Genomic DNA, 144,179 nt, shown 5'->3' on the forward strand with positions numbered 1-144,179 from the left:
AGTCAATTTTTCTAATAGGTTTATGGTATATAGGTTGGCACAGATTTGTGTTAAAACAATACATGAAAAATCAATCAATTAAGAAGAATAACACAAAAACCTCTAGATCAAACCACATAGTATTAGCAGCTAGAGCCAAATAGTAGTACTGGATGGTAAAGTAAATTTTCATAGATACAGTTTTAAAGGGAACGCATCAAGAAGTTTTTACTGAGTAATATTTCAGTGAATCCATCATTCTTTCATAACTGGGACATCTGGCATGCACATACACTGCTGTTCACTTTGGTACTTCCTGCAAATCTTTCAGACGAGATTTCACCAGTGGCAGAGATTACAAGAGCTGGACATATTTACGAAGTGAGGACAAGGCTGGAGAAGACGTTTTTATGGTTTGCTCTGAAAAAAATGAAGACTAATGATCATACTGATGTCTTTCAGGAGAGAATTCACACGGGAACAGCCTGGCTGCCAAGAATACTTTGTTCCTTGTGCTCCAAAATCAGAAACATAGGAAAAATTTGTTCCATTGGTCAAGAGGAACATAGCTTATGTAGCAAGTCGTGATAATAACGAGTAAGATATTTCTTCAGGGTAACTTGGACCAGTCCCATGAACGATGTTGAAAAAGAGAGGCAAATTTTATTCATCATTATGTGGAATTATGCAACTGAAATTAAGAGCGGTATAATGTTTTCTTGCAGTAAATTACTTCCTGGGGTTTTTTTTTACAAGTTACCCTATTTTACGGGTAATCTGTTTTCCAAGTAAAGAACACTACAAATGCAGCCTGGCAGCTACCTCACATCAGCTGAGCCCTTTCTATACATTTTTACATATCAAGATGCATTATACGATGCTGATAACTGTGTCTATAGTCTGTGCAGTTTTATCTTGTACACATGAAAACATTTAAGTCTGTCAATCTTCCCTGATGCAGTTCATGAAATGTGTACAACACCTCAGGAAAGAGATGTTATGCAGCTTGTTCCTGCCCCTTACGTGTAACCAGAACAAGACAACCAAAACAGTCTCACCCCCTGCACTGCCCTATCAGGATCTCCTCGCTGTCACATTCAGACACTTTCATCTACCTCCTTGATCATTTGTCTCCTTTTCTTCTGGTGCCAAGCAGTATCACAATGCTTCCTTAACCCCCTCCGTAATACTCTCCCTTTTTTCCAACGTTAACCTGGGCTTGCTCTTGCGTCTGCTCACCCTTCAGCTGATACATCACAACATTAAGAAGTGCAGGAAAACACAAATGTTAACATGACAAGCCGTATTTAGAGCACTGATCTTTCAAGCAGTGAAGCAAAATGTTATCTTTCATTTCAACACTGTAATCAGAATGTAAGGCTTCACACATTCTCTTGATTCTCGGGCATCACACTAGTTTGCTAAGTTTCAGTGTCCATGTACATGCTGTGGAGTAACAGATGGACATTTGTCAGAACATTTTAAATGAAATTCCATCAAATTAGGAAGCATACCACAAAGTTTTTTTTTAAAATAATGGACTGTAATTTAAAGAAATTAATAAACACATAGAAAATATTCTATTAAAGGAAGTTTGGAAAATGCGTTTGTTATCTTTCTGAAAAAACTGAAAAGAAAAATAAAATGTATTATGTTACTTGGGTATGCAACTAAATAGAAGGTTACCTACAAGCAGATGCCAGGAAAGCTCCTGAAAGAGATTGCAGTCTGAATGTAATACAGTTATATAGGAGGAACTTTTCTATTTTATTAATCAAAGCAGCATTCTACAGCCTGGCGTACACTGCACTTCTCAGCTTCGTATTTTGCTCTTTCTGCATCATTTTTAGGACAGCAATTCATAACAATTTTGGAAAGTAAAAAGAAACAGAAAATCACAGGGAATCGATCAGAGACCTGACACTGGTTAGCAAAGGAAGTGTGTTTCGTAATTTATCCACGACAAGGAGTATTTGAGAGTGACTTCCACCCTGCTCTAAATCATAAGCACAGTACATGTTAAAAATATTAATGTATCACATGAGACATTTACTAAGAAATGTACAAAAAGCACCATAAAATGAAAATGCTATTTTGAAACACAATAATTAAGAAAAAGAATGAAATGTATGTCAAAAAGAAAACTCAAAACCAAACAATATAAAAGAATATTAACTGCACTATAAATGACCTCAAGAATGAACACAAATTACTATAGGAGATCTTTTATTGGTGGACGTAAGAATATTACCACTGATTTATGTAAACTTTAAGAATTTATTTTAGCTGTAGAGAAACATTTTTAGGGAGGAAAAAGAGAAAAAGTTTGGAAAGTATCCAAAATTAATCTATCACTTCTTAATTTGAAAAGAAAGATAACAGACCTCCAAACTATCGAATTTAACTATTTAGATCTACTACAATGCTTCGGTCATCTGTTTCATTATTTTCAAAGGTCAGTGTGTGTGCCTTTGAATTCATAAAGTAATATATAACTTTCTAAACCTCATTGCAGCTGAAATCCCGAAGTGCAGATAGTTCACGTTTTTCTAAGAAAGGTCAGTGCAATATAAGAATGCATCACTTCTTTACAAAAGGAGGAATGAGGCTGAAAAATAACATAGAGGCAAGCTTTCTGTTTTAGAAGTGTCATACACGTTAAGATTTTGGAGTAGTAAATTCTAAATTATCATTTAAGAAAACTGTTATCAAATTACTTACCATCCATATTATTATAAAAGTACAGGATATCATAACTAATCGCATCCCTCTTCAACTGCATCAAAATAATTTCTTTTGAAACACCTCACTTACTACACTCACCTCTTGCATAATGAATAAAAGCTGACGTGCATGGAGATGGGAGACACTACAGAATCCAACGCATTTCAGGACTGGCAGCAAAAGTAATGCTGCATTTTCAGATGTACTGCTGCCTTTTCTGCATATAATGCTATAAACTGCAGATACTTGTGACAAAAACACTCTGATCTACAAATCGTAGTATATTGCAGTTTAAATAAACTGTGTGTTGTGAAGGAGGCATGTCTAGTCTATATGTAACATTTTGATTTCTCAGCCTACTAAAACTTATGGGAAAAAGGCAGCAGTCCTGTTTATCCATTTGAATTCCAGAAAGGAAAAGAGTAAATTTAAATTTCTGTTAAGCTACTATGAAAACATCACTTACATTAGTTATTTTAAAATTAATCTCTTAAATATCGGAGTTATTCTCTTAAATCCAATAATTTACCTAGCTCTGAAAACTAGTTTTGGACATTTGTGGTATGAATACAAACTATAGTAGCTATTCCTAAATAACACCATTTGTAAACAGACCCTCAAATGAGTGAGATCAAAATCTCAGACTGAAATAAAAATCAAATTACAGTGTATACAACACATAACAGGAACACTTAAGAATCACATTTTTAAAATGTCTTACCTTTAAGTAAAACATTATGGCAAAGATAACCCCAAAATAGCCAAAAAACAGGCCAGATGCTAGATAACAAAGCCACGAGTCGCCATCAAAGAAAAGATCAGTTTCACGTCCTGCAGCCAGAAAGGGCTGGAAACATCAGAGGGGCTTGAATTCTCCTTCAGAGGGAAGGTGAACCTTGTGTCACTCTTACCAATGGGAGCCCAAAGTCTTCCCAGCCAGAGGATATTAATACTTCTTACTTGTACGCAACATCTTCTTGCTATGTGATGTCTTCATGCCCCAATTTTAAAAAAACAAATAAGCATTATTAAGTCTATATATTATATCCTCTACATCGTGTTATCATGAGGAAGCCTGGTTAAGGGTATGATAAAGAATTCAGACAGATACATAGTCTTTTCAAGAAACTTGATTGTGCTTTTTCATTTCCTTTTCTAGCATAAAAAAAGGCCCAGATTCTTCCTGTAGCTTCAACTACCCAGGATTTGAAAGGCTGCAAGATCAAGGGAAGTAAATCAAAGGAAGGAAAGCAAGCTTTGTCCTCCTTTCTGCTCATCAGGGAAGATAATTGTTATCAATCTCTAAAACTAAAGAATACATTTGTTCATTTAAGTGAAATCTGCTGTCGTGCAGAGGATAAAGGTGGCCTTATACTGATGCTCTTTGGAAAGAATTTCACTCTGCATGAATGAAGTAAAGTGTTGTCTTTTATCTTACTTGGACTCTGTTTAGACAAATTTGATAGAGTAAGAATGTTTATGCTCTGTAGCTTTATATCCCAATGACTTATTAAGCCATAAATCAATAAGAATGTGAAAGTAGATGATCCTCTGGGTTTTTTTCTTTCCCTCCTATTTTTAGATTACTCTATAAGAAATAAAAGGAGTAGTAACTACTTGAGATTCTCTCTCTACTGTCTGCCATTCAGGGGAAAAAATGAGGGTCAAAAATAACCTCCCACTTGTGGCAATTGAAGCCAGTTGTTCAGTGTTATTTTTATAGGCTACTTGTGAAACTAGAAGGCAGGCGAGAAAGCTAAGAAGTTCTTTCAACTCCTCACTGCCAGTAACACACACAAAAAACCCAACGATGCCAGAGTGAAATGGTTTGGACAAAGTTTCCTTAAAGGCTAAGTTGATCATCTGCATCTTTAATAATACCGTATATGGTTTCTATGAAAAGTCACCACCCTATCCAGCTGCAAAACTAGGAAAACTGCTGGAGACTTTGCTGATACTTTATGGTATGTAATTTGCATAACATTATTAAGGCATTAAAAAGTTTTACAATGCAAGTCATACTGTCAAGAAGTAAAGAATCACAGGAAACTAATTCAGTTGACCTCCAATGCACAAAAATAAATCTCGTGTAGGAAATGAACATATCAAAAAACCCTGGCATACTAAGGGCAATTAGATTCCAGACAAGCTTAAACAATTAATTTGCATTCTCCCCCACACCTTAGAGATTATTGAAAATACAGTATCACCTAAATTAAAGAAGAAAGATAATAAGGACGCGGCACAAAAAAATGTTTTGAATTGTTATTCTCAGTACTGGCCTGCAACCTCTCCAGGGCAATGCAGGAGAGTTGTTCCCTCTGAAAGGCAGCACTCCAGAGGCTGAACACCACTCGAGCAGCCTCTCAGCTTCCAAGATGAAATACGTATCAGAGACACCTTAAATGACCACTACACAAGAGACTGGTGTCCAATTTCTCCCTTAATTTGTGTTTCTTAGTTTTATGCTTTCCTAACTGTTTTCAACTTCATTATCAAGACTTAACCTTTACGTGTGCTAGAATAAACTTTGGCTTGCAACAACTTTTTGTGTTCAAACTGAGCTCAGGTCAATGTGACAACTCTAAGATGCTCTTCCTTCCTTTGACATAACAAATTTACTTTTTAAAGAGAGTACTTAAGATGGAAGATACAAAATTGAGTGTGGTGGAAGGATTTTGGGTAGAGAAGGAGCCGCTATGAAGGACCCAAGATGGGGAGCTATAGATAGCTAGAAAGCTCTGGTGTATACTACTCTTTCTGTTATTTGTGCATACGTGCAGTCTGAATCTCTAAATTACTGATTTTTGGCTTGTTAGATTTACGTATTCGACTATATTTTTGACATGTTTCATTACTGTCAAATTATCTACTTTACCTACACACAGTGGTAGCAGCATCTACTGAAGATAATAGACACTGATTCCCCTTGTGAGATAAAAGCCTTCATCTATGGTGTACCTCATGCATCTCTGCTAACTGCAGGTGTATACTACACTTACTACCAAAAGTGGAAAGAAAGTCTTTTTAGATCTTAAGAATATATGGTTATAAAACTAAAAAAACATTTAGAGGGCTAAAGGCCAATGCCATATTGGAAGCTATTTGTTGTTCGTTTTCACAACTGGCGAGGACAGAGAAATGTGACAAATGTGGAATGAAAATGCATGGAAGATAAGTAAATTTTATGCAAAAAGAAGTATTTAAGAAAGTACAGTGAGAAACAGATAAAAGCAAAGTGAGACCAAATATATATGCATGCGTAGAAACACTGATTGAGAAATCCAACTGCAGTGATTTCCATCCTCTCATCACAACTGAGCGTGTACTAAATGAATAAACTGCTACTTGACATTTCCTAAATAAATATCATGGGAAGAGTACTTACTTTACTTTAATGAATCATTTTGGCCCCTACAACAGAAAGTAGCTGTGATGAACTATAATCTGTTTCAGGAAATATAATTCTATAATGGAGATATATATGGACTGAAATATAAGAAGTTGTGGTCTCCAACAGGTCTGCTTTAAAAGAGATTCTGATTCATCCATGCCCACTTCTACTTATATTTGATCATAGCTGTTGACATACTGTATCTGCCATGCAGAGAGATATTTCTCTACTAGAGGTAAGAAAGCCATATGGTTCGTGGATGACTATGAATTCTCACAAGGCAAACTGAACTACATATATTTTTTTTTTCTGTAGTTATTCAAACAAAACTACCCATTTAGCAAACAGAATATTTTCGATTCAGGTGGGATATTTTGGCCCATATAATACATTCCTAAGAACTGAAAGTCTCTCTTAAATACAATCATAACTGATGAGCTAACGCTAACTTTCTGCATTAGTGGTCCTCTCGTTCACCATGCATGGTTAGATAAACAAATTCACTGTAGTGATGAACTGAAGCAGCAAATAAGACTTGTCTTGTTCGTGGAGTAGAACTGAAGCAGCTGTTTTTGTTTGACTGATGCAGTTTGAAAGGGCCCCCAATGGTATACCTCAGAAAAAAGAGGGGTCTATTTCAACGTTCTTTTTATTACCAAAACTACTCATAGGATTATCATAGCTACACAAGGAAATTGCTTTGACTACACGTAATGGCAAACAGGGAAAAAGTTCCTGCCAAAGGCAGGTGTAAAATAACATTTTACTACCTTTGTTAAGGCACACAAAAACTATCCCAATAATTACTCCAATGTCCATAATTTAGCCAGACAAAGCCCTCAATCAAGCTGAAATTTAGTCATCCAGACTATTTCATATTAGAACATCCGCTGTTAGAAAAAAACTGTTGTAACTGTGAAGTGGTAACTTGACCAGGATGGGCAATGTTCAGGAGAGCCTGCAGAGGGTACCCTCTGGGCAGGATGCTACCTGGTCTTCAGACACAGTGGAAACTGAATATCCAAGCTTTCCTCAGGATCAGGTATGAATGTCCTATTCAGGGATACATTTCTCCTATCACATCTACCAACTAATACTAAAGTAACTCGCTTCATATATTGGAATTTATCAGAATATAATTTTTAGTTAGCCATAATGGACCTTGACTTTTTTGTCTTGATTTAGTAACTTTTTCTTTTAACAGCTTGGCATAGCCAACAATATCACCATTAGTACTGGTGTGACTTTGCCGTACACAAATGTGAAATCCCCATCCCATTAAGTCATTAGGAATATTACCACCGATTCAGCAAATCTTGGATTCGACTGTGCGGTTTTACGTGTTACATAGACAAAACACATTCTCCTCAACACCTCTGTGAAAAGCAGTCTATGTTTGCTGGTTGTTAAATGCTTGTTTAAAGCATTTATGACTTCACTCTAAGTGTAGCTTCAACCTGTACCAGAAATTTAAACTCATTTCAGAGGGACTAGAAATTCTAAAAAGTTAACAAAGGGGTATGCCCTATACTGCTCTAGTGCAAACTAAATATATGTGTAACTAAATGCAAATGGCACTCTATAGTACTAAAATGAAAAGCTAAAATTAATCTAAAATAGAACCAACGAATTTATTTGACAGTCCTAGATTTTACTTTGTGTGTGACTGAACAATGGCATAATAAATGCATTCTTTAACTTAGGAATATTATGTCAGATCACACAGGATCTGACTACAGCACTCAGAATTAAATCTCCAATGCATAACATTGTAATTCATAAAACTATTAAACATCATCTGAGTCCATTTTAACCACATACCAGACATCTTGAAAAGCATGCAAAATGGTGGGGGGGGAACAACCTTTCAAATATAAATGATAAAATCTGGTTAGCACTGTAAAAATAGCTACACACAGTAAAACTAAAACTTGCAATTCTGAAAGAAAGTGCTTTGTGCAAACCATCTGGAAATGACTTGAAAGTATAATTGCTATGTTGCTGAAAGCACAGAAATATAAAACTTCTACTCTTCCCATTCTACCTGTTTTCCAGATAAAACACAAAGACAGAAATGAAACTAATCACAGGTGTGAAAGGCTGATACCTCAAATACATTTGCATTATAAGATAGTGTTATCCCCTGCTCGAGACCAGAGTCGCTTTTTAAAGAAGTCCGGTACAACTAATAGGCTCCCCCGACATATCCCAAGCTGCAGTGCACAGCATTCAGCTACTAAGACCCCACACGAGATTTCTCAGGTATCTGCACTTGGATCCGCACCCGGTCACGTTGAGGTGCCCCCTCCTCCTAGCCGGATGCCCGCTTGCAGCCATCTACCACCTAAATGACTTGAGGTATTCAGGACTTCAAATTCTGCTAGTGCTCCGCTCGTGATGCTACTCCGAAGCACGCAGAAATATACACAAAACACTCCAGCACTGAAAAGGGCACTTGAGCTTCACAGCCTTGTTCTTGGGCTCACATCACCTAGAATGATTGGAGCACTTGATCTCGTCCTAAGTGCTTTAATTTGGAAGAGATTCAAATATCACCTGCTCCCAAGGCATATTAAGCCGGTGTAAGCCTGTGCCGTAACAAAGCACAAACGGAAACAAACAACAAAAGGTTCGTCGCTGAAGATTAGAAACCCTTGGAAGTTTCGGGGAAGTTGAGGCCGAAGCACTTACACGCGCATTTACCGCTACACGCCAAGCCGTACGGCACCGGCATCGCTATTAGAACGCGGGCACCGGCAGTGTAAGAATTAGGTTACGAAGGCGACAGAAAGCGGGGCCGTAGGAGAAAGCCTCTTCGACACTTTCTGCCGGCTGGAGGGCTCCCCCCGCTCCCCTCCCCCGGACCGACCCGCACCGGCCCCGCCGCACCGCACCGGGCCGGCGGGGGCCGCCGGCCTCGCACCCGCCCCGAGGTGGCGGCCGCCGGGCGGTTTGCCGGCTCCGCTCCGGGAGGCGAGGCGGGCCGGAGCGCGCTGCGTTTCAAGCATGATGCTCGTTAATTATTTTATTTCTCCGGCAGACGGTGCTTCAAAGGACGGCGGAGGCGCTCGGCCAAGCCGGCCGCAAACACCACCCTGCCCGCGGGGAGAGCCGCCCCTGATCGCCCCGGCGACAGCGCGGCAGATGCGTCCGGCGCCCGCCTCCGCGCTCCGGCTGCTCGCCCGCGGACTTTTCCAACTGCGCCGAGCCCTGCGCGCCCGCGGCGGGGCAGATGCGCGAAGCCGGCGCGGGTAACGCGCGGGACGCACCCGCCGCCCGCCCCTCCTCGGATACCGGGCTGCGGCCCCGCCGCCCCTCGGGGCCGGGCCGCCCCTCCGGGAGGCTGTGAGGGGCCCGGGGGAGCAGCGCGGCCCCTCCGACGTACCCGCGCCCACCGCGGCACGGCACGGCACGGCAGCCGGGAAGGGAAAGGGGGGAAGCGGTGCAGGCGGCAGCACGGCTGCAGCCCCGGCTCCCCCGGCCCCTCCTCGCGGGGCAGCCCCGAGAATCACGCGCTCCCAAAATTTAAATCGCCGCCGGTACTGCGGCTCCGCGCCCAGCATCCCCCGCCCCGCCGCTCCCTCCGGCCAAACCGGCTGCACGGAGGGTCCGTCCGTCGTCCCCCCCCTCCCCGCCGCCTCTCCCCGCGCTCCGCGGCCGGTGCCAGCCCGTAGGCGCCCCGCGCCGGCACAGGGCATCCCGCCGCGCCACCGTCCTGCCCGGGCTGTGCCGAGGCGAGACCCCGCCACGACCAGCGCGGCGCCGAGACGCGCCGACGACGGGGGAGGACACCATAACCGACGGCGCGGCTGGCGCGCCCTCGACCCGCTGCCCGGGCACCCGTCCCCGACGGCAGCGGTCCCCGCACGCAGCGGCCGGACCCGCGGCACCGGCACCCCCGTTCCCTCCGCTGCCTGGGCGGGGGCATCCCGCGAGCAGCGCGGCGCGCCCGCCGCCCCGACGGCGGCCCCTTCCCTCCCTCCCTCGCTGCCTCCCTCCCTACCTTTTTCAGCGCTGACATTCTAGTGCATTATCAACGCGGCGGGTGCGGGCTGCGCGCGGGGCCGCCGGGTCAGGTGAAGGAGACGCCCGGCCGGGAGCGGGAGCAGCGGCGTGCGCCCAGCATCACCCCGGCGCCACTCACCCCGCCGGGGCGCCGCCGCCGCGCGCCGCCCCCCCCTCCCTCCCCGCGCGCACCCCCGCCCTCGCTCCCGCGCGCGGCGGCAGCGGCGCCCGCCGGCTCTGCGCAGCCGCGCTCCCCCTGCCGGAGCCCGCGGGCACCGCGCCGGTCACGGCGGGCGGGAGGGGCGGGGCCGCGCGGTCCCCAGCCGGCGGCGCCGGCACGCCCCTGCCACCGCCTCCGCCAATGGCGCGCCTCCAGTCCCGTGACGGACAGGCGCGGCGGCGAGCCGGAAGGACGGCGAGCGCGGGGCTGTCGGCTGTGAGGGGCAGGTGGGGCTCTTCGGAGGGGGCCGCCCGGGGCCATGGCCCTGAGCAGGAGGGAAGGTAAGGCAAGGCGAGGCCGTGCTGGGCGAGGGGGCATCGAGCGGGGGCGTCTCTGCTGCCGCGCCAGCTCCTTGGAGCTGGAGACAGAGGGAGCCGGGTGGGGCGGCGGTTAGCGGCTCCAGGCGCGGCCGCCCTCAGCTGAGGCGCGTTTCCGTCCAGGCGTACCGTGCTGCCGTGGTTCTTCACGGCCGCGCCGCGGGACTCGCGTGTCCCTCTCTTCAGCCCCCTTCCCCGTGGGTGGGGATGGTGGGAGGCCGGGGGTGGGCGAGGAGGGGAGCTCCGGCAACAGGGGAGGCGGGCGGCCTGGGGTCGCCTTGGGGGATGCCTCCCCGCGGGAGGGAGCCTGAGGTGAAGCTGGGGAAGGGCCGGTCGGGGAAGGGCGGGGGTGGTGGGTGTGCAGGGTGAGCAGAGGCACGGCTGTCCGGGCGGCAGCAGCGCGCCCTCACGGTCTGAGCCCTCCTTGGAGCTCCTGTCCTGCACCCCTTTGGCTCGGAGGCGCCAGGGAGAGTTCCTGCTGCTGCTGCGTATTCCTGCCTGGGGGTGGGGAGGAAGAGTAAATAAAATTACTTCTCTAATGACCAAGTATTTTAAGATGAACACCTTTTTTCTCAGTGTGCACGTGCATGTGTACTCGTTGTTAGTGACCACGTAGCTTGGCTTATTTAAAGCGAGTTAGCACAGTTCTGAAATAATTATGGTACTGTGCTTGCAAAGAAAAAAAACCAAAAGCCTTCCCTTATCCAAGCATAACTTCAGTCCATTTGGTTTGCCTTTATGTTTTATAGGACGTGGCTTTGTGCAGGAAGAATACAATAAGAAGAATACAGGTGTTCTTTAAGTGATATCTTGTTCTTAAGCGGGGTTGAGTAGGGCTGAGCTATAAGAGAGCTGAATGCTTGCCTACTGTAGTGACTTTGTGGCTGGCTCTTGAGTTTTCAAACAGTTCCAGCATCCTGAAACTCAACTCCTTCCTGTGAGGATAACAACGTGAGACTGAACAGCAAGGGTTAGTGTTTAAGCTATTTGCTGGCTGACTGCAACTAGCGATAGTTTTGAAGGAAGTATAAAAACGGAGTAGTATTCCCTGTGTTTTAGATGCAGCTTCATTGTAAGAAATGGAAAAGGCAGATTGAGTAACTGTTTTGCTTCTGGTTTGACTTCCTTTGAGGAAAACCAGAGAATTACAAATCGATGTCTTCTGGGAGAAAGTTAGAAAGTTGGGAAGAGTGAGTTCATTCACTTGTAAATAAATGTGTGACTCTAGAGCTGAGAATGGGGGAAACAAATTCCAAAGCACTCAAATTGTTTAAAACCAAAGGTCAAATAAAGAACTCCTTGTTTCAGTAGGGTGGAAGAGAAAGCTAAAATGATCATGCTGAGTGACTGTCTTTACTGTGTAAAGTTAGAAATCACTCATGTTTTCTTCAGCCGCTCTAAGGAGTGATGACTAAAGATTGGGAAGAAAATACAGCAAGGAATACGAGGATGACAGGATGCCACGTGGTCACCTGGGATGAAATAACAAAATTGGAAGCGTTTACAATCTCATCTGATCAGCCTCTGCAACTGATAGTATATATGGAAACCGGTGACTTTCTATTGTGTAAAACTATATACATTTTTAAAAAGACATAAGTCTTGGAAAAGAGTTGAAAAAGAAGGTTTAGATGCTTTTCTTTAAGGTTGTTTTTGCTCCTGTCTATAGGAGTAGGTTGAAGATGCTGAAGATAGACTTTTGTCTGCTTTACAAGTGAATGCTGAAGCTTTTTATTTTGTACTGAACTGGGCCATAATACAGAATAAATGGGATGGTCAACAGCTTGTAGGTCAAGGGTCTGACTGTCAATGAAGGGAATCTAAATAGCAGAAAGACAGTAAGCCAGCAGTGCAGGTAAGTGAAATGCACTTCACTTTGCCAGGAAAGGGTTGGGCAGGTATAACTGAGAAAATGCAAAGGTTTTTGAGTTTTGTGGGGCTTTTTGTTTTCCAGTTGCTCATGTACCAATGATTCGTAACAGGGCTAGAGTTACTAGCAGTTGTCATTATATGTATTACTGACAGGATGATTGTCCTCTCTGGGACAGCTGGATTCATAATTCATAGCTGTTAGACATCATCAACTGCATCTTTAAAGCTGTAGTCATCATTCTTGAAAATTTGTGCACCCCAAGGTAACACCATCGTAAAGGGTTATAGAGTGTAGTTCCAGCTGCTGAAGGGTAGAGTTAAGATATTGGTGTAGGTGTAGTATACATTATCGACCTTAACTGCTAATAAGAAGTGATACAAAAGGTAGTGTGCCGTATAAAGGATGATCTAGTGGTACTACAGGAGTCTTCCTATTTGAGAGATTAAACTGGAATTCAAATGTGGCCAATTGATAGTCATTGGTAGGAACAGTAACAAAAGGTTTTAAACAGTGAGAGTATTGCATTGAGGAGTGCTATTTTCATCTCTTTGTGATGAGTCAAATGACTTGGGCTTGGGGCAGGAAGCTCATACTTGTAATAGGGATTGAAACGAGGTTGCAGTTCCTTAGTTGTAGGGTTTTGTTGGTTTGTTGGTTCTTCTTTTTTTTTTTTTTTAAATGGCCGTATCAGATATTAAACAGCTTAATTCTTGCAGGAAAATACACCAGGTTTTTTTCCTTTTTCTAATTGTTTAAGAACAACCTTGCTTCTTACATGTCTTGATTTTTTTTGTTTGTTTGTTTTTTAAACTCAATTTTTGGAAAACACTTTGAGGCATTTTCTGAAAAAAAAAAAGGATAAAACCCTTTTTTTTAGGGTGGATGTCTTTTCTTTCATCCATATATGTTTATCAGTAAGGGAAATGTTAATTAGAAATGGAGTTTGATGCCTGACACTATTTCCTTTTGCTCTGTGAGAGGTATCTTGCTTCCCCCCGCACCCCTAAGCAATTGACAATGCATGTTGCTTTCAGTGACCAAAGATTTATTACAGTTTACCCAGATCTAAATTTTATTTGGATTGCAGTTGAATAAATCACAAACTTTTTTTTTTTTGTGATTAAATGTGGAAGTTGCACTAGAGCAAGTGTAATTGACTCTGCCATTAAAACCTGTTGGGGGGGGGAATCTTAGGCCTTTTTTTGTTGCTGACTTCAACGTTGTGCCTGGATGAGAAATCTAGCCAAGGAGAAAGGCCAACATGGTAATGAGAGAAGAGGCAGAAATTAGATCCAATGGCTTTGTATTTAGAAAGTCTCTGAGGGTAACTCATGCTCACAGATAGCTGAATATGTAGAGCCTGACATAACGTGGTTGTTGGGGTTTTTTTTGGGGGGGGGTGTCTTTTTAGAAATTATACTTTGGAGCAATTCTTGTCTACTTTGCAGTGAGATCGGATGGTCCACAAGAGATAGAGGACTCTGTTTAACCATACTAGGATATTTTTAGGAACAGGTGTATGTACTTGTGTTTTTTAGTAAAAGTGGTAGGTGAGAGAGGAGGTGATGTGTGCCATTTTGGTGTGTTGGTTTGGGGTTATTTTACCTTTTTAAACAATCAGTGTGTGATGCCTTTCACTCAGCACTAATTTTGAGCTTGTTATCAGTAGACTTCCGGAATCTATGGGCTATCTCAGAGCAATCCATAAGAAGTTAAGATTGTGCTGTGGTTTAACCCCAGCCAGCAACTAAGCACCACACAGCTGCTCACTCACTCCCCCTATGGCGGGATAGAGGAGAGAATTGGAAGAGTAAAAGTGAGAAAACTCGTGGGCTGAGATAAAGATTGTTTAATAGGTAAAGCAAAAGCAACACACGCAAGCAAAGCAAAATAAGGAATTCATTCACTGCTTCCCATTGGCAGGCAGGTGTTCAGCCATCTCCAGGAAACCAGGGCTCCATCACGCATAATGGTTGCTTGGGAAGACAAATGCCATCACTCTGAACATCCCCCTCCTTCCTTCCTTCTTCCCCCACTTTATACGCTGAGCATGACATCATATGGTATGGGATATCCCTTTGGTCAGTTGGGGTCAGCTGTCCCAGCTGTGTCCCCTCCCAGCTCCCTGTGCACCCCCAGCCTACTCGCTGGTGGGGTGGTGTGAGAAGCAGAAACGCCTTGACTCTGTGTAAGCACTGCTCAGCAGTAACTAAAACATCCCTGTGTTATCAACACTCTTTTCAGCACAAACCCAAAACACAGCCCCATACTAGTTACTATGAAGAAAATTAACTCTATCCCAACCAAAACCAGCACAGATTGTTATTTCCAGTAGGCAATATGTAGTTTCTTATGTTTTCAGTTGTCTTGAATTCAAAAGGTTGAAAACTGTTCTCTATAAGTTTGCATTTCTATTAAGGGTTGCCTAATGGCTTAAATTAAAACTCCCTTTATGACTAGAAAGAAAAGAAAAATTCTGTGTCATTGAAACTTCCAGTACTTTGTAATAATGGGATATTTGGTATAATATTGATTACTGTTATATGTATATGTGGGGACGCTTGCAGAAATTGCTGGATGTTATGTTACAATCAAATATTGAAGTCACAGCAAAAGGTGATACATTTACTCCCTGAAGAAGGCTATGTAGACGTTCAATTGTATTTATATTTTATGTCATATGAACTTATGAAGATTCCTTTTAAATAAATCTTAAATGATGCACAGTCTTGTTGAACTTCTGCCTGTGCTCAGTGATATTACCCCTGCCAGTTTCATGGTTTGTTTTGTAAATACTAGTATATTGAGCTTCATTTTAGTTTCATATGAGTGGAGGGAGCAAGCTGTCTCTTAAAAATTTCCAGATTTTTTTTCTCTCCAGTACTCTGAACTCTGACTTTTTTTTACTGTTTTTTTTACTACTCTTGTGGCAGTGCTTTAGCCCATTATAGTACTATTTGTCTGTTTTCCATGTTACCCCCAGCATCCACCATAACATTTAACTTTAGCCCACATGTGTGATATAGTTTGATGTTTACTTCAAGCCATATGCTGTTTGCATCTGGATAACAGTTCTTTAGGTTGAAGTAAGGTTTAAATTTTCTGAAATTTAGAAAGTTTACGCCTGTGCTGGCAGGGGACTGGTCTTGGTGACCAGTGATGTTGTAAGCACACAGCCCCCCCCCCCTTTTTTTTTTCTTCTTTCCTTCCTTCCCCCAAAATCTGTCTCAGAAGAGAGAGAAAAAAAGTCTTACAGCTATGGTTTACAGTTGGCCCAACTTTGAGTAGCCAGAATTATTATTATTATTAATAATAATATTCAGCAAAGTTGAGCTTCTTTAGTAAGGGTGGGTGAGATATCTTTAGATGTTTTGCGTAAGGTCTGTTTGATTGTGCCAAGTAGGATCAAGATAATGGCGCAGTATGAGAAATGTATTGTTAAGTATTGTGAAAGATGCTTAGAAAAATGGATAGCAAGCGCAAATTGAGATAATGATGAAGATGCTCTGTTTTCCCAGGACTGTAGTAGGAGTATGCATCTTACAAGGTTTCACTACAAGGCAGATGGGGATCTTATGAACAGCTGGAACAAAATCCTGATGTTCTCATTGTGGTGGTTATGTAGCTTCTTATCATCTGTGTCATGTCAAGTCAGGTTTATTAGATGTCTAGGAGCTTGTGGCTGCAATTAAGGTGGCCTACTGAGAGATCTCTAAAGCCTTTGTTGAGACAGGATGGCATGATCTATTAGTCAGATTCTTATTGAGCTACACAGTCATGCAGAATTTGCTGACAGATGTAATACCAGTCTTACTGATTTGAAACAGCAGTGTGACACAGAAATCATGCTTGGTGAAGCTGAATCAGTTTTGTGTAAGCTAAGAAGAGAAAACAAATGTCCACTTTTTGTAGTGAATAACTTACTGTTTTGTATCTCCATTTGCTATGAACTGTGTTGGCCTGGATGCATGTGGGTCAATCTTTGAGTGGTAAATCACTCTCCCATTGCGACTCTCTCACTCCTTAATTTAGGTGAATATGTAAATGTGGGTTATGTAATCACTATATTCTTTTTCTTTCCTTCCTTTCTACCCTGCTGACATGTGCTATATACTTAAATAAGTTGCTCTTGTTCAAAAGTTGCCTCAAAGATAGGAGAATGGTATATTACTGAGTTTTGGATAACGAAGTGGTTTGCCATATATTATAACAATTAGCGCTAGGTGAAAGGATAAACGGAGCCACATTTTAAGGGCTACTACGTTAGAGCACAAAACTGGAGGTTTTTTACACTATGCAGTTCTTGAAGTGTAATAAAGAATAAGACAGGAGTGAAATCTAGGCAATTAGCATCTGATTTTAATGTCTAATAGGACGTAGAACACTAATAGATGCTGTTTCAGTGAGAATAATGTTGGAGATCTTGAGACGAACCTTGATATCATGAAGTTAGTATTACACACTAGATTTAAAATGGCAGCATCTGAGCTTCTGGTGCCGCTCCCTGTGACGTTTTGGTTAACAGCTGTACTGAGATGCAGACAGCTGATACCTAGTAGCACAGAATTCACGTGACCTTGAATACAAGTAAATCCTTCTGTTATTTGATTCCCAAACAGTACATGTGGATTCTCCTTTTTCCCACTAAATATGTAATAATAGCTTTAGCAGTTAAGAGTAAAACAATTTATGTTATATGGAATGTCAATGAGATCGATTGTAAATCTGGGAAAGAGGACCGTTCCCACCTCACATGTAGACATTCTGTCAAAAACTGTACAAATTTTTCCCTTTAATCTGTCATTCAAGTTTTATGAGGCTAGTAGAAGTAAAAGATTGTGTAAGGAGCTAGTCAAGTTAAAAATAATCAGTTTGTGATATCAGCATTTCACCATGGTGTTCCTACTCAGTCTTAATTCCAGAGTTTTGTAGTTCCCAAGCAACCCACCCTCCTTGACATCTGCTGACCCAGATGATAATAGCTTGGGGGGGAAATGGGGTGAACAGCCTTTGTTCAAAAAAGTGCTTTCTTTGCAAAGGCAGACAGTTAAAAGTAAGGTATATGAGGCTGAGAGACTGTGCCTTCCAGACCAAAAGACTCTTCTTCAGAATCAAGGTTTCTAACCTGTAGGGAGATCTTCACAGGAAACAAATTAATGTGTAATATAGGATTCCTTAACATAGTAAGGAGAGGCAGAAAAAGGACCAAGGCCAAAAAACCTCGAGCTTTTCAAATGTAAGTAACAAACATGGTGTGTGTGTGTGTTTTACGCCAAAGGTGATTAAGCACTGGAAAAAAAACTAATGTGATTTAGTTCCTCCCCTTCTTGAAGGGCCTCCAGAGTCTTCTGAAATATATTAAAAGCATTCAGACACAAGTTGTTAGATCTCAGTGTGGGTAGGGCTGTAAAATTACTTCTTGCAGTCATTCAGACAAGATAGCCTAGTGCTTTTTCTGGCCTTAGGGCACAAGTAAATTCCAGCCTGAAATTTGAAGCTGAAAAATTACTTGGTATCTTCCTCAAGAAAGAAATTCAGAGAATAACAGTGCTGTTCAGAAACATGGACTATAAATTTATAGACAGATGTAGTTAAGTCTGAAGGATGAAAACTGAAGATGTTGTAGATGATCTGCAGAATGGCATCCTCTTTGACCAAACATAAGATCTTGTAAGATGTTAGCTTCTGTGTTTGTCTTCAAGTGCCTCTTTCAAGAGATAGTCAGCTTCAGCCTGGATTTTCTGCAGCGGATCTTTCAGTCCTTACTTCTATCCTGTTTTGTCCTTTAGCTGCTCTTGTAAGAGCCTGTTACCATAGCTTCACCTGCAAGATGAGGACTGCTTGCAGACTGTGAACATAAAGCAAAATACTGTAAAACTGGAGGCTTCCCATTCCTATATACATAAAACTCTACTTCGACCACAGCTAGAATTCTGCATATTTCACACTTTTTTTTCCCCTTTGGAAAGATCAATTTTGTTATTCTCATGGCAGAGCTTTGCTTTGGTTTGCACACACTCTATCTATGGTGAAATGGAAGTATGTCACTCTTGGCAAAGCTGACCTCGCTGGTAGCAGGAAAATTACATTTTCCTTTTCTTCCTCAACTTGAACAAGAGCATCCCTTCTTAAATACAAGATGCACCCTTATGATGATCTGAACTGTCAGGCTATACAGGATGTAATTGCATGTCACTGCATTCTTCTTCTTTTCCTCATATCTCTGTGCAGCTTGAACATTTTTGGAAATGGGAAAGTCATATAAAAATGAGGGGAAGTGGGAAAAGGATACCCTGTTCAGCTGCCATGGAACGTTTTTTCTAGTTAATTCCTCTCTTTCCTCTTTCTTTGATTTTAATCTGTTGGTAGTTGCTGAACTGGTATCCCAAGTCTGGGAATCCTCTCTGCAGCTAAGTGATCTCTATTGAAAGATTTTTAAAGTTAATGTTTAAATAGCTAGTCATTACCCTCAGGGCTAGAACGTGTGTGTGCATGTGCACACACACTCTTGACTTAATCCAAGCCTCTGGTCTGTGCCATTTCTAGCAATGGTTCTGGGGTCTTTGAGCCTTCAGCTGTGTCCTTTTTGTCTTGCTTGTGGGGTTTTGGCTGCAGGGGTTGATGATTGGAGGTTTTGTTTTTGTCTGGGAGCAATGCATGTGTGGCTTTTCTTGTATTGTGAAATTCAGGTCAAGATGAATAAGTTTAATTATCCTCAGAGGTCCTGTGTATTGATTTCCATTGACTATAACGGGGGCTTGTACTCAGTGCAGTGTCATCTGTACTGAGTACATCTTGGACACGCAGTGGCTGCTTGGCAGAATTGGTGTCTTGTATGCACTAGGTCTCTAGAGGGGTGTCTAATGTGTAAACAGAGTATGATGCCTTGCATGTGTCTACCATTAGGCATCATAACTGCAAACTGAATTTTGCCCCTAGTGTCTGAAATATAAACTAGGTGCCTTTGTCTTTTTGAGACTTACAGAGCCATGACCCAAGAATCACTGTGTGTTAGGCCAAACAAATACAGAGTGAAGACCTTTGTTCATCAGTTTGGCCAGTTGAGCAGCTCCTTCAGAAAGAATCCAGAAGACCTAAAACATGAAACTCCATCCTGTATGGTTAAAGGGCAAGTAAACTTTGTGGGGAATGGATAGTAGCTTCTAGCCAGAAGTTATCATCAGTCTTCCACCTGCTAACTGGTAAGAATGGCAGTCTGGCTAACATTTTCTGTATGTAGCAGTCTCTTAAAATTAAAATGCTTTTACACCCTGTTGCTTTGGGTCCTAATGAAATCCAGGTATCTCTTTTTCAAGAGCCACTCTTTTTCAGGTGGTCCCCTTGAGCATCTCTGGTCAAGAGTTGACTGTCCAGCCATGATTAGGGAAGAGGAGATTATCCAGGCAACGGGGTTGTTATACCCAGCTAGGCAAGGCCCTAAGCAATCTGCTCTAGTTGATCCTACTCTGAGCATTAGGATTAGACTAAATGGTGTCCGGAGGTCCCTTCAACCTTAACAGTTCTGTGATTTTTATGACCACGCTGTAAAGTAACTGTCCTGTCATGGCCTTCGTAGGAGATGTGATACTTACATAATACAAGAGACCTCAAGGATTTAAAACCTTTTGAATATCAGAGAGTAATTCTGCACTAACAGAGATACTGAAAATTTTAATGAAGCCTTGTCCATATGTTCTGCATGTGGATTATCATTCTGTCTGCTCTTTCCATCCTCTTCTGTTCTGCTGTATTATCTTTTCTTCTGCTTTAGCAGAAACAGCGTGTTAAAACATCTTACACATGGGATGGTTTCAGAAGAAATTCCTGACTCTTCCCTTTTTGGAAAACTTCTGTTTCTAGGAGAGAGAGACCAAGTAGGGCAACTTGCAAGCTTCACAGAGTTCTAATGTGTTCAGCGCTCTTGATGCCACTTATTTTATTCTTGCTGCCCAAGTTCCATTTGAGTAGGCAGAAGGCAACCAATTGAGAAACGTCGTGGGGGTGCTTACAGTATGTATGGCAAGTAGCCAAAAGTACATGGCAAGCATTCTCCAACAGAAATGTTTTTGAAGAAACTATTGCCTCCTACACTCAGCTGGACAGGAACACTTCTGATGTTGTTCAGAACTTTATTTGTTTAGTTATTCAGCTTGCTTTTGTTTACAGTCCGTAGTCTTAACTGAGTTTTAAGTCATGCTGTCAACCCCAGGAGAACCTTTGTAAATCTGCAGTGCTATTCCAGTGTCGGCACATGTGTGTTTGTGGGTAGTCTGCTTATGGACATAAGAAACTTGGGGTGGTATCGATTTAATACATAGATGCCAAACACTGCATTTATTTGAAGGAGGCTTTTTACTCTTCTCACAAAATTGTAGTTGAAAGATCCTGGATGTTCACAATTTGTATCACTAGCCAGTATGTGTTCTGCACTCTATTTCTTGGAGTTATACTTTGCTTTGTTTATGTTATGTCAAACTGTAGAGACTTGGTGCTTTTTCAGTTTTCTTATGTATTTGTACTTGACTATTTCCACACATGAGTTGTCAAGAATTAGCCATGGAACTAGTTTGGTACCTATTGCAACTTGTTCTCATTTCTGAAAATACTGGCTCCTTTTTGTCACTGAGGAATCCTGGAAAGATACGTCTTCTGGTGTTGCCTCAGCTCATTGCACAGTAGGAACATTCAGTGCTTTCAGTTACAAGCTGGGTATTTTGATAGTTTTGCATGTTTTCAGCTGGAAAGTTAATTTGTTTCACTTTTGAAATTAAATAGAAAACTTACTTAGAAGACAAGACTAGAATATGTAAGCTTTTCACATTTGTAGGTCTATGAGAATTGAAGTTTTCTGCTGAAAACTTCCAGGCAGTTGGACTAGATGATAGTTGTAGGTCCCTTCCAACTGAAAGATTCTATTTTAACTGCAGAAATACACCAACTGCTCTCTTCTTGCTGTGTTTACAGCTCTCTACATCTCAGACACAAGACCACAGTGGTTTTTTTGAAGCTAGAGAAGTACACAGAAGCCACATACTTCACTGTAAAATGGCATAGGCTCTTAATAATGCTGTGAGGAAAGTTCATGTGTTTAAATATAATTATATTTTGAATGAAAGTACAGTGGCTTTACAGATTAAAATCTTCCACTGTTGGCTTTTTAAACTATGTTATTTGCCACTACTATAAGCCAAATTACACTGCCTTTTCTTTAAGTGGAAAACTTGATGTCAGTGGGATTTCTGTGAGGAAGCTGAGCAAAATCTCATCCTAACGCTCCAAATGAGTTGCGTATATGCATTTTTATGTACTGCCCTTAAATGTGACTGTGCCTTAGGTACTGATGAAGTAGTAAGCAAAGTTCGGGATCTTGGTTACTGCACTAAGATGTTATGTGGTTTTTACCCCTTTAAAAAAGCAACAGCCATGCAGTGGGTATAACTAGTAACGTATTCTTTATGAATGTCTGTCTTGTACACCATTAGTGTACCTAATGAAAGTCAACTTATCTGGTGTTTGATATGTGATGACTCCTTTTTGCTAGCTTTAACTTCAGAGACCTGTTTTAGACCTCTTGTTGGTCTAAATTTATCATACAGTGGTCTAAATCTATCATACATATAATGAATCCAAAATATGTTTTGTGTAATAGATCCACCGTTATGTTAGGAAAACTTGTCCACCGTTATGTTAGGAAAACTTGTCCACCGTTATGTTAGGAAAACTTGTCCACCGTTATGTTAGGAAAACTTTTTTTTTCCGTGGTGACCTTGTAATAACGAAGATAATTTTGTCTACTTCCTTTTAACAAATAAAAGGACCAATGTGATCACATACATCTGATCTCTGGCTTAGTTTGAGTACATGTCAGTAACCAAATGAGAGGAGCCCTGGAGTGGTCTATGAAGAATATAGTATTAAAAGCAGTCTTCAGTGCAATTGGTTGTAGTACTTTCTGTTTGCAGTCAGCCCTGTAGTGTTTATAGGAGTTAGAGTTCAATGTAAGAGACTTCTCTAACTACATTGTTTTATTTTCTCCTGTTAGTTTATTAGAAGAATGTTGCAATACTTCTAGATGCTCATCAGTGCATTGAGATTGGCAATTCTTATTCACCATTAGCTTCTAGTATTTTTGTGGCATGGTCTAATGTAATCTTATCCTTGAGCTACATAACACTTCTCACTACTTGCTTAAAATTCTTTTGGCATTTGTTTGCTTAGTCTAAACAGCCCAAGGTCTCCTTGTTCTTCTATGTCTTGTTGGTTATTGTAAAAACCCTTCTCTGTGTCTGCTCAGGTTTGAGTTCAGCTGGTTTGTACACAGCAGACTTAAGGCTGTACAAGATTTTTGGTGAGATCTCTCTAGATTCATATACTAATGTAGTTCATTCCCCTGTCTCAGATTAAAAAATACTTGGCCCAATAGGGTCTTGGATCACATCGTCATTGTACATGACCTCCATCACAATAGTGGCTCAGTCTCTCTCATGATGGATTAAACACACAGGTTTTCATCTGCAGTCACCTCCAGCTTAGTAATCTCCATTTAGGAATGTTTGCTTGTCCCCCTAAGTGGAGCCCCCCACCCCCCAGGGGAAAAAAGTCCGTAAGGTTTAATTTCTCTCTTTAATCTTTCTAACCTTGTTAATGGAGGCAGTGACAATGTAGCCTGGTCTTCCCCTACAGCAAAAGAGCAAAGACTCTGTCTAAACCTTTAGGATTTGGGCCAGGTATTTCTGTTAATGTTATTACTGTGCAGTACCTCCTTTTGGCCATATGCCTAGCTCTAACATTGTGAAGTTTCCTTTGTATAATCTTGAACTGTGTTCAGTCTGTTCCACAAAACTGGTGTGGCATGCGCAACGCTTGCCCCCACCACCGCATGTGTGCGCACACAGTCTGATGTCTGGCAAATCCAGGTAGATTCAGAACACAAAGTCATCTTTAGTTGATGATTATAAAAAGTCTAATGCTTCTCTCACCTTCACTCACTTTCAGTGTCTTAACACTATACATCTCGCAGCATAAAGAATCTATCCATTGTAGTATTAAAGTCCTGTCAGATTCCTGGAGGTGAAAGAGCACACAAAATGTGGCAAGCACTTCTTCACAGTTTTATTTGCGCTTCTGTTTGGACTCTGGAGACATCAGCAATGGAAAAAATCTTTCCACGCAGTACTTGGAACTAAAATGATAACTAAGTCTGCTATCATAACAGACTCCAAAATATGGTGGTTCCTGGGCCATGCTCATCTAACTTAGAGGCTTAGAGCTTCCTCCAGTTGTCACTGTGTGACCAGGTGTTCAGAGCCATGTCTTCCTTCAGTAACGTATAGCTATGGGGAAATTTTTCTTCACATTGCAGAATACATTCCCTATAGAACTGAGAAAGCATCTTTAGTCTTCAGTAGGTTGGGAGTAATAAGCTATCAATTATACCTCAGAGAATAGAGCCACGATAAGCTACTGTGGTAGTTTTTTAAAGACTGGGTGGATTGGGTGAAGTCTTCCTTTCATTAATTCTTGCCTGGTCTGTGCACTATAAAACTTCTTGGATTACTATCTGCTGTCCCAGATTTTGTAGGGAAGTAAGGACAGTTGAAAGTTATGCAGGGCTAATGCTAACAAACGTTCTATGTTGCTTTCAGCTGCCTCCACATCACTGCCATTCCTGGCCCCTAAACCGCTTAGCTTATCTGCTTTCTTCTCTCACTTCCAGTTTCTCATCTGTTAGTTCCAGAGACTGCTTTGTTCTAAGAGGAGAGATATATTTGCAGTAGTCTGTGCAACAAGGCTTCCCTTTTTTTCCTTTTAATTGGTTTCTTACTGCTGTTCGCGTTTCTTTCCTATTCGATTACAGGCTCAGTTCCAGAGATAATTCCCCTCAAACTATTCTTTCTCTTCCAGACTGGAACACCAGGTTTTGTAATATGTGAACACAATTTTCAAGAATGTCCTCAAAAACATACCCGGTAGAACATATTTAATCCATTCCCTTGTACCTTCTGCATTAATGCTGTATGTAAATGTGGCAATTTTCATTGGTTCTGACTCCAAATGGTGTATCCCTCATCTTTTCTTAAGGTCTTTTTAAAAACACGTCTCAAAATTGTATATGCTTGTTTAGAAACATCAGTCTGCTATGAAAAGTGAAAAAGTGTTCCGAGATTGGTCTCTTGAAAGACCACATGAATCTGCACAGATCCTCCATCAGTTAATGTTGACTGGAAAACAACAGCAACAAATAACCGTATGTACTTGCCTATGCTGTGAGTATGGTGAGAGCAAGTCTTATTCTATTTTGGAACTCTGATAGGTTAGATATGTCTCTGGTAGTAGATATTTTTCCTTGAATTTTCTTTATTGCTAATCTACTGTTAAGAGGTAGTTATTTTTAAGAGTTTGAGCAGTTCTTACCAGATGGACTGATCTCTGATGCTGCATAGTGTCAAAGACATCACGTTAAAGAGAGTTTTGAATAGGGGAGAAAAACTGCTCTGTAGCATCAGGCAAGACCAGCCTCCTGTAGTTAAGCCAATGCTCATGGATATCACAGGGTATCTTTCTTTAAGTAATTGCAGCAATAAAACCGTGAGGAAAGAGCATCCTCTGTCATCTGAAAAATCTTTTGGTAGTTCAGCTCTGAGACTCTTAACTGCAAAGCGGAGTGCTTCTTTGGAGCATGTAAAGCTGCTGAGTATGGCAGGATAGATATTCCTCAGAGCCTAATTTCCTTCTTCATTGATACGCAGGACAAACTTGTTCAAACAGTTTTGGGCCACAGGCAGATTTTTTTTTCTTCAGGCTAGAATATACTTAGGATTCCAAATAGTTCAGACTAAATCAGTCACTTTTTTCAGCTGCTCTCTAGTGATACACGTTCTTCATTCTCCTGAGGAAGGGGTACTGCTGGGATACATTGCTTCCTGCTGTCTTCAGAAGGCTTGAAATCCATCAGGTTCCAAACAGGGACCTTGTCATGCCTAGGTGTCACCACTGCTCGTTTCCATTCTGTTGTGGTTATTGGGAATTACTAGTCGTCTTAAGAGATGACTTTGCAGTGCTGAGATGCACTGACACAGGTGTGAAAGCTTTGTAGGCAATAAAGAACTCTGCCCCCCCCCCCCCCCCCGCACCCAGCTGCTTCTCCCTATGTCTGCTGAAAACTCCAGCCTGTAAGAGTGGATGCTGCTTTGGTGTTGGCAGCTAAACCACATCTTTGCTGAAGTAAATCTATTACTGCTACTGACGTAGATATTTCTTTCTAAGCAAGAGAGATTTTTGTGAAAGAATGCTTCCCTCAGTATTCACACCCTCCAAAGGCAGGCATTGTTTCAGCTTCCTTTCTCAAGCGTAGGTATTAGACATAAGGGGAGCCTCATGTGAATGAGAAGGAATGAACATACCAAAACTGGTCTCGTATTGCTTTCTGAAGCAATGCTAATGTGCATATGAGTATGGTCCCTATTTTTTAAAAAGGAAAGAAAAAGAGTGAAGTCATTTTTTTGTGGGGGTAACTGAACAGATGACTACAGAAATCAGATTTCAAGGTGGGGAGCATAAAATGCACTGTAGCTATGAGGATGCTGGCTTTCCTCAGCAGATTTGGAGAAAATGTATTTCCATATAGAGATTCGTCAGTATCTCAGTATCTCAATGATCATTTGCTTTGGAAGAATAGCTTCCTCAATACAAGTGCTTGAATGTTAATTTGTGTACTGGTTTTGGCTGTGCTGGAGTTAATTTTCTTCATAACAGCTCCTGCGGTGCTATGTTTTTTGGATTTGTGGTGAAAGCAGTGTTGATAACACACCAATGTCTTGGTTATTACTGAGCAGTGCTTGCACAGTGTCAAGGCCTTCTCTGTTTTTCAGGCTGCCCCGCCAGCGATTAGGCTGGGGGTAGGCAAGAGGCTGGGAGGGGACACAGCCGGGACAGCTGACCCCAGCTGACCAAAGGGATATCCCATACCATATGACGTCATGCCCAGCAATAAAAGCTGGGGGAAGAAGAAGGAAGGGGGGGACGTTCAGAGTGATGGCATTTGTCTTCCCAAGTAACTGTTACACGTGATGGAGCCCTGGCTTCCTGGAGATGGCTGAGCACCTGCCTGCCAATGGGAAGCAGTAAATGAATCCTTATGTTGCTTTGCATGTGTGCGCGGCTTTTGCTTTACCTATTAAACTGTCTTCATCTCAACCCACAAGTTGTCTCAATTCTACCTTTCCAATTCTCTTTCCCATCCAACGCGGGGGGGGAGTGAGCAAGCAGCTGTGTGGGACTTAGCTGCCTACCAGGGTTAAACCATGACATTTAGTAACGGCTCTACGGGAGTTCATTAAAATGCTGCAGTGTTAGTAGCAGTACTCAGGGAAAGGATCCAGGATAAACTTCTTAGATAACTTGCTTTAGAGTCAGAGATCTGCAAAGGGCAGTTAACTTTGTCTTATTACACTGCTTATTTCTGTCTACTTTCTCTATTTGTCCTGTGAGGAGAGTAATTGTGGATTTTGTCTTTCTAGCTGTACAATATCCTGGCAAGGGAACCTTACGGAAAGAAAATACACAGTCACTTGTTGATGTCTGTTTTTCTGGGAACGGTAGTCTTAACCCACAACTTGCAAAATGCATTGTGCTTACTTGATGGGGGCATCGCTGGCAGCTTGTCACAGGTTTTTTCATGTCACTGAATGATGCATAGAAAAACTACAATTTGGGCTTCATAAGCAAAGCTTTCTGCACAAGTATCTCTTCAGGCTTACATCTTGTCATAGGCCTTTCATAAGGTCACCAGTTATTCAAGAGATTGGGCACAAGCAAAGAGTAAGTGATCATGTATAAACTAGTAAGCTCAAAAAAACTCTTAACAAGACATTCTCCCCCATAGTTAGTCATTTACATGACAATAGAAGCATATAGCCAAGGTACACGTGGAGATAAAGTTTGTCTATCAAGGATTGGTGGTACAAGGATTTCCCAGCTCGATGAAGGTGATTTTTTGAGTTGTGAAGGAAAGTAATTTATTGAAGAGAGTTATGTGACGATAGTATGTTCTTCTGTTAAGCTGCAGTAGGAGCCATTCTTCTTATAACAACATCTCTTTCTCTTGGCAGAATTATTTTGTTAAGAATCTGCACCAGGTTGCTTGTATAGTGTCCATACACTGTATATTAAATTTAAAATTGGAGTCTAGATAACATGTTCTTTTCCAAATCTCTCTCTTCCCTCCTCCCCCCATCCCGCAATATCTGCTTGACCATGTAGAATTCATTAAACTGGGGATGTTGTTTCGCAATAGATAAGCTTTCTTAGTATTACTTTGTATTTTAATATAATATGTAATTTCAAGTGATTGAAATATGCATGCATCCATATAAAGATGATAGTTTTATTGATGAGTAGATTATTTGCATATATTTCTTTTCTTTAATCAAATCATGCTTGCATTTGAGTAACTAGTAGCAGATTGCCAGTGTCGTCAGAAAGGGGCCCATAAGAGGAAGAGGCGTATAAGAATACTGCTAATTCTGTAGAAATAATTGGGTTACCATGTGTTTCTACTGCTGTCTGCTTCTAGTTTTTCTATGTGATTAAATAGTTGTAGCTTACTGATTTTACTGAGTGATTCAATTGGAATGCCTCTGTGCCAGAAGAGGCCTGCATTTTGAGCAGCCTTATAACTCTTGTGTAGAAAGATACTTGTTTTAAAAGAAATTTTAAAAAATTAATGTGTTTAGTCTGTAAGTGTACTGTATTTATTGCCAAAATGTAGTCAAATACAAGACTTTAAATGTAACCTTGCTAGTGAACTCTGGGGTTTTAAAGCTGCTTTTCTGACTCCAGTTTAGGACTTTAATGTATTATTTTCAACTTTACCTGTGAGAGGTAGGGACTACTGAAGACAGACTTGCATGGAGTATGAGGGGAAACTATCTTGTATCAATTAGTTGGGGTTTTTTAAAGTCTTAAAATACCTTTAAAACAAAGCATTTCTTTCTGTTTAAAAAAGTTTTCTTATCCCACAGTGTTCATAGGGAAAGTACTGAAACGTCTCTATGCTGAAACTTCATCATCTTCTCCTGTGCATACTTCGAGTACAGAAGAGGAGGCAGTTCTCAGAAATCTAGGCTCAAAATCCAAAGAAAAGAATTTGGATAATGTTCAGACTTCATCAGCAGATGCTAGCACATCAACTGACAGACCCTGCGAATCATTTCAAGGTGAGACTGCATAGTCCTTTTTCTGATAATATGCTTTTAAATATAGTTACTTTACTTGAGAACAGTATAATATCTACTTTTTTCATCTATTGATACCAACAGACAAATCTGAATACAAGCGCTAGTGGTACTTAATACCTAGAACACTTGAGGCCAGTAAATAAGTCCTGTGAAAGCCAAGAAATAGTCTTGGTGTATATGCGTGAACGCAGCGTTTAGCAGTAGCTAATATGAAATTTTAGCATAACTGTCTTTGGTGTAATGTCTGTTGAACAGTGAGAAAATTACTTATACTGGTACAACTCTGCTCAGCTATTAGAGATACACCCAAAGATTGGTGGGTATACATGATCCAGCACTTCCTCCTGCCCTCATGTTGCAACAGAAACCCCATGGGGAATGTAAACCCAACAGGAGGAAAATACTAATTCAGGCACTATGTTAGTACACTGCTAAAGAGCATTATTTTGTGTGTGTTTATGCAATGAAAGTGGCACATTAATATTTTGACAGGTAAGTAAAAGTCCTTTTTCAAATGGGTTGTAAAATGCGGATGCTATGCCAAAAGCTGAAGGAGTTGCAAAATGAGGTAGCTATGGTATTACTTGTGGGTGAAAGGCTCTGTGCATAAGTACAGAAGTGTGAATTGCTTTGTGTTGTAGCTCATCTAAAACCAAATTTTGCCGTAACTGAAAGAGGTTAAACTGACTTGAAATAAAAAGGCATGTTTCCTGAGAGTATAAAAAGCTTTCTTTAGGGGAGGTGCTCAGCTAGACCTGTTACAAACAAGGAAGACTGATTATGGATGTGGTCCGGGGCAGGAGACTGAAGTCTTGAAGTGCACAAAATGAGTAGTAGGATTAGAACCCTGTACTACAGAAGAACAGATGTTTGTCTTGTTCAGGGAACTTCGTGGTAGGATCGAATGGAAGAGTGGTCTGAATTGCAAAGGAGCTCTGGAGAGCTGGTTGATCTTCAGCAATAACCTTCTCAAAGCACAAGAATGGCTCATTTTGACATACAGAAAACTAAGCAAGTGTGGCAGGATGCCTGACTGCGCTCAGATGTGTCAGGGAGCAGCAAGGGGAAGGTGAGGGATGGCTAGCTGGGACAAGGCAGGCACAGGAGCTGTCATCACTGTTGAAGCAGTCCCACAGTGCCTGAAAAAGGAGAGCAGAGCATGGGTGGTAACAGTAACCAGGTTCAGCCAACAGTCCAGTGACACCAGGCAAGTTAATAGTGACAACGCAGGTCTGAGGTCAAGCCAGAATGTAAAGTCTGTGAGTCAGGGTGTGCGTCAGTTGGGGTATGTGCCCAGGCACAGGCATGGCTGCAGTCTAGCTCAGGCTGGGAGCTGCTTAAAAGCAGCTCCTGAGTGATGTGAGGGGAGCTCCTGCTGAGGTGGCTTCTTACAGGTCTTTCATAAGCAGCTCTTTCTTCACAACAGTCTGGATCAACAGCTGTGTGATATCAGAGAGCTGCCCGGACGTGCAGGCAGCTAAGCTCCTTAGAGGGAGCTCTGGGCCCTTACGACACAAAAAGGAAATACAGAGAAGGTGAAAGCAGGTACTAGCTACCAAAGACACATACAGAGATGTTGCCTGAGTGTGCTGGGATGGAGTTAGGAAGGCCAAAGCTCAGCTGGAGTTGAAACTCATGAGGGATGTGGGAAGAAACAAGAAGGGTGGGGGCAACAACTGGAAAGCTAAAGAAAATGTGCGCCCACTGCTCAATGGGCAAGGGACTAGTGATAGAAGACAAAGAAAACGCTGAGGTACTTGGTGCCTTTTTTTGCCTGTCTTTACTGGTAAGATTTGTCCTCGGGCCTCCCAGGCCCCTGAGCCTAATGATAAAGTCGATAGGAGTGAAGCATTACCCACAGTAGATGATGATAGCTGGGGCGTAGTTAAGCCAGTTGCGCAATTGCATGTCAGTGGGACAAGGTGGTGTGCATCCAGGGGTGCTGGCTGATGTCATTGTGAGGCTGGTTTCTATCCTCTGAGAAGTCATTGCAATTGGGAGGTTCCTCAGTGACTGGAAAAGGCAAACATTGTACCCATTTTCAGGAAGGGCAAGAAGGAGGGTCTGGAAAACTGAGCATGTTACAGAGTAAATCCTTCTGGAAGCTCTTTCCAGCCATGTGAAGGACAAAAAGGGAATTGGGAACAGTAAGTCTTGATTTACCAAAGGCAGGTTGTGCAACCCAGTTGTCTTCTGTGATGACATGACTGGCTTGTAGATAGGGAGGGCACAGTGCATGTTCTTTAATTTTTTTTAGCGGGGCCTTCAGCATAGTCTCCCATAGTATTCTTACAGCCAAGAAGGTGAGAGATCAGCTAGGTAAGTGAATGGTCAGATAGATAGACTGCCAAGCTCAAAGGATGGTGATCAGCAGTAGAAAGTTCGATAGATGGCCAAAAGGATGGTGATCGGCAGTAGAAAGTTCGATAGATGGCCGTGTGCTAGCGGTGTACCTTGGGGATTAATACTGGAGTGCAGAGTCCCGTGTCTGCCATGAAATAACCAACAATACAGGCTGGGGGTAACCTGGCTGAAAGCAGCCCCACATAAAAGGACCTAAGGGTTCTGGTAGATGCCCAGCTGAACATGAGTCAGCATTGCATCCTTGCCACAAAGCCGGCTGATGACACATTGTGCTGTATTAGCAATGTAGCCAGCAGTTTGAAGGAAGCAATCGTTCCTTTTGTGAGACCACACTGGAGCAGCGTTTGTGAGTCCATACTGGAAGTACTGTGACCAGTGGGCTCCTTAGTAAAAGAAAGGTAGTGACAAAGTAGAGTGAGTCCAATGGAGGGCACTGTAATGGCCAGAGAGCCAGATGATGTTATGTAAGAGGAGAGACTGAGAATCGAGTTTGTTCAGTCATCAGAAAAGAAGGTTACGAGGAAATCTCATTACTTCAGCTACCAAATGGGAAGGAGGACTGTAGAGAAGACTGAGCCGTGCACTTTTTGGAGGCTCAGCAACAGGCTACGGGGCAACAAAGAAGTTGTGGCAAGAGTAATTCCAGCTAGATGGGGGAGGGAATTCCACCTTGGGGATGATCAAACATTGGGAATGGGCTGCCCAGAGAGAGTTTTGGTATCTCATCCTTGGAGGAGCTGAAAACTAAACAGTGTGCTAGAAAACTTGATCTAATTGGGTCAAATTTTAATGGGGTTTGGGCTAATGACCTCCAAAAGTCCTTCCAACATGGATTAGTCTAGAAATCTGTGTTACTGGGGATTTTTTTGTTTGGTTGGTTTTTTTAATTAAAAAAAAAAAAAAAGCCCCCCACCCAGTCTATAACAAGGATGGCTAGTAACAGGTTGGCTACAGGGCTTTCTTACATGTGTCTCTGGTAGAATTTGCTTTTGAAGGATTGTGTGGCTGTTGTCCTGTATTGTATCCCATTACTGTGACAGAAGATTGCCTGGAAATCTCAGCTTGTTGCAGTTCCATTTGTTTGATACCCATTTTGTTTTTCTAGATCAGTACTTCTTTTGTGTAGTCAACAATGAGAGGCACATTTTCAAAAGGCTGATAAAGCATTAAGCTTATTTTATAAAATTATATTTCATAGCATTGGGAACCAGTTGTCCTTTTGAAATAGGTAACAGGCTATTTATTGGCTCTGTGATGAAGATGTGCTAAATAAACATGACTATGGAGTAATTTCTTAAACTAAAAATGCCTTCATTTGTAGTGAATCTATACTATTCCTTACAAATTAGGGCCTGCCTAAACTCCTACTGAAGTGGGAGGTGAGGGGGAGAATTTAGTTGACCTTGCGATGTATAACTCCTTTGATTGTTTATACCTGGTTCCTAATACAGTGTTCTTCAAGTTAATGAGACAAAAGCTTTTGATCCAGAATCCTAATACAGGTAAAATATAGCTCATGGGAAAGGGAACATGGAGCAAAAAGAACAGTTCCGTATTTAGGATTTTCACAGCAAAGCAACAAGGCTGTTCTTGAAATTAACAGCAAACTGAGCTTGTTTTGTGTTGGAGGCAAGCAAATGCTATGGTAGTACAGAAAAGGTTCTGCTTTGATTGATGTTCTACAGATGTGTACTTAAAAAAAAAAATACCTTGAAGAGGGTTGCAGTGAAACTCATAGGAAAAAGAGAAATCAGTTACTCATCTGTGAAACCAACAGATAACCATTCTTCTCTGGTTGTGATTTCATTTAAATTTAAGGAGCTCTTGCATGAATAGTCATTTACATGTTGTGATTTTATGGCATTGGACGCTGAAAGTACATGTTTAGTGACAGGCTGTAAGATTTGGAGCTATAAATTGTGACCTTGGAAAAGGAAAAACATAAAGGCATTGATTGAATTTTTTGATCATACGCTATTTTAAGTAACCTCTTTCTTGTAGACCAAAGGTTATGGGCATAACTACGAAAGAGCCGATCATTTAACTAGCAGTAGTCTAAGATGGACAATGGAAAATGAGAGGGATTTTTTTTGTGTAGATACTAACTCCTTACTAGTTTGAAAGTGATTATTTCAGTCCTACAAAATCTACTGAAAAATTCAATTGTGTCAGTAAGAAATTGAGGATTTCTGTAAAAAGAAGCTGACTTAAAGTCCAAGTATTTTCTAGCATTAAATAACAACTTTTACTATAAAACTCATCACAATGTTCTACTTGCCTTTAACAGTTATTTTCAAACTGTGAAAATACCACTACCATTATGCATGAGCTAACCCCCCCCTAGATTCTTGTATTTATTGGAATGCAGTTTGCAGCATTGCCTTAAATGTCTGCATCTTGATGCATAATAGGGACTTATGCCCATAAAATTTAAAGATCATACTTTTATATCCTGTAAATATTTGCATTTATATGCCTCTTTGGAGATCAAGTTAAAGTTGAGATGCTTAAGTATATAGAAGATCAGGACCCATGTTAATGACTGGTTCTCATTTAATTTTGGAAGAGTAATAATTTAGTATCAGAAAGGGTTGTCCTATAAAGCTCCCCACATAGTTCTGGAACTAAAGCTTACAATAAGACCCAGAATAACTGGAGACTGAAGGAAAATTCTGAGGGACGGTGTGCTTTGTGACTACAGAGTGATCTTCTGAATGGTATGTGCATTTTCTTTAGGAAGATGGTAGTTCTGTTAGGGATGGAGAAAATGTGGAGGTGCCATGCTTCTTCTGAATCCCAAAGGAGGATGGTAGTTGCTTCTATGTTATCTCTTGAAAAGAAATTTTTTTTTTTTAAGTGACTTAAAAAAACCCCAACAAACCCAACCACCTGCCTGTGGCCAAAATTTCTGTTCAAGGGCATACTAAGATGTACCTTCCCTTTGGATTCTAGTTGTCCTAAATCAGATTTCCCCCCCCCCCCCCCACTATTCTACCAAAATACTCAGTGAGAAAACTAATGTAACCAAAATAGAGGTTCCCCATCCCCCAGGACAATTAGATAAGACTTTCTAAACATTCCTCCCTTTGAGGAACTTGATTGTTCCATTGCAAGAGCTATAGTTCTTAATTTCAGAAGATGTAAGAAAAGAGTTTTTTCTTGCTTCAACACAAAATTAAAGAGGGTCTAGATAACCAGCTTTATTACCTTAAACCATTTAAAAGTTACGCACACATGTAATAAACCTGAGCCTTCTTGGCAGGCAAAGTATTAAAGAGAGCAAATGGAAAACTGAAAGCTCCTACAAGTAAGAGGACTTAATTTCATTTTCCCTAAGCTTGCGAATATGCTTCCAAGTGCAGTATTATAAATGCTTAAAAACTTGCTGTACTGCAAAAAAAAAAAAGTGTCTGGCAAAAGACTGAGAAAGCATTTCTAAGTACGAATTACTTGCTTGGATATGGGCTTTGACTAAGTTTTGTTCTGAGCATTAGTTTCTGACCCTTCTTAGGGCAGGATCTACTTGCAACAAGGATTAATTTCATGGAGAATGTTTCTTTTGAGGTCTGCAGTTCTGTGACTTCTTTACTTTTTATTGCTACTTTAAAACCTCACTAATTGTTTTTAAAACCTTTATAGTGTATATTCAAAGTAGACATGCATGCTTCTGACTAGAGACTTGCTAATTGTAGAATTGGCTTTTTTAATGGCTTCCTTAGTCTCAGGCCTTTTTCTTGGTCAGAATTATAACCGCTTTTTAAAGGACTTCAGATTTACTGATTGATGTTTAGCATCTTCTTTATAAAAATTAGAATTTAAGAGTTGTTGAAGAAGGATAATTGTATACAAGTGAAATGTATAGTATTCAATTTTTCTGTATAAAGCATGCTCTTCCGCTTCTGGTTTTTGTGTTTTCCCTAATTCTGAAAAAGGAAATTGAAATGCAGAGAGCCTAGGCAGAGTCTCGGATCTTGTGGAGACAACCTATTTGGTCTTTGTCTCCTTCATTTATTTAAGTAAGAGGTAATGAAGAAAAATACTAAGCTATTATTACTCCTAGGTTTTAGGGTTTTTTAAAAAAAAGGGAATCCATACTACGCTATATAAATAGACAAAATGCAATTTCCTCCATATTCATTAAATAAAAAAGTGAATGTCTATCAACTGTGAAGTATCCCAGTGTTGTTATCCTATATAAGGAATTCCTGTCAAAATTCAGTAAAGCTGTGTGATTATTTTTTTAATTTTTTGTGTTCTCCTTCTTACTTTTTCCATTGAAGTTATTAATGCTGGCAGTATACTGCATTTAAGAAATCATCACTGGGACACCTGGCCTGTGTCCTTACTCATCCTAATCCTGTCTTCCTGCAGCCATTCTATTATAGAAAACTTAAGTTTGTGACAGAAGTGCCTAGAAGACAAAACTTGTCTAAAAAATATGCATGGACAGCCCTGGCTTTTAGTTGATCGAATTGATGAAGTGCATATGCTTGAGAAATTCTCTAGCAGTACCCAATGCAGTAAACAGCTTTAGAGACTTGTTAAACAATTCAGCTTCGTTTTAGTTAATTACTCTGAAAAGCTGTCTATTGTGAATAAGCTAAAGAGCAATGGAGATTATAATTATTATACAACAAAGTGTTGTCACACAGTCTTATGTTCTTCTCTCAAGGGTTTAAAAATTCTCTCATTACATGCTATATTACGGTAGCGTTATACTGTGAAAATGGGATAGATATATCCAGAAATGAGTAGAGTATTTGACTGAAGACACCAACCTCTGGTGGCTGTGGTAGAAATGGTGCCAAACCAGATTTACAAGCTGGTAGCTATATGCTTGGGGGGAGTGTAGAGATCTGGGATCTGGGGGAGGAGGGGGAAAAAAAAAACAAAAAACAAAACACAAGCAAAAAAAATCTGTCTCTGTTCAGTCTGAGTGGGCTGCATGTATAATATCTGTAACTTCTGTTGTGACAGAAACAGCCTTGTAGTTCAGTCTCCAGTTCCCCTAGCAATGCTTTTTTTTTTTTTATTTGCTCCTGGTTGGCAGATTCCTTCCCTTTCCAGTGTTCTTACGTATATACATGCGCTCATTCTTCTCTTCTCTTCTATGTCTTCATTTCAAACAGCTTAGCTGTCATAGGGAAATCTGCTGGCCTCTGTGACAACTGAAAGCAATTTAACAAGTAGCTCATCTAATAGTATGTAGCGGTTGCCTAATTGGAGTAGAAAATGCCAACTTTAGCTGTAAGTGTAAACAAGCTCTAAACCTAAATGTAGCCAGCTGCAGGAAAATCAATTATCTTGAGAAAGGAAACAGAAAAATGGCTTGTGTAAGAACTTGATAAAATGGACTTGTTTCAGATTCACCTCAGGACTGTCTATCAGCTCTTCTCTAGCTAACTGTAGCATAGTAATTGTGTGTGTGTTAGCATTCTCACTGTCCACCTTGTCTCCCTGTTTGAAATTATTTTTAATGTATTGATGACAAAACAGGTTGTGTGAGATGCCTCTCCTGCTCCCATTTACACTGGGGAGTTTATTGCTTAAGCTGCCATTGTCAAAATCGTAGTTATTCAGAGTCAAATTTCATGTTTTCTGCTGTTACACATGCTTACTTCCTACTTGTTTTTCCTACTAACTGTACCCTCTAACCATTATTTGAAAAGTAGAAATGCTTATAATGTGAACTTGATACTGAACTAAGTTCAGGGCAAATTATTTTCCATAATTTTTTTGTGCTTTTGTGTTTTGCATTATTTTTGTACACAAATGGGAATGGACTCTTACTGATGACTTCCAATTATGGAATAAAAAAATGTGTGTTTTGGGGGGGAAGAAGTTTAAAACCTTAAACTTTGTTTACTTTTATTCTGATGAGCACATCTGTTTATTTCCTGGTCTAGTTTCAGGTAAGTCCCAGTAATGACACAATCACTTAATCAGTGAGGGTAATTAACTAATTGCAACTTAGACATGGCCTTTTAGATTTGATGTTGTTGCATTTATTTTAAAAACCTATGTTGATTGACGGGGATGTATTTGGCTTTTAATAAGTGTATTGAACAAGTAAGATCTGCAGCACTAGAAGAAATAATTGAGCTGAGTGCTAACTTAAGATAGCTTTATCCTCCTGTTTATACAGCTAGAATTCTTAGACTTCTCATCAAAATATTGCCTATAATCATATACCAGGACATATATGAGACATTGAAGCTTTTAAGTTAAATAACTTAACACTTAGCTGTATAGTTTTTTTATCATTACCTCATATATTCAATTTTCAGAAAGCAAAAAATAGCTTTTTATTATGGTGAGTAACTCCTTCACCATTAAAACCCACTTTTTAAATTAGCTATCTTGTAATTTTAAAACTGCCGTCTGCCTGTAGTCAGATTCTGCTCTGGAAAGTGTTCTGTTTCTTGATTTCCTTGATCAAGGCTTTTTCCCTACTCCACTCTCACTTTGTATTGTGCTTTGTTTTCATTACTTTTTCCAAGGGAATTTAGATGTTTTAATGGTTCATAAGTAAAAATTCTTCCTCAGATGATGAGTGAGAACAAGACGAAGAAGGATTTCTACTTTTTTAATCTGTTTTTTCTCTGTGACAAAGAGTGTCTGCCACTTCTAGTGTAATGAAACTGAGGCTGAGTAATAATGGTAAGTCCTGTATCTAGGACCTGTATCCAGGTATCCAAGACACCTTTCTAGGTGTCTTTTAAAAAAAAAAAAAAAAAAAAAAAAAAAGAGTTAGTGTACATGTGGGAGGTGGTAAGGGAAATAATTTTGAGCTCTCTTGTTCCTTGTTTTTTATGAATTTCCCATCCTAACTTTGGGCCTTGTAAAATGGGTATATCTTTATTGACCTCCATTTCCTTCTGAAGTTTTTTGTTTCCATCAAGCTGAAGGAGAAGACAATGATGTGGAAGTACTTCTGAGGATTTTCTTAAGTTGTTTTCTTCTTTTCGTGCTCTAGTCCTCTAAGCATCAATCTCCTCTTCCCTCTCTCCTCTTCCATGAAAACTTTATTGATGTAATGAGGTCTGTAAATTCCAAGTTGGACCATGTTACTTTCATTGAAAACTTTTGCAATTATTCTACTGGAAATATTAACAGAAAGGTTTAAAAATGTGTTTTAAACCAAACTTAGGTGGTGATGTCATTTTTATTAGCCACAAGAAAATGGTTGTAAGGAATGAAAAGCAAGAGAAAACAGTGCTTTCTTTTTTTTTTTCCCTTTATGTTAGATATATAGATAATGATCTATGGCATAGTTTAAAATAGGAAAAAAACCTTTGTATTAGTTTTTCGGTCATCTTAGACCTGTTTCAGCTCTTAAGAAATTGGATTACTGCTGTTAATACAAATGAGAATATGATAAGGCCTAGTATTCAGTGGAAGAGAATGTTAATTTTATACTGAAGATGCTGCAATCTACACTGAAATAAATACGTAGCCATAAAAAGTGTAAGAAGTGCAAATGTGTTTGTGGAAATAAACTACTAGCCTTTAGAATGAGAGAACTCTTAACACAGTTTGGCAAAATGCTATTGTATGGGAAAGACTTCACTAAGCCTGCAAAGTAAGTCATGAGACAGCTTTGAGAAATAATTCTGGGCAAATAATTGCCACAAAAAAACCCCCACCCTATTCTAAAGCCCTCAAGAAGGGGGCTTTGATCGCCCTTCATTGCAAATAAACCCTAACAGCAGTTTTAGGAATTGAAGATCTCAGCACTGCTGGGTAACAACACTATAGTTACATGCTTCTCAATTGGATGATGAATCTGAATAAGGAAGTGTTACGATAACCTGTAACAGGTGTTTGAACCTTAATAAAGTAAATTTTAATAAAATTGAAAGTTAATTTACAACACAAAACAGAATTTAAAAACACAATATATAAAATCCACAGTGATGGCTTTTCCAAAGTGCAGAGGGCTTAACAAAAAGGTAACTAAGTTGGCAATATTTGTAGAAGTATTTGAGACATTTACTACAAGATGAGTGCATGGATCATCATTAATTTAGATGCTGTCATTATTCTTCTTCCCATTCTCCCTCCCTTCTAATCATACTGATGCTTGAACAGGAAGGCTGAAATGTAGCTTGTCAAATATTAAGTATACCCTTCTTTCAAGAAATACTACAAATGTGCTTAGTTGAAAAGGGTTGGGAATCTATCCCACCAAACTCATGGGTACCACTGAATGATTGTATCTGGTTTCACTGAAAATCTATTCATTATCTTAGTATGTTGGAAAGGGCAAACTGTAAGGCTGGCCATCAGTTACCCTTTTCCTTTTCCTTTCTCTTCAATTTGCATGCTCTCCACAGGGGAGACAGTTGGGAGGGGAGCTGCTGTAGGAGTTGGTTCCAGACCCTTTATCTGAGTTGGTTCCAGACCCTAAGCCATAGGCAAGTGTTAGCTCATTACAGGCCAAGGAGCCACGGGCTATGGGTAGAAAAAGGAATTTTCATTCAAAAATAAATCTTGAAGACCTAGTTTTATTTATCTAATCAAGTGTACTAAGTCACCAAGCCATAAAAAGGAATGCTTAGGAAAGACTCCCATGACTACTGACTTAATTACTTCATAGTCATTTCCATTATTTGAGAAGAGGGAGTAACCTCTGTAATTTAGACTTTCTCTTTTTAATGAAGTGAAGCACTTCTAGTGATGTCAAGTGTCAGGATGGAGGTTGGAATGAATTGGTTTGAGTGACACCATGCTACTGGGCACAAATGGTATACCCCCTAAGGTCTGGGAGCAGTCTCCTGTAATATGGCTAGGCTTCTACAAAAAAAATCTGGGAATGCAGTGAAAACATGCTATTTCTTGAACATCAAAGTATTAGTGGACTTTTTAGTCAGTTATCTTTAAACAGAAAGTAGCAGAAATTAAGGTCAACACAAAAAATTCAGTACTGCTGTCTACACTAGCATGTAGTGACCAATAGTATTGTCAAAAAGAGTAATGGAATAAAATGAGTGTATTGTACTACTTCCCCACGATGTTCTCCAGCAGTTTGCTGCTTGAGGATGTTCTGAGCCAGAGAACATCATGTATCTGTTTAATTATCTTATTTTTTTCTTTCGTTAATTTGTTGTTTGAGTCTATGTAATTGTGCAATTTGGAATAGAACTATACACTTTGAAGTTTTACCTGGCAAGCAGGGAAATTTATCATTCAAAACAGAATAGCAGACATCTTCAACATTTTAAAGCTGAAGTGAACTCTGCAGAAGAAAATACTTTTTCAGTATTCTGTTACAGGTATTGGTGCCAATAAAATGTGACAGTAGCAAATAATGTAACATGAGATAATTATATGTCCAAAAGACATTCAGTAAACTATTTAGAAAGAGATGAAGAATCTTTGGAAGGATTGTATCTTCAGCCAAAAACTGGCTTGAGTGACTCTCCTTGTTTATTCCAATAAAGTACAGATAATGAGGGGGATGGATTGGACACTAATATTTGCAGATGAGAGAAATTTTTCTATTAGTTAAATTAGTAACATTGGGCACTAGAGGTGTTAAAACAAGCTAAAGGAATTAGGCTGTAATAGTGAACTGTATTTATTAGTTCTCCATAAAGGGAGTTCCATAATTTTGTGAGAGGCAAGTTCCTACCTGCAGGGATGAATTTATAGAGAAATAATTCATCAACTAGTCCAATCACTCAGCAAAGTAGCACAACATTTCCATTATTGTGTGATGGTTATCATTTGAGTAAAACAAATGACCAGCAGTGACTGTCCATTCTTTGCTAGGTTGCTTATTATCATCATTTTTTCTCTCTGCCCAATGTGACTTACCTAGTATTGAGGGAGAGAATCCTGCTGAAGACTGAGGTCAAGCAGCAGGAACTATGTAGCACTCCAAGGAAAAGGATTGTACTTTCCAATTGCACAGAAGACTACTTGAGCTAAAAGGTTCTGCCTTTGTGGAAAGCACTCTGTAGTGTGTGTGTTGACTTGAGATTGGAAAACAATCCTGTGAAAGTCAACCTGTGAACAGAGAATGATTGTACACAATATCACACCTCATGTCCCTGAAGTTACTCTGACATACCTTACCATGACAGACTAAAGTAACTATAGCTTGATGTTCAGGAATTTGGATATCATCTGAACAAGAATGTGTATACATTGGGGGATGGGGGGCGGTATTTAGGATCACCAGACTTGTTTTATAATCTTCATGCTGATGAAGGACAACTTGATGTCTTTACATTGATCAACTGGAAAAGTACCTGTTTTTCAGTACCACAGCTCAGGAGGACCCTCTAGGTGTGTATGTTCTACAGTTAGTCACTGATACCACCTTTACAACACTTCAATTTATGAAGGTTTTTTGGAGGAGACAAAACTCTTGCCCAGGATTTGCATGTGCATTATCTTTAAAGACACTTGTTTTGCTAGTCAGTGAAGGGGAAAGTGATAGTGCATCTATGTTGTGTAGAGATAAAGAGGGTTGTATATGTGCATTGGGGATTGTCATAGTTTTCAGGTTGTAGTCTCAATCTCACTTATATGTAATAAAAATGAGGAATAGCTAGAACATGGTCATATTTTAGCTTACATAATAAGTAAAAACATACTTTAATACAAACTTTTTAAAGGAGATAACAGACCTTCTTCAAGCCTTATTTTTGTCCAGATCATATCTACTGTAACACCACGCAGTAAGTGCCTGCTAAGAATAATGACTTTTGTAGAAGGTATGACACTGAACTAATCGGACCTTGAATTTGATCCAGCATCAGCCCTCTCTTCCTGTGCTTTTCTGTAAAGACCTCTTTTTGGGGATGAACTCTTTTCTTCCATTTGGAGAACTGATAGCTGGGTGTTTCCAAGGGATAATTTTGTGGAAAAGATCACAGTCTTGGTCAGATTGGGCTAACTTGATAGTTGTTTGGGGAAGACTGCAAGATGTTCTAGCTGACCTCTGGACTTGTGTCCTCTATTTGCTCTGCGAGTCCTGCCCGATGGGAACACAGCAGTAGGTTACCAAGGCTTTCTGAGTTACAGGGAAGCACTTCATGGGAAAGACAAAATTTCTGTGTAAGATTGTGAAACTGTACCGAGTGCAGCTGCCCCCGTGCTGGCAGTGGGGGCTGCAGGGGCAGCCTCAGTGAGGAGAGGCTGGGCTGCCCCATGCCGGACACAGCCGGTTCCAGCCGGCTCCAACTGACTCACCACAGGGCACAGCTGAGCCCGCAGCCCAGACGGTGGTGCCTCAGGGAAAACGTGTAAGAAAGGAGAGAACACTCCCAAGAGAGGAGGGAACTAAAAGGAGTGACAAACAACAGTGGCAACACCAGGGTCAGAGGAGGAGGAGGAGGAGGTGCTCTGTGGTTGAGCAAATGTTCCTGAAGGACTGCAGCCCACGGAGAACCCCTGCTGGTGTAGGGGAAGAGTGAAAAGGAAGGAGCAGCAGAGAGAAACTGTTATACTGACTGTAAACAGCCACTGCCACCACCTTGCACTGCTTGTTGCCTCACTGAAGGGACTTAGAAGGAGTTAGATAGCTGGTTCCAAGTGCAGTCTGCAGTGGACCCACAGCCATGGCCAAACAGCCAAAACCCCCCTCACCAACACACATGGAAGGGAGGGGAGCCAATAATGCAGAAGAATGGAAGCTTGCAAGGGCAAGGACCTGCAGGAAGAAGAGACTTCCCCCGAAGCCTGAGGTGCCCTTGCAGAACTACTTCACCGCTCTGCAGACTGAAGAGGAAAGACCTGTCACATCAGGAGAGATGCTGGACCTGAGTAAGGCAGCCTGATCTGCTCCCTGTGTAACAACCAGCACAAATAAGAAAAGGCGATGGGTGATAATAGTAGGCAACTCTCTTCTGAGAGGTACGGAGGCACCCATCTGCTGACCTGACGTGCTCTCTAGAGAGCTGTGCTGCTTACTGGGGGCTCGTATCAGGGATGTCACCGAGAGACTACCAAGCCTCGTACAGTCCACCGACTATTATCCGCTGCTGTTGTTTCATGTGGGCACCAGTGATACAGCTGAGAGCAGTCTGAGGAGTATCAAGAAGGACTACAGAGCCCTGGGAGCGGCGGTAAGGGACTCTGGAGCGCAGGTAGTTTTTTCCTCAATCCTCCCAGTCAAAGGGAAGAGGTCTGAAAGGGCCAGTCGAATCTGGTGAATCAACAGATGGTTACAGGACTGGTGCCACAGCCAGGGGTTTGGCTGCTTAGACCATGGGACTCACTTTGAGTAACCTGGTCTGCTGGGGGCTGAAGGGGTCCATCTGTCAGAGAAGGGGATGAGCATCTTCGGTCATAGGCTTGCCAAGCTGGTGAAGAGGGCTTTAAACTAAAGTTGCTGGGGGAGGGGAACCTCAATCCATCCCACTCCTACCAGTTTGATGCCAGTGCTAGCAACAGATGCCCAGAGCCTGGAGGGGGATCACAGGTCAGCAGGAGAGCACCTGAAGAGCAGCACAAAGGAATTCCAGCCACTCCAGCCAGTAAGTCAGCTTCATCAGGGGCCCAATTTCAATGCCTCTGTGCAAATGCACATGGCATGGGGAATAAACAAGAGGAGTCAGAGACATGCACACGCTGCAGGGCTATGATCTTATTGGCATCACGGAGATGTGGTGGGATGGCCCGATGACTGGAGTGTTGGAATGGAAGGATACAGGCTCTTTAGGAAGGACAGGTAGGGGAGATGAGGAGGGGGTGTCCTCCTCTATGTCAATGACCAGCTGGAGTGCATGGAGCTCTGCCTGGGGATGGATGAAGAGCCGACCGAGAGCCTATGGGTCAGGATTAAAGGGAGGGCAGGGACAGGTGACATTATAGTGGGGGTCTGCTACAGGCCACCTGACCAGGAAGACTGAGAGGATGATGCCCTCTCTAGACAGATAGGAGCAGCCTCACATTCACAAACCCTGGTCCTCATGAGGACTTCAACCACCCCGATTATCTGTTGGAAGGACAACACAGCAGGGCATAAGCAATCCAGGAGGTTCCTGGAATGTGTTGATGACAACTTCCTCCTCCAAGTGAGAGAGGAGCCAATGAGGAGAGGTGCTATGCTGGACCTTGTTCTCACCAACAAGGAAGGGCTGGTGGGGAATGTGAAGCTCAAGGGCAGCCTTGGCTGCAGTGACCATGCAACGGTGGAGTTCAAGATCCTTAGGGCAGCGAGGAGGGGGCACAGAAAGCTTGCTACCCTTGACTTCAGGAGAGCAGATTTGGGCCTCTTCAGGGTCTGCTTAGGGGAGTACCATGGGATAAAGCCCTGGAGGGAAGAGGGGCCCAAGAAAGCTGGTTAATATTCAAGGATCACCTCCTCCAAGCTCAGGAGCAATGCATCCCAACAAAGAGGAATTCGGCAAAAACGCCAGGAGGCCTGCGTGGATGAACAAGGAGCTCCTGGACAAACTCAAACACAAAAGGAAGCCTATAGAGGGTGGAAGCAAGGACAGGTAGCCTGGGAGGAATACAGAGAAATTGTCTGAGCAGCCAGGGATCAGGTTAGGAAAGCTAAAGCCCTGATAGAATTGAATCTGGCCAGGGACATCAAGGGCAACAAGAAAAGCTTCTCTAGGCACGTCAGTGATAAAAGGAAGACTAGGGAAAATGTGGGCCCTCTCTGGAAGGAAACGGGAGACTTGGTTACCCGGGACATGGAGAAGGCTGAGGTACTCAACCACTGTTTTGCCTCAGCCTTCACCGGCAAGTGCTCCAGCCACACCACCCAAGTCGCAGAAGGCAAAGGCAGGGACTGGGAGGATGAAGAACTGCCCACGGCAGGAGAAGATCAGGTTTGAGACCATCTAAGGAACCTGAAGGTGCACGAGTCCATAGGACCTGATGAGATGCATCCGCGGGTCCTGAGGGAACTGGCGGATGAAGTGGCTAAGCCACTATCCATCCTATTTGGGAAGTCGTGGCAGTCCGGGGAAGTTCCCACTGACTGGAAAAGGGGAAACATAACCCCATTTTTAAAAAGGGAAAAAAGGAAGTCCTGGGGAACTACAGTCCAGTCAGTCTCACCTCTGTGCCCAGCAAGATCATGGAGCAGATCCTCCTGGAAACTATGCTAAGGCACATGGAAAATAAGGAGGTAATTGGTGACAGCCAACATGGCTTCACTAAGGGCAAATCATGCCTGACAAATATGGTGGCCTTCTATGACGGGGTTACAGCATTGGTGGATAAGGGAAGAGCAACGGACGTCATCTACCTGCACTTGTGCAAAGCATTGGACACTGTCCCGCATGACATCCTTGTCTCTAAATTGGAGAGACGTGGATTTGATGGATGGATCACTTGGTGGATAAGGAATTGGCTGGATTGTCATACTCAAAGAGTTGCAGTCAACGGCTCGATGTCCAAGTGGAGACCAGTGATGAGTGGCGATCCTCAGGGGTCGGTATTGGGACCAGCTCTGTTTAACTTCTTTGTTGGCGACATGGACAGTGGGATTGAGTGCACCCTCAGCAAGTTTGCCGACAACACCAGCTGTGTGGTGCAGTCAACACACTGGAGGGAAGGGATGCCATCCAGAGGGACCTTGACAGGCTTGAGAGGTGGGCCCGTGCGAACCTCATGAAGTTCCACAAGGCCAAGTGCAAGGTCCTGCACATGGTTCGGGGCAATCCCAAGCACAAATACAGGCTGGGCGATGAGTGGATTGAGAGCAGCCCTGAGGAGAAGGACTTGGAGGTATTAGTGGATGAAAAACTGAATACGAGCCAGCAATGTGTGTTTGCAGCCCAGGAAGCCAACCATATCCTGGGCTGCATCAAAAGAAGTGTGGCTAGCAGGTCAAGGAGGTGATTCTCCCCCCCTACTCCACTCTCATGAGACCCCACCTGGAGTACTGTGTTCAGCTCTGGGGCCCCCAACATAAGAAGGACATGGACCTGTTGGAGCGAGTCCAGAGGAGGGCCACGAAGGTGATCAGAGGTCTGGAACACCTCCCCTATGAGGACAGGCTGAGAGAGTTGAGGTTGTTTAGCCTGGAGAAGAGAAGGCTCCAGGGAGACCTTATAGCAGCCTTCCAGTACCTAAAGGGGGCCTACAAGAAAGCCAGAGAGGGACTTTTTGCAAGGGCATGTCGTGATAGGACAAGGAGTAATGGCTTTAAACGGAAGGAAGGTAGATTTAGTTTAGATGTAAGGAAGTTGTTCTTCATTGTGAGGGTGGTGAGACACTGGAACAGGTTGTCCAGAGAAGTTTTGGATGTCCCCTCCCTGGAAGTGTTCAAGGCCAGGTTGGATGGGGCTTTGAGCAACCTGGTCTAGTGGTAGGTGTCCCTGCCCATGGCAGGGGGGTTGGAACTAGATCATCTTTAAGGTCCCTTCCAACCCAAACCATTCTCTGACTGAGTGTAACCTGCAGCAATAGTAAGTGAGGAGGAGAGAAGTTTGGAGTGAATATGAGCCAGGGAGGAAAGGTGTTTTTCCTAAGTGTTTTAATGTTTGCTTCTTTTTGTTTCCCAATACCTGAGTCAGTAAATAAATATTTCAAGTAATTGGCAGTAAATTACATTAATTTTCCCAAATTTAGTCTGTTTTGCCCACAGCAGTAGTTGGTAAGTGATCTCCCTGTCTTTGACCCATGAGCTCTCTCATTCCTGTTTTTCCCATTTTTTCCCCCCTCCACCCTTGTCCTGCCAAGGGGGAGTGAGCAAGCATCTGGGGCGGAGTTTGGCTGCTAGCCAGGGTCAACCCACCACAGAAACTAGAAGCGATTCAGTCTCTGCCCAGGGTTTAATCAGTCTTACCAGCAAGCAAAGGACCAAGATTATATGAATATGTGTTCTGGCCATGTCTGTGTTGAAGGTGTGCCCAAGCATGCTTTGTGCTCAGGCGATCTGGAAGCCATCATAATGTTATGTACCACCATTCTGAGCTGCAGGTAGGGGAAAGTTTAAGGATACCAAAAAATAGCCTTAAAACAAAATATACTGTGTCTACCTGAGATGATGACAGACTGGGCAGTTGGCAATTTTACATGACTGGAAGCTTTACCCTCGGCTCCTTATTAAAAGGTCTGATACTTGTTTGTAGTAGGATAGCAAGAGATAACATAGTTAGGCAAGCTACTGACATACTTGCAGATGTGACCTTGGTAACAGCGTAGTTTAGATGCACTTCCCTACTCTGTGCACAAGGTTGATTTACGTGTAGAGGAGCTCTTCATGTGGGGAATGCTGTGGAGAAGAACATGAATAGGAGACAACTCGATTCAAAATATTTATCCTGTATTCTTAGTTTGCCTTTAAGAGTAATGCTTGTTCTTTTTGTGGTTTTGTAAACATCCTTTAGATGGTGGGGTTTTTTTCCATAAAACAAAACTTCAGAAATGGGATTCATGACTTTTAACTAGTAGAAAGAAGAGTATTCTTGAATATCTCTAGTATCTGATTATTTCCGTTAGTCAAAAAACCCTTTTTGTGTCACATTTTTATAAGCTTAGCCATTTGCTTTGCAGCAATGTTTATGACTTTATAACCGACCCATCTCTTAGCCCAAGGAGACTATGGCCCCAGGCTGGAAAAATCCAGACTTAATGGCTTGAGACTGGGAGATTTGTTGATACACTGAGATTATACAGTTGTGTGTATACTGTTTTTACGATATGGTCGCAGTTTGGTTTGACGTACTTGCACAGGATTAGCAAAGACTAATGCTTGATTTATGGTTTGTAAACTACTTGAAGATGCATATGGGGTGAATAAATACGTAATTTGGGGACTCCCATTTAAACAGGTTGACTTAAAAAAATTGGATTGAGTCATCACTCATTTACATAGTAAGAGTTGTTACTGTTCTTCTTTGTAATATTAGGTATTACAGATAGTCCCCCGAATTCTGTCATGTGTAACTGTTTTGTCCTGGGAAGTTAATGTCCCAATATATCTACTCCTTTTGTGATTTAAGTGTTTGAATTAGTCAGGACTGCTGCAAATTGGGTTTAGTGTTTTCATGGTCATCTTTGTTTTACAAAACCTAAATATAAAGGGAAAAACGGGGAAAGTTGAAATTGTTTAGAAGGAGTAGCTCAAGAAACATCTATACATCCTTGTAATTTAAAACTATCACCAATTAGCATTTCATCATTAATCAACCTGGGTAGGGGGAAAAAAAAAATCAATGCAAATACTGCCAGTTCAGTGATTTGGCATCATCTTCATAGAAAGGATCTGTTGAAGAATTATTCCAAATTAATTTTTAGTGGATCTTTTTCAGATCACATAATTGTTCTTCATCTTTCTGTATTATTTATATCTTTTTCTTTGTTATCCTTTAAAGTAAGCATCATCAATATCAGTTTGAAATTTTCTGGCTTGTTCAAGAAAAAACGATAACTTTCTAATATGTTCTCCAAACAAAATTATTACATCCTAATGATGAAAACAACTGTGATGTAGCTTTTCAAAAGTGCCTTGAATGTTCTGAAATGTACTTTGTCATAGATATCGAAGATGATCAGTCATGCTGAACTCTTTGAAGTGCGCTGAGAAATGTCAGTGTATAGTTAAATCACATATTTGCATACAATGTGTATAATTAAATTACATATTAGAAACATAGATCCCTAACAAGAATTATTTCTATCAGACACAACTGTATTTTAAATGTTTAGGTATTAGTCCAACCATAGCTGTAGCTTGGTAATAGAAGATCCCAGATGATCCAAGTCTAGCAAGTTTGTGTTGTAAGAAGGTTAATTGTGTCCACCTGCAAAAGATGTTTTTACTGTATATTGTTCTAACAGTTCTGTCTATGTGTTTTAAAGGGGCACATTGCCCCTAGAAAAGAAGGCTAGTGCTGTGTCTGTGCTGGCTTATGGAGCTGACTGAGTGTAAAAAAAAAAAAAAAAAAAAAAAAAACAAACCAAAAAAACCCACACTGAACCATCTAAAATTACGTTGCAGCATCTGGAGACACCCTGAACATCCTGGCCTTCTGGAAAGGCTTTTTTCTCCCTGTGGTTGATCTCTACTGTTGTCACTACTGAGGAAAAAAATACAGTCTGCTATTCGGACTGGTTTCACGTAACTGGAGCAGAGATGCATCTCTGTCATTCCTACAGAGTTACTTCTTGTCTGGTGAACAAATGAAAGTTTATATTGCCACTCTTGCATGTATTTTTAAATGCCTTTTAAAGGGGAAAGAAATCCTACAAAAACAGTTTACTGCCATCGTGACAAATAGTTTCCTATACAATGAAATAGTTGGAAAGCTGGCCCTTGGCACTTTTCCCCCCTGCTCACCCCCCACCAGTAAGAAGCAGAGAAAGGATCAGGAGATGACCCCTCTTGGGCAGGCACTGCTGAGGCTTAGTCAAGTGTGGCTTTCAAACTCCCTTTATCTTTGCGCCCTTCAGAACAGCACAGGCTATGTTTAAAAGGTCTGCAAATGGACAAACCACAGTTCTGTGAGTCTTTTTCTATTGCTTCTACCACTTTGTAATCAGCTGATATCTCTCCATCCATCCACCTTTTATGAAACAGTTCTTAAAGAAATAGTATCTGCTCATGCTGAATGGGGAAAAATGTGTAGAGTGTCTCTTAAAATATCACTATAAGTAGAAGCTTCTTCTGAAGTTACGGCAGAAGAGTTGTCTGACACAATGAAAAAAAAGTCTTTCTGGTGGAAAGAACTAACCTGTGGAGTATTGTTTATTTGTAGCTGCTATGGAATTAGGTGTGATTTTGTTGGTCATAGGAAAATTTCAGTGTTCCACACCTGACTTTGTCTCACTTCCTTTTCCTCTATAAGGATTTTTGACACTACTTATCATTGCTGTAGTTGGGAAAATGTTTGAGAAAATCTATACTGAGATCAATAGCCAGACACTTTGTTTTTTCTGTTTTGTAGGTAGTGACAATACAATTCTGTCTCCAAGGAGAATGTACACAGTGAATCTTCCTCCGAAGGGTTACGTTGCAGTTACTACGGATGCTATTAGTATTTCAGTTTCTGAAAACTCAGACAGTAGTGCTGACTCAACAGGTAAGTTTGTATGGTTGTTACTATGATGAATTTTTCTCAAGAGAAACTTCTTAGCAACTCTTATCAAGTAGATCCAAATTGCAACAATTAAGTATTTAAACTGTTGCTGCCAGTGGGTGTCACTGTTTTGCAGCATAAGCAAAATGAGGATGTACATCCCTATGGGTTCATTTCTGTTGTTAGAGTTTGAAGACCAGATTCAACATTTGGTTATAGCCATACAGTGCCACTGATCTTACTGAAGTTACATAAAGTGTAACTGAGGACAAAGTCTTCAGCTCCTCCCACTAAAGTGCCACATGTATATTCATATTATGCCTGCTTACAGTCATGTTATTTTTAAGAGTAAATGTTAGATAAAGCTGTTTTAGTAAGTCTTAGTCCTGATGTTCTGAGGAATTGGGCAAAGACTTAATGACCTCTCAAATTTACCTCTCCCAATTAGAACAGACGTTCACCTGATTGGAGTTGATGGGGGGAGATACCAATCCATTAGCGTTGAGACGCTTTCTGATGGGAAACTGTGACCAGGTAACTTCAGAACCAATATTTAGTGTTGTCAAAGTATACAAGAGAAGAATCACGTGATCTGTAAAGAAGTGGGCTCTAAGTTGACCTCAGTTAAAGACATGGTTTTCTGAATGACGTTGCCAGAATTAAAATGATTCTGTCTGTCTTAGAAAGTAGTCCTAAGCTTAGATAAGACAAATTCATTTCGTTTTTTCAATTGCTGCATTCCTGTGGATGTGTGTTTGTCCAAAATTGTGTATCACTCTCATTTGCTGCTAGGGGCAGTCTACAGCAAAGAAAATATCCAGGTGAGCCTGCTGAAGTAAAACACTTGATAAGCAGCGTTTATTAAACTACTATATCTATTTCAGCCTGGAGACCGCCTAAATGTAAGGAAAACCTGAGATACAACTTGCAGATGCAGAAAGGCAAACACTCCTTGCCTTTGAAAACAGTACCCACAGGGGTGAATTTTTGGCTTGGAAATTAGGTCTGCACTCTATTCTGAGCTCCATTCAGGATCTGAACACAAGTAAAACTATCAAAGTAGCCCAAGAGACTGAAGCAAAGTACAGCATGACTGGTGGCACATCAAGAATGTTCTTTCTTGGTGTGAAATGGTTTAAAGACGTTTTTTGGATTGGGAAGAAGTAACTTTATCAGAGTAACATAACAATAGATCTTGATACTGTTGGGATTATGGATAGGAAGGTGTTCTAATGCACAGCTTCTAGGTTGTGCTTTTCTCTTTATGTTAGATAAGATTCATGTTCAGAATCCAGAGTCTGTTTCTAGACTATCCTTAAATTTGTTTAGGTCCACAGCTCTCTTTGGACAGTTCATTTCTGTTTCCCAGTGTGTCAGATTCAAGCTGCTTATTCTGATATTGAAGCACCATTTCTCTCCCTCCGTGACATATAATCTCTGTTTATTCTTTGATGTGATCTCCTTTCAGATAATAGAGGGATGCTCCCCTTCTTCTGTATTTTGCTAATAAGACTAAATGAAGTCTCGTAATAGGTAAATAGACCTATAACATTCACTTTTATACAGGGACTTAAGTGACTTCTAAATAAAACATTAGAATGCAGGCCTCTGAACACTACTGCAACTGAGATATATCCTTATTAAGGTATCAGCCCAGAACTTTTGTGGCAAATTTACTCAGCTGCTGTTTAAAATCTATGAATAAATCAGTATGGGGTGCATATTAGATATTGAAATATTGCATAGCGGTAAAGTAGAATAGAATTTAGAATTGCATTATATTGTCCCTTTTTAGGGTCATACAAATATTTGTCTGGATTTACAATGGATAGATTAGTGAACAATGGCTTTACTTGCTCATTTTTTAGATTTAATCTTTTCCTCTAGTATTTCAAAACAAACATACTCAACCATGATAGCAATAAGTAGTGTTCTGGTGTTGCTTAGTAACAGTATTGGCTGTTGGATGGTGATCTCTCTTAGCTGATCCCAGTCTCAGTGTTCAGGAAGACTAGGTTTTGGACTTCAGCCACTTTTTTAACAGTTAACAAATGCATCTGAAATTTTGGGAGACTTATTTTTGGATTGGTTTGTTACGTGACTTTACAGTTTATCACATAATCAAGAAAAATTAATTTTGAAGTGATCTTTGGAAGTTTTTAATTGTATTTTCTCTTTGCAAGGTAGGTTTTCCTATAAATGTCATTCTTGCCAGGTATTTGCCTAATTTGTTCTTAAAAACCTCCCCATAGGGAGATTTTTCTTACATGCCCTTTTCCATTTGCTCTACCATTTCACTACCCTTTAATGCTAGATCTTTCTTGCTGCAGCTTAAGGCCCTTATTATTTGTTCTGTCTAAATATGGATTGCAGAATTAGAGATCTGTGCTAATCCTGCAAGGTTGAGGGACATTGTTAACTTTACTCATGTGTATGTCTTTTATCGTATTTAATATAAGCATATACATAAAATCTATTGCAGGATGAAGGCTGTGATTTCAGGCAGTGTTCGTAAAATACAAAAGGAACAGTTTAGACAATCACACCATGGATTACTTAGTTTGCTCACCTAGATTTAGTTGTATATCCCTTATTTAGATCTTTTTTTGAAAGGATAAAGGAAAGCTCCAATGAGAGCCTTTGGCACTGAAGAAGAAAGAGGGAGCATGCATATCTGTATGTATGAACATTCATATATATTAAATAAATCTGTTTTGTTTAGAAGTGCCTCAGGTATTCCCAAAGAACCAGCTCCATAAGGCAGAAAAGCAGATCTAGTGTTTGCATTGTTTTACTCCTAGTACTATCTATATGATATGTTTTGAAGGGCAACAAGCTATCTTCTGCTGTGTTTCCTAAAAAATGGAGCATGTTGTGTGTATGCTGGGTAGCAAAAGGCTGCCTTGCTAGCCTTTTCTAGCCTTTGGACCTAGAAGTAAGGGAAACAAATTCTATGGAAATTCAAACAAACAGAAACCTGACTCAGAAAATAATTTCGTTGTTTATCAAACCTGTCTCATGAAAATAATCTGACCATATTTTGGGATTAAAATTTTTCAGTTGTAACTTAGTTATATATCAGTGTGATTTGCTATGTCTTTTCAATAAATTAAGAAAACCAAATCTATGTCTATGTGAATTAATATAACAAGATTATCAAGAGGAATAGTTATGCCATGGCTGATACTTCATTGCATTAAATTAATCTGTGAAAGAATGAAATATTCAGTCACTAGAATATGAACTTAGACATCAGCTGTTTTTGAGGAGTTATTTAAAAGTTGACGTAATTACAATTCTAAATTAAAATAATTTCTTGTCAGCTCTAAAATATGTTTGAGTTTATCCATTATTCTTCTTTAAACTAGTAGCTACATTATGGTTGATACCGTCAGAATGAAATTAGTCTTGTCCAGACTAGCTTCTGAACAAGGAAAAAAAAAGCAAAGCAGGTCTGTGTGAATATTTCAGTATGTCTTTCTCTGTCTGTCTCTGCATGTTGTTTTTAGCACTTCAAATAACTTTTCAAATGCTTTTAAATACTTCTCTTTGTTGTGTCAAATAAATTGTGGCCATTTATGCCCTTAACATTACACAGTCACCTTGTGATGCATGCATAAATCATTAATGGCATTAGGATTTAAAGTTTTGTGAAGCATCTTGGCTTCCTTGTGTAATGCTTATATGTTTCCCAGAGGTGGGGGAAATAAAGCTGCTCTTTCAGGTTTGTTTTCTTCATGTAAGCAGGTGATTGATGAACCTGTAGTAATGAGAAGAAAAATCTAAGACTGCCTTGTCTTTCAAGAAAATAATGAAAATTAAATTTATCCAACATTTTTAGAATAATAAATTACTTAGGTGTCTAATTTTTAAGAACTCCCTTGACTGTTTTGAAGGAATTGAGTCACTATGATGGTGTGATCATGTCAGCCTTCCGTTGACTGAATTGAGTAACAGGAATTAGACAGTCAAGGGAGGACATAATGCAGAGAATTTCTTTTGTTTTTCACATGATTTTCGGATTGACTTCGGTACATGTTAATGCATTGCTAACTTTCTTTTAGCAATAGACTTTATACTTTTGACAAGGACATTAAAATGTGTAATGTTCAAGCTACAGATAAGTTATCATCCATCAAATTCTGGTTGTAAACTCAATATCCTCATAGCTTAAAGCTCTTAAATCAGAGATCAAAATTAATTATTTTTATTATCTATTTATTGAGAAATGTTTCTTCAGGAGTAGCCACTTGAGAGATACACCATCATGTTTAAAACGGTGTTCTCTATGAAAGGAGAATCCGGGAAACTTTAATTATGTGTTCCTTTACTAGGAAGCAGTAGCTTAATTTTGATTTGTTTTGGTTTTTAGTTTCATAAGATGAAGTTAAGTTGTGGAGTTCTTGCTTCTTATTTTAAGACAGGTGAAACAATAGGAAATACTGTCTCTTGCATTAAAATATGAATGCTAAAAATGTAACCTTATTCCATCTAAAAGATAAACTGTTCGATTTTATTTCTCCAGTAATGTTTCTTCTTGGATACTCTAAGCTATGATAATAGAATATAACATATAAAATTATTTTATTTGTGCACAAAACAGTGTGCTGGATTATAATTTCTCTCTGAAGTGCTTTAATATTAAATCCATATTTTTATGTAGAGTTGTAAAGTGGTGTTTGGTGTTTCTTAGACTCATGGCAGAGCAAATTCCTGACCCAGAGACTGTGGAAAATAAAAAGACTGTGCACGTAAGAGTTCAGGAATATGCAGTAGTTGAGGGCACCTGGAAAAATAGATAAAGAGAATTCGAAGAAAAGTGTTCTTAGGGTATTTTTTTTCTTTTTAATTTCATAACCCATTATTTTTGTTCTTTTCAAGTCTCACTCATTTTTCCTTCATATTTTTGAACCACAATGCAGTATTCATCTGATAATATCCTGTTGTTACTCTCTTGATAACAACCTACCCAGTTTTGGTAAAACCCTTTATATAGACAAAAGGAGCAAGACCTAACTGTGCTTTATCCTACCTCCTAATGGGTCTGTTATGAGACAGAGTTTTAGCTAGGAGGAAGAGTCCAGTCTGGATGCTCCATTCCCATGCTGAGAAGTCATCCAGTTAGAGAAACAGAAGCAAGCAACCCATTTTTTTTTTTCTACCTTTTGGCAGCTGGCAAGTCTGAAATAATGTGGAAGGTGGTACTTCTGTGGGACACTTCCTCACCTAGTTAAATTTGCTTGCTGGCATGAGGCAGTGCAGTTGTACATGATAGATGTATACAAGTTAGTTATTAATGTAGCTGGCCTTTGGACTTTTGCTTTTTTTGTTTGTTTCTGTCAGAAAGGGCAATACTGAAAAGAATCGCTACTGCTGCAGCAAGAGGTTCAAGCTGAGGGAAAGAATTTAGAGGTCATTCTCATTTACATACAAGTAAATCAAGTTATTCAAATGAGATGCATCCCAGGAAATTATTAGCTATGTCAGTGAAGGATAGTGACATTGGGGAGGGGTCCTTAGCAGACTTCCTGAAAACTACTACATTTCTTGAGTTTGGTTCTGCTGGCAAAAATGTTTGGACTTACTGATCAGCAAAAGATAAATTTGCTAAAGGCATAATCAGGTAGCCTCTTATTTGTCTGTGGTGTCTTGATTCACTTAAGGTTTAAGGCAGCCATTTTAGGAAGACTTAGTAATGCTTAAGCCTGTGTTTGTTGTTAAGGAGATGCTAGTATGAATCATGTGTTGACTACTTATGTTCTTGGCAGGTGGTTGGGAATGTGATACGTTACAGAACTGATATACTCAGCACACCAAGGGAACAATATGTTTTAAGCAGCTAAGGCCAGCAGCAAACCTTTTTCACTGGTAGGTAGCACTAGTTGTGAAACTCGAGCATTATGAATCTTTTTGTAGCCTTCAAACCAGAGGGATCATTAGACCGTGTAATTTAATCTTCTGTACCTGTGTCCTGGTTTTGGCTGGGATAGAGTTAATTTTCTTCTTAGTAGCTGGTACAGTGCTGTGTTTTGGATTTAGTGTGAGAATAATGTTGATAACACACTGATGTTTAGTTGTTGCTAAGTAGCACTTATCATGAGTTAAGGACTTTTCAGTTTCCCATGCTCTGCCAGCAAGCAGGTGTGCAAGAAGCTGGGAGGGAGCATAGCCAGGACAGCTGACCCAAACTAGCCAAAGGGATATTCCATACCATAGGATGTCATGCCCAGTATATAAACTGGGGGGTTAGCCAGGAGGGGTGGATCGCTGCTGGGGCATCGGTCAGCGGGTGGTGAGCAATTGCGTTGTGCATCACTTGTCTTTTCTTGGGTTTTATTTCTCTTTTTTTTTTTTGTTATATTCCTTTTCATTACTATGATTGTTATTATCATTATATTTCATTATTATTATTGTTAGTATTATATTTTACTTTAGTTGTTAAACCGTTCTTATCTCAACCCACGAGTTTTACCTTTTTTCCCCGATTCTCCTCCCCATCCCACTGGGAGGGGGGTGGAGTGAGGGAGCGGCTGCGTGGTGCTTAGTTGCTGGCTGGGGTTAAACCATGACAACCTGTTAGAGAGATCTTACCCCATATTGAGCTCAGCAGTTTGTGTTTGGAAAAAAAAAAAAAAAATACCATGCACATTTCAAAGATGTCACAGAGGCTCCACTACTTTCTGGTAATTTGTTCTAATAGTTAATTGGTCTCACTCTATTAAAAAAAAAAAAAAGACAATTTGAAAATTGCTTTTTTCTGCCTTCCTCCATTTGAGTAAAGAGCCTTTATTAAGCAGTATTTTCTTCCCACAAAGCAGCACAGTAATCAAGTCACCATCAATCTTTTTTGATTAGATAAACAGATTCACTTGTGTATTGCTCTAAGATATTTACTTCAATCCTCAAGTCACTTTTGTAGCCCTTTTATGTATCTTCCTTTTCACAGCATCCTTTTAAGAATATAAACTCCAGTACTGCATGTAGTATTTGTGGTTTCAACAAGGCCATGTGTTGAAATAAAATAGTCTTTGTATTTCTACCCACACTCTGTTTTTTTATATGTCAAAAAATTGCATCAATGTTTTTCCACCACAGCATTCCACCAAGAACTCTTTTTATTTGATACATTGATACCTTGGCCATTGCCAAAAGTCAGTCTCTTGGAAAATGTTTTCTGATAAACAACTGCATTTGACCATGTTTAAAATTTGTGTGGTTTAGGGTCTGGTTTTTTTGGTTGGTTGGTTGGCTTTGGTTTGGTTTGGTTTTTTTAGAACTAGGTTACCAAGTAGTGCTTATGTATAACTTCCCTGTTCTCATTGCTTTTTTTATATCAACAGTAATTTTAATGTTAATCATTGATGAAAAAGCCAAGTAGCTGCAAGCTTCCTGCCAGTCCCTGCAGAACTGGGCTTTTTTTAAATTGACAGGTTTTTTTTTTTAAAGTCATCTCAAACCATATCTCAAAATCGCAGTGCTATGAGTTCATTGGCTGTATGTGTTGCAAGAAAAGGGTAGCCAAAGCTGTAAGTATTTTTATTTTCCCTGTATATTAATAACTCATGTCTTACATTTGCCATTCTAGGAATCATACCATGTGATTTCAGCATGTCCCAGCATCCTGATTTCAACATCCCAATTACAACAGATTGCCCAGAATTCTTTGATATAGTATTAGTTTCTTCAATAGTAAAGTTTTAAATACGTTTGCAAATTAATCAGAGGGAGTGTCAGTAGAATAAAGTTAAAAGAAATATTGCATTAAAAAATTCTTATGCTTCTAACTCCACATCAGTTCATTCATGCATACAGTTATCTCAGTGATGTTACAATACATAGTCTGTGTAGTACTTCTTAACTATAAATCAAAATATTTGACAGTACTCAATGACTACTATTGTCTATTTTAAATAAAAGAGAGATTTCAGTTCAGGAAAGAACTCAGCATGAAATAAACTCAACTTATATTGAAGACTAAGGAATTTAAGCACACGGTACAATTGCTCTTCTGAATCTGGTATCTGAGAGAAAGAGCTATGGAAAAAAAAAAACCCCGTGAATCAAGTTGTCTTGTAGTATGTTCTGTCAGCCGCTTCTAGATTGACTGTCCGGTTCTTGTGGCAACTTCTTGTGTTCTGATTATTCAAAGCTTTTAACAAGACAAATTGAGGGAACTGTGGTGATCTGGGGGTAAGGATTCTGCACTTGCAAACAAAAAGTAATAAAATTCTTTCCATCCAATTTTATTCCATTAAAAAAAATATCGAACAACAAACCTATTAAAGGATGCTTACAGGTACAAATCGTGTCTAATTTAGGTCCTTATTAAGTATCCCTGAATAATGAAAGATACTGAATAATCATCTCCAAATAATGAGATGCTAAAGTATAGCTCTTAACTTAGTATAATAGTCAGTGTTTTGCAACACAAATGCACCAAATCATATTTCAAATGATAGCATTAATAAGTGAATGTGATTGATATGCAGATGCTCAGATTTTTCTTACAACTTGCTAAAAAATAGAGAGAGTTTTCCTGTCCTGCATTCAGCTACTTCTAAAGCTATTGTTGTAAGGTTTGTTTCTCTTTCCTCCTTTCCTCAGACTTGTTAGCATGGGTCTTTCCTCTTCTAGTAAGGATGGTATGGACTGGCAGATTGAAAACTTATTTGTAAAAGAGTTACTACTTTAAAAAGTGGTTTTCAATAATTTAGCAAGGAAGAAGCAGTGATTATATGGTGGTTCTGGCTCTTTTGTATTTCTAGTGGTTAGGCTAAGTCTTTTTTAATTTCTGTTAATGAATTCCGCTAGTTATTTCTAGTGGTTAGGCTAAGTCTTTTTTAATTTCTGTTAATGAATTCCCCTAGTTAATTTTGGGTGTTCTGGTTTTAATTCTCTGCCAATTTGGATGTCACTGTTTATTATTAAAACAATATCTTTGTGCATGGTAAAATTATAGGTGATAGTGTTCTGTAATTTAGCTCTGTCCTTGCAGAAATTAATGTATGACTCCCAGTTTGTGAATGGCAGATTTTCTGAGCTCCGAACAGCTTCAGACATTCTGATGTGTATGTCATCCTCAGAAAGCAAGCTGTAGCAACAATGACACCTCTGTTAAGGCTGTTAATATAAGCCTTTCCATAATGTTGCCAGTGTTTGTAGATTAATCAATAACTTGGAAGGGGAGATGTCTGTGAGATTAAGCAACTTTCTCCTCCACAGCCAGTTTCTTCTTCATCTTAAGTGTACTTGACATTTTGGAACCAGTTACAGCGAAAGATGCCACAAAAAAGTAGAGATGTTGGACAGCTATAGCTGAAGAATTCTGTACTTCAGATGTTTTCTCCTTGAATGTCCTTTCTGCAGACCTTGTATTTGTTGATAGATGCACTGACATTCATAATAGATAAAATCACCACAGGTTTCTTTCTCAAATTGAATAAGATTAAATAAGCATTTTTTTTTTCAGAGTTCAGATAAAGTATTTAATCGTTTGTTATCTCAGGCTTAATTAAAAAAAAAAAATCTAGATCCAGTAGTGCTTGTATTTACACTGCCGCTGTTAGCAGTTGACTTACATCACTAGAATTAAACTGCAAGGTTACAAAAGACCTAAATCAACTTCTCTAATATGGCTTTGGAAAATTATTAAATCCTGTTCTATCTGAAGAGGAGAAGGTTTCCTTTTTAAAGTGACGCCTGATTGAAGAGTCATCCAGAATTCTAGTCATGTTTAACTTTTATCGTATTGACTTCCAAGGAATTAAATGTATGTTTAAAAGGAGATGCTTGCTGATGTACCGTGCTGCAAAAGCTAGCTGACTAGTGTGATCACTTCTTTTTGAAAATCTTTCTTTAGTGTACTACATGTGATACAGATTACAAACATTTGAGGTAGGTGTAGCTTGGGCAGTCACTTACAGAAAACATCTCCAGACTACCAGTATCCTGTAGCAGTATTATAAGCAATTTCAGTGATCTGTCAAGCAGCCAGCTAGAATGGAGTAATCACCTCTCTTGATTTCACAACAAACAAGTCTGAACCTGCTGAAGGTGAGTGTGAAATTCATCAAGAAATTCACTGCTGCCCACTGAGGGTTTTTAAACACAGGATTGGGCTATCAATTTAAACTGTAAGTATGAATCACTAGTTTAGGTTTATATACAGTGTAGAAACCAGTCATTTCTAACTACCACTATCTGTAACTATTTACATCTTCTAAATGCCAATATATCCACAAGCATATGGGACTGTTACAGAACTCGTGCATCGTGGTACAGATTAGGAGTTGTTTAATGTCACTGAAGTCTTCAGTAGTACTGGTATGATAGTTTCTAACATTAAGACATTGGTAGACACTCCATTTAAAAAAAAAACCAAAACAAAACACACACAAAAACCAAAAAACTCTGGAAAATGTCTTTGGAAGTGGAATGGCAAAGAATGCTCCCCAGCTTTTTAGTCCAAATTTGTGTGGTGTTAGGAAAGGCTGAAAATGTATTAAGGAAAAAATAAAGTTTATAGTAATGTGATACACTAGTAATGCTTTACTTTAGCCATGGCTGCATGTTAATGTTGTATTAAAGATCTTTGATTTATATTTCTATAACTGTAAATAAGTACACTTATAGATGCTATAAGCATTAGTTAACTTTCTGCATGCTTTTGAGAAAGCCTTGAATACTTGAATAACAAAAATGTACTTTTGAAGTGAGATCTCATTCCTGTGTGTTTCTGTAGTGCAGAAAACAATGTACCCCTAATCCTGGTTTATGCCTTTACATTTTAACAAAGTAAAGAGAACACTTGGTTGGAACCCAGAGGGCAAATGTGTGCTTAAGCAGAGTACAACTCCCCAACAGTGCATTTTAATGAGACATGTTTACTCTGGCCGTTACCTTCACTTTCTGTGATGGTTCTTGTCCTTCATCTTTTCTTTGTTTCTCATTCCTCCATGATACAATCAGTGTCTCAAACTGAATCTCCTCTTGTTTACATGTCCGTAAGTCTGAAAGTAATTCAATTAAAGTAGGTTCTGCTAGTCAGGTGACAGTATGTGAAGCAAGAGGAGAGGGAATTAGGGCCTTTATCTCTGGCATTTTTTTTCCTTGCTTTTTGTTTTATTTTAAATTACAGTGATGACAAACATTTTGGTTGAGCATCCCCTCCTCTAATAGATGAGCCTCACTGAGTCACTTCTTCCCTTTCAGTGGAGCGTGCTCCCCCTTTCTCCCTCCTTGCAGCTGTATTGCAGGCTTCCTGTTGTCATAGTGACAGTAGGCAACTGATCGGAAAGGAAAAGAAATAGAGAACAGCACCAACAACCACCTTAGATCTCAGCAAAAAGCCAGCGCTGTTATAATTGCTGCCTCACTTGAGCAGACACTCAACACTTTGGCAATCTGGCACTGCTTGACTACTTTCACCTCCTTATTTCATAACGAAAACATAATCAAGACCTAAGCTTTTGTACTTCAATAGTCATGGAGCAGCAGGGTAAAGTCAATAGGGTGCTGGGTTAAGGGGAAAGGCATGTTGGTAAACTTACAGCTTGGTCTCTGGCTGCTCAAGTGCTTCATCATTCTGTATCTCAGTTCATCGCCTGTAAAAGCAGGAGATTTGATTGTTTTGTAGATCTTGGAGAGGTTTCTGATCACTATTAATATACATGATATTTTCATTCTGGCTATCAGTTGTATAGTTGCTTGCATGTAAAATTGTAACCTCCACTGCTCTGCTATTGCCTATGAACCTGTTAGTATTGAACCAAAGCAACATGTTGCTGTTGAGACCCAAATATCCACTGACAGACAACACACTTGTGAATACTAAGCATGAGAACGTGACCTTGGCTCATCCTCTCACTGTTAGGGCTCATGTTGCTCTTTCTCTCTAACGAGACTTGTTTCAATGCAGTATTTTCAATTCTCACATTCAAAAAAAAAAAAAAAATAGGGAGCAGGAGAAGAGGAAAGCCATCTGAATGCAGCATTTTTATTGTTACATATTACCCTGATGTTTAAATACTCTGGACACTGTAAAAACAGAGTAGAAAGCTCATTTCTAACGTGAAGGGGCTTACAATCAGTATGGCTGAGTGGACAAGGAAAAAAGACAGCAGGAAAAAGAATGTGTGAGTAGTAGTAACCATGTCTTTTTTTTGTTAAACAGTTTTATGTAAGTGTTTTGTATAACATACAGAAAATGCTGCTGTCTCATGTTGAAATTCAGAATCAGGCCTACCAATGATTTCATTTTATTGTTATTCTGTTATAGCAGCTGTTGTAATTTATGGCAGTTTGTAGGCTTACAGCCACACATTGATATAGCTTCCAGTAGACTGTCTCCATTCAGTCTCCACTTGGGAAATTTCTTGATCTCATATCCTTTGCCTTTGGTTACTGCCCTCTGCAAAATTTACAGGTAGCAGTCTTTTAAAGTACTGAACAACCCTCTGTACAACTGTAACCTGTGCCAAGGAAGCTTTGAAAATCGTCCTCCATCCATCTCCCTTTTCCAATACTTTTGCTAAATAATTTTGTCTGTTAATTTTATGCTATCTTCCTTCCATTTTATCCCTGCAATTGAAAATTGGTTCATAATTGGAGTATGCCCTGTTAGTAATTTGAATTCTATCAGAGCCTTCTGTGTAGTAGACTAATGGAGAGAAAGGAAGTTCCTTACTTCACTATAGACTCATGATTGCTCAGTATTACAGGATTTGCATTGCACATGCCATACATCAGCCTCACTCACCCTCTCTCCTCCCAGCGACCTGTGGAGGGCTGAAAAAAAATGGAAGTTATGTCGATATAGCAAAAGACAGAAATAGCAGCGCACACAAATTTATTGCTGTAATCTAGCCAAAATCCACTACAGGCAATCTAAGTACATTCCAAGGATCCCCAGTTGCTTTGAACAGCATGTTATGGCTGACCAAAGCTACTGCAGTTTTTCTTATTGCTACCAAAGCTGTGTATGCTTTTGCTGCATCTATGTACCGTTAGTTTCATTTCCCGGCTGCTTTGGCAGTATGCAACTGCACAAGTAGGCATTAGGGCAGATAATGCAGTCTCCCTGACAAAGAGCAAATCACTTCAACACCTGCATCTCTGGTTCACAGTACTAGATGATTTGTATCCAGCTGATGATGTTCCACCTCACAAACTCCTCTGCATGAAATCTGAGTGTTCTCAGCCTCTCAGCTGGTAGAACCAGCGCAGCTGTACTGACGTGAATGAATCTGCTAGTTTACAGTAGCTGAGCACCTAGTTCTGTATGGTTGTAGTAGGGAACATGACTTCCGCTGACCTATGGGCCACTGCCAACATCTGACACTTTCCTCCTTTTCTTGATGCAGATATTTTAAACAATAGTCTTGAGCCTCCAGTCTTGGCCTAGCTGGTCTAATGACAGGTGCAGTTTTGTGTGAATTCATACCTGTTCTGCCTGCTTCTGTACTTTTCCACAAGAATTGAGCTACCTTACTTTCTCAGAGCTATTTAGTTCTGGGTGGGTTGATAACATTTGACAAAGACTTCCATATATCTCACTCTACAAACTATCTCTTGCGTCTTGCTGCTAAGGGAGTAGGAGAGGACTCAGAACCAGTTTTACGGAACTATTTTTGCTTCGTTAGGCTGATGATACCAATTTTTCACCAATCTAATTTAATAAGCATGAATGAAAGGTTTCTTAAGTTGCTTTTTTACAGGGGATTATTTAAAAGCTGAATTCATAAATGTTAGGAACATTGAGAGAATGCAACATAAGCCTAATTCACTGCTAAGTCCAACTGTAAGGTGTGTAGAACAGGATGAAAAATGCCATGTGACCTGGAGTCCTGACTGCTAGAAACAGATTCTGCCAATTCAAATTTGTTTAGTACATTAGTCTCAGTGGGTGATGTGGTGGTGGGATTTTTGGAACCAGGACCAAGGTGTGAGTGTTACACTGAACTGGATATCAGCATCCTTGCACAGCTAGCCACAAAAATAAATTTATTTGGTTGCTTTGCTTTTCACTGGGAAATGCCAGATACAATATTAGATTAAAACTTTGGTTTGGTAGCTTGAATAATAGACTAACTAGATGCAAAAATCTTAAGTATGATGGAACCGTAATGGTTGCAACAGCTTAAAGAGAACCTAACAAACATTTAATAAAAAAGACGCATCCTTAATGCATGATGAGCTTAATTCCTTCCATGCTTCTGTCTTAAATCGAACTTAGGTACTTTCTTATCTGGATGGCTTAGGTTTGCAGTGTGTTCACAGACCATTCCATTCTGTTTACATTTTTAGTAGGCACTCAACTCCATTAGTATATCAGCATTTCTTGAGTATTTACAAGTGGAAACATCTTTTCTCAGTCTGGACAAATAAACAGCTCTATCTAATTTTTTGGTCATTGTCTCTCTAAAGATGAGGAATTAGAAGCTAATCCTCTTCATTACATGTGGTTGGTTTTTTTTTTCCCTATAGAATGCTTTGTTATCCTGATTATATAAACGAAGTGTAAGATATGATTTCCAAAAATGACAAAGGCATGCAGCTGTTTAGTTGATAGGAAAATGATTTGCTGTGAAACTTTATGAAAGGTGAGTATCATTAAATATACGAATTATATCTGTAGTTACTCAGCTAGCATTCTAGAGGAAGCAGCAAATAAAGTGAAAACGTCTCAAGTAGTTTAGTGCTCAAGTGTAGCACCTATTCTTTTCCAGCCTTCATTCAATATACTAAAAAGCCTTAGTTCTTTTATACTTAACTAACAAATTTAGGTTGGTTTTCTATTAACTTTTAAGTCCGTTATTTGTCTGTTTTCAATCTTAGCTATTTCCTTGCATCTTTATATCTCTGTCCATCATCTATACTGATGCTGACACAGTAAGCTCAAACATCTTTGGGTGCTGTTTTAATAATCATTGCGTTGGGTTAAAAGACAAGATATCTGAATCAAGTATGCACCTTTATTAAGAATCATTCCCCAGAGGACTTGACTTTACTGAATGCTCAGATCAATGCACTTTTTACTATTTTACATAGCTTGTGATATGAAGATTCTGCTGTGGAAGCCCAAACATATAAAGTCATGAGCAAAATATGTATATAGGAATGTGGTTGAAATTGAGACAGTGTTGATAGATCAGCACAGAGAGGCAGGAACTGCTGCAGGCTCCAGGGTTGGTCTGCACGTCCATACACTTTATACCCTGAACTGCTGCAATAGAACAGATTTGTGCAAGGACCTGATTTTATTCCACCTCTTCACTGAAGCATATGAGAATACCCTACTAAACTGCTCGTAAAATTAGAAGAGTGAGGCATCTAGTGATATTATAACAAGTGATGATAATAAAGTCTAGCTAGGATCAGACTTACCGTTTGGAGGAGCCTGTCTCTTTTTACGTGACCACAGAAAGGGGAGTGAATATTATGGTCACACATCTCAGTTAAATACCTTAGCTGAACTGTCGCATTTTTACTGAAAAGAACATAACGTCCATCCTTCCAGTTCTTCTGCCAGAGAAAAGAATTGATTGATTCTTTGTTCAGTACTTCTTTATTTGGTATATAGGTGAACACTACAGAGGAGAGAAATGTTCATTTGTGCTCGTTACAGCTCCTTAAGAAATGGAAATACATAGCCTTAGGGTAAACGGGAAGACTTAAGGTAATAAAACAATGATACAGCTGTTCTGCTTTCATCTCAGGATTCAGGTTTAATCTTGTCCTTTTTTGCCAGCTTTTCTCCTCCTGAAAAAAATGCCAGATTTTCTTGGCATCTCCTTTGTAGCACTTGCCAATGGAAATCTCACATTTATCTCCATTACTAGCTCACTGTCTCTTGGGCTTTTTGTGTTTATTTTGGGCTTTCCCCCTCTCCCCCCCCATGTTTTCTGATGCTCCTTTTGTTTTTTCTACTCTTCAGTGATTCTTTGCCTATGATTGTTTTAAGGCATACAGGTGCCTGGTGAAGTAAGTACTCATAGTCAGTTCTGAAATGCTGCTCAGCTGAACTTTGGTACCATAATCTTGAATATACTATTGATGGGTGGACCCTTTGATGCGAAGTATTATACAACTTTGGATGGAGATTATTTTTTTTTCTCTGAAAGGGAAGACGACTATATCAAGGAAGAATGAAAGATTATCGAATACAATATGCAGTGTTTCCTTACTTCATATGTATTACATACATATGTGTGTATCTGTGTTTCTAAATTCAAGCAGATTGTAAGATATTTTAGTGATTGCATGGAATTTAGATGTATGTTTGAGTAATCTCAGAAATTACTTTTCCCAAGAAAAAAATCCTGTTACAGTATTTTCTTTGACATATATCTAGAAATTGTAATGGTGTACAGCATCGACTAATAATCAGAAATGTTTGCATTTGAAAATAAACATCACACTTTGTTTAGTGCAAAACCATATATATGTGCATAGAGAACTTCAGGAAAAGCTTTAGAGATGGTGTTATAACTTTTGCACGTATGCAGAAAAATAAGTAAAAATGCAATGGTTAAATTACTTCAATGTGTTCTGTAGTGATCATCTACAGTGCTTTTCCTTTTCACTCTAACTCTGGCATTTTTGTTTCATTAAATACATTCTTGGAGTTATATTACAAGCTGTATAAACTTTCATTGTGTATTATATATCCGTTCAAATGTATTTACATGGTTTTTATACTTCCCTTTTTTTATACCTTCTCTTTTAATGGCAGTAATTCTGTACACTTAAACTTGCTTGCAGTGAAATGCTTATTTTAAAAGCCAAGTAAATGGAAAGCCCTGAATTATTTTGAGCTGTTTGCAGGCTGTTTTCTGGTGAACTTCTGCCAGCTTTTTGTGTCACTGTACTTGTTAGTACAGCGGAAGTTCTCTCTACCTGCTACGGTATAAGGTAATGGCAGAAGCGAATCTTGTGTGAAGTCCTGGTTAGCATGTATCTCCTTCAGAGGATGAGTGAGTACTAAAATTTAGGCTGCAGTCTCCCTTCACGTTGCTCAGCCAGAGAAGTAGCCAACACCGCAGAGCCAGGCGCCTACTATCTCCATCCAGATGGCCCCCATTCCCAGTCCTACTTTCACAGAGGTCAGTGCTCTGGCCCTTATCTCCAGAGAACCTAAAGCCATTGCTGCAGTTTGTTGGTCGTGTCTCTTGCCGTAGGATTTTTGTAAACTCTTTAGTATTCCATAATGAAAAAAGTCCTGTGAACACAGGAACTGACTACCAAAGTCAAACTGCTAATGCTTTGAGAAGACAGAAACCAGTACTGTGTGGCCTCTTGTCCAGCTTGACTAAAGATAGCTTTTACGAAGGGAGCAGGAGGGGGACTTAACCCTTGCTTGTGGTGATTTCAAACTCAGCATTCCAGTGAAACCTTAAGAAACTTGGTTTTGCTAATGAGATGTGCAGGTAGCTTGTAACCTTACTACAGATTTCTTGGACTTTATTCTTGATTTAAGTAAGTTAATTTTGTTGAGTTTCTGTCCTTCTTTCTCCTTGCTGTTCCTCAGTGTATAAGAAAATGACCCACTTTCTCATGGTTCATTTTGCATCTCTTTTAGTTGTCCTTTGGAAAGAATTGAAATGGAGCTGAGCTGTGCATAAAACCCTGTATCTTTAGGACCTGTATAAAACATAGTACATTGAGTTGGGGTTTTTGTTTTGGTTTGGTTGTGTTTTGGTTTGGGTTTTTCTGGTTTTGGGGGGGGGGGGGGGTTAAGTACTTTTTCATAAAGTAAACAGCCATCCAGGAGTCTTTATACAAAAAAATAAAACCTTACTTTCCAGGAAAGCAATTTTGATCTCCTGTATCCCCACAGGTTGATACATATGCAATAATTTTTCATGTGCTTCATGAGTAGTGTGTTATACAGCTATAAGAGTAATGGTAATATAGTGTAAAAGCACTTGGATAGTTTGTACAGATAGGAACAGCAACAATCATGTAAGTATATAATTATTACAGAAGCACACAGGTCTTTTTAAATTTATGATGCCTACTTAGCCAGCCTGCATTGTGTAATCAGCTGTAAAAATTTTTGTGTTCTCAAGGTGAAAAAGAAAAGGCCAAATAAAGCTATAGTCTTTGACTCCAGCAAAACATTTGTATTTGCAATGATTTTTTTTTTTCACCAGACTTGCATTTGTTAATTAATTAAAGTTAAGGAAACTGTTGCTGCTTAAACAAATTGAAAAATTGTTCTCAGACCTATGTTCCTTACATCTAAATCCAGCATCCTCACTTTATGCAATTGGCTTAATAATGTAGGGGACAGTCTTGTAACTGGAGCCTACAAGCAGGCTCCCTTTTGTTCTATACAAGTAAAATGAAGAAACAGTTTTTACATTTTCTTGTTTAAACAAAAGTCTGTGTGGGACATGTCATCGGGCTCTGAATATAAAAATATAACATTCCTTTAGTGTCAGAAAACTTTCTGTGGTGTAGTAGCTATCTTGGGAAAAATCAGATATGACTTGGCTGCCCTAAGTATCAGTAGAAGCAATTTCTGCAGTTTAAGCATAGGAAGCCTGAATACCCATTTGACAACAAGCATAAGTCAGATGAGAGAGACCAGAAGCAAAGTCTTTGTGAGGGGAAAAAAAAGTTATATCACTAATTAGTTTCCAGCTTTTGAAAAGGTTCAGATTAAAGCATAGCAGAAATCCAGTGCAGAGGATATACTATATCAAGTAATGTGATTTTGTAACCTTGTCACTACTCCAAAGAGCAGTGTGATTGACTTCAAGCTGAGTATCTTACTCAATTTGTGCTAAAGGTTTGACAAAGTTCTGAGTATCTCACTATTGGAATGATGTGGAGATACTCCAATTCCAGAAACAGGAAGCAGTATGTTTTCCACTCTAAACTGGAAAGAATAATGTCAAATTACAAACATAAAGGGAAGCAACAATTTTGAACCCCATGACAAACTACTTCTAGGCGGAACCAGACTAGGAGGACAGAAGGGAGAGTTTTGAGGGGGTTTTTGTGTGTGTGCACTTGTTAAAGTTTAAGTTTCTGATCTATAGTCTGATAATGTAATTGCATCTCTTCAGGAAAAATTTATCAAGTAGATTTTAGTGATGAACTGTAGCAATGTTAGCGGCATTGCACAAATACTGACAGCATAATAAGAGGAACTTTTATTGACTGGCTGAGAAGGCACCCTCAGAACTGTAATGGCAGGAGGATGAGAAGATGACCAGAACAGTTCTGCTCAGTCTTTTTTTATTTTGCTGTCCCAATCATGTGTAAGCCTTTGTCATATGTGTTATTAATTACTACTAAAAGGCCAGGAAGAGCAAGACAAAGTCTGAAAGGATTGAAGGAAAGGTGAAATACACTTATGCTGTGCTGTCCAGCTCCATCAGGGTTAAACCATCACTCAGTTACAGCTCTGTTTCCATTTTTCAGGTTGGAAGTGGTCAGTTTAAAATTAAGACAGAGGAAAGGTGTTTTTCTTTGAAGCTTTGTCCTCCCTAAGTCCAAAAAGTCTTCAAAACTAACTGCTTAGTCAACAGCATGTGTACTGACAGTATCCAGTACAGCTCGAGATGCTTACAGTGAATCATAGTCTGTCCCCAAGCTATATTCAGTGACACAGTAGTACAATAGCCTCTTATGACAGAGCTGTCAAATGACTTGTGTCACAATTTCTTTGCCCAAATCTGTTGTCTAGATTGTGGAAGATGTACAAAGGAAACATCATTAAGCCCCAGAGAGGGACTTATTAGACCTGGATTTATTCCTCCTCTCCTCACAGATTTCTTACCTGCTGCTGGGTATTTCATTTAGGGAGAACATCCTGCATAAAAGTCAGCATATAGGTTAAAGTTAGATGCTTGTGTCAGGATAAGTTCTCCTTGGGAGAACCCTTTTATTCCTTCCCTGAAGCAATGGCATTTTATGCAAACGAGGGGATTTACCTTCCTCCCAATGGGATTAATAGTAGTATACATCAGCCAGTTCACGAAAGCACGTGAGAGATTCAGTTAGTAATGAACATCTAAGTACATGTATAGATATATCAAAGAAGGGAAAGAAAAATTATGCATAACCATAGCATATTATATGTAGTCTGTGACTTATAGCTATTGATACCTAAAGTTCTATGAAGTGGAAAAGAAAAATTAAACTTTCAGTTTATAGAGGTGTCAGGCAATGCACCAAGTAAAGAAAAAAAGCAATAACATCACCACTAATCTGGATTGGGGGTGCAGCGTGTGATGGAAAAAACTGTGTTCTGCAAGCAGATGACAGATTTTAAAATTTGTATGAAATGTAATGTCAAGTGTAGACAGAGGAACACATTTCCCTTTATCATAGCAGGGTTATTTCACAGATCATGTCATATAACTGAAGAACAGTAAGAAAGTCTTTCTTATTTTCAAGCGAAGATACTACGCTTCAGTGAGATGCAAAGCAACTCCTATTTTTCAACAAATTAAATGGGAACTAAAAAGAACTTGACACTTTACTAAGCTGAACAGACAAGTCATTGTGCTCACACTGCCATTTTAAGTGCTTTGCTTTGCCTTTGGGAAGCAGCACAAGAAATCCTGGAAATGATAAAGACAGTGTGATCCATGTTATCCCAGTAACATTTTGCTGTGCCTAAAACTAGATGATCTAATAGTATAAAGCAGATGATGTACAGTGGGATCAATCCCTAGGAAAATAGAGTATGCGTAGTACATGATCTCTTGTTGAGAACATATGACAAAATTATTTCAGTCACTTCCCAAACATTTATTTGTGTAGCAGATGGTATCAGTTGGTGGGGTTTTTTTTCCAATTTATTATGAATAATCACATGTTTATGTCATATATCATGTTTCATTCTTCGAAAAAACTGTAGCTGCACGGTAGAGAAGCCAGGATGGAGGCCTTAGGAGATGAGGAGACATTTGCTGAGAGAGAATAACTTTCTAGAACGTAAAGGACAAACAGGTTGCAGAGGAATGATGGTGGCCAAGGAATAAGCCCTATGTATAGCAGAGACCAGATGTCCACTGAGAACAGCAGGAACCCAGGCTTCAGAGGGCCTTTCCTAGAGACCCAAAATGCAGACTTTTCTGCAACTCTGCAAGTCGCTGATGTGCTGGACTGAGAGCAAGCCTAAGCAAAGAGGATTGATTTACCGGGGTGCAGTAGGCAAGGTGGAGATATGGTTATGTATCGTTTTGTTGTGATTTTCCTCATTTTGAGTTTTCTCCCCAAAAAATCACCTGTTCTAGTGTCTGTTCTAATAAAACCTAGCTTTACTACTTAAAAGCCGTTTTGGAGTGTTCACTGTGGAAAAAAAAGTTTGAGCAGTCTGACCTCACAGCTCTGGCCAGGGCAGAGCCCCATTGCAGCACAGCATGCCGTCAAGAACAAACCTACATCACTGGGAAGACTGTGGCACCAGATTCCCATCTATTACAAATTGGCAGATTACCAGCTTACACAACTGTTCAGGGTCTTCCCTATGGTGTTTCTCATTTTTACAGCATACCTGTCTGCATATTTATACGTACGATTAGCTTCACGTAGAGCACTTGGTCATTAAGAAATTACTTACATTAATGTTTTCAACTATTCTTTAAAAAGTAATTAATTTAGAATGTGATTAATAAAAATAAGCTGAACCCAGGCCCTAAAACGTCCCTGTTTTTACAAAGCAGCTTAGAAACTATGTAATTAAATTTAATTCAAATCAGAGTTAAAATCCAAAGATAAAGGAAATAGTTTAAAATAAAACACTTGGAAGGTTTGCATTCTTTCAGACTTTCCTTTTCCAAAGTGTTTTGAAATAGGATTTACTGAAAGAACCACGTAATAAATTGTAGTTGTGGCAACTCTTTCATATGTGGGGTTAAATGTGATTGGTTATTGGATGCTGCATAAAAAGTTAAGAAATGTTGTGAAATATTAAAAAAAATGAATTAAGGTATCATATTTAAATATTTGATAACTGAAATTGATAAATTGGGGCTGGGTTTTGTTGCCGAGTATCTTCATTTTGCGATGTCAATGTCTGTGTACTTTTAGATAGCTCTTTTGTACGAAAGATTGTACTTTTAGTTTAGATCTGCTCTTTGATACTGTTTTATCACAGAGGAAAACTAGATAGCAGTTTTCCATTAGGTTGCTTATCATTTAATAGTCTGTGGTCCTGTAGTCTAAATAACTTCTTACACTTTACACTATTTTAGCTGGTATATTTGGAAAGAACATTTTAAATGCTGAACAGGATTTTAAGATTGCAGCTTTTCTTATCGTTTCTGTTGTTATTCTGAGCAAAGGGAGAGCTTTGGATTCTTTAAACTAAGCATTGGTTGAAAACAAGCTCTGGGGAAAAAAAGACTTTAAAGAAAAGTCTGAATGTGTATTGTGTCCTGCAAAGTTAAAAGAAAGAACGAACTTTTTAAGCGTAAAAGTGACATCAAATGTTTAAAATGTTTCCAATTTTTTAATATAAATGTTACAAATCTCCTCCTCCAATTCATGGTGATGCTTTCTGTTCAAATACAAAGTTTTAATCTTATTAGCCAAAAACTAAGAAGATTTCTGTATTTAGTAGCAATTAGTCTTTGTGACTGCTAAACTGTAGAAACTCCATAGGCAGCTTTAGGATCCTTGAGCATTTCCGATTTAGTAGCCTTCAGAACAGTTGCTGATTGTCATTGAATCTCTGTTCTTCCTTCACATCTGTGAATGTGCTCGGCTCCATGATTTTATTTTATTTTCCTCACTGAGTCAACATAATTCTCAGTGTTTTTGGGAAGCACCACTGAGCCCATTTAGGAAGTGCTGCATGATGCCTCTATACAATGGTGACTGATTCAGATTGTTTGCACATCACCCCAAAAAAGCCAAAATGAATGAAGACAGTGAGCTTGAAATTAAAAAAAAATTATGAGAAAGATCAATAAAAGGTCAAAATATTTGCTTTCATTTAAAAATTAAGTCATTGAACGGTACAGAATTTGTATCAGAAAAGTTATTTAAGAAAACTTGGGGGCTTCATGAAGCGTAGCTTTTTGCATAAAGTGACAGGAGGCCCAAAACATTATTGTCAAAATTAATTTATTCATTGGAATAGTTTCAAATATCTCCTGGATGCCTTATATCAGTGTGTGTGTGGATTGAGTGTACGTATCAAAAAGCAAAGCAAGCTTAGAGTCTGTTTCATCATGTATCCAGCTGGGATTGTGAAAACTAATTGCTGTATGCTGAAAGATCAGAGAAGCAGCAGAGAGAGTAGTAATGGGATCTTCAGTTTCTCCCTGTTCAGATGACATGACTGTTGCATCAGGATGTTGTGAAAAGTCTCAGGTTTTAAACACAGTCAATAACCAAGGCATTGGTTGGTGGGGCTGTGACAGGAAACGGGACTTTTGACTTTGTCCTGGGTGGAGGTGGAGTTTGGTTCACAAGAGGCACGTTGCAACAGCAACCATTAGGTTCAACATCCTACTGAAACAACAACAAAAAAAACCTCAACAAAAAAATCCACAACAGTTGTGATCCACTTCAAGAAGGGACACTACGCAAAAATTAAGATACTTACTAAAAAGAACCTAAAAAAGGTCAGCTAAGAGAAGGAAGTTGTACCAGGTGGTATGGAAGCTACTTAAGGACGCCATATGTGGTATTCAAGGCCAGCACCCACCACCTGTCATGAAAGGCTTGAGAAAAAGCAAAAGGAAGACAGCAGAGCTAGACAACAGAGTAAAGGAATTTGTTAGAAAGAAGTAGGTATCCTTTAAAAAGCTGAGTTCACATCCAAATGATGTTTTAAACAGATTTAAATGTAAAAACATGGTAAGACAGGCTAAAGAATATTTGAGCAAATGGTACAAAGAATTAAAACCAGTAATAGGTCTTACTTCTGATGCATCAGGAGCAATGCACCTGCTAGTCTTTTGAGCCAATGATCATGGTGTGGAAGGAATACTTAGAGAGACCTGTTTCAGAGAAGTTAAATAAATTCTTTGCATTAATGTTTTCTGTGAAAAAAAACTATGGAGAATCCCATGCTGGTGTTGGCAATTGCTGATGGCAATTATTAGGGTAAAAAGTACAAAAGAAGGAACATCATTGTAGCACTGTGTAAAACCAAAGTTCACCATATCTTGAATGCGGTGTATGGCTGCTGTTTGATACAGTTTATAGTATTAGGTAGATGTTTGTTGTGACTAGGTACGGTTCCTCTTTATGACAGGAGTTTGACATAGCTTATGAGTAATTCATCTGTATATACAGTCAGATAAACATTTAGGATTGAAGACTGTTGCACGTTGTGATATCTGCCTTTGCTTCTTATTGTCATTACTGTTAATTGGATTTGCTTTAAATCCAAGAGGTAGTACTCTGTTGCGGTAGGCAGCATATATGCGACATTTGCCAGTTTTATATGAATTCTTCATTTGTGAGTATACTGACATATTATGAATGAACAAACAAAAGACAGTCCCTATCCTAAACAGCTTCTAGTCTTTTGCAATTTTCTCCAACATCAAAAGTGTTGTAGATTACTAAAACCTTTGAAGTGGGGTTTTTTTCTGATTTCAAATGATGATTTGAAACAATTTCAAAAAAAAAAGAGTGTAAAAATATTAATGTCATCTTGTGCTCCTGAGATCTTTTCAGTATTGCTTTTATTCTAATAAACCATTACATTTTATTGCATTCATTAGCCACAACTTTTCACTCTTGGCCAAATTGTAGCTGCTGCTATCTTAATTGGCACTAAAAATAACATTATTTTTTTCCCTTGCAAGATCCTAAACAAAAATTAAATTCCTCTGCATTGACTGCTTGGTATACCATGCAAAATCCATCCAGTATATCAGGGAGAAGAAAAGAGTTCAAACTGGATGAAAAATCAGAAGAGGCATATGTCCTGTTTCATCTGAGCAAAGGAACAATTACCATGAACAACAACTGGAAAGCTTACTGTGGGACTTGATCCTTGAGCAGGAGAGCCAGCTGCTGTACTTGAATCATGATGAACACATTATAGAGGAGATTTCTAAAGCTCAGAGGATATTTTTTGACTGTCTTTTCCTCAGTCTGCTTTATCTCTTTTTCCTTTTTTTTTTTTTTAAATGTGCTGTTCTAAAGGTTTGTTCTGATAATATTTAGGGACCTGATTTTTAAAAACCCCTAGTATCATCAGCTTATTCTTAGATACTCAAAGCCAAACTTCAGTTTGGCATGCTGTGGAACTTTGTATACCTTAGACTGGCAGACACCTCAGTAAATAGCCTCCCATTTTTCATTGTCTTTATATGATGCTTTCCCTGAATGTCATCTGCCATTGTCTGAAGGAACTGAAGTAATACAGATAAACTTGAGGAAGCTCATCTTTTCAATCATGGAGTTGCCAGCTATGTGTTCATGCTGATGGTTAGTCTGGATGGGAGGAACAGTCAGCTGTTGCTGTTAGCCTATGTTAAGCTTTGTATTTAATCTTTTTGTGTCTCTAGCTGCCCTGGTGATAGATACAAAATAACTTGCTAATATAATAGAAGTTAATAAATAAAAGTCAGCTTATTCAGAGTCTTGATGTAAATCATTATTTTTATTATTTTCTATTTTTCCTTGAAGATGTAAACTGGATGTGCTGACTTTTCATTATCAAAATTCAATAAGCAGTATCTATAAACTGAGTCCTCTATTTCATTTTAAGTCTGTTTTTTGGCATATTTGTGCCTCTGTTCTGTTAAGGAGATATGCAGTTTGCATGGAGAAAACTTTTTAATGTTTCAGACCAGATGAGATAGGCTGTTAGAAGATGACTTTTTCTTTTGGTGCTGACTTTCCTTTTCAAGCTACTCATTCCCACTTCCATATCATTCTGTCAGGCTAGTGTGACTGTGCAGCTGCATGGTAAACTGCATCAGGAAAGTAATCTAGGCTAAAAATAATCCAGGGGAAAAAAAAAACAAACCAAAGAAAACAGTTATTTTTAACTTTGAACAGTTCCTGAGGAGGATGTTCTTATTAAGGCTGAAAGAAATGCTTATGAAATTATGACCGTGGCTGGAAAATGTATATGGGCATTCTGTCTGGAAGCCACTTTGCTCAGTCTGAGAGGGCACCAAGTCCTGACTAAACGGGTTAAAGACAATTGCTTCTGGATAATTGGATTATGTGATAAATTAAGCTACTTGTGGAGCAGAGATGGGTCTTAGGAGGGAGAGATGTGACAGGCCATTATGGAACAGAAAGAGAAGAATCATCAGCTCTTGTGGAATTAGGATAAGCTGTAGCTGCAGTTGTGGCTATAGTTAGTGTGGTCCAAAAGCTGATATTTCTATTGACATTGCTTAAGTATGTTTTCAACACCTTACTAAGATTGTTTGTGTAGCATATATTCCCTGCATTTGTTATAATTATGCTGCTTTGACATAACAAACCTCTTCAGTCAGTGGGAAAAATTATTGGAACCGAATTCATACCTATTGAAATTTTATCAGGCCTCGCTACTGGTTTGAAATGTAGAGAATCAGTCAAAAGGGTTTTTTTAATAAAACAGTGGATTTTGTTAATTAGTAAAAATCAGTCTGATGAGCAGACTCATGTTAAGAAGCATCTTCCCCCATACTGTTAATTTTTGTAGAAGAGACTAATTCTTCTCAGTTGTTGCAAGCATCTAGTCCAAACTCATTGTCTACATTTCCTTTGTGGTTAATGGAAGGGGAGACAGAGAGAGATGAAGACTGTCAGGGTGCATTTCCATCCCAGCTGGTTTAGGATGAGGTAAATTGCTTTCTGAAGATGCTGGCATCTCTTGATTTATCAGAGGGAGCATAGGTCTAAGCATGCACTAAGTATTTTCTTTTCAGACAGCTAAAGTTGTGGGAGGTGAATCCCACTGAACTTTTCATTTAAGATCATTGTGTGGGCTGTGACCTAAACATTATGGTTTATATTTCTTGTACAACTCTTATTTATATTTTAGCATAGCTGTTATAATCAGGCACCCTTGCTGGCTATATAAGCAACCAGCTCTTGACTCCCATTAAGCTCTTGGCTCCTGTGCATACCACACACATGTGAATTCAATAAACTAACTGTACCGTTTGTAAAACAAGCATTTACTTTCTTCTATTTGCTTGTGAAACTGCTCAGATTAATTAGATGTCACCATGTTCTTGCATGAGGAGGCAGAAACAGAGCCCATTTTATTACTCTTTCTTTCAAGTCAAATCATACAAATCTGTTTGGAGTTTCTTTCTCTGGTAACTTCTGTGAGAGTCTTCCTGTCTGCCAAAGTCTTACTGTGCTGGGATTATGCTAAGAAACATAGCATTACAAGCTTGAAGAGTACAACAGATTTGTATAATAGCTTTGGAATATTTTTCCTGTTATTTTCAATCCTCTTTCTTGTGTATGCAAACAAGGTGTTTGCTGTTTTGATCACTGATACCCACTGAGCAAATGTTTTCGTTAAGCTTTCCATATTGATGCACAGGTCTGGCTTTTGTTTTGTTTTTCCTGAGCTGATAACAGTTCACTCTAACCCTAGCAGTGAGTTGTTCAAATTAATCCCTTTTGTGTGCATTGCTTTGCATTTGTCAACATCTAATTTCATCTGTTCCTGATGTTGAATCACTAGTAGCTCCCACACATGGAGCAGTAGATACTAAAGAGATATTAAAATATGGGGCAAAGAATGACAAAAACTGCTAGAGGACTGCCAGTTTAACTCCTCAAGAGAACTAGGTAAAGTCTTGTGTTTGATTTGTTTTCTGTGTTGGAGGAAACAGCACAGTTCTGATTTCCTTTCAATCGGGTATTTGTCTTAATAACATACACATGGGAAGACTACATTCATTCTGCCTTTTGACAGCTTCACCATGGTCTCATCAGACCTGCTGTCCTGAGCTACCAAGGATAAGCAAACTTTTGGATTTGACTCAAGACATCAATTATCTTAAGCCCTGTTCTGCCTTCTGCACCATTTTTTTCAAGTGGCTTCAAACCAATTGAGCGTGCTTGGCTGCACAACATGCTGTAGTTTTGCTGAGATTTAGTGATTCTTGGATGCTTAAAGAGCACATTGGGCCACTTTGCTGAGAGCACAGATTAGAGTAGCTTTATTAGCAAACAGTGTGGTTCAGGTTAACAGAGGGCTGAGAAGTTTTATTGAACAATGTATCTATGTTTACAGTGAAATTCACCTATTATAACACAAATACTCCCATGAAAATCCAAATTAGCTCTTAAGATGAAACATTGATGTCTTGTTTATAGCATCTTTCACAATTCATATCTGCCTTCAGTTCTGATATTTTATTCCTACAGGACGACACAGACGTTGTTTTTCCCACATCCCATATGTCCAAATCATGTGTAAAGATATTTTGCTCAAATACCATGCGTGCGAAACATTCCACACTGTGGGTACAAGGTGACGTTTGGTGTGTCTTTAACATGCTGTGGTGTTCAATTACAATACAGCAAATTTATTTTTATGCAGCCTTCTTCATAGAAAGTATGGAAGATTGCTTTGCAGTGAGTCATCTGTCAGCTAAAGAACTAAAAGTCTTGTAGTGATATTTAAAGAGAGAAAGTGGCTCAGAGCTGACAGAGTTCAAGACAGAAAAAGAAACAGAAATGAAAGAGAGGGCCTCCAACCATGGAGAAAATAGAGGCAAAGACTGGTAGGGGGAGGAGTGTTGAGAAAGCCAAACAAGCTGAGAATGTCAGAGGCAGTTCAGGAGACTATGCAGATCATTCAGAAACAAGCACTGGGCTTCAGGTGTCTCTCCTGCATTACACCAGCGTTAGCCAAGCAAAGATTCTTTGACCCTAAGGGAATGGCGTAAAACCAGGTAAATAAGAGCACTGGGCTCAGTGCACTGTGAGGAATTTAGAAACATGCAGGTAGAGGTTGAGGGAAAGATAAATGGCTTAACTTTCTAGAGCAAGACATTAGAAGAACACTGGCATTCTGCACTCCATGATGTTTAAATGTGTGAGGATTTTGTTAGACTATGAAAGAGGCAATTTCAGTTAATTAGACAGGAATTATTATAGGCATGAATATGGACTTCAGCAGCAGTGCAGTCGAAGGGAAGATGGATTCTGGCAGTCTTCCCTTGCTAGTGCCAGGAGGGCTTACACTCAGAAGTGAGCATGTGGGAGAGGCAGCCAGTTCAGGGTCAGAGATGACTTTAGAACTCTGGCTTTGTGTACAGGGATAAGGTCTGAGTAAAGAAGCATGAAAGTTGTCTTGGAGAGCAAGATGGACTTCTTTCCCTTGATATTTGAGCCTTTGGAAGAATTAGCAAGTAAGGAAATTATAATGTAGCAAGGGAATGACAGAACCAAGACAGGCTGTTAAAGAGATCAGAGATTACTTGCCAAGGTCACTGATGCCTTGCATGCTTTCCCTATAAAGTTGATGTCCAAAGCTGAGCTAGCAGTAAGATATCCCGAAGGAGGAGGATGTTTAAGGAGGAGAAAGTAGAAGAATCCGAAACAGATGCCTGGTGTTTTTAAGGCACAGCACTATCATGGAAGGATATCATTGATATAAGCACTGTCATCTTTTATTGTGAATTATATGCATTCTTCTTGTGTTCTTGGTCAAGTCTACCAACTGGTGGTGTGGGGCTCTTGGGGGAGCTCTCTCATGCCATGTCGCCCAGCCTGCCCATACTGGTTTTTGCCCTGGCGATTCTTTTGACCTCAGTCTCTGTATAGAACCATATTATCTGCCTTAAGAAAGTAAATGTGATATAAAATATGTAGCACAAAGTAGAGTACAGTCTTTATTGAAAGCAGAAGGGAAAAGAACTTGTCTTCTTACTCAATGCATTCAGAAAAGTTGGCTTTGATATTGTAGTACTGAAAGGCATTCTAAGCATAAAAGTAAGGTTAGAGCCACTCAGACATCCCAGAATTTGAAGGGAGTAATATTTCATTGTATGCAGTTCCAAAATGCTTATTACAGATCTTCTTATTTACAACTATCATGTCTCTCTTGAATCTGCAGAGGAGGAATACCAAGGACAAACCAAGAGAAAGCGCATTCGAAAGAAGAAACAAAAGAGCAGTTTGCAAAACTCTAATAATTTACATGGAGAACAAACAGAATCTGGAATGCAAGAGACTCTTGTTCAAGATAATTTACAGCTGCAGCAGATAGACAGTCCCAAAATAAGCAAAAACAAAAAGAGGAAAATGAAAAAGAAGCGACAGAAAGAAAAAATGAGAGCAGCTGGCTTGGTAACAAAAACTACCGGTGTGGATTTTACATATCAGCCTGACAAAAACAACAGAGAAGAAGCAGCAGGCTTAAAAGACATAGATGAAAAGGCAGATAGCATTCTGGACTTCCTGCAGGCAACACAACAAATTTATTTTGCTGACAGTATGTTCCACTCTTTCTCCTTTCTTTTCATGAGTATTACCACATAGGGGAAAATAGATGTGCACTTATTATTGCTGTAGAATGGGCCAAATCTACTAGAGAAGTGTCACTTTTGAACTCAGTAAGACATGCAAATATTTAGTATTTGTCCCATTTTCTGGTGCGTACATGAATGTGTAAGAATCCACATCAATATAAAAAACTGTGATCCTAATCTCTTTGTTTCTCTGTCTTTGAAAATGTACATAATATTCCTTCCTCTTTTTTAAAACATTCCAGTGCAGTTGGGGTAAATGTAGTGGTTAAATGGACCAACTACTTCTTTCCTCTGCAAGCAAACATCCAGAAGGATTACTTGCTTTCAGAGAGCTCCAAATGAGGGGAATAATTGCTATCCTAAACTACTTTCACACTTACTATCTCTGAACCAACCTATTTTTCAGAAAGTTCTCCTTCCCAGGAGGGGATGTGTTTGTAATATATAAGGAAATCTAGACAGACAACATCCAAGAGGAAAGGGGAAGATACTGTTGGCACTGGGAAAGTGTACTGGCATAAAGCACTTGTGAACAAGATGAATGTGAACTGATGCTCAATGCACATTCCATAGCACTTTAAAAAGGATTGCATGGATGTTATCTTTAATGGCCTATTGAATGGTCATCTGGCCACTAAAATCAGAGAAATTCCTACTGTATGTTTCTTCCGTTGCCTTCCTAAAAAGCTGTTTGTATGGTGCTTATGTCATAAATGCCTTTCAGAGATAATGAAGTTTTAATGGTAAGTACTATAGTACTTATCTGTACATACACCAGATTATGTTGGTATCATCTAGAATTAAATATGTTTTCTTAAGGGCAAGCTGGTGTGTTCTTTAGTTGCTCAGCTCAGAACATAGCTTTAAAATGATAACTGTCTTGTTAAACTGGAAAAAAGCAGTGAAAAATTTTTTCAAAGTGCATGGCCTTGACTGTCTTTGTGGAGCTGAATGAAGAATATTAAACAGCTTACCTACCTGTATGAATCCATCTTAAGTCAGAGCTGTCAGCTCCTAGTCCCATAAAATTCATCTTTAGACTACAGAATTACTTTAAAAACCCTGTTAAGATGACATCAGGGATTTCATGTTAATTTTTTTCTCAAGATTTATACATAGAATTTTCCTTGCTTACTGTTAAGATTTTTCTGCTGTGTCAGGTCTTCATACTAAGCCTAGCATTGGAAATCCATCCTACTTTCTGGCTAATGTATTTCCATCACCAAAAATAAGAATTTTACTACTTCATTTTATGGCTAAGTAAATGTACGCTAAACTACATGCATTTGCTGTAGGGGAACTCCAGAGTAACTGAGCAAGATTGCAGACTCAGTTAACAGTTCTGCCGTTAATACATGACCCAGAACAGAAACCTGGTCAATTGTCCACAGCTGTGTTGCATGTTGAATTTTAAGAAAAAGTGTTGAGCTTCCAGCTTTCCTGGAAGTCAAGTTCAGGTTTTAGCAATGGTTGACAGACTGACTGGCCCTGGTGTCAAACCTTTAGATTGGAGGGTTGAGCCAGTGAGGACCTCAGAATCCACAGAGAGAAATTCCCAGGTAAAAGAAAGTTCATCTGCAGATAAGATGTCACATCCATAACTCAGAGTGTGACTAACTTTCTTGTTAGGCAAATCCCAGTTTATATATAGATCTGACATTATGCTGTTTGCCTTTTCTAGTTGAGTGACTTTAACACTCCCTATTTTTTTTAGATAAAATTGGAAGCCATTGCTTTTAGCAGCATTTTCAAATGGTCACATTGGATTATACTTCTTGTACTTAACATCAGAAAGCTGAATCGGGAGAAATCTGTTCTTAGTTGGCTTGCTGGTAAAAACCAGAATTAAAGGGGGTCTGGTTAAAGGGACAGACTATACATTGTTACTGGAATGGAAGAATGAATTTATGCTTTAGTATTGTAGAAACAGTGTATGTCCTTCTCTGCTGTCTTGCATGCTGTAATATTTGCTTTTTAAATAAAAACATAAAAGTACAATAACAAGATATTTGGATGTCTCCAGAAGTGCTGTGCAGAAGTTCCACAGAGTTGTTCCCTGTGTCCACATGTGTGTGCATTTTTATAATACATAGTGTGTAGGAAGCAAAAACACAGTGCTTTGGCCACAGTACAGTTTCTTCATCACACCTTCTTCCTCTGCTAATCTTGAAAATTTAGATTCCTCTTGCATTCCTGTCACTATGAATCCTGTTGTCCTTTTTAGTTTTTGAATTTGATACTTTTCCCTCTTACCATCGTTTTAATATTTAAGAAAAAATGGGAGGAGCAAGCTGCTCTTTAGTACCTGATATTTGGTTGTAAGTTGTACTGAAAAGGAAGATGCTGTCTTTGAAAAGAAAGTATAATTAGGAAAATTCTCTGTGCTCACTGAATATTTTTAATGTGGTTTTCCAATTGTTTTTCCAGATAAATCAGAATGCACAGATTCTGCTGTAAATTCAGCAACTGCCCAAGAGCTTTTACAATATCTTGAATCTCGCACCATCTCTTCCTCAGATGTGACTCTTCTACATCGGTTGAAATCCCTTGTATTGCTGCAGGATATTGAGAGATTGAAGGATGCTTTGAAACAATTCCAAGAACAATCCATGATGCCTCCTGGTAGGTACCATTCACTGATGTTCTTTTTTCTGTGGATTAAAATTCAGATTTGTCACAGGTTTTTTTTATTAGGAAGCTAAGTAAGTAATTATATAGTGGTAAATATATGCTTATACAAGATTTGAAAGCATAATTCCCACCGAAAATACAGTGATTTTCCCTCTTTCTTGTTTGGTTACGATCAATACAGAAACTTTTCATACTTTGCAGCAACTGTGGAGTACAAGATGATTCAGGTTCTTAAAACAATATTTTTTTAAATCTTAAGTGTTTTAAGATTTAATCACATTTAAAGCATATTTTTAATACATTCTCTTTGTAGACTTTTTAAATCACGGGAATTAACTTGTTTATCTTGGAGATTTCACTCATCCAGTTAAGGATTAATTTTACATGCATAACAATCAATAAAGCCCATTATTTCATTTCTTCTTGGTCACCTACGTGGCTTCTTTAACACACAGATTTTGCATGCCGAAGTTTGATTTACAGCTTTGGGGTTTTTTAAATATAAAGGTCTGGTTTAAGTTTCTAAAAAATACTGTTGATTGTGTAAAAATGTAGTCACTCTTTATAATAAATGATATTATAAAGTCATTCATAAAAAGAAAAATTATTCTGTTACTAAATTTTTTCATCTCTGAGGCACAAGTCTGATTTCATTCATGCTCCTTTTGTTCTCTATTATAACCCCTATAATTTTAGTAGAATTTTTGCTTGGACAGTTAATAGTTCCTCAAGTGAATGTGGGATCAGCATGTAGTCCATAGAAGGTATAACAATTCATTTTCCAAGTAGTCTTCATTTAAACAGTCATTGTTACTTGTCATTAGTACTTTTGTTGCAGCATCAGACAAATCTACAAGATGTGCTGAATTTTCTTGCCTCCCAAAGAATTTAATCAGAGTTGAGAGCACTTGCTATGGCGTGAGAGAATCTCAGCCATTTTAGATTGTGCTCTAAGTCTTTTGAAGAGTAATGACTGAGCTGGTAGTAGTGTGGTAACAGAGTAAATAAGACCATAGCCATCAGAGGCTTAGCAATAACATTCAAAGAAGAGACTACTGCTTGTAACATCGTTAAATAATTTACAGGATGATAGTGGCTAAAGATCCCAGCCAAGACTGGAGCCTACTGCATGCTATGCATTGTAAAATCACAGAAAAGAGAGAATTCCTGACTGTAGAGTTCATAGCTGATACATTTTGAAAAGGACACTCTTACAGAAGCACATACGTATTCTTTAAAGTGTAGATATGGATTATGACAACCCTTAAGGTTCTGATAGATCTGAAGTATCCACATATACATGGAACAAAATCCTTCTGTGCATTCAATAATTAATTTCAAGCCTAGATTCTATGATCTTAATTATAATCAGATAGTCTCATTGAATGTAATACACACTTCTAAACTAAGTAGGACTCAGCAGGCATAGTGGTAATGGTATTGGCCCTTTATTAAATGACCTAATTCAGCTTCTGTTCGTTAAATCAAAATGGAACTGTTGGAGTGACCACATTCAGGATGTTCCTTACAGGCCTTATCCAAATTCTGCCCAATATAGTAGGAATTCTGTTGGGCTTTGCAGCCTTGAGGCAAGCTGCTGTGTTTACTTTTATATAGCAGAAATGTCAAACTGAAGAGAGAAAAGAAAACAGAAGCAAATTAGAAACAAATCCATGCAACTACCCTAATTTTCTGATGTATGTATTTGTCACTTGAAAAGCAGAAGACAATTTTCTGAGTGATTTTTAAAATTAATTTATGTTTCTGCTGATACAGCCTGAAATTGTTTACTCTTCCAGTTGATTTTTTTTCCTAGTAACTGTTGTCACTCCGGGCTCAATTCTAATCTCATTCCAAGTTCACGGTGGTGTAACCATAGTAGTTGACTTGATATTCATGAGGTGCAACAATATAAGAAAGAGGAAAATACATTGTTATAAATTATTAAAGGATAATTAAACACCTGCTAGATATTAATTTGCCTCAGCAGAGTTTAGCAGTACATTCTATTTGTAATTCAGGAATTTCAGTGAATGAGAATACAGTGCTCAGAAATTTTACCTTGAATTAGGCTCTTGATTATACATTTTTTCCTACTTTTGGCTCAAAAATAGGTCTTTTTGCACAGTTTTTTTAAATTTTAGATTTCATTCCCAATGAACAGGTGATGAAAGTTAAGAGTTATTACAAAACTTGTTGTCTCAGCAAATTCAAGTTCTTGTTATAGAAATACATGTTAGGGCTGTTTATAAAGATAAAAATGTACAGTACATCATAGTAATCTCAGGGTTTTTTTACAATTTTGTCTGATTATCTGCCTTTTTTCTGTTTTGTTTATTTTTACTGGGGCATGATGTACTAGAAGAAAAGGTCATGCCTTATTAACATGATGAAAAGAAAACAATTTTTCTTAATTTTAGTACAGTGTATTATTTTTACAAAATAAACCCGTTCTATTCCCTGTAGTTCAAGAAGCAGCATGTTAACCCTTTTTCCTGTGGTTATGATTCTACTTAAGATGCCTGCATCAAAGGAATAATAATGGGTGCTATGTTTCGTTCAGTTTTATCTTTAATTCAAGGAAGGAAAGAGTAGGAAAAAAATGAGAAGGGATCCATCTCTTTCATATAAGTGCACATTCTCCATTAGTAAACTTTACAAAGTAAACATACCATTATATACCTTTTATTTCCTCATATATATATGTTACAGTTTGATCTAATTTTCCACTGGGGCTACCAAGTCCCACTTGGCAAGTTTATGCCTACTGATGATAAATTTGCTTTTCTTAGTAACTTTTTACAGACCCTTTAGAGTAAAGCTATGGACCGCCCAAGGTCTGCAGACCACAAATTGACAAGCACTGGTTCAAGACCATGTTTTGGTGTTCCCTTCACACCTCTTAGCATGTTATTCAGATTGGGAATGATGGTTCCACCAAAAGAAAAAAGAAACAACGAAGAAAAAAGTTTCTGTTTTATCTTATGCTCTTAGATCCCAATATTTGCAGTCATATCAAAGAAAGGTCTAACAAGGTTGGTGGGAGGGTCTGAAAAATTTTGCAGGAAGAGGAAATTGCTAAGGAGATTGAAACAGAAAAATTATCAACATTAAGGTATTATCTTTAACCCTTCATTTAAATGAGAAGACATACTTGAACAAGAAAATCTCTATGGTTAAGAGATACTGGTTGTTCTGTCTAGTTGTCATCCTCCATCAACTTACCTTGTACTTTGTGCTTCAAGTTACTCCATCAAGTTACCTTTGACCTTGTACTTCAGCAATCACACAAAGTTGAGGTTGGTCAAGAGTTGTTGTTTGAACATGACTATTTGAAGTGTCATTGTTCTCAGACTGTAAAAAAGAATAAAGTGTCCTATTACTATTTCCATTTATTTGGTAGCCTTTAACAAAAAGTACTTACCTCTACCTAAAGTCTTCTGTAAGTGCAGGGAAGAGAATGTTTAGAAGTCAAATAGACATGCATTTCTCGTGATGGGAGCTTGACTGATCTCTGTCAGCAAGTCGGTGGCTATTTGTAAAAGGAAGCCAGACACCTTCATGATCCTGCACAGTGCAGTAGGCAAAGGAGAAGAGCTGTGAGTGGAAGTAATGCTCTATTTGCTGGTTGGAAACTGTAGCTTTTGAAATGAGGGCTACTTAATTCCTATTTCACATCAATTATTAAAGCATAGGTGATCACCTAATTAAAAAAAAAGTCATTATCTCCTAATTTATGAACTCATTCAGCTTCTACTCATCAACTTCATTCCATTATCTATTAACATTTTCCCTTTGTTGGTTAGTGTCACGTCTCAAATATACTCTTCTCTTGTTGCCTAGGAAATTATCACTCACAGAAGAGCTAGAAGCTTCTTTTAACTGCCTTTTTTTGGAGAGTTGTCCTTTATATATGTCTCCATTGCAGGGGGTGGGGGGGATGTGTTTTGCAGACCAGAAATAATACAGTTAGTTACTGTGTGCCAACAATGCACAGGCTGGATACACAGAGGCCCTAAAATAATTAAATTTAACCTTTTTTTTTTTTTTTTTGAATGAACATTCAAAGAAAAGGAAATGAAATGTGAAAGCTATATTAGCATAACATTATAGAATCATCTTAAATGTGATATTATGTGATAAGTACTGTAGAAAGTCCTGTCGTTAAAAATAAATAAAGTCACATAGATAATCTCTGAATTAAGACAGAAGCCATGGCATTTTGAGGCTTTAATGCAGCTGTCTGTATAGGACAACTCATTCTCAACTGGGGCTTCTAGGTGCTACTGTAAGTTAAATAATGTGTGAAATTACTCTCCAGACAGAAAGAAGTGGAGAAGATTGCACTCTTTTAGCCTTGCCCATATGATCGTGTCATTTCGATCTCCTTTTTTTCTGAATTATTGAATCATAACAAATAGGACATTCCAAAATATAGAACCAAAATTGTTTCTCATACAAATAACTGACCTCCTAAAAGAAAATGCACCTGTTCATCTAGAAATTCATATGTATTAGTCTTCAAGCTCCAATATCTTCATTGGTTTTATTGAAATGCTAATATCGAATGGAAACAGATGTTTGCACAAGTCTTTTTCTTTAATGTTCAGAAATGTCATAGAGGTATTTTAGGAGGAATGTGTTTTCTGTGTTTCAGATCATACCAAGATAGTCATGTCTCTGTTTCACTACTGGATTACAGATATCCTTCCTGTGAAGAACAGGAAATAAAGCCTTGCCTGTGTCCATATGTGCAGGGTTAAAATTTAATATACAAACTCTTAACCAAGTAGCAACTGTTCAGGAAGAGCAGTGTCAATACACATTCTACACCTTCAGGTAAATGAATTATTTTTCTGTGTTACGAACTCCAGAAGACAATAAACAGGTTATAACTACATGTGATTTTTGTGTTTGGTTGGTCAAGAATATCCATGTGGTGTATGGCCTGAGTCTTCAGCTGGATTAGTATGTACATTTCACTTTAGGATAAGGGACTTATCTGGAATGATAAAGTCTATCAAGTATTTTGTTTAAGAAGTATAGGGGTTTTTTTGTTGTTTATAAATTGATCATTCCTTTCTGGAAGTTTTATTTCTTGACTTTTCTTGTTTATCTGATGTATCTGTTTACCTGAAAAACAGAAATATATTTTTATATTTAAATGTAAGCAACAATATGTCTGAGGAATGTATTTTTGCTGAATAAACTGCTACATTATAGAAACAGATAAATTTCTACATGTGGGTCATGTGGGTACTGTTTGGAGTTATGCAGAAACTTGGATGGCGTTTTCAGAAGTATTCCATGGCCCAGCCTGTTACAATCTGATGGGCTTCACTGACTGCAGAATTGTGGGACTGGGTTCTCTGGCTGATTACTGTGTAGTCTTTCTGCAACTGAATTTATCCGTGTGTAGATGACACAGTAAATAATATCCATGGTTGTAAAATGTTTTGGAATCCTGAAGAAAAAAATGCTTTGTAGGTGAGAGGCTCTTTCTCAGCTGAGTCATTCACCTGGTAGTTGATACAGAGCAAACCGTTTCTCATATCTTAGTGTGTTAGTTTCTTAGGGGCAACATATTTATCTCCTCCAACATGTGGTTGGAGATATATTGCTGATGAGACTATATAAACATTTTGTGGGTTTTTTGCTTTGTTTTTTTATTATATTACCTGATACATCATATTGCAAGGCATTGGTTTTAGTGATGCTCAAAAATGTATAATAAAAATACAATCATATCTCTTTCTCGTTAATTGAAGAAGTTAAAAGGGGTTCTGTATCATGCCAAAGGATTGCAGGTGCAGAAAAAATGGTCTTATGGCTAAGGCAGCCGTGTGCAGCTCTGGAGAACTTGAGTTAGGTCTGTATCTGCTAGGAAAGATATTTAAACCAGACTTTGCAGAGGGGAAACTAATAGTGTGTTCCCTGTTTTAATGCTCCTGACTTGCTAACACATAGGCACTGAACCGTAGCTGTGACTTTTCACTGAGATGCTGTGTGCCATAGTCCCACATCTGGAGAATGAAGAAAATATCACTTGAATGTGAAGCACCTAGATACTCTATTGACAGACCCCACAGGAAATTAATCACTTCATCCTCAGATTAAGGTTTGAGTGTCGTGCAGTAAATGAGGCCTAGGAACCGCACAAAAAGGATATACAGCAACTCATTAGGTAAGCATCATCTGTCATATACACTGAATATGAACAAATAAATGAGATCATGTAATTAAAGACAGTATTTTGAAACACAAGTACAAACCAGGTCAAATGAGGACCGTACAAACAACTGTAGAGCCTGCATTTCCTGATACTCGAGTGACTGTGCTGAGGGATGTTGTAAGGCTGCTGCCTTGGGTGGACCCCAGGACCTGGGGATTCTTCCTCCTTGTCCTCTGGATCCCAGGCTGGTGCACCTCGAGACCTGGATGTCTCTCCGTCCAACGCCAGTGGAGGCGACTGCAGCTTTCATGTTTCCAGGTTCAGCCGGTAGTGAGGCTTAGCACATATCTCAGGGACACACGCATGCGCGCACACACACGTGCGACACTCACATGGCTGACTACGCAGGCTGCCACACACAGGGCACTGCCTTTAACAAAACGCATGAGTTAACCCTGCCAGGACTCACATAAGACACGAGTACAGTCATCTTCTCTGACTGATTGGAATTGAAGTTCACAAGTGAAAACACACATACCTTCACTTCCTAGATTCCCAATCATACCCCCATCGCAGATCCCTCAAATACCAGCACAGGCCCCAGCTTCTGTCATGTCCCTGCCTGGATCCTGGGCCCTTGTACCTGCTCTATGGGTCTCCTACTCACCAGCTAGTCCAGCTTGACAGACGCTATCACATGTTCACACACTCATCTCACAAGCACTCACACACTCGTCTCACGGTTTTGTTTATTGCTTTAATTTCTCTTCTTTATTATTTCTGTTTCAGTGCTTGGCCATTTCTCATAATATTAAAGTGATTTTTAAAATTACACTGGATTTTAAATAGCTGCATACAGAAGAGCAGATTTGGGTATCTTTGCCAAACAGAAATATTTTGTACTATCAGTAGTCTAATCCTAGAATGTGAGTAAAATTTCTCAGGTCAAAAATGTACTTTGCTTGAATCAGGTAATAATGGGGAAAAGATTACTTTCAGTCTCTCTTATTTCCCTTCATTTTAACCACTGTAAGAGCCTTATATTCTGTGCAGAAATCAGCTGGTCGTAACAAAGCAAGCCTGGGAACAGTTTCAGAGCCTAGCTAGTTAAGAGTCAGTGATATCTGATGTCTTTGTAAATGACCTGCAATAGGAGCTGAATCTTACACTTATCAACCTGCCACTATTACACAAACAGGGATTATAGAGAGTAGAGGATAAAGTAAAATCTGAGATGTTGGAGAGTTTAGAAAATTGGACCAAATTCAAGCAGAGAAATTGTAGATTGTCATTGTAGATAGATGCAATCACATAAGAGTGTATTTGTTTCTGAAACAAACGTGCCAAACAACAATGTGCTGAACTGCAACGTGCGTAAAGACACTTAAGAGCAATACACGAAAGAACACAGGAGAAAGATCTAGTTTAAAAGCAAAAGAAATGGACATTACTCATCTTATAATAATATCAATTAGGCAATGTACTAAAAATGGCAGGGGGGCAGAATTATGTGGTTCTATGTTTAACATCCTATTTGCAGTCAAAAAGATTTCATACACCAGAATTTTAATACCTGGTCACTTGTCTGTGCTGCTTCTCTAAAAGAAATCGTGCTGAATCTCCCTACACCTTTTGTGGTTTACTTGAGCAGTGGTGTAACCAACACGGCTGGGATATGAAAACTGAAAAATTTAAATTAATATCCACCAGTGAACACAGTGTGTTTTACATTTCACTATACATGGCTCCTTCAACATAGCAATGAAACATTTATCGCTTTGGCTTTTCATGCTAAACTCATAAATGGCAAAGGAGATGGCGTTGAAGTTTCTGCTTCTGCCACATCATTCAGTCTAATGAATGTGCAGTATCACGTGGAATTTCTGAGGCATGGAAGAGTTTTTTAAGAGGACTTTGCATCAGAGAACTTCAGACTGAACTGCGCACGCATTTTTATCAGCATGGTTCAAACTTCTGGGAAGATAGAACTTTAAAATTTTGTTTTTAAAACCTACGTGGACTCCAACAGTAGGAAGAATTTAAGGATCAACTAGAAAGTAGCCTGCATGTGGCTTCAAGAATTAACTTTCTAGTTTGCGTAACTAAACATTACACAGGGAGGAAGGAACAGCAGCATAGTGGAAGAGAAATCAGGCTCTGAGTAGGTAGTGGTCCCTTCCTTAGGCTCTGTGTACAAGGAAGACTGCAGAGGCTGAAGTAGTTTTGGGCATCTGTAGTAGTGAATAGCTGGTCAATACGCTTGTGTGCAAAGGTGTGAGTTCAAAGCCATTACCTCTATATATAGGTACATGTTTTCTTCTCAAAATTGCCTGTAAGACCTTAATTCTTCTCTTTAGTGGATATGTAATGTGGGAATCAGTCTCTAATGTTACAGATTTTTACTGCTTCATAAGGGGTGTAATATTTTATATAGCACTTTACAATCATGTAGAGTTATAAATTCTTTAATGTGTTTTCTATGACAGCTGGCTTTTCTCCCCTGTACCAGTGCAGGGGGCTACTACTCAGTAGGCTGAATCTCTGAAATGACATGTGGGGAAAAAAAAGACTTTAAAAAAGAAAAGACAAGGAAGGAAAAAAGTGGTGAGTGGCAGCATGAAGGCAGAAAATTGTTAAGCTGTCTTTGACTGAAGAAAACATATTTCATCCAGTAATATCTGGTATATCACAAAACCAGTCCACAGAAGTAGAGTGGAAAGCGATGTGTTATGCTTGTACAGTATGCTACACATTAAGTATAATAACAAAGAATGGTAGTGAAAAAAGCCAGCAAACTGTAAGATTGGAAAAATGCATTGTATTTAATATTTAGGCCAACCTCAGGTTATAGCTATGTAGATTTTGTGATTAATTGCTTCAGCCCTAGATTGCACCTAAGGAGGGCTGCATTGCACATGTTTATGCAGCTAATTTAGCTTCACTGTTAACTACTTTACCCTCTGCATTGCATCTAAGTAAATTTTGTTGAATAGGATAATTACAATGTCTGAGTATTTCACAATTTTTAATATAAGTTTTTCTTAGATGAAAAAAATGTATCTTTTTAAACTGCTAGATACATGCTGAACTAAGCCATGGGGGAAAAGCACTACATGAGTATAAAGAAAAAGCAGAAATTTACAAATGCTATGTTTCCTACATCTAAAGATCTAGGAAAAAAAAAATATATATTCTATGATTATTTGAAAACAGTGTATATGCACCACAGTTATTCAAGGTCAAATATATAGCTTTAATAAGGATGTTCTCCAAGCTGAGTGCTTAACTTTGTAGATATAATAGTCTGTAGTCATTTTAATGATGCATATACATTTGTAAAATGTATAAGCAAGCTGTAGTTCTCTGTAACATTATTACTGCAATGCTACATCCTGGTTTAGGATACATAATGCAAAAAAAAAGTGTTATCTAAGATTGAAGAGGACTACACAAAAATAGAGAAGGAATGAATCTGTGGTTCAATACCTTCTTTTCTTTTGCATCAACTCTAGGCTGCTTTAGGTTGCATCAACTAGAGGCTGCTTTTCTTCACTTTCAAGATCTTTGCCAGTCTTGCAGTCCCTCAGTCAGTGCACAGATGATTCCTCCATCCTCTCAGCCTCTGATACTAGCTTCCATCACCCATTTGCTGTATTTTCAGATTAACACATTTGTGCTTTTTCCCACAATGCCATCCACAGCTCTCTACAGAGCAGTCTTTCTATCGTCTTCCTTTCTTTCTTTAAAACTCTCCTTTGCCATGCTGCTGCCCAAAAGCTTGGCAACAGCTAGGTCAGTAGTGTGCTAAGACAACTGCCTACTGTGCTGACTAATGTTGCCTTATTGTATCTGTGTACTCCCACATCAATCTGCCTATTTTCTCATCTGTTTTCTCCTTTCTTAAACTAGTAGCAATTTGATGCAGGGTTTGGCCTGCTGCACAGCACCCAGCACAGCAAATTTCTGTTACATCTGAGGTGCATCTGAGGTCGTGGTTTAACCTCAGCTGGCAACTAAGCACCACACAGCCGCTTGCTCACTCCCCCCACGGTGGGATGGGGGAGAGAATCAGAAGAGTAAAAGTGAGAAAGTTCGTGGGTTGAGATAAAGACAGTTTAACAGGTAAAGCAAAAGCCACGCACGCAAGCAAAGCGAACAAGGAATTCACTCCCTACTTCCCATCAGCAGGCAGGTGTTCATCCATCTCCAGGAAAGCAGGGCTCCATCACACGTAACGGTGACTTGGGAAGACAAACGCCATCACTCTGAACGTCCTCCCCTTCCTTCTTCTTCCCCCAGCTTTATATGCTGAGCATGATGTCCTATGGTCTGGCATATCCCTTTTGTCAGTTGGGGTCAGCTGTCCCGGCTGTGTCCCCTCCCAGCTTCTTGTGCACCCCAGCCTCCTCACTGGTGGGGTGGGTGAGAAGCAGAAACACCTTGACTCTGTGTAAGCACTGCTCAGCAATAACTAAAACATCCCTGTATTGTCAACACTGTTTTCAGCACAAACCCAAAACACAGCCCGATACTAGTTACTACGAAGAAAATTAACTCTATCCCAGCCAAAACCAACACAGGTGCCAATGTGCTAGGGGAATGTAATAGACTTAACTACAATCAAGAATATGCTAGAACATGTAAGCAAGGCTGCTAATAGTTAAAAATGGCATAATAATTTTACATTGCACACATGATCAGTCTCGTAAAGCAGGGACCTGGTTCGCCCTAGTAGACACTTTGGAGGCAGTGTTCATCTGCAGCTTGCTAAGGAGAGCTTGGAGGCATGCAGGGTGGGATTAATTTCTCCTAACTTCAGATGTCTACAGTGTAGATGTTTCCATCTGAGCTGCCTGTCCTAAAGAACTTTATGATCTCTGGGATGAAACAGATACTTGTACAGCCCAATATAACTGATTGCTTCTAGACATCTATTTTAGGATAAGAACAATGGTACAAATGGAAGAACTTATGTCTTTACTTTGTTACGGGAGCATAAACAGGTAGGTCAGATGGAAACATCTGCATTGCAGCCATCTGGATCTCGTCAAAAAAAATTCATTTACTGCATCTGAGAAAGGGTCAGGAATGTACCTGTTGCATGACCAAAACATCACCTACTCCTGGTGCTGCTCTGGCAGTGGCAAGCTCCTTCAACTTGGACAGGGCTGTGACCCTCCCTTCTTGCTGCTTTCATATCTTCTGTTGGGAAGCCATTGCCTGGGAGCTGTAAAAGGGAGAAGGAGAAGAAGAGTAAGGAGCTGTTGTATAGCTGTGCTTGGAACTCACCCAGCACAAGCTGAGGAGGTGCTTCTCCTGCTCTTCCTCTTGATGCCTTCATGCGATCATGTGCAAAGTGGCCTCCACCACTTCTCAGATAGGCTCACTGAAAGATTGCTGTGTGATTTATTCCTCCTTCCAGTAACAATAATGAAGTGGAAGTGAATATAAATGCACAGAAAAGGAGTAACTATTGCTAGGAATATCAAACTAATGACCCATTACCTGTGTTCTAGAGAGTGAATCAATAGCAAATACTTTTTTTTCAGAATCACAGGAGTAATCACCAAACTCTGTAGACATAATGATAGCTGTTTGATCTCTGTCTGGCATGTTGGAGCTTAAAATGAAGGTCATGTTCAAATCTGATTGGAATTCAGGGAAAGCATCTTAGCTTATTACCATTACTATAGTGCTGGATTCTATTTACATTGGTAAACAGTTTAAAATACTTGACATATTATTCAATTAAATCTGTGATTGCTAACTGACAGACCAAAGTGCATTGATTTTTCTAACCACATTAAGCTAAGTACATGGCACAGTGTTTCATTAGCCTGTCTGCTTAACCCTTTCACATTAATTCAATTACCCAGTATAAAATTAATGTGTAAAATATTAAATAACTCTAAATTTCTAAATTAGAAGGCGTTGCAAGAATATATTCATCTCAATAGTTTCTGACATATATTTATTACTGGATGATTTACAGTCTGCTGCGGATCACATTGTTATCCAGATGGCAAAAGTCACTCAGAAAGTTTTTTCTCTGTACTCACTCAGTAAATTGATAGATTCATAGAGGGTAAGACTAAAAAGGACATGAGATTATCTTCTCTGACCCCATTTACATCCCTGGTCATAAATTTTCCTTTTACTTCAGGGTGAAGACCAGTAACTTGCGTCTGACAAAAGCACAATTTGTGGTTTTTGCTAAAGCAAGTCTTCTGCAGACAGACAAACTTGATTTAAAGACATCAAGAAATGAAGACTTAGCCCCTTCTCTGGTCATTTATTCCAGTACTCAGTCACTCTCACGGTTAGAAACACGTGCCTCATTTTAAATTTGAATTTGTCTAGATTTAACTTGCAGCCATTAGTTCCTGGTATGCTTTTCTTCACTAGATTAAGTAGTCCCTCACTAGCCACTATTTTCTGTCTGTGAAAGTTTTTGGACACTGTAATCAAGCTCCAATGCAATGTCCTTTTTGCTACCCTAAATATTATCTCTTTAAATTACTTGGTTTAAGGCATTTTCTACAGCTTTCGAATTGTTTTTGTAGCTCTCTTGTACATTCTCTCCATTTTTTTTTTCACCATTTAGAGAACAAGTGTGCTGGAACTGCACATAGAACTTCATTTAAAATCTCAGCAGTGCCAACTTTCGTACTCACTACTCCATCATTTGTGGGTCCACTTTTTGCCATAGGATTGTATCGGGAGTCCATGTTGAATTATTTGTCATAGTAGAGAAGAACTCTTGAAATTTATTGTTTTCCAGGATTTAGTCCCTGGTTCCATACTTCTTGTTCTTAAATGTCTGACTTTCTGTTTGGCCTTATTAACCTTAATTTTTTTTGACTATGTCTAGATTAGTAAATGATGGATTGGTTTGTGTGCCTGTACTGCTTTCATTAGTATCGACTATCTGCTAACCTTGGTGTCATCTGCAAATTTTACCAGCAATGTTCTATGTTTACTTACAGATCATTAATAAAAATACTGAACGGTGTCGAGTACTAGTACTAATCTTTATGGGATCCAAAGAGAAATAACATCATTCAGTCACAATTCCCTATTTATACCTTCTTTTTGAAAACAGAAAACTGAGATCATCTAGTGGATTTCTGATGTATTTAACACGTACTTTATTGTCTTGTATGCTTTGTTTTGATCAGAAAGTCCTGTGGCACGAGGTAACTTCACAGGAGTCTAAATAGCACAAGGTGTAATGGTTGTCTGCTACTGTCAACAGCTATTTCTTCAGTTTTCTACAAGAACAAGCTTTAATTTTTTTAGGTAAGGATAAGAGTCCAAACTAAAGACACTGTACAAAAAACTATAGAATTGTGTTTTAGAGTATTTTTAAGGGGAAGCAGAATAATTAAAAAGTATTCAAAGTAAATAGCCTCTCAAATTTGTCTTATGTGTTTTCAATGTGTTGCTCTGCAGGGGATGATTTGCATTAGTTAAGAATGATTGTTGTGAAAGATTCTGTATTTTTAAACATCAAAGGAAAATTCATATTTCTTTCTTTTCCTGCGACATGTGATCCATAACTTTAGTTCTGAAGGTGTCTGTTGTGTTGCATTTCTTCCAGCTGGTAATTGAAGAAAGATCCTTGCAATAAGTTCATTAACTACTGATGAAAAAAACAGGTTTGAGACTTAGAAGTTTGCTTAGGAAGTTGCATTCACAGTTTTATAGTGGGATATGCAAATTTTCAATTTTTTACAGCAGTAGTTCTCTGAGCAGATTTCCAGGCTACAGCACAGGCATGTTAACTGTCAGTATCAGCATTAATTATCTAAACCCTAAGCTGTTGTTGGAGACCAGTGTAAGGATTCATCAGAGAGATTAATTGAACCTCAGCTTGGGAGACTAAGTTCTGCTGCTCATGGAGTGCTAACTTGCAGTTGGTATCATGAATCAAAATGCAGACAGCATTAACATTTTCTGTTGGAGCTAGAAATGGCAGAGAAGTCCCAGTTACTCTCTGCCCAGAGCTGTCACAGTCCAGAGAGAAGCAGAGAAGAAGGAGCTTATACTCAGGAGGATCTTTGTATGAGACAGAACCACCAGTGGGATTCCCACTTCATTGCAGTGGTTCATCACCCTCATGGTTCCCTTTAGTCAAGGCTGTGTCACAGGCTGGCCCCAAAGCTACACAGTGGAAAAACAAAGGAGTAATAACAGCACAGCAGTGCAGTAACCAGCAAAGTGACAGTAGGGCCAGTTAGTACAGGAGCTAAACATGAAAGGAAAAGGATTTTAAAACAACTTGCACCTGGAAGTACCACTCCTGCAGCAGCTGCCGGAGCCCACAGTTCAAAGGTGGAAGAGAAAACCGAAGTGTTTTGTACCAGAAAGTGCAAAGAAAAAGAGCCAAAGATAAGAGATACCCAGAGCAATACATTGATTTGTTTTTTTCAATGTGAATAAAGCTGGTGAATGCAGTTCTGCTGCTTTATTTGAGGAAAGTCTAATTGCCCTAGCCAGAATCTGACCTGTGGCTGTATAAACCCCTCGCATACAAATAGCGTAGAGCCTCCGGCTTCCAGGTTCTGGCTCTGTGCTAACACAGAACATGCCTTGTAGGATTCCAAAAGTTCCTTACCTCCCCCCTACACTGGAAGCCTCAGGGAAAAAAGCAGTGTTTCTGTCAAAATGCCCTGGCAGCATCCTTTCTTTCAGTCTGATTCCCTTATGCATAAGCAAAAAACATCAAAGTTCAATATCAAGCCAAAAACATTTCAGGTGTCCTTGTCAGGGTACCTGAGACACAAAGACTCAGCTGACTCTTGTGTTTCTAGAAGTCTCGTGTCCATCTACTTTCTCCATAATTTGCAAGGCTTTGCCCTGTTTCACAGAGTGAAAAGCAGTCTCAAACAACCTTGCAGATACCATAGGATGGGAATCTGAAGATGGGCAGATCCTGGGAAGCAACTGGCAACAGTGACTTACTGAGGTGATGGGAACAGGAGGGAAGGAGAGCTGGGGCTATGTCAGTGTAGCTTTTCCCTTGTGGGTTGCGATGGTGATTCGCAGACCTGTTCTGCTCTGTGCTCGACAACATTCTCATGGATGACCTGAGACTTGCACTTTCAAATGAGAGTAGTGGGTAACTTGGGAGGTAAAAGTCACAAAGATGAGATGGCATTGAGCAAGTACCTCTAAGAGGATAATTAGTCTTTTGAATAATAACTAAGGGTCCTCTCTGTCAACCTTGATGCAGCTCCAGTTGTCCAAGTCTGATCCAAACCATAGGAATTACTGGCATCCAGAAATCATAGATGCTTTGTACAGCAGTCTCTTGCATGGTATTTTGTTTGCAAAGAAGTCTGAAAAGTACCCTATAATACTACAAAAACCATAAAACTATCTGTTAGAAATCTAAACTAGGCCAGTCTTTGCCACCTTTTTTTTTTCCTGAGCCCCTAAATTGTTGTTGTTATTCTTTGATTATCCTGTGAATATTCAGGATAAGCAAGTCACCGGAAAACCTACCCAATAAAAGCATTCTACCCACACGTTCTGTTCCTTCTCTTCTCTGGGTTCAAATCTGAGTCCACAGACCTGAGTATTATCTCAGTGCACGGAATGGTGTGCTCGCATTGCCATTATGCCCTGCAGGGATATTCATTCCCTTTCCCAATCTGGCAGCCTGTGCTTGTGAGCAGGAGTCATTACAACTGAGCATGCTGTTCTATGGTATGCCCTAAGGCGGTGGAAATGACTGCGGTCCAACTCTCAGCTCAAGAGTATTGTGCACCAGGATATTAACTGTAAAACTGGCAATATTGCTTTGGTGCAAAGTCTTTCTCCAGGCACCCACAAGACAGATGGCTTTATCAGTACACAGCCATTCACCTCTCCATTGCAATTGGGAAGAAATACAAACAAATTTCCAACTATCTTTGCTAAGCAATTTTACAGCTGTCTATCTGCAATTAAAGCACTTCCCTTGGGTGTGCTTTGCGTTTTTATAGTGACTGGCAATATTTTTTCCACGATGCTACACTCAGCCTTCCACAGAGTTTTTAATGCTCACAAAAATACGTGACAGTAAATTAACGAAGATGAGTGCTTCAGACTGTAGGGAACCAAGCAAAGGAGGATTCTGCATAATCTGTATAATTGGACATTTCCTGTAGACCAGTGTAAAAAAAATTCCTCTCTGGTAGGGAAAGATTTTTGTATAAAAGTTCATGGGGATGAATTGATCTGCACTTCATGGAAAGTAGAGCCTATACGAAGGGCAGCTTTCAGCCCGCAGCCCATCAGTCCTGTTCCTCCTGACCTGAACTGTGCATCGGTCTTTGAAGTGGTATGAGCCAAGGATTGAAGCAGTGCTTTTCTCAGTAACTGAATATCTGTCTTTGGCTCAAATGAGTGGGCATCCATGAACATGTCTCTCAAGTTGGAGTGAGTTTTCCATCAGAATCAAAAGCTGGTCAGAGCTAAATTTTAAGATGAAGCAACCAGGGCATTTGCACCCCCTTGCTATTGTAGTACCTGTGCTCCAGTTTCCAAATAAAGTTGACACAAACTTCCCATAAGTGAGAGGTAAGACTGAACCACGCTTAACTAGTAGTACTACCTCGCCATCAGGGAGAAGCAGTTGGCTGAGATTTCTATATGCTGTGAAATGGGAAGAGTCTGCAGTCAGCTCTGAAAGTAACTTCAAGGTGGGACAATCCATCACAGCAGCTCCTAATTCACAGAGAAGCCGCGCACTGAAAGCAGTCTGTCTGCCTCCAAACTGGAGAAATCAATGTCTGATAATCAGCAAAAATCTTGTTGACAAGGCTACGATGCAGGAAGGAGGTAAAAAACTCAAAAGTATTATTTTTTTTTCCTTTGTATATTGAGGCAGGGGGCAGTGAATCCTTACGCATTTCCTGCCTTGGAGAAGGAGTATGGGAAGACTGGAGGAAGCCTTCCCACTGTCTCTGAGTGAGGAAGGAAAATCCCAACAGCTTGTACTTCAAACCCTCATTTGTCTGCAGGTCTGGGAAGACTATGGAAGTGTTGGTAAGAATACAGTAACATGGGAGGGAGAGGAAGACATGTAGAGGAGGTAAGGAAGCAGGGAAGAACAAAAGGACACGTCCAACTTGAAGATTCCCATTTACTCAATCTTCATGAAGATACTTTTCCTACTTTTCGTTATACCCTTTTTGCCCTTTCCTGTATCTTTTTCGAGTCTGCTTCATCCTTTCGGAGATGGGAGGACCAAAACTGCTCACGTCATTAAAAATGCAGGTTCACCATGCATTTTTTTGAAGTGTGCTTTGTTTTTTTCTCTAGCCCTTTCCAAATAATTTGGTTGCTTTTTTGACCCCTTACTGGGTACTGAGCTGACATCTTCATAGAACTCTTATTTCATTCCTGAACAGTCCTTATCAGTTTATGTCATTACGTGCACCACTTTGCAGTACCCTACATGGAATTTCATCTGCCACTTTATCACAAGTTGTTCGTGATCGTAGTGCTCTTCTGCAGCTCTGCACAGTCAGCTTTCAGTCTTAGTGCCTGTGATAACTGTAGTGGAATCAGCAGTCTCTGTTCCCCCATTATTCATCACCTTTTCCAGGTCATTTAGAACTTTGCTGAGCAGCACAGATCCTGGCACAAAGTCCTGTAGGATTGCACTGGTGATTTCCTTCCAGTGGGAAAACTCTGCATTCCCACTTTTTCTTTTGTATCTTTTAATTGTTTATTCATTCAAATGAGAATCTTCTTAGCCCATGAGACTTCCTTTTTAAGAGCTTTTTTTTTCCCCAATTAATTTTAAAAATGCACTTTAGTACACTGTGTTGGGTTTGTGTAGCAGGGGAGGGGCTACAGGGGTGGCTCCTGTGAGAAGCTGCTAGAAGCTTCCCCAGCTCCAAACTCAAACCTGCTGCTGGCCAAGGCCGAGCCCATCAGCAATGGTGGTTGCACCTCTGTGATAACATATTTAAGAAGGGGGAAAAGACTGCTGAGGGAGAGAGTAATAAAGATGGAGGAAGAAGAAGAAGAAGAGCTACAGTAAGAAGGAGAGGAAGAAGAAGATGCAAGAAGAAGAGGAGCTACAGTGAGGAGAGGAGTGGGATGTGATAGAAACAACTATGCAGACACCAAGGTCAGTGAAGAAGGAGAGGGAGGAGGTGCACTGGAGCAGAGATTCCTGTGCAGCCCATGGTGAGATGGCAGGCTGTCCCCCTGCAGCCCATGGAGGTTAATGGTGGAGCAGATATCCACCTGCAGCCCGTGGAGGACCCCACGCCGGAGCTGGTGGCTGGGCCCAGAAAAGGCCGTGACTCTGTGGGAAAGCCCACGCTGGAGCAGTTTGTGGAGGACTGCAGCCCATGGAAAGGACTTGAGCTGGAGAAACTCATGGAGGGCTGACCCGCATGAGAGGGACCCCATGCTGGAGCAGGGGAAGAGTGTGAGGAGTCCTCCCCCCAAGGAGAAAGGAGTGGCAGAGACAATGTGGGACGAACTGACAGCAACCCCCATTCACACCCCCTGCACGCTGTGGGAGGAGGTAGAGGAATCGGGAGTGAAACTGAGCCCGGGAAGAAGGGAGGGGTGGGGGGAAGGTGTGTTTTTAAGATACGGTTCTATTTCTCATCATCCTACTCTGATTTGATTGGTAACAAATTAAATTGGTTTATTTTTCCCCAAAATCAAGTCTGGTTTTTGCCTGTGACCATAATTGGTGAGTGATCCCTTCTTGTACTTGTCTCGACCCACAAGCTTTTTGCTGTATTTTCTCCTCCCCATCCCGACAGGGGAAGGAGTGAGCGAGCGGCTGCGTGGTGCTTTGTTGCCAGCTGGGTTTAAACCATGACATACACCTTGTCCACTTACTTGTTGATTCTTCAAAAAAAATGCCAATAGGCTTGTCAAGTATGTCTTCCCTTTACAGAAGCTTAATGGAGAGCTTCCCAATATATTTTTCCATGCATCTGCTCATTCTCTTCCTTGCAATGGTTCCTACTGATTTGCTGAACGAGGACATCCGGTTCGCTGGTCTGTAGTTCCCCAGATCACCCCTGGAATCCTTTGTAAAAATTAGCCATCTCACCACCTTCCCAGCCCCTGACACTGAGACAATTCCCAGTGAGAGGTTACACACCACGGCTCGCAGTTGTGTTATTTCATCCTTCGGTTGGTTTAGAGCTCTTAGGTGAATACCATCTGGTCCTAGTGAGCTGTTAGTGTTGTGCCATGGGAAATACAATCTCTGAAGAGAGAACTCCGTGCGAAGTCCAGTGCATCATGCTTAAGTGCAAATGTTCACTACTCCACCCCTCTTGTTTTGTTTTCCACTCCTAGGTAATTTGAATTCTGTTTTAATCGTTTCCGCTTGGCCTCACAGTCAGACAGTCACAACACTTAATCAGAATAAAGACTACCTAATGAAAAAATAAACATTATAGAAATGTTGCTCTTTTGATTAATGTATTTTTCATGCTTTATTTCCTGCATAGACTGTTTTACCCTCTTCTTAAGTTAATGAAAGAATCTTCCAGTGTTCAGCTAGAGAGTTCACAACATAAGACAGGTACCTTTACGCAGGAGTATGCCTAAAAATAGATTACCAATTGTGTTAAATAGCCACAACTGTGGTGGCACCATGCCATGCCAGAAATAATAATAGATGTCTCTTTAAGGGATTAGAACATTTAAATAGGAATACAGATAGTAAGGGATGGGAACCATGTGTAATCAGTGATGTGAAGGCAATTACAAGGAAACAAAACAAGGGGACATGTCAGAAAGTGTGCGAGAACAGAAATTCAACTAGCAAGGTTCCCACTAAAGCTATGTAATTTAATTTAAAGCTTTGAAGCATTTTCTATCATACTTGGAAGGCTCCAGTAATTTATATCTTCTTATACTGCAGTTTAAAGTCTTACAAGAGAATTTACAGAACTTTTGTGGTTTGAGTGGACTAATTCATTAGCCTGTTGCATTGGAAACACGCAGCATACAGCAACATATATTCAAGCCTTTGTATCTGCAAGGATGGATCAAAGCATTTACAGTTTCTAAATTAGAAACCATTTTCGGCTGTTACAGATTTAGATATCCATTACCGCTAAATGTAAGTAACTTTCCTGGCAGTCCAGTAAGGAAGACTTCAGAACCTCTCAACGTTTAGACACATTTGCTTATGCAGGAATGGTAAATGTCAATAAAATTCTACATTTTGATAGTAGCTCCAGATTCATTTTAACTGTGATCACATGCAGAACAAGTTCCAGCCCTTCCAAAAAGAAGGTTCTACAGCTTTGTTTAGAAGGTGGATCACATGTCTTTGTAGGATTCATGACTCTAAAGCCATATGGAATATAGTAACCCACACATTTTGACTATCTGAAAATTTTGTTTGAAAAGAACAGAGAGGTACCAGTGAAATGACTGACTGAAGTTGTGTACTTCTGTTGAAAATCAGCACTTCAGAATTAGAACCAAAATTGTGGTCATGCTTTGAATGTATCTATATTATCTTCTTAGAACGAATCCTTTTCCATTCCAGAGTCCTGGTACCCCAAACTTCCCTACTGCGGCTCTTTTTTCACACTGTGGCTGTGCTCTGAAACAAATTTAAAATGTCCCTAGCTACAGAAAAACACAGGATGTGCTTTCTGTATGTTAGGGTCTATCTCATACGTATAATATGGCAGTTCTTTGCAAGCCTCCCAGTGATTTGCAGGCATCGCAGGAGATCTCGTGGCCTTCTGTCCTCAGCTGCCATACCCAAATACCTGCATTTCTGGAATTACATGTCAGAAGGCTGCTTCTTAAGCTTTCTCATTTGTATGATTCACGGTGAAGATTTGGCATGTGTGTAACAGGGTTGCAGTGTGGGACGTAGAGGAGGAGGAGGAGGAACCCTGCTCAATAGTTAGTTGCATATGCACCTGCTCATGTGCACAGTTTTACTGATGAGAAAATTTCCCAGCAGCAATACAGAACTGCTGGGAATGATCTGTCCAGCTTTTTACAAAGAAGTGGTTCAAATTCAAAAGGCTCTGGGCTGTGTGTATACGTGCATTGGACAGGTTACAACTCTCCGCAGGTCAGTATAGCTATACACTGTGTATCAAGCTGCAGAAGATATCTGGGACACTGTGATGGAGCCTCTCATGATCTGGGACCCTCTGCAGATGGAGCGAGGGATGCCCATGAGGACATGGAGTGTGACAGTCCAGCTGTTTGTCTCATCAGCCACAGAAGCAGCAAAGGACACAACGTGAAGAGTTCTCATCACAGATTGTAATATAATTTCTCATATCAACTCTCACAGTGAAAAACACCCACTGAGGCCTGGCTAGCCAGGGACACATGTTCAGCCTGGCACAGGAGCCAATATCTGGTGGGTGTCTTGATGTACATACCCGTTTTAGTGGCCTTCGGGGAGCAGAGCAGAGTGAGGGGATATGCCTTGCTCCTTAAAAAGCTCACCCCTCTTTACTCCATCTCTTCTAAATGGAAAGGAAATTGCAGGCTGTTCACGGGGAAGAGCCTAATGCCTTGTTTCTTTGCAAAATAGCAGCCATTGTATGTCACTCCTTTAGAGCAACAAATAATATACTGTCTTGGATTAATAGCAGCTAATTGGCACACACAATCACAGGAGTGGATGTGCTCTTGAATAATGATGTGTCTTGCGAGTCTTATGTATCCAGATATATCCATAGGCTTCCCTAGTGAGACCAGCAGTGCCTTGGTAGCTGAAAAATGGCATTATGTTAAATGATGATACCCACCTTGTTCACAAACTGTCAGGACTGCATTGCGTGTCCTTCCAGTGCGCTACCTTGCTGAAGTGGTTGGTACGTGCTCTGAATACTGGGATCATTGCAAGACAGTGCATTACACTTGTGAGAAAAAGGGAACTCTATTACCGACTGTTTCCAGGGTTAACTGGGACTCTGGACCTCTACTGGAAGTCTGTCCACTGCCTGCCGGATGTGAACCTTCCCAGAATAATGGCTATAGGTAAATCTTTCCACCAATATGCACCCAGATAATTCTCAGGCCAGTGAGCACAGCCCATAGTGTTCCAGCTTCTCTGGCAGTGTGTTGTGCTGGTTGATTTCTGAACCCGCCTCAGAAGCAGCAAGGCATAAAGCTGTTGCTCGAAAGACAGCTGTTATTCTGCTATGCGTTTTAAACACTCAACCCACTTTCCAGGAGTGAGTATTAAGCAAACCACACAACAGGGAAGCATTTGTGGTGCAATGTCACTTGCACAGCAGAGGCGGACAAGCTTCTCCCTGTCCATATCTGCTAGACCAGTTTTCTGTTGCAGTCCAACCTACAGATTCTGCAAAGTTGTACAAATCATTAAGGTGGACCCAAACATCAGAGTTGCCAGTGGTTGGCATGAGTGTAGCAGCACCTTTTTGAAAGGTGCTAGCTTCCATTAAGGTCTTCAGACCTGCAAGACCCCACGTCTCTCTATTAATGCCTGTTGTTTATATTGTTGGTTTGGGGATGGTTTTTTTTTTTTTCATTTTGGTGGGGTCCTTTTGCTTTTCAGTTGTAAAATTAATAAATACATCTGTACTAGTACACACCTTAGCTACAGAAAAACTGACTGTTTATTCCCCCAACTGATTGCTCATGGATCAGTAGCAGTCAGGACTGGCAATGTTCTGTAGGGCAATGACTGTCTGCTGGGATGTTGGAGACGGTCCCCCCAAAGATGCTGTACTTGCACATCATGTCAGACAGTACCTGTTTATGCAGAGCTTTAAATGCAGTCCTTCTCATGTGTTGGCTTTCCCATTTGTAGTGGGCCACTCACTTCTACCCGTGTTGCTTTCCCTCTATGAAGACCTCCCCTGAGCAAGGGGAGATGAAGCTAGGCTATTGACCGCATCCAATAGTTGGGGAATGAGGCAAAAATCAGTGTTCAAGGACATTATCACTGCTCACGAGTATCTAAGAGGACAGGAAGGGTTTGACCATCGTCCTTTTGTGAGGTTAAACATAGCTGCTGCTTCTTCTAATACTACTTTTAATTTGCTTTGGTCATCTTAGTAGCTGTTCTTCACACCAGCTTCACTTTGAATTCTCCTGCTCTAAACAGTGGGGTGCAGTTCACATGACTGGCTGTATTTACACTATTGATATCTGTGTCTGCGCTAGCTGTATTAACTCGCTGTACTATCAAGCATCACTTCTTTTGCTGATCATAACATAAACATCTAAAATAGGTAAATTACGATGGGAGTTTAGAGCAACTAGTTTGGAGGCAGGCATCTGCACTAGCCACGTCTGGAGTTAGGAGAGAGGGATCCAGCCCTGCTTGACCAGAACTGGATTCCAGATGATCTGTGCTAGTGCCTTTGCAATATGCCTATGCTGCTGCCAGTGACAGTAGCACTTACCTACGTTTGCTTTGGAAATACTTCAAAAAAACATTCAGGGATTATTTTTTTTCCCTGTAGTTTCTAACAGATACAAACTGCAGCAATTTCTAACAAAATTTTCTTTCATGGCAGCAGTTCTCCTTTCTCCATAGCAGAAATTAACTTGATTTTCTGCTATTCTTTTGCTGTTAAATTTTTGTCGGTTTCTATTATTTCGTCCCTCAATGGCATCAAAGCACTATGGGTAGGCAGGCTGCAAACACAGGAGTAACTGCTTGGCAGTGGAGCTGTGGGAAGTGAACGAGTCAATTCTCAGCAGGAAATAAATGAGTAGTTTAAGCTACTTCAATGGTAACTCCATAAGCGTCAGCAACACAATCTCTTGCTGCTGTCTATCTGTAACCTTAGATGACTTTGAGGACTGAACTATCTGCAACTGTCTGTCTATGCCTCAGCTCATCTACACAGTATTGCAGTCTTCTTTTATTGACAGTATTTCCTACTTCTGTCATCAACATATTCCAATACATCTCCCTAATTTTGTGCTCCACAAAGATATTACTGTGTAATGCAGCAATATGACTAACATTGTTCCTGTTCCTTGCCTGCCTTATCATCTTAAAATTCATTAACCACCTTCACATCCCTCCTTAACACTGTGCTTTGCTGCAACGCCTACAAAAATTTGGAAACAATCTGACTGTGAGTGAGCTGAGAACATTGCCTCGCATGCCAAGCGATATACTCTCTTTGTTTCCCTGGGCTCCTCCATCTGGTGGCATCCATCTGCCTCCCCACGGATTGTAGGCTCTTTGGGGCAGGACCATCTCTTTCTTCTATGAGCTGACAGTGCCCGATCCTGTTACCCCTACAGAGCTGGTGTTTTAGTCATCTTTGTTTTAGGCAAAATTCCTTTTAGCTTAGCTTTAATTTTTAAGTAATGCACAGAATGATTTGTGAGGACGTGCTCTCAGATCTAATAACTGTTGAAGTCAAAAAGCCTAGGATTAGTCATACGGTTGTGTGTAGAGGAAGATTTGCTGGTTTGGTTTTTTTTTATATGGTTTGTTCTGTTTATTTGCCTACAGTGACAGCACTTTGCTTTTACTCTGATCCCGCACAAAGAGCCACAGTGGAAGCCATGGGTAGGTTCAGAATGCTGCCCATATTCCTCCACCCTGGCCTCTTTAAGGATGATGAATTTTGGAAAGTACTTCTTTAGTTAAATCTCTGAATTATTTTCAAAATTATGACTTCAAAATAATACATTTTGCTATTGTTGTCCAGGTATAGAATGAAAATTGTGTATGCTTTACGGGAAATCCTTTTAAAATGCTGCCCCTGTGTCAGTGTGGAAGGCCTAGAGTAAATCAAGCTTAATGACCCTCAAAGCCAGCGGAGAGTCTTGCTTTAAACCAGTTTATTGTTCAGAAATGTGACCACACATAACCAATGCCCTGCAGTGTTCTGCCTGCAATCTTTATCCGTCAGGTAGGAGCAACAACTGTTGGGAGACATCAGCTCCAACCTCTTGAGCATATAGTGGGTCACAAGTGACTGATGCCCATAAGTGACTGATGCCCATAAGCATGCACACTTGCCACCGCATTGCCTTAGGTGCCTTAGCCTTTGTGGTGCCTCCTGCCTGCAGGTGTGCAGCCTGCCTTCCCCTGGCAGTGGGGGGGTGCCTGTCACCCCAGCTGCCCGTGGGTCAGGATTTTCCCTTCCTTGGCCTCATGTTCTTGCTCTCACACTGTCGTTCTTGTGGCCTTGCCCCAGCAAAGCCCGTAATGTGGCTGTGGCGGGTTCTCATAGGAAGCGACTGCGGCAGCGGGAGAATCACCTGCCTTTCCGCTGCTTCTTCTGCTGTTGCTTGGGGCCCAAATAATACACATGCACGGAGCGTAGCAGTCAGTCAGCACACACCAGCCCCGGCCAGCACGCGCCAGTCAGAGATAACAGCATTGCAAGTAGGAACCACTGACACCAGTTTGAGCAGGTCCCAATCAGACTTTCTGCAAGGGACTTTCTGGGGCGACCCTGCTGCACTGGAGGGGAACCCTGGGGAAGCTGCTCGCCTGGGCACCCCCATCACCTCTCTTCCCACTGGCCACTGAGTTTCCCTTTTCCCCTTTTTTTATTTTGTCTCTCTCACCTCCCCTCACCTCTCCCTTCCTCTGTCATTTCCATTTGTGGTGGGATGACCTTGGCTGGACACCAGGTGCCCACCAAGCCGCTCTATCACTCCCCTCCTCAGCAGGACCAGGGGGAAAAAATAAGATGGAAAAAACTTCGTGGGTCAAGATGAAGCATTATTCTCAACTTCCCATCAGCAGGCGATGTCTGGCCACTTCCCAGGAAGCAGGGCTTCAGTACGCACAGCAGTTGCTCCAGAAGACAAACATCATAATCATGATTGCCGCCCCCCCCCAGCTTTTACTGCTGAGCAGACATCACATGGCATGGAATATCCCTTTGGTGAGTTTGGGTCAGCTGTCCTGGCTATGTCCCCTCCCAAGATCTTGCCCACCCCCAGCCTACTGGTGAGGGGGGATGTTGGAGAGACAGCCTTGATGCTGTGTGAGCACTGCTCAGCAGCAGCCAAAACACTGGTGTGTTATCAACACCTTTCTAGCTCCCAATACAGAGCGCAGCAGGATGAGGACTGCTGTGGGGAAAATTAACTCCATCTCAGCCAGACCCAATACATCATTTTTCACCAAAAGCAACCTTCTGCATGTGAACCTGTCTGGGCATCCTTTGCGTAACAGCCACATATTGGCTGCAGCTCCCTAGTCTGGGCTTACACGCAGGTGTAAGAGAAACTGCTCTCCCCAGCTGCCATCGCCTGTGGTTTAGCTCACACACCCTAACAGCTTGCCTCGTTCCTCCCTCCCTCTGCTTCAGGATGGCTAAAAATTTTTTTAGAAATAGGATTTTTTAAGAAATAAGAAAGCAGAGAGGGAAAAAAGCATGGGTAAATGTAGGCAATGGACTGCTGTATGGGTGAGAGTCAGGGCCCGCTAGCATCCAGAGTCTCTCAAGTGCCATAGACCATCGCTATTCCAGCTCCCGCAAGGGTCTGCAATGGCAAGAACTGACCAGCAGAAGAAAGCAGTACGGGTCCCTCTTCTGAAGAGAAATTTCTGATGCTAAAGCTGAAGTATTGCTGTAGAGGGAAATGTTGACGTAGCTGCTCTTTCATCAGGATAAAAGTAAATATACTGGAAAGCAGCTGGGAAAATGAGCTGGAAAATAGGAATCACTGTACAGAGCACAGGCAGCAAGGAAAACCGGAAAGTTGAGCCTGATTTTAGGAGATAACATATTTAAGGATCTGAAAGTGAATTCAGGATGATGGGAGAAGCAGCTGTCTGTGAAATAGAAGCTAACAAAGTCTGGGGCACACAGAGAAAGCCACAAGTCCAGGAATGATTACAGTGTAGTTTCAGCCTAAATATTTGAGGCATCTGTCTTGGAGTAGTCAACAGCTCGGGCTCAGAGTGGGCTGCAAAACCTACTGAAAGAGCAGGGGCCTGAGCCCCATGCTGCCATGCTTGCCCTGCTGCTTGCCGCTGAGCTGTGGTGGGTAATGCTGACACACGTGTCCCTGCACCATGCTCCAGAGAGGCAGGGACGCGCTTGCAGGCAGCACAGGCAGCACGAAGCGCTTTTTGGGGAGTGCCAGTCAAGGAAGGGCTTCTAATGGTGTGGAAAGAAGTTGTTCCTGTTGGTTGATTCCTGTTGCATTTGGGGAAGGAGCCCTTGCTGGTCCCAAAGGCACAGGATTACAGTGAAGAAACTTTTAATTTCATTATTGATTTCTCCTTTTAATGGAAATAGAGCACAAGGTGGTGAATATTGACAGCTGGGTTCAAAGTGTCCCTCGCCTTTAATTTTGGGATGGGGAGGATGTCAGCATATCATTTGCATTCTTATCTGCTTGATGCCTATTAGAAAACAGTGCCTCCATCAAGCAGTGAAGGCATTAGTAGATGAATGAGGTGAGTAGTCTGCACTGTGCGTGGGATCCCCGTGTATTTGCCAAGAGAGCCCTTTGCTGCTTGTGCTTTTCCTTCTCTGTTAGCTGGTCCCCTGCCCAGGAGGAGCACGTTCATATCTCCGTTGTGGCAGTCGGGACTCAGTTCTCAGAGGTCTGAACTTCGAAAGGAATGGAGGCAGCCTCTTGTTCATTCAAAGTTCTCCTGAAACAGCCTGGGAGGGTTATTCTTTCAGAGTCCTCGGGAAAGTAACACAGATTTTAGTAACACCTGCAATTACAGAAAACATTCTGCAATTCAGCTGTGTTGAGCATGGCCAAGAAAACATTTTTAAAGACAGCTGTGGCATTCAAGGCATATTCTTTCCCTTCCCTTTTATTTTCCGCACAAAGAAACTTGGTTGGAAAGCTCTCCCTTTCTGAATACTGTGCCACAGGAATCTCACTGCCATTCTCCAAACGGAAGGAATTACACACAAAATGACAGAAATTGTTAGTAACGGATTTTTTGCAGCTCCTGAAACTCTGATACTATGGGGAGTAGGTTTTTCTTTGAATGCAGGCAAGGCTGGAAATTTAAAGGAAAAACTCAGCGTTCTGTGTATTTCCAGAACACGGACTCTGCAGTGTTAGCCTTGTCCTGCTCTGGGCAGCAAGCCCGGGCGCTCTCCTGCTTGTGCAGGAAAGTTAGCGTGGGGCATATGGTGAGAAACAAGAACAAGAAAAAAGCCTTTGCCTTTTTATAGTATAGATTTTCATCCCAAATGCATTTGGGCAGGTACGGTGACTTGTATTTACTGATAATGCTTTCCATTAACTTCAGATAGCTCCCAATTTTATGTTGATTGTTTCCCGTTAATACAATATTTCCTATAGCTAAGGTATACAGCACTTAAGGTTTAGCATGGGGTCACTGTGCAAGTTGCATATTTAAAAAAACCCAACAGATTGGCAGGTTCCCGGTCTCTTGCTTTTAGTATTTAGATTGACACTATAGGACTAGTTCAACTCAAGTTACCTTTTTTGTGAATGAGGCATAGCTCCACTGGTGCCAGCGGGGTGCATGTGGTATAAACGTGGTGCGGCAAGAGGAAAATGAGATCTGCCAGCTGCGTGCTATGTAACCCAGAGCCTCAGAAGAAAACAGCATCGTTCCTTTATATAACATTACTTAAGCATCTGCTGAAAAGTAAATGAGTTATGAGAATTCTTGATAAGTGGTATCATTGTGGAATACCTAATGTAGAGTATTTATCCAAGTAGAAACATTTCGTGTTTCTGCTCTTTTACAGCAGGAATATTTCTCAGAGAGCTTTAGGCTGCCGTAGCAGAGACTAAAGGGGTGTAAATCAGCGCTGTTCTATGGAGCACTTGTGATGAAAACCGATGTGGGCTCACTGTGCATACTGGTGCTATACTGACTCACACCACCTGAAGATTTTTACCCTGCATGTTTAGACGTATGGCTGCAACTGGAGCCAAATTCTGCCTTGCTATCCTTATTCAAGGTTGCATGTATTGCTAATAGGAAGAAGGAGCTTTCTCAGCACAGTCTATCCATGGACAATCCTAAAAGAAAGAGAAATTAATTTAGTACATTAGATTTTACCACCATTTCTCACATTGTGAACTATATGACCCCAGGAGCAGAACTGAATCCAAGCTCACTACAGTGAAAAGAAATCACTATTAACAGAAAATAGTTATAACAGTAATAATAAGTATTAGATTAAGTATTTTTTAGTGGTAAAGCTTTAGCAGTAGAAAAAGGGGTAGGAACATCCATAATGCTAAGTAAAAGAGAATGCTATCAGAAAAGAACGAACTTATTTTTAAATGTGTCTCCAAATAACCCTATTGCATTAGCACATCCTTTCAACTCGGGTCATGGCTGCATTAAGCTTCCTCCCCAGTCAGGTCATCCTATGGGTATAAATACATGGTCTAAGTTACATAAAAGCCATCCAATTCTATTTGCATTGTCACTCTACGATACCAAATGCTATAATGACCTCCTTTTTTTATGTCCAGTGCTATCTATAAAGCAGGCTTAGGCCCTTTTGTTCTTAAGGAGGTCAGCTGTCGCGTTGCTCTCTTAATGAGCTTCAGGCATTCCCAGAGAGTTTTCCAATATTGCAAGACATACCTGGCCCCAGGCGGGACAGTTACGGCTCTGCCAACACCTAAGCGGTGCAGACAGATCCCATGTGACAGGTTATGCAACTGAGCTGGGCTTTATATACCCCTAGGACCTTAAGCATGTGAAGGGCGCGAGGGAAAAGAGCATCAGGTAAGGAAAAAATGTTTGCATATGTTGCTTCTTGGAGTGCTTTGGCATTGTAGCAAACCATATTAGACTTAATCTTATGTTTCATTAGAGGTCAACTTGTAAAAAATCCCTGGGATTTAGTAATGTTTTGTGTGTTCTAAAATTGTAGGGGCTGAACTTCTACGAAGACTCAGAAATCATGGTTATTCCTCTCCGGAGAATGACACCTGGGTATATAAGGTTGTTGCAGGTATGAAAATTCTGTCTTTTTTTCTGCTTTTAATTAGATCTTTGAAATACCAGTATTTCTCTTGCTCGGACTGATTTTATTTCAAATTATTGCGTGACCAACCCAAGGGAACATTGGCTTCTGGTGGGTTAACTTGCATAACCAATCAAAGAGGTCTTAATTAAGCCTCTGCTGAAAAGTAAATGAATTATGATAATTCTTGATAATTGGTATCATGCTGGAATACCAAATGCAGAATACTTGGAAGGAGTTTATGTTTCTGCAGTGCTTAAACAGAAACTACTTCTCCATCATTTTCTCTTGCAATGGCTTTGTGTGTTTGGGGCAGTAGGAAAATGTTGATGGGAAGAGGGATGCTGGGTTCCTAAGCAACTCAAATGAGCTGTCAGTGAAACACTTCAACGAGCTTCTATGGTCATGATAAAGAAACCTCAATCAGTATTGACCTCTGGAACATTGGGGGACCAGAGTATCAATCATTATATGAAGAAAAAAATAAAAGCAAGCATAGAAAATGTTTTAAATCACCTAAATAATTGAGAATAAAACAGCCCAAAGATATATATACCAAAGTAGAGCGTATTCCTTATTGTACTCCATATTTTGATATTTACAGAATAGACATCCTTTTGTAGGAAAATCTCACAGCTCTTAGCAATGTGATGTCCATCCAAAATCATAGACTATAGTAGCTGAGAGGTGATAGTTGAGTAGTTGAGAGGCTGAGCTAAGGATACTGTGTTTCAGTCCTAGCAGTGAATTTCTTTCATGCCTCCCTGCATATCTTTTGATATCACCTTACACAGTAATTTTATTTGGAAATTCTTTTGTCTTTTTTTATCCTGCTACTGAAGTAGCCACAGTCAGCCACATTTATCAAGGTCAGAGCACTCAGCTCTGATTATTTAAGCTCACATAAAAACCGTAGAATCTGGAAGTGAAAATCAGGCTCCTTGGAATCTGTCTCTCCTGTCAGTGGTGCCATGCTTTCCGTCCATGGACTGCAAGGGAAAGGACAAAAAAAATCATTATTTGAGGCCTAGTCATCATTTCATATAAGAAATGCTGCAACTGGAAAGACATGATATGTTTTAACTCACAGCGCCAATATGTGTAGGAATTTGTGTTTTGCTCTCTAGGGAGACCATGCAAACTGTGTTTCTGCTTCTTAGTCAGTGTATCATATGTACTAGGAAAGCAACAGTAACTTAATTTCATTTCTGATTGTTATTCAGATACTCAGTAACAAATTATTTTTTTATCTTTACTTTGATTGGCATTTCCTGCTTCTTTGTTGGACTTGACAAAGAGACTGTGTTAAAACTTGTCTGCTTGGTCTAGTCCTACCTGTGGAGCTAATAAAAGATGTTACTGATCCCCTTTAGTCTTGCTTTCCTGAATTAATAGCTAACATTCAAGGGAGCATCACTGTGTTAGTAGCTAATCTGTGGGAAGGAAGAGATCTTTGTACTTCACAGAACAAGAAAGTCCCTTCTCCTTTATGCCTAAGCCTCCACGCTTGATTCAGCTCTCCCTCTCAGCCACGTAGCCAGAGGGAACCCCATTAAAGTCACTGAAATCACTGAGTTACAAATCAAAAAAAAATCATATCAGAAATGTGTCCTTTCTTTTACAAAGTGATAAAAAGGGGAGCCTTCCAAAATGTGCAATAGTTTGTGCTGAATACTCTTCAGCAGAGAGCAGAGCCATACTATATTAAATGCCATGGAGAAGAAAAAAGGGCTTTGTAGGTTCCAAAGATCCACTTTTGTGTTGCACTCAGCTGAATCAGCGTGTAACTTGCCCTGTTTCTCCCATAGACTCAAGCTGCAGGAAAAATTGTTATCAACTCATCAGACACACTACTGCAACGGGCGGCATTGCTGCTGGGAATGTTTGGGATCGGTATATCCAGCTACAGCACACACCAGCTAACTCAAAAGAAGAGACTTCCCTTGACCCTTTAAGCTGCGTTGGGATGTGACCCAAGAACTAAAGGCTTATGTCAGTAGTGCTGATGAGTGGCTTTTCTGCCTCAGTTACCAGTGTGGAGGTAATGAGACACTTTGCAGCCGTGATTTCTACATGCAAAGTTAAGAAGATGGAAGAATCACAGACTTCTTCAAGAAAGAAAAAAAGAATAATGACTAGCAGAGGCATCAAATTTCCAAATAAGACAAACTGTCTGTAAATACAATGGACTTCTTTTGTTATCCAGTGTATATGCAGAGAGAGATCTAAAGGTATAAAATACAATTAAAATTGGAGCAGGTGTAAACAGATCGATGGGGGTGCCATGCTTTGTTAGTGTCACCTTGTTGCAGCTTTTGCAGATTGACTCCTATGCAAAGACTGGTTTTGAAAAGGAAAGGTTAGAAGCAATATATTCCTCATGACAAGAGTTAGGCCAAAAAAATAATCTCTCATAGACTCTTTGTACTGTTATATCTAACTAGATATATACATTTGTGTGTATTACAGAATTTGTGCACTCTAACCTTTCCTATTGAATCTTAAACATTTCTTGATGCCTTTTGTGTAGAAATGTTTGTGTATTGTAACAGAAGATGGTAGCCTTCTGCAACAGCAGAGGTGGCTGCAGGCCACACCATCCATGTAGCGTTGGGAAGAAACCATGGCACCAGACCAGGTAACTTCATAATTCTGTACAGAAACTCTCTACACTAGAAAGTAGCAGTAAAAATATTGGGTTGGGTTTCGTTGCAGAGTTCAATATCTGATCGTATTCCTCTGCAAAGCCCACTCATCCCATAATATACATTCTGATTAAAATAAAAATAGAGATTGACCTTTTTTTCCCCTCCTTTTCCCTTGTTTTCTTGTTCTTCTCACTCGATGGAATAGCTTATTCAGGAATGTTCTCTTGCTATTGGTTTGCATTTTTCCAACTGTTTCTGGTGTTCTATGTAAACATGGCTTTGTAGGCTCTTCTGTGCATATGTTAGCATTTAAAATCCTTTGTTCTCAGTTACGAAATACAAATATTATTTTGGGGTTTTTTTTCCTTGTTTAACATTATTTCTTCCGTCAACAGTGTTTATATTCAGCCACTAAGGGGCATCCTACACAGCTGAATGTTTTGAAGTCTTCAGATTGCTCATTGCAACATTACAAACCACAAATTGAATCAGGTTGAAATTTTTACCTTTTTTTTAATTTTTAAATTGTTCTTGCCCCTGTTTCCCTTTCTCACCAGCTCCAAGAAATGTCTCTCCTCCCCCCACAACTGTTGTTAAATTGAAGAAGATGAGAAAGTCAGTGTTTACGAGGTCATTTTTTACAATGTACCGGGCCACAAATTACCTCCATCTTGTATAGCCTTCTGTTTATATTTAAAATTTAAAAATGATATAATGGAATATTCCATCTTCTGCCTTCACCTACAAGAAATGAAACAAAATACTTGATCCCTTTGACAAAAATAAGAATGATATCTCTGGAAAGCATTTAATCACATTTATTGAAGATACACAGTGTGACCCCTACCACCACCCTCAATATGCCATATTTATGGCTTTTTAATCAATGCATATGATTTTGGGCAGCTGCATTTTTGTTAACTGATTTCCTGCCCCCACGCAACATGAATGTAAGATCATTAACTGCTTTCAGTGCCATTACTATGCTAATATGAACTCTTCTGTTAGATAAAAGCTAAGTGTAATAACAATATAATTTAAGAAGATATACTAGAATAAAATAAATGAGAACTTGACCACTGAGATGTTCCCATTTTACTGTATCATGGAAATGATGCTTATGAGGAATATGTATTTTTTCCATGAGAATTGCTTTGAATAGTTTTGAAAGTTTTATCTGGTACCACTGAAAATGACAGGAGGACAACACAGACAAAAGGCTAATTGAGCGTGGAGAGACTCAGTAAAGGTATGGGCCTTAGGAGCCTCGGGAACATACAGTGAAGCACCAGGAAGATATAACTGAAATTAATAACAAAACAGATATGTTTAAACTTGCTGATGATGATTTGGGCCTGGGCTGACAATCACCTTTAGGTGAAAAGTTGGGGCTGCATCCAGCAGAAGATGTAGGCATCTGTAGCTAACGTATCTGCTCCTGTAAAAATCTAAATCCAAAATTTCAGTTTTCTAAAGTACAGCTGGTACCTCATGCTGGGCACGACAGACAGCCACGTGCCTGTCCCTTTCACTGCTGTGGCTCCCTGGAAGATCTGCTTTCAGGTTTCCCCTCAGCTGGGTGAGGCTGGGACGTATTGAGCACCAAGACATCAAAACCTTGTGGGGTTGTGCAACAACATGCCCGTCTTCTCATCCTCCCTGTGGCTGGAAGCCCAGAGGTGGACTGGGGGCTGGGAAGCTAATATCCCCTAGCCCCTTTTGTCCTGCCGTTTGTTAGAGCAAACACTCTTCAGCAGAGGAAGGACAGGCACCTGCACAGTGACTCTCACAAAGGAGCCCGTGGTGCTGTACTTTCCCTCTGCGTGTTCTTCTGAAGGATCAGCGCGGTCCCATGGGCTCCTGACTCCTAAAGAAGGCTGGCCGTATAAACCTGTCCCAGCTCTGCATCCACTACAGCCAGGGGCCCAAATTCACAATTAGGACAACCTAAAGACTTTTGCCTCCTAATTGCCTAGTAGCTAAGTTCGCCCCCCTCCCTGCACTCAGTGTGCCACGTGCTTGGACCCTACCTAAGTTTGCCATGTTTATAGACATCTAACTCCAGCCTGCAGGCTCAGTACGTGGCTGGGCTCCCAAAATCTGGGCAGGATACCGCTCCGTGCTGCAATTCCCAAATCTGCCTGTGAATTTAGTCTTCAAAGCTCTGAGCATGCCAAACTTCAAGCATATGTTTATGTCCTATTGAAGTCAAAGGGGGGTTTAAGGAACATCCTTATATCCTTTGCCAGACTGAGGTATTTAATCTCTTCCTTGATCTCCCCAAAAAGCATTTACATTTTAAACATATTTGTACTTTTGTTTATACGGCTTTTACTTCAAAAATGTTGGCAATTCATCAACAATTGAATGCTGATGAAAGTCAGGAGCCTGGTGAGCTTGGGGAGGTTAATGCTGCTTTACTTAGTTTTGCAAAGCTTTTAAGAAATACCAGCAATGGATTTCATTTGGCACATAAATTGTTATGTTTGAGGAATTAGGCTCCAGGAATTACTTTTTACCTTCCCTAGCTTGTAAAAATATTTAAATAGAAGTACTGTTTAAGCTAGTAAATATTAGACCTTCTTTACACATACACTCTAAAAGCCATTTCATAAAATTTATCGGATTGGTTTTACCTCTAATATCGGGCAAATATAGGTTAATATCTCCTGATGTCAAACAATTTTAACTAAACTAATCCACTTCTAACAGCAGTAACTTCTCTAGTTTGAATTATGTCTTGATACATCAAGTTAATTATTTTATTCTTTGAGGAGGAATCCCAAGAGATTTTGTAGCTGTTTGGTTTGTATGCCTGAGCCCACCTCCTAAAGGCAAGTGAAATGAAAGTATTAAATAATCAGAAGATCAAACATAGTTGGTATGCTCTTCAAATAGATGTAGCATAGACTGGAGAGTTGTTTGAGATAAATGGCATTGCAAGTGAGTGTCAGAGAGCATTCAAGCTTGATCTCTTGTGCTAAATAAAGTCGATTAAATTCACTTGAATGTTTTATGCAAAACTCTTCCACATATATGTACTCAGTTGTCTAAAGCAGCATTTCTGTCTGCTTCGATCAGAACAGACAGCCTAGAACAATTACTCAAGGTAACACTCATTTACTAATAAGGGAAGTATAAAATGAAGGCAACATCTCTGACATCTTTTCATGCATCTTCTGGAAATTATGTTTCTGCATCAAAATTACCGCTCTAGAGCATTATTTATCTCTAAAGCTGGAGATTATAGAGCTGCAGATTGTGCATCTCCAAATATGTCATAGACCAAGAAGGCGAACTTGAGTCGTTACCCATCAGTGGACGCTCCGTCACTTACTAGGCAGTGGTAATGTCACTGTGACACTGAGCCTTTAATTTGTATATTAAACTAAGAACAGAACACAAACAAGAAAATTAATTTTTCTAGCCCTAAATCATATGCATGTCTTTTTATACAGCAGATGTGCTGCAGGCTGAAGAATCAGATCACTTGAGCGGGCTCTCTTCTGTCCTTCAGCTCCCCTGAGGTTTCATGGCATGCAGAACTGCTATCTAGTTTATAATGTATCCGCCACGGCCCTCGATGGAGGTCCTGCACAGCTTGGGGGTTGTTCTGGCAGCGTAACCCTCATGCCACCGGTGCCTTGCTGAGAAGCCCTTCATTTTAGACCATGATTTTTCACTAGTGCCAGATGCATGGAAGTCTGGCCTCAGCTGAGGTTTTGGGTGCTGCTGTAATGGTAATTAATACCACCAATAAAACTGGGGCACTGATGCTGCGTGGGAGCTTCCTTCTTAAAATGTTCTGCGTCTGCATCGGCTTTTCAATCGCAAGCTGTACAGTGGGTTTATCAGTGGCAGAGTTGTGTGTTAGTGGTAATTCACCTCTCTGGCTTCAGTCAAATGTGTCCACAGGGATTTAACTGAGAAATGGTTTTATCTGTGCAGTGCAATGGCACTTCCCTATGAATATATTAGTGATAAACAACAAAAAAGATATTAATGCTTGTCACGTCTTTTCCTACCTTGAATAAAATGTCTTTTCCCCTCTTAGTTATGAGTAGTCAATGACAACACAAAATAACCCCCTAAATCAGTCTTGTCTTTCATACGACTTTCTTGTTCCTCTTCTACAACTGTCGCAATTTAATAAGGTAGCTGAAAGGTAGTTTAATCAAACGGTAGATTAATACGGTTCCTGGGGCTATGTTCACTTCAGTTTGTAACTAAGCGTGTAATCATGAGCTACGATGTGTCGCTGACTTTTAATCAGAGTGCCCCTGTCTCTGTGGTGAGTGTGTTTCTAAGCATAAAAACAGCCCAGAAGGGCCCAGAAAGAGATGTTTCTTCAGGTTCTTAGCAGCATTTTTGCAAGTGACCTTTTTTAAGAGCACAAAGTGCTTTAAACCCAAGAATCCACACCTTTTCAAAAGCTTTTAGGAACTTCATGTAATCCACAGCACCCCACCGACAAGTCCATCCTGCAAGGGAGACATTGGAGGCAGTGTGGTCAAAGGAGGTGTCTGACGCCAAGTGGAGTGAGGGCTTGAATTATCTCTCAGTGGGTGCTTCCCTGTGTTTCCATTCAGAAATGACAGTGAGATTCAGCTCGGCTGACACATGAGCGATGGAAAGGTTGACCAAGTCTGCCAGCGCCCTTAGCTCCCTCTACAGACAGCAGGGCCGGGTCCTGGGGAGGCCACCTCTGCCCTGCCAGCTGGCAGCGGCCTGAAGGTGCTTTAAGATGAGCTGAAGGAATGTGGATTGTTTCCTTACATGTGAAAGCACTTAATGTTTGGGGTTTCTTTTATTTTTCTGTAATTTTCCTGACTAGGGGAAGGGGCTATATCTGGTTGCTGTTATTTAAACCAGAGTAAGGAAGAAGTACCAAGGCAGAGTGACCCTGCTGCTGATAAAGGTTTTTAATCTTTAAAAAAAAGCAAATAACAAATTGTTTTGTCCTTCACTCTGTGTTCTTCAGTAATGAATTACAGGAACTAGAAACTCTCAGCCCAACAGGGATGGTGGCACGTAACGCCAAAATGCATGAAAGCTTGAACAGAGTCATCACTGCCCAGGAATAACTCAAACACCATGTGCCTTCCCTGTCATAGCTAAGCCATATTTCCTTTTAAAAAGCAAGCTTTACTCTAAGGGAAAAGAAAGCACATAGGACTGTGCTCTGCTCCCCCAGGCGCTCTTCAGCTGCACAGTGGTAGATCCTCACTGTAGGCAAGGAAAGGAACAGTGGAGGAATGGCACCAAAACCTTTGCTTCACTGTGACCCTCCGATGGCACAAGATCCCCTCAGCTGCTGCTTCAGGCCAACGCAACCAAAGTAACGCTGAGCCTTTGGTGAGGCTCCACATCTCTGTCCCAACTCCTGTCTCCTGCTCCCAGAGCTGCTTTCTGGCTCCTCTGAAGCATGTGGAGTTGTGACTGACCCTCTGCGTGTCTGTCTGTGTACATAAGGGAGAGAGGACGAGAGCAGCCTCTGGCCCTCAGGCTGCAGGAGGTGGTGAATACCGAAGAGGCGTGAGGAGGGGTGCCATCGCAGCATCAATGATTTGTGCAAATCCCCAGCTCTTCCCTGAGTAACGTGCAATCTCCTGCTGGGTCTTAGCTTTCGTCTGCAGCACAGCTCTGGCAAGATCTCTTTCATCAGGCAACTCAGAGTCCCCTTTTCACTCACTTGCCAGTTACATCCCATTCATTAGCCCCGGAGCTCACCTAAGGGATTATTTGTAACGTTTCATCCCCAACTGAATATGACTGTTAATTTGATAGCATAATATCAAGAGGAGAAACTAAAGAAACACTGGGAGTGTTTGCCATGAAAAGGTACCTGCGATGCTTTTTGCCACTTTCCTCCTTACTGTCAATTTTTCAATAACAATTCTGCTCTTATATGCGTGTCCTTGCATCTCCCTGCCTTTTCCTTGCCAAGCAGAAAGGCTCCGAGGCCTCAGCTGACCCCATCTTGCAGAACGGCGTGCAATGCGAGGAGAGGCATCACTCAGCGAAGAACAAGAGAAGCAGAACAAGCATCCCTCCCACCGGGTGAGAGGAGCTGTAAATCTCAACTCCCTGCCACGCAGTGAGCCCGGGATCACACTGAGCCCAGGGTGGTGGTGTGCTTTAACCTCAGCTGGAAACTAAGCACCACACAGCCGCTCGCTCACTCCTCCCCAGTGGGATGAGGGAGAGAATCAGAAAAGTGAGAAAACTCGTGGGTTGAGATAAAGACCATTTAATAAGTAAAGCAAAAGCCATGCACGCAAGCAAAGCAAAACAAGGAATTCATTCACCACTTCCCATCGGCAGGCGGGTGTTCAGCCATCTCCAGGAAACCAGGGCTCCATCACGTGTAACAGTTACTTGGGAAGAAAAAATACCACCACTCTGAACGTCCTCCCCTTCCTTCTTCTTCCCCGAGCTTTATATGCTGAGAATGATGTCATATGGTATGGAATATCCCTTTGGCCAGTTGGGGTCAGCTGTCCTGGCTGTGTCCCCTCCCAACTTCTTGTGCACGCCCAGCCTACTCGCTGGTGGGGTGGGGTGAGAAGCAGAAAAGGCCTCGACTTTGTGTAAGCACTGCTCAGCAATAACAAAAACATCCCTGTGTTATCAACACTGTTGTTAGCACAAATCCAAAATGTAGCCCCATACCAGCTACTATGAAGAAAATTAACTCTATCCCAGCCAAAACCAGCACATTCTCTTCTCCACCCCTTATTCCATACCATTTACATCATGCTTAGGTCCCATACTATCCAATACAACATCATTAACCACCACCCCCCTTCCCATTCTTTGATATAATACACAGATATGATTCCCTCAGTCTATGGACTACCCCTGTAAAATGTCCATAAAATGCCCATAAAATGTCCACAAATGTCCACAAACTGTCCATTGAGTTAATTTAGTCCATGACTTTGGGCTCCATCTGTTATGGTGGTCACTCGGGACAGGAGAGGTGGTGTCTTGCATGGAGCTAGTGGCCACCAAAGGCAGCTCAGGTCGGGTCACTGCTGCACTTGCACTGCTTCTTGTAAGGCTTGTCCTCCATTGGTTCGAGTGGTTTCTGCTATAGTAATTGCTATAACATGCAACTCAAATGCCAGGTTACAACAATTTAAAGGTATTTCCATCACAATCTCCACCCCTGGTCCCTTTGGGTCAGGTTATAGGGTTTAACATTGCAATGAACTCCTCCCCTTCCCCTGCTCCGGCTTGGACTTATCCACAGACTGCAGTCCCTTAGGGGAGTACCTGCTCCAAGTGGAGACTTACGTATGATCCACAGTCTCTTCAGGGGTACACCTGCTGTGGCATGCACTTATCCACAGCCACAGTCGCTTTGGGGTGCACCTGTTCCTGTCCTTAGCGTAAACACTGCTTAGCAACAACTAAAACATCAGCGTGTTATCAACATTATTCTCATCCTAAATCCAAAACACAGCACTGTACCAGCTACTAGGAAGAAAATTAACTCTATCCCAGCCAAAACCAGCACAGGTGGCTTCAATGAGCTAATGTTCCTGCAACCATTTAGCAAAGCTGGGGACTCACTTAAGCTCTGGGTAGTTTTAGCTGTGGTTTAACCATGCAACTGTCTCAATACAAGTTTGCGCCAAAGTGACAGGAGGATGAATGTAAAGCAACCAGTTTATACTGGGTCACTAACAGGCTTTGGGTTTTTTTTTTTTAAATCATACAGTCTGAATTCCATTTCATAATTGCTCTCCCACATTAAAGCAAAATTAGTTCCTCGCTGAGCAGCGCATTAAAAAGCCCAGAGATTGCCCAAGGATATCAACACTGGAGTATGATGCTACACCTTTATCTCACTAGCCATTGCACATTAAATATTCAGCCTGAGCTATTTCCATAGGTTCTCTCCATAGTCAGTGCAAAAAATGAGCACCTCCAGAGAGTAATTCATCCCCTTCAGGAGGTGTTTAGAATGGTGGGCCAATTCCTCCTATGAATGTGTGCCTCTCTCCTTACTGACTTCGGGCTGGACACCTCACTTCTAGAAAGCTCAAGGTAGCGGAGACAAATCAGCCCTATGTCTACAAAAACGTCCTATTCCAATAACAGCAATTTCCCATTGCAGACAGACACTGAGATAATCAATTAGCAAATTCAGAGGCATGATTGCCAGGCTCTGGGCAGCTTTCAGAGGGAGCCACTGAGCTGCAGGAAGCTGTCTATGTGTCCAAGAAAGCAGAAAAGTTTCTCTTCATTTCTCTTATAAGCCCCCTTTATATATTGAAAGGCCACAATAAGGTGTCCCCGGAGCTTTCTCTTCTCCAGATTGAACAACCCCAACTCTTTCAGCCGTTCTTCACAGGAGAGGTGTTCCATCCCTCTGATCATCTTCATGGCCCTCCTCTGGACCTGCTCAAGCAGGTCCATGTCTTTCTTGTGCTGGGGGCCCCAGAGCTGAATGCAGTACTCCAGGTGGGGTCTCACAGGAGCAGAGTAGAGGGGCAGAATCACCTCTCTTGACCTACTGGCCACACTTCTTTTGATGCAGCCCAGGATACAGTTGGCTTTCACACATTGCTGGCTCATATCTAATTTTTTGTCCACCAGTATCCCCAAGTCCTTCTCCACAGGGCTGCTCTAATCCATTCATCCCCCAGTCTGTGCTGATATTGGGGATTGCCCTGACCCATGTGCAGGACCTTGCACTTGGCCTTGTGGAACTTCATGAGGTTCACACGGGCCCACTCCTCAAGCCTGTCAAGGTCCCTCTGGATGGCATCCCTTCCCTCTAGCATATCAACTGCACCACTCAGCTTGGTGTCATCTGCAGTCCTTTTCAGACAGAATTAACGTTAGTTAGAGATACCCTGCACCCCGGCACCATGCAATGCATGTTGAAAGGGGTGTGAATCAGCACAGCAAATGATCTTGCATGTGTCAGCACTGAACTCCCTCCAGCCCTGGGTCATCTCGTGTTGCTCGTGAGCTTCACTGTCATCCCTGAGATTTGATTAAAAAGTGAGTTGTGCTCTACCTCGATTTTCATGGTTCCTTTAAAGCTGGACTTCATGTACTCTTTGTGGTCTAACGGCCCTTTAAATGAAATATTCTTTGTCAATACGTATACTATAGTATTCTTTCTGTTAACACAATGTTTGGCATAAAATGTTACTGGTTATTATATGCTTTAATCCCAGGGACTGCTGAGAAGTTTTCAATAAATAATAATTTTCATTTATTTTCAACACAGGCATCTATAAGTAATTGCGTTATATCGCTGAGGGTGAATTATCTGCAGGTCCGTGCCGCACTGTAAATAAAATGCTGTGTGTGCTTTGCGCTACGTGAGCTGAGGTGGTGCCAAGAACCTGAAATCATCTACTTTACCAAGAGAGAGCGAGAAAAAGAGAGGGTATATGGAGAACGCAGCTCAGGTTTTACATTTCAGTCTGATTAAGGACTGCAGTAGTTGTTTCAGTTCCTCCTCTGCAACAGGGAGGTAATAATATTTCCTTTTTCTCACACTTCTGCTCTGCCAGTGGCGGTGGGAGGAGGGCCGGTGGCCACCCTCCCCATGCAGGCAGCGCGTGCTGCGGGTGCCGGTTCCCCCAGGCAGAGACCTGCTCTGCACTTGGGCAGCACTTTGGGCTGCATGGGTTACCCTGGTTGACCACAGCCCCCTCAGTTGTCTGGTACCATCAGGCACTTGTGCCGAAGAGCTTTGTCTTTCCATGGAAAAATATGAGCTGCTGCCATAGGTAAGGATACAACAGTAAAAAAACTGGCCTGTGGCTTAAAAAAAAAAATCTCTTGAATAGAAACGATGGCCTCCTGGGTGCTTAAGATCCTCTCCTCCTGAGAAAAAAAATCAAAACCTGCCAGGATCTGAAGTCATCTGGCTCCATATCTATCTGCAAGTGACTCAGCGGTCTTCCCTTCCTCCAGCTGCATAAGTAGCATGTTAAGTGTCCTAAAGCCAGGGATGATATCAGTCCTTGATGAATGAACATCTACTACTCCTATTGCGAGAGGCCCCCAGGATGTCCCTGCTGCGCTAGGCGCATACCAACACTGAACACAATTTCCTGCCCCAATTTGCTTTCCATGCAAATGAGCAAGATGTAAAGTTTGACAGGTCACTCTGGCGACCTGTTAATGTTTCTGAAAAGTCAAAGGTAAGCAACAGAATTATTTTCCTGCCTTTTTTGCCAGTGGCTCCTAATAAAAGGAGTGGGAAAAATATCAATATGCTTGCACGGTGAGAACAAGGACACAACTGAATCACTCAGACCGTCAACCTCGTTGAAAATGTCTGTGCTGTATTAGATAGTGTTGAAAGGGAGTTATGCCAATGCCTCAGATGCTTTGTACATATCAAGTCTGAAACAGTGGTATCTAATAGTTGTGATATCTAATTAATACAATCAGTATATGGTTATTTTAAGTAATATTTTAGTATCAGAATCCATTTGCTTCCATTACCTGAGAGGTGCTGCAGTCAGAGAGCAAGCATTCACCTAATAACTACGCTGTTATCAGGTAGACCTGAGGAAATTCACTTTGGAGTATTTTGGGATCTGGCTGAAGGAGTCTCAGAGCCATTAGTGGTTATAGCTGAGGTTCATGAAGGATGGGGGAGGTCGCAGAAGACTGAAAAAAGGGTAAGTATCTTTCAGATGGAAAAGCCCAAGATCAGCTTGCCACTCAACAGTGCTCAACAAACACTCACCAGTTCTCAACAAATAATCAGAGCTATCTGCAAACCCACAGAAAAATAAGAGGATAAAAAGCAGCTAACGTATTTACCAGGAATAAATCATGTGCAATCAACCCAGTTTCCTTCTTAGACAACATTACAAGCAAGTGAGCAAGCATCATAACGCATGACTTCAGTAAGATGGTCGCAAATGACATTCTCATACGCAAGCTCGGGGAAAGCACTCTTAAATGAACCACAGTAATGAGATTACAGGTCTTGTCTGAAAACCTATAAAGAATGAACAGTATTTTTTGAGTGTCTGGAAAAAAACGTACAGAATGGGCTGCCGCACGCTGCTGTGAACGGGGGCTGCCTGATATTTTTACTAATGACTCATGTTATGAGAGTGGGTATGCATAAAACATCAACCTCGGAAGGTCTGCAGGCACCAAACGACAGGAGCAGAATTCACAATGATCTAAAATCTGCAAAGCGCTCTCAGATCAGCAGTGGGATTCAAGAAGGACAAGCACAAAAACCTTGATGCTTTGGCAAAAGCATCAGCTGTGCGAACACAGGGTGAGGAGCAGCGCAAGATCAATGGAGTGAATCACAGCACCAGGCAGCAGCGTCAAATTCTTGCGGGGGCGGGAAGCAATCTCATGGGGATGTCAAGAGTGGGGGTGCAGGCTGGAAGGCATGTGGAGGGGTCCTCCTGCTTTGGCTGGTGCTGGTGAAGGCCCAGCTGGACCGCTGTGTCTCCTTTGGGGCACCACCCTTCAAGGAAGATGTGGAGCAGTTAAAGAGAGCTCAGAGGAAAGCGACAAAAATAAGAAGTGCAGAAAATGCAACCTGCACAGAAAGACTGAACAAACTGGTAGCGTGGAGAGGGGAAGGCTGATAAATGCCACGGACCCAACCATCGCCCCACCAGCCCTGATCGTGGACACCGTGTCTGCAGCATGCACCTCTGCTGACTCACAAAAAGCAAGCCGTTTTTTCACTGACCTACCATATGCTCTGTGTTACAGCACTCTTGCAAAGCTAAGGCCGCCCTGCTTGGCGATGCTTTAGTGGATACATAATACACACTGCTGCGCCACAAAGTTCATGCTGGATAAAGCTGGTTCAGACAGGAGGCACAGGGGTTACTGGTTATCCTGGAACCAGCCAACACACCGACAGCACTCGATACTGCAGAATCACCAGAGGGGAGATGCCACCTAACATGCAAGCAGGGATGAGCCATCCCAGACCTTTTCCGTCCCACAGGTTGGCATCCAGGGACATTGATGTGCATGGCTCCATTGCCAAGTGCTACCAAGGGTTGTCCGGTACAAGGACAGTGCTGGAAACGGGCGTTTTGTTTTCAGTTTTATTTAGTAAAACAAGTTCCAGCAAAATCGGTCTCTTGCTGTTCTGTCCACTCTGCCTGGGAAAGGGTCCATAATATTGGGAGGAAAAAAAAAAAAAAATTGGCTTAGATTTGTAAAGGCACTGAAGCTAAAATCATGACTTCCTACTTCAGGTGCCTTTCTTTACGTACCACGAAGCTCGACCTCACCAAAATGAGCTGTACCATGCTAGGAGGGTGCCAGGGCTCCCCGCGGGGCCAGGGGAAAAAAGAGAGACTGCAGAGCAGCCCAGCAGGTCTGCAGGATGCTAGCCCCTGCTGGGGCAGCTACTCCAAAATATCTGAGCCTCCATCAGCGCTTGGACGCTCCTGGTCACTCAGGATCCACCAGCCAGTGGAAACCTCTTCCCAACGCACGTATCCACAGACAGCTGGTGCCTCTGGACACACAGCTGGAGGGGAGCAGACGGTGCCACTCGCTCCTCCCCAAGAGTCCAGCAGCCAAAGCACCCGTCTCAGGATGACAAAGGCTGGAGGTGGCACCAGGCTCATCGCCAGGAGCGCTGTGTCCCCGGCCCTGGCCACCCCCCAGCCCCACGAGGTGCCCTCAGCAGCAGGCCTGGGAAGGAGGCAGGTCCCCACTGTGGGAGAGCTGGGCATGGCAACACCAAGGGAGCAGGAGCAGGAGCAGGAGCAGGAGCAGGAGCATGGCTGTAGGCGAACAGCTAGAGTGGGAAAGGAGGCCAAAAACTTTAAACCACAGATCTCCTAGCACCTGCCCTGCTCTTCCCATGGCTCCCCAAACAAATGTCGTTAAACACTGAGAACAGACTGACTGAACTTCATCATAAGTAATCTATTAAATTTCATGAATTCTCCTTTCCATTATAAACTCTGAGACAGAGCCGTGATCTTGTCTGTGCTCTGTGGAAGATTGTTTGCAAGTGGTAAACAACCATAATTATCTCCAGTGCAATACCCAGTCGAATACCCAAACGAGTCACACACGGCAAGACTGCTCAGTTTGGCAAGTCTGCCATCGCACGCGTAGGTGGATAGAAGCAACTGTCTCACGTCTACACTCGCCTCCCCCTTCCCCAACGATGTGGGGTCATTGGACCCACTGCAAGCCTTCAGCGTTGGACACCTGGTCTCACCAGTCACAGCTGCACATCCACAGGGTAAGCCCTCTCCTGAGGCACTTCAGGTAGATCTCCTCTGTATGAGCCCCCCCTTTGCCCCATCGACCAGAAGGTGAGGCTGGTGTCCAGCTTTGGTGCAGGAGCCCAATTTCAGGTACGTAGGATATAGGCAAAAATATTCATACTTCTGACATATTTAACACACTGACTGGGAGCAGGAAAGCTATCTGTGACTTGTAATGTAAACGTTGTGCTATGAAATGTCATAAACTGTGCACCCAGATGTCCTTTTTTAGGTAATAGAATAATAATTTTGTGCAAATATCTGCTCTTTTCAGTACTGCTTTTCTTCCCATCCTGGAGTTGTCACTCTTTCCACATGTCCATCTTATGCCCAGTTCTAGTGTTTGACTTTAAATACATGTGATTTCTTTTGTTATTCTCATTGTTGCACATGGTCCAATTCACTAGCCTTATTTGTTTTTTTTATCAACTATTCAATGTCATGTAACCCAAATAACAGTTTATATGCCTAAGGTAAAGTAAAGTTAATGTGACAGCAGAAATCCCTAGTTTATTTTTAGGAACGGAGCTTTTATTTCATATGCTATTGATCATCAAGAGACAAATGTTGTTGCAGGTTTCCTCTGAACTGTTCCTATAGCATCAGCGTGGGGGAAGTATGAAGATCAAAAAAGCAGAGAAATTATATTTCTTTCAGAAATTTAGATGCAAATAGAACTAGTCAAAAAAAAAAAAGGATAAAAATATTTAGTGAAAAGTTCCATCTCTCTGTTAATCTCCTGTTGAAATCTAGCTCTTCTTTTAACCAGCTCTAGGACAACTCAAAGGACTTGAGCAAACACCAGACCAAAACTATTTTGACAGTGTTCTGAAAATATTGGCCGCCTTTTGCAGTCGGACATGCAGAGGGGTTTAAATTTAAACATTTGCTGTCAAAACTGGCATCATTTTATCGTAGTTGCAAAAGCCAGTCAACGCCCTTGCCCTGGCGAAGGTGATTACCTCTGCGCAAGCCCTCACTGAAATGCCAAGTCAGTATAAATGAGCTCTCCGAGCCAGCGCAGCCGTCCCGCAGCCAGCGGCACGCTGGGAGGGAAAGTGGGTCTGGAGCTCAGCGTGCCCTCAGGATCTGTTTTGATTCACTGTACATCATTTTTCCATGTTGCCTACCGAGGCTTTTCTATAAAAATGGTGTACGTGTTTCATTTTAAGTGATCTCTGGTGCCTCGTAGCCTTGCTCTTTGAAATAACCAAATCTGAATATCCATTACGGCAAGGTATTTGAGGGCAGATTTCCAGACAAGATCCTTAAACCAGCCCTGTAACATGCACATGTTTACAAATCCACCTGTGCAAATTCCTGCATTTACAAAAATTATTTTTTTTTAATGCATAATTATTTTTGCCAAATCAGGAAGCTTTCACAGGGCAGGGACAAGTAAGGATTTGGTCAACCCCTTGCATCTGTGCTTAAAAGATAAAGAAAGAAGTGGAAGAGAACAGAGTCTTGAAAATGAGAATAAATCAACTCCTAGCCCCAGCTGCTTATTATTTTAAGTGCCATGAAAATTGTAATGTTAGCAAATGTGACTTTTCCTCCTTTCTATGAGCGATGAGGTATTTTCTTCTTTGGGAGTCTGTCTGGGTGCGACTGCCATTTACCAGCTGAGCATACAACGAGGTTGAGCGGTTTAGACAAATGAGTCATCTTCCTCATCCCTGCCAACAAACTGCCTCACCCGTGGAACACCTTATGGGGAATAAGGTAATCTCTGTCACTTTGAAACAACTCTAAATATCTTTAAAGAAGGCAGAGCTTATAAACTCCATGCAAAAGCTCCTGGGCAACGCTCTTCCTGGTGTGCTGTGGTCTCCCACTCTGATTTCACATGTAATACATCCTTCTGCCTGCTAATGCACTTGCGGAGAGCATGTGGTGAAATACGCAGAGTTATTACCGTCATAGGAAATGCTGGGGGCCGAATGCGACGGCCAGGCTTTTTGTAGTGGTCTGGTTTGCTCCTTTTGCAATATATAGAAACAGAAATTACATCAAGGCTAGAGGCGTGGTGAGCAGTCTTGTAAATCCCATCCATATGCAAGTGCCAAAGAGCAAAGCTTACTCCATACAATGGGCATGAGAGGGAATTTCTGGGGTGGATTTGCACTTGAAGTACTTCTGTGTAGAAAGAGGGGAGGGTTGTTGATTTTTTCCTTCACTCTGGGCCCTCATTCCAATTTTGGACATTTAGATTTAGTATATCTAGCTCAGTCCTGATTTAAGTGCATATGCTTATGCCACCAATATGTTTCTTTAACTGCTTTAAATATTTCTAACAGTTCAAATACATCCCTCTGCAACATTCCTCATGGAAGCACAAGTCTCATGAAATTCCTGTGTTGAAACAACCCGTGAACTAGGAAGAGATGAGCTGGGATAACGTAAAAAGTCTCAGGTCCTGCAGTGCGGCACCATCTCTCCATTCAAGTTTTCCCCGAGAGGAAGCGTTAAAAGCAATTGCTCCTTTTGTCAGAAACACCCTATACACCATCCATAGGAATGACGGTCCCTGGTAAGACTCACTGGCACATCTGTGTGCCAAACTCGTGGTATCAAAACGCCAGGTGAGAGATGTTATTTGCCATGTTATGGCTGGCTCTGCCTGCAAATGCCATGCGTACCCTCCCTGTGCGCCCTGGCTGCTGCAGCCCCACCACGGGGCCGGCTGCACGCCCACCTGCACCGCCCCTGCCGCCAGACAAGTGTTCTCATTTCATAGACATCCTGCAAAATTGTTGGGAGCTTTCGGTGTATGTTCAGGGAGAAGAGCCGGCATCACACCCACCACCACCGCACAGCTGTAACGACAACATCCCTTCACTGAGACGGTCCCAGAGCAAGTTCCCCCCTATATAATAAACATATCATCACGAGGTCAAACCTACTGGCAAAATACAAATGGGTGGTTATTATAGGAAGGATTCAAGGTAACAAAACTGAAACCCATTAACAAGTTTTTCTATATACTTAGTGGTATACTAAGTATATAACTATATATATAACCCATTAAGAAGGGCTTTTTTACACTTAGTAGTATACCCTGGGGGACAGGGCAGGGGAATACTCCGTAATTAATCTATAAGCAGATGTAAACTTGCTCTTTAGTAGCAGTTTGTCAGGGAGAAACACTAAAGTGAAGTGTGACTCCATGAGACATCATAATTTTGGGGGGGCTGTTAAAAAATAAAATCCCTTTGAAGGAATAGCTGATGAACATCACAGAATATAAAGCGGGAGGCAGTTCAGCTTGTGGGATGAACGCTACAATGTATCTCAGAACACCCCAATCCTAAATGGCTCCAGCATTGCTCTATCACTTTGGAAAAATTCAAATTTTACTCACGTTGATTCAACCCCACTGAATTTGGTAGCACCCTGCAGTGTTACCAGAGGGAATGATTTGACACGGCAGTCCTTCAGCATCAAAACTGATTTAATTTTTTCCCTCGCTTGCACATCATTTATAGCCTATGCTGTCTGCTCAGTCTTGACTTTGCAAGTTTCTGTTGCTCTCTGACTTCATTTATTGGTAAGATGCCTTCTGACTACTAGGTCCTGTGGATGTACTTAAACGTGCTAAGAGAGAGCAAGTGCTCACTGGTCATAATGCATTGGCCCACTGCGACAACACTCCACAGACAGCAGAGAAGGTCTGCTGACCATGATAGTTCTGGTGTTGACTTCATTGGGTTTGGATTAGGATCTAAATTCACGCAAATCTGCCATCAAATCAACATCACAAAACCCATAATTTTGTTTTTAACTCTTGGATTCTTGAGACTGATTTTTTTCTTATGTTGTAGAATTGTTTCTGAATATCAAGAAAGAAAAAATTAGAGAAGTTATTTAGCAATCCATGTTTTACGTGCTATTATTGTCTTACCTCTGTAAGAGTATGAACTTTCAAAATATTTTCTCAAAAATGAAAAAAAAGACAGACTCCTGCCAATTTAAATGAAGAAACTGGAAGTTCTGTCATAAAATTCAGCTGAAAGCAGTTCTGTGGAAAAGCACAGAGGAAAACAGAAAAAAAAAAAAAAAAAAAAAGACTGGTGCAATCAGATCAGTGTCGGTGTGGCTGGAGACTGGGAAATCAATCACAGTTCTTGGCTGTCTCTACACATTTCTTCCCATGCCCAGCTGCCCAAAGCTGTTTCTCAAAATTCCCGTCTGAAGTCTCGGCCACCACTACACTGTCTTCCACGTAGCAACTATCACTCGCTTTCTTCCTAGAGAATTCTGAATATTTTGTTCCTGTAAGAAGTGAATGCAATGGTAGGTATTATCTTGAAAGTATGAAACAGCACATTCTGCCCTAGAAACACTTTCCGATTACTTCAGATAATCAGCTCTTGAGATGTTTGTACCGAGGCAACTTCACGGCTCTGAAGAGTGCCATGCATTGTCTTTATCCCAGGACATAAATCTCACCACTCCCAGGGAAATCTCCTACCAACCACCGCTCTCAGGGAAGAGGCCATCTTCAGAAATCTTTACTTAATATTTAATTTTTGTCTGGGCTATTTCCTGGGAATTAAACACAATCCATAAAAAGAAAGTAATAAGCATCTGGGCAAATGTGTCAGGGCAGGGACGTCCTGCAGCGGTCAGGTAACTTTAAAAGAGCTGCTACATAGCCCTCTTATTGCCACCAATATATTTAGCTTGAAAATGCTATCAGTGGAAAAACAGTATTAAAATGAAGAGAAGCAAGAGCTGGACACCCCAGTGTTATTTCTCGTTTAGAAATTTTATAAGAAGGCATGTTAAGGCACCTCTGCTCTCCTCGTGCCTCCTCTTCAGGAGCCACTCTGCACTCTTTCCAGTCGGTAACAAAACTACCCATTGCTGCAAAGGCACAAGCCAAACCTGACAGATCCACTCACATATTTCAGCTAAGGTTTTTATGTACACAGGTATCATCCTGTATAATAATAATAATAATAAATGTTATGTACATATAATACATATAATAATACATATACTGTGTATTATATGCATACATTATTAGGTATATTATAATGCATAAATATAAAATATACTAATATAAATCTATTATATTACATATATAAACATTGTATACATGTTACATACATAAACATAAATTACATGTGTAGAGTATACTATATACTATAGCATATCTGTATATATGTATACATCATTATGTATCTATTATTATATAAATGTATTATATTATTTACATAAGACAATATATACATATATTTATCTATTATTATATGCTTATATAATTAATATATAAATTTATATGTGTATTTATTATATATTTATTATATATGATTCTATATGTTTTATATTACTAATCAATGTATTTATATAATTTATAAATAGGCGTAGGAATGGGCTCCAGGCCCCCGGTCCTCTTGCCCCATCCTACCCTGGGGAGCGCACGGAGGCCTGCTGCCACCTCACTGCCGCCTTCAGTGATCTCTCCTCCTGCTTAGCCGTTTAGCAGAGCAACCCGTTTTGATCCCTGCACTTGTGCTGCTGCGCTCTGGCAGAGACAGCCGCCCAGCCTAGACCAAGACCCAGGCATGGGCAGTCTGTCACGACATGGCATGCAGGACCTCCCCGCCTGCCTGTACCGCGCGAGAGCACCGGGGACGAGCGAAGCCTCGTCAGCCACCCGGGTCCCGGGGCCTCTAGAGACCAGTCGCTACAGCCCTGTCTTTACTCTGTGATGGACAGAGCCAGAGGCAGCCTGGATACAGGGCCAAATTTTGAGGCAAAAAGCACACTTTCTTAATTTTAGGTATTACTGTGTAATAAAAAAATACCCTTCCAATGATTTGCAACAGATTTTGTCAAAGTGTTCTACTTCATCATCATGGTCTTCAAGCTCCCATCATCATGCTGGAAGAATCAGGATCGCCTACGTTTAAAGCTTTGGAAATAGTCTTTCACTAGTGATACTCATTATGTTTCATACTATTCACCTCAGGTTAACTTTTGCTTTTGGACATTTAATACTTACTACAAAAATAACAATGCAGTTGGTGTAACTCTATGTAATGAAACCAGTCAATACTTTTTTCTTCCGACCAACATTAAATAAAAATCCTTTCAAGTGTAACTTCCTCACTGGTTACTTCACCTTATAGCACTTCTGTATAGCTTCTTATAAATGTAATATATAATTACAGAGCTTATAGCTTCTTATAGCACTGGTTACTTCACCTTATAGAGCTTCTTCTTTACCTGATAGTGCTTCTGTAAAAAGCAGCTGAAGAGCAGGTAGCAACTTGCAACTTAGTTTTACTCAGAACTTCATGAATATTACATCCTTTCTCAGGGCACTCCGAGGAAGGAGCCAACGCGCTGAGCCAGAAAGGTTAAATGACAGCAAGCCCAAGCACTCCAAGGTCACGGGTTTTTGGATCCCCTTTCTGTGCAGCATCCATGTGCTATTTATCCAGAACTTCAGGACATCAACAACAGCTCCGATATACAGCTCCTGGAAGACGCATACACATGCACACACATCCCTATATGAACATGTAATTTTTTTTTTATATCTATATATAAAAACTCAAAATGGAAGCCCATTTTCTTGCTAACACTGTCATCAGAAACGCAAGCGAACTGCCATGTGATGGGGATTTGGAGCTACCAATAAAAACAGAAAACCAACTCCCCCTGAAAATGCAACGAAACCCCCTGACATCCTGATGTGCTAAAGCTGCAGCTCTCTTGTGTTTAAAGTAGTCGTGAGACACAGCAAAGGCATTGTACAGGCTGGTGCAGCAGAAACCAGAGCACCCTCGGCATGAGCCCACAACACCAAGGCACAGGCAGGGCAGACGCGGGTGGAGGGAGTCTGTGAGCTGCTGCTTTCCAAAGGGAAACAGGAAAAAACACCAGCACAAAGAACCTGGAGAAACCGAAGTCAAAACAGGAACTAGAGTATGACTTGAGACGAGGAAATAAAAACAACTTTTCAGGCACACCCTGGCAGGGAAGGAAGCTGGGAACCCCCAGCACAGACCTTGCCATCTGCCCTGTAATTCCTGCCTTCATCAGGAAAACAGTTGCATCAAAGAGCCACCTGGGTCCATCAGCAATTTCTCCATCTCACTACTAAAAAAGTCTTTCAGGGTATGGCTTTTCTTAAATTAACTACTTCAGGGAAGAGAGCATAACCTTCTCACCTGACACAGCTGCAGAGGTTTTCTAAATATACAAAAAAATGTAAACTTAATTATCCTGATTACTTAGCATAAGATTATTAGTTGTTTATTTCCTTTGTTCCACTCTGATTGGAATCCTAATTAAATTTAATTATTGAATAACCTATTCCTATTGTTTTCTCAGGCCTCTGAGCTTGATGCTGCTCTCAGGATTATGGACCTGTAGGCACGGTATCCTCTGAATTTACTATGTGTTAGCTACGGCACAGCAACTGCTAATCTGAACAATTTTACTCCATGGCAAATACGAGATTGTCTAACTCTCAGCAGAAAGCAAGCAACCTATCTGGAGCTACCCGGTATTTCCCACTGGTAAGAGAAATGTATTTGGGCAATTATTGTTAAGCAGTTGAATGAAAGTAGCTTGTTAACCCCCGGCGCATCGAAGTCCTCAGTTACATGGGTGGGAATCAGGACTAGTTCCCTTGAGGACAACAGGTGAAATCCGTCTGCCAGTAGCACAGTCTGATCTGAAGGGAAGCACTTGTATCTTGCTGCCTTAAAGAATATTGTTGTGATTGCCTTGGGCTGAAGTATTCAGCCAGGCCTTGCTGTTGCCGTGATGGGATTTGGGAGCGTCTTTGGTGCTGTCCTTCTTGTTTCCAGCAAGCAGACACAAGAGGAGGGATGTACGCTATCTACATGAGGGGTCTCTTTCCTTGACTTCTGCAGTCAAGAAGGGAGAAGTGACTTAGTGCAGGAGTGTAATTCGGTAGCTAAATTAGGTGCTGTGACCATTGCAAATTCTTATTTTTCTGATTACAGTAGGACTAAATAAATGATTTCCAAATACATCTCCTCTCTTCCTTGTGCTACCCCCTGAGGCTATACTGTCCATGCTCTCCCAGCCTCCTTGATGCTTTTTGCTTCTGGCACATTGACATGAACAACTGCGCTACAATTAAATACCTGAACTCCTGCATTTGGGATTTGATAGATCCAAATATTATTCTACCTAAATTAATTCCTGCTTAAGCCTTCCTATGTGGCCCAGTGTTTTGGCTTGGACTCTGCTATTTCAGTTGTTGCGCTCCATAAAGAAGTATCACACTGGAGGGTCATTTGCTAAAATACCTGCAACTATAGACCTGCATAAACCCCAAGAAAATTATAAGATCAGAACATAAGACAGGATATCTGACATATGAAACCTCCCCAAGTCAAACTGGTGTTGAGTGGCCAAGGCTGAAATTCTCTTCCAGTCAGAGAAATAAGTCACAGTTCCCACCTTGCAATAGGTTCTTTCTGGGGAAGATTTCTGTAGGTGCTCTCCCCTGATCCAACACTGGACTGTCTACTGGAAGACCATCAGATCTGGATGAAGACCCTGATCCTCCTTCTGCAGCGCAGTTCCTTGAGAGTGCAGGAGTGATGCACAGGTTAGATTAGACACCTAGAAGAGCTGTGTTATCCAGTGTCACCTCCTCTAACAAGGAGCTATTAAGATCAGTTTGGCTACATCCCCCTTATTGCCCATATGCCTTTGGGGAGAAAGAAGGACAGTGAAAAGGTGTAGGCTTCAGCTACTGGTCCGACATGATGGGAAAGCTGCTTTAAGACAGCCTGTGCTGGAACCACTTTTTGAACAAAAGGCTTGACATCATTGTAAAGTGCCCTTGAATAAACTTCTATCAGTGCAACAGGCATGCTGAACCAGTGAAATATTGGTTTGAGGATGGAGGGCTTAGGAGAACCCTCAAATTGTCTGTCAGTGGGCCTGTCATCGCTGTTGAGTTGTGGTGATGGGAAAGCAGACTATATCTATATTTCTGTCTGTAATGTGATGGCCTTTTGAACCAGTATCAGGAGACTATGATAAATAGGCGTTGCCTTCCTTGACTGCATGGTAGACTGAAGATGTTTTTATTTGAATACATATAAATTCCTCCTATTGTGGAATTCCATATAGCAGCCTGGACTGTCTTGCAATCTAATGTGACATGTGACAAATTAAACTTGTTGCTCAGGGCTCAAGAACTCAGAATAGATGATCGTATCCTTCTGAGACCCATTTCTTACAGCTGGAAGTGATTGAGGAGTGTTTACTTATTCCAAAATTTCTGATCGTGGTATGAACTGGTAAGGGCAGAGAAAAGTCTAATAACTTGCATGGAACTGATAAAATGCACATGTTCTTATTGCGTGCTTAATTGACAACACAGCAGAGCACATGTAGGCGCAGCCTGGCCAGCTCGTGCGTGCTTGCTTGCCTGGAAGCCCTGCAGTCTATCCAACAGGTTTGGTTTGATTCCTACAGATGCTGACTGAAGAGTCACCTCTGGGCTAGAAAATCAAGTTTCTGTCGGCGAATTCCACCCACAACCAGCTCATAGTGGGGCCAGCTCACAGAAGGAGTGTAGGGTATAACCTGGGGCAAGATCTACCTTTAACCTGCAAACTATCTAGGTGAAAGTAGGATTGTCTTCCCTGTGGGGCTCGGCACTCTCTGAAGATCCAGTGTGCTGTGTAGAGACACAAAATACTGTGAGCTTGCTGTGAGCAGCAGATGGGGGAAAAAAAGCCATTTAGATTAAAATCCGCAAAAAAATACCCAGGTTTTCTGAATCCCATCTTTCTTGGAGTAAAAGGAAAAAGAATCTCCGTTTTTAATTACAGAAAGGAAATGTCAGGTAGTGAAGTTTCTTCTTCCTTATATTGTGGGTTTATCTCCCTTACAGCTCCTGGGCCATACTGGGGGCAGTAGGAGAGCTCTTCTTGACTCCTATTTCATATGCTAATATTTTTTATACTGTTTGATGCTTTGATATTTTTTTCCTCAAATGACAATGGCTTTTTTTTTTTTTGGTGACTAACTTTACACATTCTCTTTTTCTTCTTTTTTTTTTTTTTTTGAGAAATTGTTTCCATTCACTTGAGTGATTGATAGTGTTGGGTACTGTATTCAACAATTAGTAACTGTGGGACAACATGTTCCTCAGATACAGCCTCATACAATTTTTGATCAGTACGATTGTTTTCACTTGCAGAAAAACTACTTATTTGAGGCTTATATTACTGCCTTTTTTTTTTTTTTTTCCTGACACCAGGAACACAGACATATGCTAACACTGGGATCTTCTCTATAGATTTTGCCTCTTCCATTGAGGCTGTTTGTTTACATTTCATTGTCAGTGGGGCATTATGAATGCAAGGAATAATCTGTGAAGCTGATTAGAGGGTCTGGGTTTTAGCAAAGCAATAAACATGTGAAAGCAACTTGTAAACTTTTGTAGCTTCACTGTTGAGTTCTCCCCTTTACTATTTGTATTAATTAGAATGTGTGTAAATCAAACAAATATAAATGTCAGTCACAACAGTAGTTAGCAGAAATTTAAGTGTGCTTCTCTTTCCTTCTCCGCTGTATTTTCTCCTGATTTCGCTACAAAGAAGCAGTAAAATGAAGGACCACAGGATTTCCTTCCCCTTCATTGAAAAGAAATGCACAAAGAAGCGGGAAGTTTTAAGCAGGAATAAGAACGATAGGGAGGAAACAGAGTAGGAATTGGGAAAAAGAAGGGAGGAAAATTGGAAAAATATAATTAGTTTTAGGAATATGAAAGAGAAAAGGAAAGCCTCTGTATGGTAACACTTGTTCCAGGGATTACTTTAGGATTTACTGCTTATTTACCCCTCATTAAAATGCATCCTCTGTGTTCATTACATTTCAGCAAAAACAATTCAGCCATCATTACTACTTAATATCATACATTAATAATAATCGGCAGTCACTTGCTCTGGAAAACACTCAGGCACCTGTACCATTCTGAAGCTGAGGAACCGTAGCTACAAGTAGCTATTTAACCCACTGAAACCTGTTTATTACTCAATAGACTTAAAACTAGTCATTAATCTCAGGCTAGTCCTGTGGGAAAGAAATCATTGCAAGAAGAGCTGTCATTTTATGAGATCAAGACGGCTGTGGATGATAGAGGCAAGGACACTCAAAGTCTTTGCTAAAGAGCATCCCTTGCATACAAGTATAGCAAAATATAGTAACCTGTTAGCGGTTTCGTATCTCACATTGATGATCAACACATCTACTCCTGGATCAAACAAGCCATGGGTTGGGCGTCATTCCTCTTGGTGAGGAGACGGGATCTTGACAGATGGTTCTTCACTCGTCCTTTGGGAGGTGGGGGGGGCTCCTGTCTCTTATAGCCAGTAAAGTCCTGTGCTACCTACGCTTTAATTCCCATTAGCTTCTATATGCACATGGCTAATACGTTACAGGTGTTGGCAGGATATCTGGTAAGACAATGAAATCGTCCTGTTTTCAAGTTACCTCATCCCAGTTCCGTGTGAAAGTTTTTTGTATGAACTACAGTTTCATTTCAACAGGCAAGAAATACACCTAAAAATCTCATGTAGCAGCAAAAGATTCTTCACCGCTGCAGCTTTCAGCAAAAGAAGAGTTTAAGAGTTTCTGGACACAGCTGAGTGATTAGTAAGTCTGTGCCTTGGCCTGGGCTGCAGCGAGGGCTGTGTCAGCGCTGCAAGGCTTCAGCAGGGCTATAGACGGTTTCAGCAGAGCTCATGGCTGGGATATCAAAGTTTTCCGATTTCAAGGTAATGGGCAACTTTTAAATACCCAAGTAGAGTCCTCAAATGCAACAGATCAGATGGCATACTTTCATTCTTTTCATTGCAAGCATTTGCCTTGTGTGCAGTGACTTCTGCACCCTTCTCAATAGGAGAATATGATGACAGTCAGCTATTTCTTGGATACTATTATGTTTATTGGCAAATAATGTTCTCATAAGCACGAAGATCATACAGAGCCAATTTCCCTTTTCATATTTCCAAACCTGGCCTTCGACTAGCATTCTGTCCAAAAAAGTGGTCTTTTGGTTTTCTTTCTGACTCACAAATGTGACTTTTCCTGTCTGCACGGCTTTCTGCTGAAATTCTGCCTGTTCTATAAGGCACACACACATATAAGCCCTGAACTAATTAACTCCCAGTGTTAGTGTTTATGTTCAGTCTAGTGCTTGGCAGCCACTACCATTGTTTTAGGTCTGACTGAGCAGTGGGATATTTAATTGTTTGCTCACTTAGTCTGAAGAGAGAGCAGCCAGCGAAACCGTAAAACCCAGTGAGAATTGTATGTGACCAGCCTGAAAAACAAAGATATATTTGCTGGATTTCACCCAGCCTCCTGCAAAACAATGCTTCAGCAGTGCATTCAGAGAAGGGCTGCCGTCTTCACGTGCTAAGGGCAAGACTCAACGAGTCTCTCATGCGGAGAGCACAGATCCTCTGTACCACCTCTGCAGCCTACAGCAGCTGGGGGACTTACGCTGTTCCCAGCCTCTTTGCTGCTGCTGTTGCTTGCTCCTGCCACCATGCATTCCCACCAAGGGAACTGTGTAATTAAAAAAAAAAAAGGGAGGGGGAAAACTCTGCAAAAGTAAACTATTTTTTAAAACGTTATTTCATACACTTTTAAAAAAAAATTGGTTAATCTCCTGTGTGGAAGTGGTCCTATAAGCAATTGTCCAGATGTATCTGAGAACAGCAAGGTTGGGGGCAATGGATAGCTTAGGCTGGGGTGATGAGCATGGGAATGCATTAAGTCAAGCATTGCCACCAGCAGTGAAACTGGTACATGAAACTTAAGAGGAGGAAAACCCTGGATCTTACTTCCCTTGCCAGTTCTGTGCCTCAGATTGCCCATCCCTATATTTCCAAGGACCACCTTAAGACGTTATTTAACATTGGGAAAAGCTTTGAGGTTCCTGAAAGGAAGACAATGCCATTTATAACAGAAGTTTGTTTACTTCTAACGTTTACAGGTTATACATCAATAGGACCGTTTCTGCCACCGCAGTCACTCTGTAAAGATACTGTATAAGTGTTTCCACTAAATAAATGATTGGATGAAGGAACATGATTTGCATAATTATTTCATACCTATAATTTATACATTTTCAACACCCATTAACTCATAATTCACAACAGCAATTTATTCCTCTGTACTCATCCAGCATTTATCTCTCTGCTACAAATAGCAGTGACCTATTTTTGGCCAGCACTAGTAAAGAAATTAGTAGACTGATTTTATGGTTGTTTGTTACCCGTTGGCCTTCTAGCAGTAACTATGAGAGTCCTGACAGCCTGACATCTGTCTTTTGACAAGCGTAACATCTTACCTTTTTGGTCTTGCGAGCAGATTTAGGGAAATTTCAGCCTTCCCATTGTTGCTGTATGCTATAATTTTATTACAGACCTAAATGTTTGGAGAGCTGTTAACACCACACGCTGTAAGAGTGCCTGTTTGAGAGCTAGGTGATCTTCCTTTACAGGCAACGGAGAGAAAGTCTCTTCTAGAGAGCACTTCAGAGCACCTCAGCTCGGCGGCTGCTCTGACCTGTCCTTTGAGGGACTGCTGACTATGGAGGAAGGCTAGCTGCTCAAGTACCTTAAGCTCACGGCACTGATGCCTTTCCTCCCATGCTTTCTGACACTCATCTTTACATGTTGTTACTAGAAAATGTATTAAATTGATAGTGGTCCTTACTGGAATATATACAACAAACAACTGGTTGACTCCTTTGGTCCAGCGGCATTTCTGTTCTGTTCTGTTCTGGTATCTCCCTGCGGAGCTGCACGGGGCAAACATGGAGAACAAGAGCTACAAAGGGCCCCCTGGCAGTGTCCTTCCGGCACAAGGGCACAGAGCCGACTCTGTCCGCTTTGCGCTGCCTGGAGACTGTTGTAGAAATTCAGCAAATTGTTGCCAAGCATGGGGACAAGAGCCGGGCAGTGTGGTTTAAACTGGTTGTATCCATGCTGCCTTGCTGGTGAGCCTGGGTTTGAGCCAACGCCTACCGGCTGCCTGACAAGCCTGCTGGCTCGCACCAGGGTGTTTGAACAATCAAGTAATTTTGGTTTAAATGAGATCTGGAGACTCAAGTACACAGCTTGAGACTACCCCTGGAGTACCAGGGTCCAGCACCTGTTGTCAGTACCTGTAAAACCCAATCTGAATAACAATGTCAAAGAAATAAACTGCTGTATTATTTCAGCATCCTAAATGGCATTTCTCTTCCTTGCCATCATCTTTAGTTACGTTTAAGGCAATGAGTAACTCAATGACGCAACAGAAGCTACGGCTCAGAATTCATCTCTTCAGGCACCAGAAATAAAGTGTGATACCTTTGATTGATCTATTGTCAAAATAACTGCAGTTTAGAGCAGCATTTTATTTTAAAGGGTTTTCATTTTATTTCCCAGGACTTTGGCAAGAGGATTTTTCTTCACCTGATTGAGGAAAACACAGGTGGTAGAACGCTCAGGGCTCACCTCCATGTGGAAATACACTGGAAGAGGTATTCCTGAATAACTGTATCTGATGCAGAAATAAGAGCTGTAATTATTATTCCAGAATAATTATTTTTGAATAGCTATTTTGGCTTAAGTCTCCGTGCAGCCACACTGTTTCTGAATTAGCTCTGAACATGGATTACAGTCAGTCCAAAAAAGCACTCCTATTCTGAAATAGGAGCATCCAGAGAGGACGTACGCCCAAATAATGTTCTGGAATAGCTATTTCAGAGACTTTCCAAGCGCTGAGGAGCCCTGAGGGCAGGCAATCTGAGGTCTTCCAGCAGCATCAGGGTGGCCAAGTTTTGCATCACCGAAGTCCAAAGTGCTGTCAGATCTAGGGCGGAGTGGGGAAAGCTGCCACTACCAGCCCTTCGTGGAGCTCCTGGAGGGGTTCGGTGTGTGGCGTTTCTTGCAGAGAAACAGATTCTGTCCTTGAACGAACACACAGCTGTGCCCCAGCTCACAGATCTG

At 40.7% G+C, this 144,179-nt stretch overlaps 1 protein-coding gene across 1 annotated transcript; it reads left to right on the top strand.

Annotated features, from left to right (window-relative positions):
- The first annotated feature begins 10,463 nt into the window (after nt 1-10,463).
- ERICH1 (glutamate rich 1) lies at nt 10,464-115,221 on the top strand. Its single transcript, XM_050893973.1, has 8 exons — nt 10,464-10,603; nt 19,641-19,714; nt 28,535-28,729; nt 49,978-50,112; nt 80,123-80,500; nt 82,965-83,159; nt 113,157-113,237; nt 115,058-115,221. The coding sequence occupies exons 1-8, from the start codon at nt 10,464-10,466 to the stop codon at nt 115,219-115,221; spliced, it is 1,362 nt and encodes a 453-aa protein (XP_050749930.1).
- The last annotated feature ends 28,958 nt before the right edge of the window (nt 115,222-144,179 follow it).

The sequence above is a fragment of the Gymnogyps californianus genome, chromosome 3 (genome assembly GCF_018139145.2).
Source record: "Gymnogyps californianus isolate 813 chromosome 3, ASM1813914v2, whole genome shotgun sequence".
Taxonomy (NCBI): domain Eukaryota; kingdom Metazoa; phylum Chordata; class Aves; order Accipitriformes; family Cathartidae; genus Gymnogyps; species Gymnogyps californianus.

Excerpts from the sequence above, each read along its gene's own strand:
- ERICH1 (XM_050893973.1), top strand. The coding sequence starts at position 10,464 with ATGGCGCGCCTCCAGTCCCGTGACGGACAGGCGCGGCGGCGAGCCGGA. Across the intron at positions 80,501-82,964 it reads ACAAATTTATTTTGCTGACA|ATAAATCAGAATGCACAGAT; the intron begins GTATGTTCCACT and ends TTGTTTTTCCAG. Across the intron at positions 83,160-113,156 it reads ACAATCCATGATGCCTCCTG|GGGCTGAACTTCTACGAAGA; the intron begins GTAGGTACCATT and ends CTAAAATTGTAG.